Raw genomic sequence first — 144,179 nt, forward strand, 5'->3', positions numbered from 1 at the left:
AACCACCAACACCAACTCATTATACTGCTCTCTCTCTCTCTCTCTCTCTCTCTCTCTCTCTCTCTCTCTCTCTCTCTCGTGTGTGTGTGTGTGTGTGTGTGTGTGTGTGTGTGTGTGTGTGTGTGTGTGTTGTGGGATGTTCTGTATGGCAAATGTGTTGCTGATTGGTCAATAAATAAAACACTGATTGGCCATTGGCTAGGCAGGAAGTATAGGTGGGACAAGGAGGAGAATAAAGCTGGGAAGTGGAAGGCTGAGTCAGAGAGACACTGCCAGCCGCCACTATGACAAACAGCATGTGAAGATGCCGGTAAGCCACGAGCCACGTGGCAAGGTATAGATTAATGGAAATGGATTAATTTAAGCTGTAAGAACAGTTAGCAAGAAGCCTGCCACGGCCATACAGTTTGTAAGCAATATAAGTCTCTGTGTTTACTTGGTTGGGTCTGAGAGGCTGTGGGACAGGCAGGTGAGAGAGATTTGTCCTGACTGTGGGCCAGGCAGGAAAACTCTAGCTACGTGTGTGTGTGTGTGTGTGTGTGTGTGTGTGTGTGTGTGTGTGTATAAGAATGCAGTTCTTGTGGAAGCCAGAAGAGGATATCAGATCCCCTGGATCCAGTTGTAAGCTGCCAATGTAGATGGTGGGAACTAAACCCAGTTCTGCACAAAGCAGTAAAAGTTCTAAATTGCTGAGTCATCCCTTCAAACCCTGTTACCAAATTTTAATTAAGTCCCCATCCTTAAACAGCTATGTTGACACAGCCCTTCTCTGCCATTCAAGGTTATCTATTATGCTGAGACACTATCATAGTCTTTGATACCTTCCATATTACTTTCTCCTCCACTCTTAACTGACATTCTTACAGTGACAACTGTATCCCAACAGTGCAACTGATCTACTCCATGAACATTAAACATTCTCATTGTCTTTACTGCCAAATTACTTTTCCAAGAGTCACAAAATAACACTTGTTTAAACTCATCAAGAATCTACTTGATTAATCCTTTTGTCTGTCTCCCAATCCACCTATTTTCCACTCCTTTTTTAGTTCAACTTCAATTCTATGGGGCATCATTTCAAACACTCTTCTTTGTTTCAACCTATGGTTCTTTCTCCATGATCTCTCCCTCAACTTATCCATCTACAGTACACATTTTCTTTCTTTCATATCATTTCCCTTATAGACCCCTCCCCGGCTCAATTGAGCTATCCCTTTCTCATCACTAGAGTTACAATTATGTATAATTTTACACCAAGTCATTCCACATACTCTATAGATCATTTGACACTCCCAATTTCAAATAGACCTCCAAAGCTGTACAGTTACAGACATTCATGTGTGCTCATCTCACACTAACCCATAAAAACAAACTTGCTTCATTCTCCTCAAGTCCTAATTTCACCAAATTTTGCATCTTAACAGAAAAAATAGGTGAATTAAGATTGCAAAAGCATTATCTTCAAACTACAACACATGCAATCAATTCATGTTTGCATTGATTTTTTTCTTCCTCTCTTTCAATGACAACTTTCTGTTCCCCTCTCTTTGAGCTATATCTACTCACAGTTTAAGTTTCATCTCTTACTCTTTTCAGAGATTTACAGGGTTGAATGTTCTCTCTCATTTTCCTGTAGGCAACTCTCTCCATATCATTCAATTTATCAGATTGGCTCTCAACATATTTAGATTTTTCCTTCTAAAATGAAACTAAATAGAGCATCAAGATACTGTGATACCTCATCCTTTCACATTACCAAAGTGTTTTCTCTATTCTGTATCTCTCAGCCACTCCTTCAACCACCATGGTCAGTTCACTGCCCTTTTCTTTCTCCCAAAGCAATTTTGCTCAATGATGAACATCCATGTTAGTCACCTCAGAGCTTATAAAGTTTTCATCTAATTTATCTTCTCAATAAGAGCATCATAACAGAGATTCTTCTCTTCTGACTTCCCACTTTCTCTACTTCTCTTTCTCCCATAACCTTTTTTGTGGGCATTTTTCAAGGCTTGATTTTGTACTTACTCTTCATCAAACTCTATATGCCCTCTCTGGAGCAAGCTCAACCTAATTCATTATGTCAGTAAAAACTATAAGTCAGACACTGTATAAATGATGTGTTCTGTTTGAAGCACTCCTGTAAGTGCTGGGACTCCATCTCCAATTATCCTTCAGACATCTTGGTACCCAATTCATGTTCTATCTTCTTTCACAAACCAGCCTTCCTATGGTATTTGACATCAATTAGTGCTATCACATCCCACTTCATTCTATATACAGGAAAGAATAAAATTCTTTTTCCTCAGGACTACCATGCCATGTGTCACATTCACTAACCTAGCTTTGCTCGGGGTTCATCCGTAGTAACTTTCAAATGAACCCATTTCCATTCAGCTCCATCTTCCACTCTATCCAAGACTGTCACTCTTCTAGAACATAGCCATCCCTCTATACCTTTGAGTTCCACATCTGAGGATTCAACCAGTTGGACATTTAAAAATATTTAGAAAAAATATAATAAGAAGTAATGCAAATAAAAATAGTCTAAAAGTTTTGGTATAGTACTTATAGTAGGAATTATGTCATCTAGATATGATTTAAAACATAGAGAAAAATGAACATAGGTTTCATTCAAATGTTAAACCATTTCATATAAAGTATATGAGCATCCTAAGATTTGACTTTCTTCTGGAAGGTCCTGGAATCAATTCCAAATGAGTACCAAAGGGCAGATTCCTTCTGTGCCATAGTACATACTTTAACTCTTCTTCCACGTATATTTTGAATTTTCAATATAGCCTATTATGCAGTGGTAGCCTTCTACCAGTAGTGAACAGTTTCTCATAGGAGACTTGACAATCTTAACATGCCATGAATGAGTATGTTTGGGTGGGTGTTGCTAACATCAAATGAATGAAAACAGAAAATGCTGCCTAGCATCCTAAGCATGGAGAATACCCCTCTGAAATAATGAATTATCCAGCTCCAAATGTTAATAGTGCCAAGGTTGACAAAATTTTCACTTACTTTCCATTTGACTAAGACCAGAAAGTCAAAATGTCCTTGGTGATCTGCAGGTCATCCAGCCTCATGTTTTCTGTCAGACTCCTGCCTATAATTTCTCCTAAAGTCTTCTCCATTTGGAAAAGCTTCATTCATTCTTAAAAGATTGACTATATAGTATTTTCCCTGGGGACCTATTTGCATCACTTTCTCACTAGAATAAGTCTTTTGAATTGTATAATTCTACGTGTCTGTAGAAAGTTTTATGTGATTTATTATACTTTGACACTTATCAGGATGGAAACCACAAATGTGGGTAGTATTTCTTTCTATTTTTTTTAACCTCAAGAAAAATAAAATTCAGATGATAGAGTTGTTGAACTTGAAATTCACTACTTAGTCCCAGAACTGGCAAGGTGCTTGGTAAGGGACCTGTAGCTACTCGGCAGCCCATGGTAGGCTTGACTCAAAACTCTTCATTGTTAAGTGTTTCATTTATTTTTTTTTCCAAACAGGCATTTATGCACTTATTTAAGCACATGGAGTTTTGCTCATAATAACTCAAGTAGAGTTCAGTGCATAAAACAGATTAAAAGGAATTAATCCAGATCACTGCTTTGATTAGAGACAGCTCAGTACAATCTCATCTAAGATACTTTTTTACCATTTATCATGGCCCTGAAGAATATAGATCAGAATGATAGGTTATGGTGACTGATGCTCTGATATAGGCCCGCTACATTAACATGGGAAATGTCAGTGCCATTCTTTAACCTCAGTGTATGACACACTCTAAATACAGCAAATTCCAAATTGAAAATATCAGTAGTGTATAAATCACATTCATCACTGGCTTAAACAATGTCACCAAATCACATTTTTGTGTTTCTACATGAAATTAAGATTATTCTTTCAAGTCATCAATCTCAGTCCATAGACCATGTTCATCTTTCAATCCTTTTTCAAATTATAACTTTTTTTTCTGATCAAGAATATCCTTTTGGGGGTATTCATTTTCATTTTGACATGGCTGGCATCTGCTTCAGCATTATGCATCAATACAAGCTCGTAACATTTGGATATTTAATAATTCATGGAAGCACTATTATTAAGAGCAATGCTTTGAAAAATATAAACGTCTTTTCCTGATTTCTTCTGTAAATGATTTAGTCCACTTAAAGGCCACATTAATGAAGCCTATATATTACATATTTTGGGAATGTTTAATAATAAAATAACTGTTCTATAGATGTGTGACTAGAAAACATACTAACATTGTTTTTCCAGGTGTCGCTTTTCCTAACCATGGAATTAAAATTAAAAATTTATGTATCTGGGAAATGTTTTAAAATTTTCCAACTTGACTCTTGCAGGACAATGCTTTAAAAGTGAAGGACAGTGTAGCTAGAGTTTTCCTGCCTGGCCCACGGTCAAAGCAAATCTCTCTCACCTGCCAGTCCCACAGCCCCTCAGACCCAACCAAGTAAACACAGAGACTTATATTGCTTACAAACTGTATGGCTGTGGCAGGCTTCTTGCTAACTGTTCTTACAGCTTAAATTAATCCATTTCCATAAATCTATACCTTGCCACGTGGCTCGTGGCTTACCGGCATCTTCACATGCGGCTTGTCATGGTGGCTGCTGGCAGTGTCTCTCTCACCCAGCTTCCTGTTCTCTCAATTCTCCTCTGTTAGTCCCGCTTATACTTCCTGCCTGGCCACTGGCCAATCAGTGATTTATTTATTGACCAATCAACAACACATTTGATATACAGACCATCCCACAGCAGGACACTTGCAGAATTGTTTGAATGCCTATTGGTTAGAAATGTAGCCACTGTTTCAAACATCTAAAATGTATAAGTAGCTATTAAAATGTTTTCAGTGTAGTAATTGATTTAAATTACATAATTTTGTATTATTTTTAAATCACATAATTTCTAAATTACATAATTTAAAATTACATAATTTCTTGAACTGTCTTTATTCATTTCCCATCTTCTATAATATTAATTATTAATATTAACATTAAGTTATTTAGTGTTATGGGCTTGGTCTGTTTGCTTATATTACTCAATCTATAAAATGTGGAGTGCTAGAATCTATGTTTAAATATGTTTGCCTTTTTCTTTGGGAATCTTTTATCACTGCACTCTTGATTACTATCTGAAAGAAGCAATTTCATAATCTTTCTGAACTGACAAACTGTACTCACTATATGGTGGTTGAATGTGTTTGTAATTTGGAAGCTCTGTAATTGCTAAGATTATCATTATAGGGTGAGCATGACATTAAAAAAACTCATTTCCTTCTGTCTTTAGCATATAATTTTGATATATGGCTATTTTCTGAAAGTCTCTCATTGACATTTCTCAGACCCAGGAAGTTGCATCTATTAACATATATTACGCTGTATTGTGACCCTTATTTTCACTTTATGAGAAGGAGAGAACACATACATAAAAGAAAAGCTAATTCAGAAGTGGAACCCAGGGCAGAGAAGTAACTAAGCGTCAGATGTGTGTTTGCAGTTCTTGGCAAAGTTATCAAAATTTTCCCCAAAGCATATTGGAAAACATCACTCATGCTACAAATCCCTCTTTCCCTCATTCCCGCTTTCTAAACCTCTGAAAACCACAGCTGTTCCCCACTGATAGCTTTTAAAATGTGTGCCTTTAATGTTTCCTAACAGGAAGTGGAAATTGGACGAAGTCTGTGTTCACCAACATTTAGGAGTCATCCTGAGAGCCAGGCAGATGATTCTGCGGAAGATTCAGACCTGAAAAGTGAAGATACATCTTTGCACAAGATGTCACCCAAGAGTGGCCATAGCCACAGCGTTGAAGGTTAGCACAAATATCTTGATATATTTTCTGATATTCAACTCTGCAAAATGAGAGCTTGATAAAGGAGATATAAAAGTGTTTCAAATAAAATTTATCAAGAAAAATGATGAAAACATATAGAATAAAAACATAATTTAGGGATAAGCAACACTATATGCTTATGCTTCACTATCCATTGAAATGTATTTTTCAAGTTAACATTTTATTTTCAATATTAGGTTTTGAAACCATGAATTTTACCATTATCTGGCTTTTCCTTTTGTGAAAATATAAAAATCATATTTTCTTTTTCTCTGGGTTATAAAAAGGTAAAAATATATGTAACTGTCAGTGCAAAATAAAACAGTAAATAACGATGTCCCGAGTATCTTTTCCAGACAACTAGATTAAATATGCCTAATGAACTTGGAATAAAAAGAGAGATGACATTGTCACATTGTAGGAGAAAAACACATAAATTTGGTAAATGATTTACAAATGCTATTAAATATTAGTAGCTCATATGTTAGCAATTGAACTGCTAATATATTTTTAACAATGGTAATCATTTATTTAAAAGTACAGTTGTCTTTTATCAGTTATGATGAGACTTGTTCGGGATTTTTTTCAGCCTTAAATCTATAATCCACAGTAATCCATACTGTGTGTTTTATACTAGTTATTGAAAGTCACAATTATTTTTGCTTTGAGGCTGACAACTGGAATATGTATAGCAAACTGTCACATTTTCAGCTCCTATGAGCAATAGAGACTAGTCTATGGAATGTTCCACTTTATAGTTTGGGGAAAGCTTGACAGTCTTTGCTTGAAAGCCTTTCTCTTTAAAAAATGTTTTTTGTGAGTCACTCTATAAGCATCACCTAGAATGTTATTAGAGATGCAGAATTCTTGGGCACACAATAGTCCTACACAATCTTGAGTGGTCCTCGTGTAACATTAAATCTTAAGAAGCTGTATTTTGTGACAGTACAGGCTGATCCTTAGGGTAATTTACATATGGCTCAGCCCATTATGTTTCCATTTAGCTTAAGTATGTAATTTAGAGTGGGCAGTGGGTGTGGGAAGAGGAAAGGGAGATTTGCTAATGATGGATGGGTATTTAAATGCATACAAATTGGTATCTCCATCTCTATTCATTTTAAGTTCATTTTGGTATACCCAAGTGATATCCTAATTCAATTAAATATCAACCTTTAAGACTTTTCTCCTAGTATATTTAGCCCGTGATTAAACTTAATCTGCACTAGGTTGAATGCTAGTGAAAGACAAGAAAAATAGATTAGCAAAGGTTCAAAAAGGAAGCTTTGGGGGGTGGGGCAGGTTCTGCTATTGCTAGCCTATCGAGATATTAGCATGGGAGGGAAAACTGAGGCTGACTGGTGATGGAAATTATGAGACCGTCAACTCTGCTCACTCCATCTGCTCACCATTGTGTTCTTCACTTCCCAAGCAAAGGCTTTCAATAATGTCTTGATTTTATAACCTTAGAGATGGCATTATGCAGGGTTTTATTTGTTGTCAAGCATGACAAATGTGCTTTTTAGTATATTTGATTAGTTCTTCAAGGATTTCATATAAGATGTTTGATCCCTCTCCCCCCAGTTCCTGCCAGATCCACTCTCCTTCCTACCACACCAAGCTTGTGTCCTTTTTTTTTTGATTCCATGAAGTCCAATCTGTGCTGCCTAAATATTCTTGGGTGTGTGGCCTTCTGCTGGAGTGTAGTTAACTTTCTGGAGGCTACACTCTTAGAAGAATCTCCACACCCCAGAAGCTATCAGGTGACAATAGCTATCTATTTAGGAGTGTTACTTCAGGGCCAGTTCCCTTGCCATGCTGGGTTCTGAGGTCATAATAAGTTTTGTGTTAAAATTTCAAATATATTGAAATATCAAGAACTAAACATTAAAACCCAAAAAGTTTAAAATGTAATAAGAGTAAACACTGATAATTTTGATTTTATTTTATTGTTACTGCAAAAGAACCTCAATCTTATATACTATTTTTTTAAATAAAGAACTTTCTTTCATTATGACTTCCTTTGAATACTTTCCTGGTGTCTATAAATCTGACTCTGATGTCATAGTTATAAATTGTTTTAATATCTAACTTATTTTACATTGATTAGCATTACTAAGATGGACAAAACCTACACGATTAGAGTCTATAGTCAATGCTTCCCTGATGTAAAGATTTGTTTTATTCCATGCACATAAACATATTTGCCTGGATAGTATGAAAATGGACACTTTCCAGAGTTTGACTGTGTGACTTACTCTAAAGCAGCTGTTTTCAACCTGGAGCTCACAACCTCTTTGTGGATCAAACAACCCTCTTACACAGGTCACATGTCAGATATCCAGCATATCAAATATTTACCTTATGAGTCATAACAGTAGAAAAATTACAGTAGAAATGAAATAATTTTATGGTTTGAGGTCATTACAACATGAGGAACTGTATTAAAGAGGCACAGCCTTAGGAAGGCTGAGAATCACTGCTCTAATGTGTTCAAAAACTATTTAAGCATGTAATTAATTAGGCATAAAGATACCATGATTAAATCAGTACTTACTTATTATTCTTTCATAAACTTTTGTAATTATAAGTGCATAATTATATGCATATGTATATAAGTGTACTTGTAACACAAGAATAATATTGAATACCTGTAACTTACAATTTTAAATTTTAATAAACAATGACATTAATAACTCCATCACAGAATGATCAATAGTTGTTGGATTAATTCCAAACATCTACAGGACCTGAGAAGCACAGATATGTACTTGTTCACTACCCTCAATTTCTATACTTAATAATGTTCTCCTGGATTCCCAGCATGTATTTCATTTCCTTCACCATCTATTCGGTTTGTTCCACTTTCCTCACTTATGAAATAAGGTGAAGCAAAGCGTTTGTGTTGGTACATTCTATTAACACTTTCTTTGAGGCAGACTCTATCAGCTAGTTTTTGTAATGCCTCTCAGAAGATTTAACAATAAATTTAAACATATAACTTGAAAAATCTGTAGTTTGATGAGTTTGGGCAATGATATAGATATGGGAGAAAAACAATTAGAATGAATTCTTTCGATTGTATAGAAATAACATGTTTTTCTTTTTATTTGTGAGATTATAATATAAACATTTTTCTCTTCCTTTCCTCCCTTCAAACTCTACCATATATGCATACTTTCTTTCAAATTCATGGCCTCTTTGGTTTTTAATTGTTGTTACCTGCAAATATATAATATACTAAGTGTGTGTGTTTGTGTGTGTGTGTGTGTGTGTGTGTGTGTGTGTTTAAATCCATACATGTATACAAACTTTTGTAATTATAATTACATAATTATATATAATTATACTTATAACATAAGTGTGATATTGGATACCTGATATCTTATAGTTCTAAATTTTAGTAAGCAATGTAATTGATAACTCCAGCTCAGAATGACATATATATATACATATATATGTATATATACATACATATATATGTATACATATATGTATATGTGTGTGTGTGTGTATGTATGTATATTTGTGTGTGTGTGTGTATAAAACCTGATCGGTATACATAATATTATTCCTACACATGTTTTTAGAGCTGATTATTGGGTACTTGACAAGCAATTGTGTGCTCTTCCCTGGGAAGGTTATTTCTCTGACTCCCAGCATCCCTTAGTTGCCCCTAATTCTTTGTGCAGGGTTAAGTTCTTTTGAGCTTTTGCTCCCATACACTTCGGCATGTCTGTTGGTGTCATTCTTGTCCAGCTCACATTTGGGAAGCCATTTTGGTGAGGCATTATGAGAGTAGCTTATGATATTACTAGAAGACACAATCTCACAGCAAACTCCCTGGTCCTCTGGTTCTTAAATTCTTTCTATCCCCTCTTCTGCATGTCCCTGAGCCTTCAGTACAGGAGTGTAGATGAATTTCTAAAATGGTCTTATTAAATAAAAAAACACCGAGCCAGAAATTTGGGTTGAAGCCTAAGAGAGATCAGGGAAATACGGAAAGCCACCAGCTAACCTCACCAACTCTGCAGCTTCCAAAGAGAGAGTGATTTCCTGTCTACCCAGGCTTATATGCCTTGCCTTTCTGCCCTCTCATTGGCTCTTAGCCCAGCTACTTCATTTCCTCTTCCTTCACAGCTCTGTCACTGTCTGTCTGAAAAGACCTCCCGGTCTCTATGGTTGGTACTGGGATAAAGGCCTGTGTCACCACACTTGGCTCTGTTCCCTAGTATGGCCTTGAACACACAGAGATCCTGCCTGCTAAGGGATTAATGTGTGTGCTGCCTGACTTCTTTGTTTATTTGAAATGGCTGGCCTTTCCCCCTGATCTCCAGGCAAGCTTTATTTATTAATGCACAAATAAAATATCACCACATTTCAGCACAAATAAAATATCACCACACAGGAATATTTTCTAAATGTGTCTATTCATTGGAACTCTGCTCCACAATACTACATCTTGATTGCATGTGGCTTTCTGTAGTAGTCTCTGTCTGTTGGAAAGAGAAGAAAATTAAACATCTTTAATAAAACTTTCTAAAACCCAAAGTGCTTCACATTTCAAATTTTCAAATGACCAAACACACATTTATTGTTTACTTTTCTGTCTCTAACTAATGAACATAGTCAACAAATATATAGTACTATGTTGAGTACTATATGATAGATACTATGCATCTTTTATTGTTGTTTGACAATGTTATTGATTTACATAGTGAATTTCACCCTTTTCAACCTCTAGTCAATCCCTCATGTCCCTCTGTCTCCCGCTGAAACCCTTCTGAAGAAGTCTACCTCCTCCTCCTCTGTCTTCCTTTCATGTATGACCCATTAACTTTAATTAGCATTTCTTTTCTGAGTGTGGATAGAAAGTTATTCTCTGGAGTATGGGGAAATTATCCATGTCTCCAGGGTTGAATAAAATGTCATTCCTCTATCAACCATTATTGACCTTCTCCCATCCATTGAGTGCCACAGTTGCTTGATGTTTCCTGGGCAGATGGGAAAAAATATCTCTTATCCCAGTTCAGTCACTAATGAGAGCAAAGCAACAATTCCACCCAAGTGTATCTTAATGAAGCAGTGACACTACTAGGTTTATGTACAGCAAAACATGAATGCATGAATGACTCAAAAAGCGGCATCACTAAAACCCACACCAGTACACATGAAGACTTGCAAAGCTGCATCCCTAGAGCCCCTGGTCCCGTTTTCAGGCCTTTCCACCAAAGAGGCTCCTTTCTCCCATCCGTGGTTTACTGCTTATTTAAATATAATGTGGGGTCTCATTAGTCTTGTAAGTTCAGTGAGCTTTCTGAAACTTGTGAGTTTCATTCCCTTAAGGAATCTTAAGTCTTAAAAGCTTCCTTCTTTGATCTAGGCAGCAATATTTTAATTTGGAGGAAATATCTCCACAGAAGATACTATAAGTGGAAGATTCCACAACTAACCTCATGAAATCATTGAAAATGTTTTGTAAAACTATTTTCAAAAGTGTGTATAAAAATGTATACAAGACATAAAGACTTTTCTGCCTAAATTTTGGTCCTATATCTAAGATGTCTCATTATGTACTTGCAAATGTTTTAAAATCTGGGAGAATCTTCCCTATTCCACAACATTGTAGTCTCTAGAATTTCAACAAGGGTACATAACCTTTATTGTGACAACCTTCAACTAGCAAGTGGAACGGTATATAGTGCAAGTCTGAAAACTAAAATTTTATCTGTCTGTATGTAGAACAAAAATGATTCTATAGTTTTACTGGTAGAAGTGGGTAATGGTGGCATGCTCCCTGGGAGACGGAGAAAAATGTATCACATGGGCCCAGACGTTTTAGCCTAGTTTAGAAAAATGTCAGAAAATGACCGTCCAAGAGACACATGTTTATCAAACAAAACTCTCTAAATCAAATGATACTCCAAATAACATGGGTAATTAAATAATCCTCATCAAGCTTATATTATCTGGCATTATTTATATGACAATTGCTTTTTACTTTTATTCTTTAAATCATAGTTTTAACTTTAATCTTCTAAATCATCAATGTGAAATGCTGACAGATAAAATATATATTCAAAGCCACTAACTTGGGGCTTTTGTTACAAGCCTTGGGAATTACCTGCTGCATTTCTTTTTATTCTGCTTCATTACAGCTAAACTCATCTTTATTATTATAATTGTCATTCATCTCTGAATGATTTTGCAAACTGAATATTTTGTTCTTGTCAATTTTATTCTACTTTTTACATAATGGGATTCTTCTGGGTATTAATGTTTCTCAGACATTTAAACAAAGGTTTTTATTTCATATCTTGTTTTTCCTTTAAAATCGTATGTTTTATAGTACTACTGATTAATAAAAATTTACTAAACAATTGTAAGAATAATGTTTTATTTCTTTGTTGGTGGTAACTGCTAGTCAAGTAGCTATGATGCCTTTGAGAAGTAGATCATACTCAGATCCCTTTATGAAACCTATTGACCTTCCTAGTGAGAGTGCGTGATCAGCATTGTTAGAGGTCAGTGTATTTCCAAGGAACTCACTGTCCATCTTCCCAAATGAAGGCAGTAAGATGCTAGTTACTCATCTCATTTCCTTTACATGAAAAATGTGCATTTAAAATTGTATGCAGGACTCCTGGAGCTCGGCCTGGTGCTTCTCTCATGATGGTGAAAACTCCAAAGACAACCAAACCCAACTAGTGGGGAGCTCATGAATTTTAGACCAACAGCTGTGGAACCTCTATAGGACCAGACTAGGCCCTCTGCATAAGCGAGACAGTTGTGTATCTTTGTCTGCTTAAGGGACCCCCTAGCAGGAGGATCAGGATCCATCCCTGGTACAAGAGCTGGGTTTTTGGAGCCCACCACCTATAGTGGGACACCTTGCACAGCCTAGATGTAGGGAGAAGGGCTTGGTCCTGCCTCTACTGAATGTACCAGAGGCTCTGCTGACTCCCCATGGGAAGCCTTACCTTGTTAGAGGAGGGAATAGGGAGTGGGTTGAGGCAAGGAGAGGGAAGGCTGGTGGGTGGGAGAAGGAAAGAGAGAGGGATCTGTGATTGGTATATAAAATGAAAAAAAAATTGTATGCCAGGTAAGTAGAAAGAGAACTCTTCAGTAACATGGATAAATAAGTAGCAGCAATCCATATATTAAAATGCTGCTTTAAGTATTGCTGATAATAGTCTCTTCTCTATAGTATTTTCTAATTCTAAAGTCAAGAAAAGAGAGCTTTCTCTGAGTTCCATTTGCAATGCACCAAAACCCACTGGTTTTATCATAGGAAGAAATACCCATTGTCAGTCTTTGCAGTTCTCTGTAGCACCAATTCTACAGCTTATTGTCTTGATTATGTGACTCTGTGTGGATCAGAAAGGAAACCACTTCCTAAACACTGAAGGTCAAAACAAAGTTAAATGAAACTGAGTAATAGGATATGTGAAAATTAATAACCACACCTTTATTAAAAAGACTTCAGTCGGAAACATAAATAAATCAGATATTGAGTCATAGAGCAGCTTCGGAGAAAACCACTGGCAGCATTTGGTCAGTGATGACTGATTCTCTCCTCTCAAAAACACCCAGAGCACAGGCTTTGAGACACCACTTCTGAATATAGTGTATTTGATCCAACACCCACCCAATACTTATTTCAGGATATTTTGCTTAACCCCTCATGCTGTGGATATCATTCTGTATAAATAAAACACTGATTGGCCAGTGGCCAGGCAGGAAGTATAGGCAGGTCAAGGAGAGAGGAGAATTCTGGGAAGTGGAAGGCTGAGGGGGAGAGTCACTGCCAGCTGCCGCCATGACAAGCAGCATGTGAAGATGCCAGTAAGCCACGAGCCACGTGGCAAGGTATAGATTTATGGAAATGGATTAATTTAAGATATAAGAACAGTTAGCAAGAAGCCTGCCACGGCCATACAGTTTGTAAGCAATATAAGTCTCTGTGTTTACTTGGTTGGGTCTGATCGGCTGTGAGACTGGTGGGTGACAGAGATTTGTCCTGACTGTGGGCAAGGCAGGAAAACTCTAGCTACACCCTCAGCTTTTATTGAAAATCTCAGGTAGTTTCCTATCTTTTAAAATCCACATCATATATATTTCAGTAAGAAAAAATATTGTACATGGGTCATACAAAGTAAAGATTGTTTTTTTCTTATCAGTAATCACATTCAGTTGCTTTGCTTGGCCAATTTTGTTTATTTCCCTCTTTCTTTTTTTCCTCTTTGGTGGTTCTGAAGATGGAACCCAGGGCCCCAGCATGCCAGACAGCAGTCTATATCCCAAGCCCTCTTAGTGCTTTCTTAAAATGGATTCACCTGAAGTTTTTCACTAATTTCCCTATGTACTTTTTAGTCACTATCAGACATAGTCAGTGAGTAAATGCAAATTTCAGAGTGAAATCATGAACCCAGTCAGAAGGAATAGCTGAGAGTTAGCTATTCCTAGCAATAGGTAATGAAAGGACTATTCATAAAGTATTCACATGGTAACTACAAGTCAGTACTTTGGAATGCTGGAAAGTGTCCACTGGTTAATAATCAAAATCCAGGAACTCATTCTGAGTATGTGCATGGTCATACTTAATTTTAAAGTATGATGCCATCACAACAGGGAACACCCATAAATATCTCTTGAAACCATTCATGCTTAAAGTTACAAAAAGCTAAACATATTTTCAATACTCTGGTGGAAAAATATAAAAAATAAACATTTATTTCACAAAATGATTTAAGCATGGCATCACTTGTCCACTCCCTAAGCGCTCACTAAATCAACATTTTCAGTACCTACATATGCCAGGTACTGTGCTAGGTGTTTGGAAAATGAATTAGTAAAACAGAAAATGCATAAAAGTAAACCCCCTTTTACATAACTTATACTTTAACAGTAGAGCAGACACAATGGATAACAGCAATAAGAAAAAATGATATATCGAAATGATAGTAATAAAAAGAAAGGAAGCTAGGAGCAAGGGGAAGAGGCAGCATTAAAATTAGAACATGATAATCAGCCCCAGTGAAAAATAATGTTTCAGCAATGGCTTAAATAAAATATTTTGGTTTTGTTCACTTAAAAAAATATGTGACTTATATGTTGTTGAAAACAAATATACTCAGTGAAATTGGAAGAAAAGTCTGAGCAATCACTTCCCTAAAACGGGATTGAGCTTATTCTTGGGTTCTTTGCAGTCACTTAAGATTAGAGCAAACATACAGCTATAAGATCCTTATAGCAACCCCTATCCCCAACGCCAAGTATGGGAAAATCTTCCTTCCTTGGTTTTCAACTCTGCATCATGAACTACAGGGTATTATTTAGTCCTGCCATAGAAAAAAGCCACTGAGCTAGGGCAACAGAGAGCAAGGATTTCACTCTGAATCATCAAGCTGCCTGAAGACTTGGAAGCCACACTTGGGAACCACAGCAGGGTTGGTTATTCTAGGCATGCTTACATGGGAGTTTCATTGCATAATAGTTTTGAAATTAGAATGTCAGTACAAAGGTGAAACTCAAGATGTCTGCATCTTAAAGTGAATTTATGACTCCATGTGATTACCCAGACTGGCATGACTCACGTGACTATCAGTGTTCCAAAATAACACAACAGAAGAGGTAATTGATCTACACAGAGAAGTACAAGGAGAGATATTAATGATGCAAACCTAGCAAGATTAAGTTCAAGAAAGGAAATCATAAAAAAAAGAAAGGAAGTCCAGTAATGAAGATTAGGAAACAGCTAAAAAAAAGTTATCACTCTGATGTAATGAGTTTTGAAAGGATGCAAAGTATGACATGGAAGGAGAGAAGGATGAAGAATGAAGTAAAAACATGCAAAAACACAAATTAAAGAAGGAATGTAAAAGTAACTAAAAGATAAGGTCTTTCTGCAAAGCTTTAGAGAAGCAGCTAGAATCCAGTTACTAAAGAATTGTGGTCACATTCTAGTGGCACACACCTGCAATTCCAGGCCTCAGGAAGTGTAGGCAAGAGGATCAGGAGGTAAGGTCATCCTCCTCCACTTCACGGGAAGATTGAGGCTATGCTAGGATAGAAAAGAAGGGGGAAAACATGAATGAAATGGAAAGAAAAGTAATATTATTAAAGACAAATAAAAGAGCACCAGCCATAAACTTAGCAAACATTTATGGAGTGTGTACTCTTGAACCTGCCTCTTAGTACTGGGATGGTAAATATTTGAAGACAAAGGCTGTATCTGTGAGCAGTTTATCTCTTAAGCAAATTTTCAAATGCATAGAAAACAAGTAGCAGATAATATACACCATGGAGGGCGATAGGAAGCACACTACTATGCCTGGACCCAGAGACATTTTAGGAGAATATTAACTGGAGAAGGGTGCACTTGTCCTTGAAATGTGAGTGAGAGCCAGTGAACAAGAGGAAGAAAGGATTTGTGAGGAGAAGAAGAAATAGGAAAAGGAAAAGAATTCTAGATGCAGAGTCAGTAAAGTGATGGAGGGACATCAAACATAGGAATTGGGAGAAACAGGAACCCTTCCATATGTCTCAGACTTAATGGCTCATTTCAATAAATATTCATGTATCCTAATGAGCTGCAGCCAGGGTGGGCACTGGATTCTAAGCTGAAGGTGAAATAATTAAGGCTGAGGTTAATTATTCTCTGCTTCTAAGTGAAGAATACTGAACTGAGTGAAATGAGAATTACTCTATCTTGGAATTTTTCTAAGTTGATCATAATGTACGTTGACATATTTTAGTAATTTTTAAGAATTGGAGAGGACTATTTTGGCTATTTTTCATCACAGTTAAAAACACTACTGCTGTAGAAACAGCCTTCAATCTGAGGCATTTCAGATATGAAGAGTGGGAAAAAATTGTTACATGTGTTTGCTAATTAAAAATGTTGATTTATAAATTCAATTGCAAAAACTTTGAGGTTTTAAAAAGTATTTTCCAAAGTTAAGTTAGGTAATTTATTTTAAATACCTATTTTCTCAGTCAGTATATTAACATTTAGTATTTGATATATACTATTTAAAAAAATCATGAGCACACAAATGATAGGGCATGAACCTTCCTTTTTATGAAGTTACATTTACAAAGTCATGCACTTGTACATCTATAAATATGGGACAGAGTTAAAATACTGTCCTATGAATAAATTCTGCATGTGATAGCTATGATTCTTCATTTAGAATTTCCAAGATGATGAAACAGTGTATGAGCACTCAGTTAGAAGAGTACACGAAGTCCTAAGCAGAGGCACTTAGAATTTCATGAACAATAGCACAACATCTCAATATTGCTGTGACAGGAAGCCATGTCCACAAACTTAACATTGCTCTAAAAAAATGAATATTTTGTCAAATGGAATTGGAAACTTGTTCAGTTAGTAGTTTATTTGGCCTAATACTTCACTTCTTACTGTCCTAGATAGTTTCAGACTGATTACTGGATACATGTTAATTTCACAGAAACATGACAGGACCACTGATTTTTGTAATTATCGAGGAAGAACTTGACACATCACCTTCAAACTCACTCTGTGTCAATGCTTCACAATGCTAAGAATCATTATTTCAATGTCTTCACTGGCCAGCCCTAATAATGCTGTATTTCTCTTTCAGAAGATAATATCACATTATATAGTCCATGGCTTTACATGATATTCAATATCGAGAAATAATAAATTTTAGTACCTCTTCCCAATTTCACATGGAATAATTTAGATTAAACTTTAGGAAAGGAATGAAAGGTCATATAACTATACATTTTAATTAATAAATTTGAGCTTTCTGGTGAGTGTAAATAGATACTATGGAAATTTTAAATTGAAAATTTTAAAGCCTTTAAATTGAAAGGCTTTCACTTGATTTTTTTTTTTTGCTAAAATTTTGGTAATCCTTATCCTCACATAGAGCAGCAAGCTATCTTATAGTTATTTATTTTTGATACTTTATGATGATGCTATTCCATAGAGTGATCTATCTGTCCTGGTAAACCACTTCTAAATAGATGTTTTTCTAACAGGAAGATAGTTAAAACTGTGGGAAATTATGTTTTGAGTATTTGCAGGAATAGATCTTACTTAAAACAGTAAGTTGACATTGTTACTGTATTTTCAGGAAACAAATAGACAAAACCAAACCAAAATTTAGAGAATAGCTATTTTAAAAGTAATCAAGAAACTATAGTTTTCAACAGGCCAGGCTTTCAATCTCAAAATACACAAAACAAATTAAAAGATTCACTGAATTACAAAAATTGTGTAGCAGAATAATCAAAATATTTTAGATATATGTTTAATAAATATCAGTTCAAGCAATGGAAGCAAGTATATAAATTCCTCAAGGAACATAACAAATCATTCTAATGTTTTGATCCTACAGTGATAGAAACTAACAACATGTTAAGATACCAACTCCCAACTTGAGGTTGTGCCAGAACCACCTGGAAGCCTGTTGTATTCACTTCATCTGACGAAGTAGAGTACTAGGTATTAAATTACATCCAAAACTTTGCATTTCTCTCAAGTCTAAGATGACAGTTTGCTGGCCTTGGCTAGTTTAAGAACTATTATTCAGGGCTATAAGGAAACTCTCAAGTATTTCAATTAGATGATCTCATACAGAGCATATAAGTAATTAAATAAGATAGAGAATGCTTACTATAAAATACGTTTTCAAAGCTTTAAAAATGTCTCTTTTCTGAAAATAACTTGGCTCATACTTTCTGAAATTGTTGTTAAGTACCAAAATATTAATTAATGTTTGGACAGCTAATTCTTCGAAAAACAGAGCATTTTTTTGAGAAATATTTAGAGACAGAATAAAAGTACAAACCTAGGGAGACAGGAAGTATAGAAGCTGTCTATTTCTCTGTTTACGTTAATAGCTAGAATTTTGATTTTAAAGATGAATGCATGGAACCGATTTAGGATACTAGGCTCTGAGCTCATATAGAATGAGGAGCTGGATCAGTAACAAGTTACAGAGCTGAAAGTGCAATGGGCTATGCATGAATCAGAAGGCAGACTAAATATATGGTTGCCTCCAAGCATTCTGCTGGAATAAAAAAAAATAATTTCATTTTTAAGTAATTCTTGAAGCAAGGAGTCATGGCTCCCAACCAAACCTTATCCAAATTTGAGGTCTTGGTGATACACCGAAACCATACCTCCACTCCTGAATTTGCAGTTAATCCTGTACACTGATGAAAACAGCAAAATAGTAAATTTCTCTGGAGGAAAAAAACTAAAGTCCCATAATATCCCTGAGATTAGTAATTGGAACTTAAAGAAAGCAAAATAACTTCTCTTTGATTGTACATAAAATTTGTTTCATGTGGTTTTAAAGATAAATCTAAAAACTCAATTGGAAAAAAATGGCAAAATAGTGTTGCACTTCATAGAGCATTTATAAGGAACACTAGAAAAAGAAACTCCAAAGCCTTAATATAAGAATAAATTGTCATAAATGAATCTAAACTTTTGCTCCATAAACAATATTTTAACTAATATTAAAAGACTAGAAAAATAGAAAGAATAAGTTCACAATACTTCTAACTATCAGCATATTAATATGTTGCTATCAGGAATAGAATCAAATATAAATTTGGGCAATGATGAAGAACCAAAGTAAATTAGAAACAGATAAAAATCATATGAAATGTGAACATCACTATTAATAATTAAGGCAATAAACATTATCATAATACTCAGACACGAATTTTCTTATTAGACAATGGAGTGTCTAACAATGTGTGGCTGTGGAATGTATAAAGAAAGGTGCTTGTACTAGAACAAAAATAGTATAATCTCTTGGGAGATATTAGTTTAATTAACATTCAAAATGTCATTCAGTTGCACATCAACTTTTATCTATTTAGCTAAAAGAAAGACTGCACCTGAGTATAATATTAATAATACAGGATATTTATTATACCATTGATTTTTTATGAAGAAAGGTTAATACAGCCTATATGTCTATCATATCTTAGAGTGACTGGATAAATCGGCTTATCAATTATAATGAAATATTCTATCTATTTAAAAAGAATGACAATGTTCAGCTGGTATAACACAGAAATTTTCTAAGATGTGTTAACTTAGTGTGTTCTTTTAATGTTGTATAGAAAGAATTAATTTTATCTGTTTTACTTTGGTGATTATATGTGTACCTTCATTCCATATGATTCCTCCTGGATTTTCTCCACTTTATCAAGACAAACCATAAAATACATATCTTTTCCCCAATTATTGAGGTTTTCAATTCCTTACAATGTTTCTGGTTCCCAAAAAAAGAAAAAAGAAAGGAAAGGGGGAAAGTTAAATTAATTTGTGCACTCTTCTCTTGTTAGTCTCTTTTATGTTTTTATTAAAAATAGATTTTTTCTCATACAATATAACCTGATTATAGTTTCCCTCCCCTCCACTCTTCCCAGTCCTTCCTCACCTCATCTCATCTCCAGATCCACTCCCTTTCTGTCTCTCATTAGAAAAGAATAGGCTTCTAAGAGGTAACAACCAAACATGACAAAAATAAAACATAGTAAGATGAAACAAAAATGATTTTTATTTGTTCTTTGAAATTTTCATATTTAAACATTCTTCTAGACATCACAAATTATATAACATAAAAATGTTACTAGTAATGTCAAGGATTAGGCTGTAATTTCTTCTTAGAAGGTAATAAGATTAATACTATCTCTTAGGTATATTGTGAGGAGTGACTGAAATATTATATAACAATAACTTGTCACACTGTATAAATCCAAAACTATATTGATTTTAATAGAAATTCAGAATGTAGATTTTGCTTCCTTGAAAGTTTGTTTTTGGAAAATTTCTTCAGGACATAAATAACTATGGTGAATTATTTTGTGTTATGTCTCTCAAATGTGCCCATGTACTCTGAGTTTGTGAACTGTAAGTTTTTTGGATGCAAGGCTTTATAATTCACACTCAGTACCTAATAAACTATCAATGCACACTCAGTGCCTACCACATACCCATGTGTGTGACTAGATGGCTTCCCAATTTCAAAAACAACTGACTGGCTATGGATTATGCTTTACAGAAAAAAAAATCTAAATGGTACATCTGAAAAATATTATCTCAAATACATGCCATAATTTTATGAGCTCTTGAAAGAATAACTTGAAAATGACTGGGGCTTGGAATGGGAAATTAATCTATCAATGTAAAATGATAACTGGAACAGCATGTAAATGCGGCTTTTGTTGGTTAATAAAAATGGATGAGGAAATAGTTTCCCCTTAGCTAAAGGCTTAGTGGTCATGAACATGTTTTTCTTTTACCTCTTCCAAACACCCTGGCTTATTTTAGGCTCTCATTGCCTTCTTTTTCCTCCTTATTCTGTGTAAAAATACCCATATTTAGCATTTTCATAGTTTCTTCTTCCTTTCATTTTTAATGATTCTTTGTGGATTTGACATCATGCATTCCAACCCCACTTATCTCCCCGTTCCTTGTCCCCTTGTATTCGTCCTCTGCCCTTGCCAACACTCCTGCCGCAAACAAAACCAAATTTAAAAGAAAAACCAAAACCAAAACCAAACCAAACCCATACACACACACACACACACACACACACACACACACACACACACGCACACACGCACGCACGCGCGCGCACGAGAGAGAGAGAGAGAGAGAGAGAGAGAGAGAGAGAGAGAGAGAGAGAGAGAGAGATCTTACTGTGAACACTGTAGAGTGTCCCATTTAGTCACACAGTTTACCCTTTAGTCCCTCATCTTTACTTGAGAAATGTTATCTAGAAACATTTGGTATACTGTTCTATTGGCAACAAAAGGAATTGGGTTCACTAAGAGCACAGAATTTGGCATTGTCAATAATGATACAGCACACTATATACCATCCACATGGTGCTCTTGAAAAAGTAGAACTCACAAGGACTGGGATACTTACTTATGCAGTGTTGTTCTACTCCTTACATCTTTTCCACGTTCAAGAATTAAGTCACGTGACCCTTTGTTAGTTTGTTTTGTTTTTCTATTTGCTTCTCTATTTATTCCATCATCTATAAATAAATGTTTTACCTGTATTTTTAGCAAAATTCATTATTCTTTATAGGATATAATTTTAATGTTGCTGTGTTCATTGGGATGTTCCTCTATCTCAAAGTCAAAATCAAATTTGTCCTCATAGTTTTAATCTGCATTGAGCAGAGTGAAGAAGTCTATGCAAACATTATAACATACATTAACATGCATCACCCTTTGGAAGTCGGTTTTTCTCTCAAAACATCAAATAGATAAATACTGCAGAGAAAAGGGAGACACTAAAATAAAAAGCATTTGATATTTCGGACTCTTCGTCATTCCTTCCTCCTGCAAACAGTATTTTCATAGCACTATTACTTTAATACACTTTGAAAGGAAACAACAAAGTTTAATAGAGTAAGGAGGATCATTATTAACATAATTGTAATAGACAAATACACATGAAGTGTATATACACATGTTACTGTGTAGTCCCATGTACTTACAGAAAAAGAAAAACTGTAATATTGTCTTTGCCATAGTAACACAGTTCAGCTTAATATCTGCTTGGAATTTTGGTAAAGATAGTCTAGAAGAAGTTTTTAAGTTCAGACAAAACCCCATGATAGGTATTTCTCTTCCCTGAAAATAAAGTTATTACATGAATGTAAAGCTATTCATCAACATGAAATGCTTTAACAAACTGCTCTGCTTATGCTGTAACATGAACAGTGTTTGCCTCTAGAATCTACTTTTGAAAGTAACAAAAGAAGAATTGATAATTGTATGACTTCCTTTGTTACAATGGGTAAATACCTTCACAAACTGTAGCTGAAACAGCTAAGTGAAAATGCACTAACGTACTACTGTCTGAAATGACATAATTTTCTCCATATTTTCTTTTATTTCTCCCTTACAGCTTTCACAGTATGAAGCATTTCCCAAAGTTGCTTTCCCACAAAAGCAACTTAAGAGAGAGGGGGTTTACTTTGTTCCAGGTTATAGTCCATTCTGCTGGATAGTGGCAGCTACAGGCACTCAAGGGAGCTGTTCCCATGCCACTCATAGACAAGAAGCAGGAAGTGATGAGTACATGCTTACTAGTGTCCAGCTTACTTTCTCTGTTTTATACAGTGCAGGATCATATTCCCAGGATGTGGTATCTTCCACAATTAAGATGGGACTTCTCACATCAATGAACATAATCAAGATTTCCTTCTACACTGCTGATTCTAGTTTCTGTCAAACTGACAATGTTGACCATCACGTGCAACATACAGTGCACAGGAAAAAGAGTCTATAATAGGACTCTTTCATCCAATATCAGAGTACCAAACTAGATTGGAAAGGGTTCAATGGGTGAGAAAGTCCTCCTTTGGGAGTCTGTATTAGGCAATTATCCTTCAGGATGCAAAGGAAGTACCATGGAGAGCTGCCAGATGCCAGCAGTCAACTCACACTGCAGGGGCCTTTAAGAGACACTTTACAGAAACCAAGAGCCATTTCTCTTCCGGTGTACCTCTGGGGCCCTTTCCTAACTCCATGAAGAAGCTTATCATTTTGCCTTCTCTCAGAGGAGGAATGTTCTAATATCACAGGCTGAGCCAGAGAGGGTGGCTTCGGAGCAGAGAGTGGTAGAAAGACAACCAGTACTTTATTATTTATTACTTTATTGTATACATAATGTAATATAATATAAAGGCATTGTGTCATTTGGTTGCCAAAATGTAGTATAAGAACACAGTTTATCATATCTCAAATGAAGTCATTTAAAACAATTTTATGTAATTATTTCTGAAAGATAATGTAAAGCTTAATGCTTTCTCCATTACTACAAACAATAAAGCTGATAGTCTAACAGTTGAAAGAATTGAATTTGGTGTAAGCCTGTTTGGCTCAAGTTTTTGACTGTTAAACTTTGAGTAAATATGTTGGTCCATGTACTTAACATTCTTGTGTCTCTGTTAATTCATTAATCAAGCATAAAAAGCAATGGCAAACCATCTATTGATGCATATGTTTCTTCTGACGTTTAGATTATATTGATGATTTCAATAAGCCTGGAATGAGACTGGAACAATACATAATACTCACTTCTGTATTATTTATTGTCATATGTAATTGTGCTACTTTTCTCATTAAAATATCTTAAATATCTAGAATAAAGAATTAAAAAGCTACAAGAATTTTGGAAAGAAAAATCAGCTACCTACAAATCAAAAAGGTCAAGCAGTACTCAGAATATGTCTGTGTCTTATGAAATACAGAGCAAGGATGACAGATGAGAACATGGAGAGGAGATGATTAATAAATCATCCCATAAACAAGCTAGGCCTTTCTTATTCATGTCAAAAATACAATAGAGAAATAAGACATAAAAAATAACAGTCCACAGTAAGTCCATCTATACTGCACAGTGCACACTGTCATAACTAGTGACAAATAACCACGCATTTCCTACTTGAAAAGAATGTATTTATTCTGCTTGTTCTGTTGTTCTGATTTTTTTTTAAACCATTAGAATCATTCATCAGTAAAAGTTGGGCTTTGGTAATAAGACCTTCTACAGATTCCAAAATCTACAGATGCTCACGTCCTTTGCATAAAATAGAAGAGTGTTAACATGTAACCTATGGATATCATTCTATATATCTTTAATTTTTTTCTCTAAGATTTATTTTTTTATGTTACATGTAGGGATGTTTTGCCTGCACATATGTATGTGCACTCACACAGATGCTAGAAGAGGTTATTAAATCTCCTGAAACTGGAGATACAGACAGTTGTGAACCCCTATGTGGGTGCTGAGAACCAAACTACGTTCTCTCTCCACAGGAGCCGTCAGTATTCTTAACTGCTGAGCCATCTCTCAAGCCCTAGGGTCCCATATGATTTAATACATTTCAAGGATACTTATAATAGCTGCTAAAATGTTTTATCTAAATAGTTGCTGTATTGTATTTCTTGGGAAGACAGTCATGGAAATGCAGCTTCTCTCTAAGTGTTTCTGAAATGCAGTTGACTGACGCATAGATCCAGTTCTTGAATACAGGTCAACTGCCTATCACCTTCTACTGAAATACAGAAAAAAGTTTAAGCATGCCTCATCACAGATACTGCTTGCAGAGAAAAACACCAATTTATTGCCTCCTATTTTTTTCTCTATTTATGTGTATGTTACTAAATCCATAGAATTCTGCACTGTTTAAAAACTGTTGGGACCCTGGAGAGATAATTGTTAGTGCTTGCAAGACTAAGGTCAAACCCCAGAACCCCTGGAATGTCAGTGGGAAAAATCCACAGTGGCCAGACTTGTAATCCCAGAACAGGAAACTTGGAAACACACTAGTGGTCAGTAATTAGACATCTGGTCTAATTAGTGAGCCTCAGGTCCCACTGAGTGACTCTTTCTCAAAAATCAAGGGGAAGTGGCATACAAGCTTGACCTCTGGGCTCCACAAACTAATGCACACACTTACATATACAGTTACACATACACACAAAATAATAGTAATTTTTCCTATGCTATTCAACCGTTTTTGAATCATAATTTTTACTACATTGATGCTTCTATCCACTTTTTGTCAATGTGTAATTTAAATAAAGTGACAGACAATACTCTTTAAGCAAAAACACCACTTTAGCCAACTTTGCACCCCTGAGACAAGATATGGGAAAAGGAAGTGAAAGGGGGAAATGTATTTTAACTGGCAGTTCTGAGTGAATGCATAGTAAGGTAGTATGTCACCATGGGGTGATGCTGGATCAAAGACTCTTCTCAGGAGTTAGGAGATGGAGAAAGACAGGCTAGGAAGGGCAAAGGGAAAAGACAGATGTTACAAAGTCACCCCTCCAGTGACCTATTTCTTTCGGCCTAGCTGAGCCTCCTAAAAGTCCATTCAGCTATGAATTCATCAATAGATTAATCCACTGGCATGGTTAGATTCCCCCATGATCCACTAGCTGCTAACCAAGCCTTTAACTTACAATAAATTCCATCAACGTTGACAGCCATTTCAACCAGGTTTGTTGCCTCGGAACGTTCTCTAGTGCCCACTCCCACTTAATCAAATCTAAGACAGAAGTAACCACAATTTGATTTTAATCCTATCTATTGGTTTTTCTTATTCTAGAATTTTATAAAATTAAGTTGTCAATTCTCCTTTCCTTCTGCATAATTTTACAATGTGAAGCATGCTCATATCAGCCCTCCCTTTCTTTTCTAAATACTGTAATACCACTTTTTTGTGAACACGCAAAATTGATATTTCATTCTCTTGTTTATTGATGATCAAGCTGTTTCTTGTTTGGGGTCATTAATAGCTAAACCATTATAAAATATTTTGTAGATCTGGATTTGGGGGATCTGGATTTTCATGTCTTGTATTGGACATATGCTAAGATAAGATACTGGTTAATAGTTGGGAAACCATGAAATCCTTTTCCATCATGGCTTGGCCATTTGCTCTCTTAACAGCAATGGGAGAGAACTTAATTTCTTTTACATCTTCCACATCGTCTTCTTCTACATCTTTCACATCATCTTTAATCACTGCTGCTGGTATTTAACCATTCTAGTAGGAATGTCTCATAGTTTATTGTAGACTTAATTACCATTCCCCTGCTGACTAATAATAGTTCCCATGGTTGTGGAGTAGCATTTTTTGTTTGTTTGTTTGTTTGTTTGGGTTTTTAAAATATTTTTTTTTGTATATTTTGCGAAGTATCTGTTTAAGTACTTTCCCATTTTTAATTGGCTACTTCCCTTTTAATGTCTTACAAGATTCTGTGATTTTTTTTCTCCTTCTTTTCAAGAGATACTAAGTCTTTGTTATCTTGATGAATCATCAATTTTTTTTTTATTTCAAGTCTTTCTTCACCCCAAAATCTTTATCTTTTATTTGAGGTTTAATTATTTATTTCCTTGCTATTTTTCTCTTCCTCAGAAATAGTTACATTTCTTTGATCATATCTCTGTCCTTTGTACACATCATTATCTAGGTCATCTTTTTCATCTTTGACTTTGCTTCTATGATATGGAATTTAAGATTTTCCCACAGTTCTTTGAGTGAAATTAATTTTTACACTCTTCTCTATCATCTCAAGTAGCCTTTCAATTTTCTTACTGGACTTCACATTTTTCCCAATGTAGTTTACTTTGATTTTTTTCTTTGTGTGTGTGTGTGGTTTTCAATCCATTCTATAATTACTTTTAGTAACACCTAATATGGTTTCAAAGAAGCTATTTTTATGGATCTTTTTTAAAAATCAGGTTTATGAGAATTATTAGGTATTTAACAGTGTTTTGATTGTTTTTAAACTAAGTTTACCTCTCTCATAAAAACTAAACTTACTTTTACGAGGTATTCTGTAATGTTTTCATCCCTGTTTAAATTGAACTATATAATTTTTAAATCACAAATAACATTATCTTTATTGAGCCATTATATATTTATGATGAAACTTTCAATATACCTTTTCTATCTTTTTCAAAGCCTATTACAGTCATATATAACAAATTGAATGTACAGTCTCATACCACATCTTGCTATTGTTAGTAAACTCTGACAGCCGCTCATGTCATGAGTACATGTCCACCAGCTGCCTACATTCTCCAGCCGTTCTACTCCCAGCCTTTCTATGAGATCAGTTTCTTTATATTTTCCAATTACTTCAGAATAAGCTAATTTTAAGAGCTATACTATCAACTTCCATCATCAAGCAGACCAGCAATGATATGTAAATTTATGTACAATACATTAAGGATAGCCTTTAAGGCACCAACATGTGTCAGCATAACATTACAGAATAAAAACTCATCACTTCCCCTTGAATCAGTCTGACCAAGAGTGAGCCCAAGCTTTACTCCTCCACTTCTCTCCCAAAGTCTTCTTTCTCTCTGTGGTCTGTGGTATCTGGCTTGTCTATAATCTTTCTGTTATGTGAATATGATCTGTTCCTATTCCCTGTGTGTCTATGGTTGCCTCTACTGTATCAAACTGTACTTTACATTTTTTGGCTTTCATTTTGTGTGTGTGTGTGGTTTTTTTTTTTTTTTTTTTTTTTTTTTTTTACTTTACATTCATTGGCTTAATATTGGTTTACATGTGACCTTTCTTTCAGATGAGTTGGATCAATTTATATCTGTATCTAACTGTCCTTTGTAGTCAGAATTTTCTTTGTGTCCTGCCCAGCCCCTCGGTGTGGCCATGGCATTACCGGTCTGTTGGCACATTGTTGCTCCCTCTGTGGTGGACTCATGTCTCCCTTGGCTCTACCCTTCTTCCTGCAGTCTTCAGTTTGAATGTACCGCCTAACCTTATTCTGCCCTGCCATAGGCCAATGCAGCTTTATTTGTTATTCAGTGGGGGCCACACATATTCACAGCATACAGAAAGATATCCCCGAGCAGTTCCCCTTTTCTGTCTAACAAAACAGGAAGGTCTTAATTTTAACATAGGGAAATTATATATAATCTCACCACCTGCAGTTGCTATTGTTAATGCTGCCTCTAACAAAGAGCTTTGTTCTGTATTTATTGACCATCACAGAAAATACCTCATGGGGAAGGAATGGGGAAATAGTTTACAAAATATTCCACATAGTTTTACAAAGGATTAAATTACTTACTCCAACTGATCCCAAAACACTCAGTAGTAAACATATCCTTTCATGCTATATCTATACACTGCTTTTAACATATGTGCCAGATATTTGTTGTATAAGTTTGTTTTTCAAGCCATTTGCTCTTTTCAGCAAATGTTTACCATAATACACACACACACACACACTGCTCTCTGGATCAGGGTATGGAAGAGTGCATAAAGACTTAAGCTATATGTTAACTTAGGTTATAATGGGTGATTATGGGAAATTCAAGGCAAGTAAGAAGCAAGTTTGGTTTTTAATATTGTTCTCTTAAAGGCAGGTTAAACAAACAGGCTGAGTACACAGCAGGATATCAGTCAAGTCTTAAGTGAGCTTAAGGTATATTATAAACTAGACTGTGAGATCCAGAAAAACTCTGAGTCTCTTTGAATGTAAGAGATATTTTCATATAATTGTATGCCCATACCTCTTCATTTGTCCCCTCTCTGTCTCTGCCTCTGTCTCAAGCAATCCAAGATGCTATATGAGTACTTTTTTCTATTTTAATTGGTTGTTAATAAAAACACATCCAGCATGTGTGTTCCTTGTCATCTTTAACCAAGAACCTTTCTCAACATATTATTTCTTTCTCATGAATCAAAATAAAATATTATCTAGAGTTCTTTCATACTTCATTAGAAGATTGATATTTAACCATATTTAAAGGCTAGAGATGATCTACACTGAAGTTCTCAGTACAAAAACTGTTTTTATTTTATTGTTTTATATTCAGAGATACATCATCTGAAAATCCCTCAGTGTGTACTCACAGATGAGTCAAGAGGATCTACATTTGGCTTATTAGTCAAGTGTTTACAGATGCCTTTGCCCCAGACAACCCCAGCTTACTCTGTGTGTTGGCATAGTTATTAATAGTGTTGATTTCATTCTCTGAAGTTCCCTAGTCTGCATTGTCAAGTGCATCATTACCCTACATAAGATTATGAGATATGATTTAAATGAGTCATATACACATAATGACCTTATCATGCTTACTTAATATCATGACATACTTTTAACATGATTAAAATTTAATAGGTAAAGGTTATAATTAATCAAATTCAGCCACAATTCATTTTACTAAGACTTTATTCTTGCTCAAGAAATACCCAAATGGGTCACTGTGACACCTACAGTATTCAAAGCAGATTCCTAGTCCTAACTGGTAGGCAAGTATTTTAAATATGCTGAGTAATAAATTATTTATTCTAATTATAAAGCTACTAGATGAGCCCCTTTGGTCCAGAAATTACATATATGGTAACTGAAATATAGTTGGCCCCACTTTAAGTCAGTCCCCTCCTATCTCTAGAAAGCCCCAGTAGCTTACCTTAATGCCCTGAACAGAGAGCCTAAATACTGAAGGCATGCACTGAGCCTTCATCTCAGCATCTATTAATATGGGGAGGACTTTGTCCTTCTCAAAGCTTATTACCATGGCACATAATAATGTCTGAAACTTTTAAATTACAGGCAGGATAAATAATGTCTCTAAAAACGTGAACATAGAGAGCCAACAGAATTAAGTTCAATGCCCATTTTCTGCCTATTATTAATTTTTATCTTTGAGAAGGTTATTTAACTTTCCTAATTATCAATTTTATAGGAAATAGTGTCAATGTGGTTTTTTTTTTGAGAGCAAGAGAAAATAAATGTAAATAACACAATTAAATCTATGGCATAATCCTTTTATATAGTCTAATGTTATTTTTAAGGAAAATTACAGAAATAAGAACACACATGGCTTTTCTTGTGAAGCATTAATGGACTCTTTTTAGAATGGCTTTAGAGTCATACATAACAAAGCTGAACAGAATATGTGAAATTTTCTGTCCATCTCCCCATGCATAGACCTTCTCATCATTAATGTCCTCAAGCAGAGTAGAACATTTCTTATGATTTTGATGAATCCACACTGACACACTTTGATCACATAAAGTCTATACATTAATATTGATTCACTGGGATTGACAGGTGTATAATAGCACATAGCCACTAGTATGGTGTCATTGAGAAAGAGCCTCTATTTTAGCCCTCACCCTTAAAAACTTTTATTTTTTCCACAATTTTCTTTTTCCCAGAATGTCATAAAATTTAAAACATATATTATGTAGATCTTCATAGTGGAGTTAAAAATCTATTTTTCCTCAATGACATTTTGTAGCACTGAGTAGTATTCTCATTTCTAATTGTACCAAATTTTATTGATCTAATGAAGAACAGATAAGCTGATTCCAAGTTTTGGAAAATATCTCTTAAAATTCTATCTATATCCATGTCCAGGGTTTTTTTTTTTTTTTAAGTGTATGTGAGGTTTTAACTTCATGCTGGGCTACATGTAATAATGTGTTAGTTTTTTTTATAAGCAACCACCAAGCATTGTAGATGAATTTCTAAACAATCTTATTAAATAAGAAACACAGAGCCAAATACGGGGGTAATAGCCAAAGAGATCAGAGAAATATCAAATAGCCACGACTAGCCTAAGCTTACCACCACACCATAGCTTCCCCAGAGAGAGCTTCTTCTTGTATAACCTGCGCTTTTATTGTCTTCCTGTTCTGCCTTCTCATTGGCTCTAAGCCCAGCCACATGACTTCCTCATCTCTGCCTGTTTATACAGACCTCTAGGCCTCTATGGTTGGTACTGGGATTAAAGGCGTGTGTCACCATGCTTGGCTATGTCCTTGAACACACAGAGACTCTGCCTGCCATGTGATCGGACTAAGGGTGTGTGCTACCACCACCTGACTTCTGTTTATGGCTGGCTATGACCTCTGATCTCCAGGCAAAATTTATTTATTAACATACAAATAAAATCACATTTAAGCATAAATAAAATATCACCACAAAGCATCTTCCACATTGGCTCTTCCTTTTGAATTGTTACCGGCTGTGGATGGGGGTTCTCAGGGTGTCGGATCTTTGTAGACATTTGTTGTTTTCATGTACTGGATATACCAGTTTTTCTAACAGTTGTGTATTCACACTTCACTGTTGTTACTTGCATTTTTCTAATGAAAAATGGTGTGAAGTGTCTTTCACAAGCTTATCTGGCATCTATAACCACCTCAAGTAATGAATGTGTTAACTAACTCAGCTCGTTTTAAAATTTTAATTAAATTATTTTAATCAATATATAAATATGAAAATTGTACTACTAGTTACCATGTGATATATATATATATATATATATATATATATATATATATATATATATTACATTATTCAAACCAGGCTAAATATATCTACTTTAGTCATTATTTTTTCACATGTTATATTTGTATTTAAATCAGAAATGTTTTCCTTGAAAGCCAATAATAGAAATTTTCAGAGGAGAACATTGTGAATGAAACTTGAAAAATCAAATCAAGAAACTAGTCAGTAAAGTAAAAAAGAGTGTGTTTGAGTAAGAGAGATGATGAAGCCAGACATCAGATATTTGAGCAATTTACCATATTTCAAAAGAGTAACCAAATAAAAAATAAAACAGAATAAAGTCTACTTAATTTATATTTCAGGACCGATCTCATAACTATTATGATTTTAGATCTACTATCATTTTCTTATGAACATAGTGCATTAACATGAGTTACTGAGAAATAATATACTGGAGTAGTAATATTATAAATGTAATAATTAATTTATTGTCTCATTTAATCTTGGCAACAGCCATACAAAGTTTCTTGAACTTACTCTAGTTTAGTCAACGTTGAGTATATTAGAATGCATAAGGATGTGGAACTTGTCCAGGTAACAGAATAGAACACAGTTTGTGGAAAACTGTGCTGAGATCCTGGGTGACCTGAGTAATGTCCAGTGGAGTTTTCTGAGTGATAAAAGCATTCTCAATGCAGAACCACATGCCACAAGTGGGGACTGGGTACTTGAAACATACTTAGTACAACTGAGGAACTGAATTTTAAAATTTCATTAAATATTAATCATTTAAAATTCAAGTGGCTTCATACATCACAGTGACCACACATACTCATCATTAAAACTTCAAATAGATTACACTGGAAAATCTTGTGGATATTCAGGACCATTTCATAAACTTTATTTAGAGCTAATAAACCTCAATATCACTAATTGTACTACTTTAAATGAAAACTAATGTTGTATATGAAAAAGCATGTGCTTTTTCCTTGAACATAATATGTTTAGACATTTACTTGTAAATTAGATGTAATAAACAGTGTATCAGTAAGATGCTTTCTTCAAGTTGGGAGACAATTGCCTTTATTTGGGTTTGTTGTGAAACCAGCCGGGTACACAAAGGACACCACTGTATGGAAGTTATAGAAGAGATGAATGTTGGTGAGCTGGGTAATTTATATTTACTTAGAATGTGTTAGATGCTGGCAGTGTGGAGTTGAAGGGTAACACTAGTTGACTTCTATCCATCTCCAGTTGGGCTAGCAGGGTGTGCTGAGAAAAGATGGTAGCAATGGGTCTTTAATAGAATTCTCTCAGGAGCATGTGAAATGACTCTGCCTTGTACCAGATAATTTAAGGCAAATAATATGTTTGTTTGGTTTCTTATTCTCTGTGCAAAGCCTCTCATCTCTTTCTTCCTTCCAATCTGCCACCAAAAAAGAAAGAAAGAAAGAGATCTTCCTTTACTTCTAAACACTGCAATATAATTTTGTTTTATGAGTGAACACTTGAAAAAGTTTTACCTATCAAGAGTATGTAAATTGTAAATTAAAAATAAAAATTCTATGTTAATCCCAGGGTTATCCCTCTATAATTCCAGCCTCCTGAGTCTAAGGAAGGAAGATCCCAAATTCTTTGCCAGCCCGTTTCACACAGGAAGAGCCAACCTCCCAGACAAAAGAAAATAAAACAAAAATCAAAGTTTATCCTCCAAAGAACCCAAGTCACTTATTACTATCCCAAAAGAATAAATAGGACTTATTTCTACTTGCTTTATTTTCATATCCCTAATTCTTAAATTAGTAAAATGATCTTTAAATGCAGGCAATTGAAGGCTCTAATAGCTGCACTTCTTTCGTAATTTATTTCTTACACTATGTTGAGTTCAGACTTTGCTGGGGTCATGGCTGCAGAAGGGAGTTTGATTGACTGCACATGTGTGAGAGCCATGCATACATTACCCAGGACACTACTTAGCAGTGCGTCCTTAGAGATTCACTTCCAAAGAGAGTGGTTGACTCAAGCCCCACCTATACAGAGCTCAGTTCCTAAAAATAGGTGCTAAGTTGTATCCTTTGGACACAGGGCTAAAATAAATTCAGCAGCCCCATCTCCTTGCTTCACATACTTTAGTGGAGCTGGTCTCCACTCTGCTAGTAGCTTTCAGGGGACTGGGAAATGTGCTGTATGTGAAAAAGGGAGGAACCTACTAAGTGAAGAGTTGTGAGTCTATAGATCATTGCCACGGAGTTAGGGTGGATTCTGGTACAAAGGTATGTGTAATATAGTCGTGTGTGTGTGTGTGTGTGTGTGTGTGTGTGTGTGTGTGTGTTAAGGTTAAAAAATGTTCGGCTTTCACTGAAGAGCAATGAAGACTAAAAGTCAATTGTCATCATTATAAAGGAACATGATCAGTTTGGATTGGTTCTTATGATTGTGCTTAGTCTTATTGGATATGAAATTTAGGATCTCATATGTTAATTTCTTTACAATAAATTATTTTCATGTTTAATATTAAAGAATAATAAGCTTAATAGCCAGTCCTGAGTTAAGTTATTCTAAAGTTTACAGCCAGAAGAGAAACTGAAAAAAATATGGTTTGTCTTTTAAATTAAAAAAGAAATAAGAAATACAAATAATGTCATGGAATCTGATGAGGAACAGAAAGAGTCTGAAATAGTTTCAACTATTTCAGCATCCTCAGAGAAATGTAGAAAAGTTATTCTTTTCCAGACGTAGTTTGATTTTGTAGTTCTTGCTCTAGCTGTGGGCTTATGTCCTCTGGGAGTCTTACTGGAGTAAGGATTAAAGAACTAGGTTCTTACATGTTTTTCAGAATTAAGGAAAGCATTGCCAGTTGGATCTGCCAGCCCTAATTATGGTAACTACAAACTCAAATAGAGGAGAGGGAGATTGTACTTTGAAGGTATCATGCCCTATATACACTTTCAAATGGATTTTTTTCTGTCTTCAATTGCCTGTGAACACCTTAATTTGGTCCTGTTGTGCTGTGTTCAGATGTTAAGAGACTGAAGTGGTTTGGGAGAACATTAGAAGAGAATCTCCTAAGACACGGTGGAAAAGCAAGGACACTTTAAGATTGCATAATGCAGGGTTTAAATTTAGCCAGCTGGTGCTGAACTGAAAGATATTTTATTTTTACCAGAGCTCTATTTGGTCACTGACAAGCTGTAGGTTATTTGAAACATTTTAAAATTTTGTGTTAAAGTGCCTAAGGACAAGTAAAATATTTACCTCCACTGAACTCAGAGTTATGGATTTTTTAAATGAAAGGACACCTGTTGAGAGTTTTAGATGATATCACAAAGGAGTGGAAAAGGTTGGGGCAGAAATTAGAAACTCTTGCATTGTATGTTTAAATATCTCTCTGCTTCTTTGCTTGATATTTGAATATTTTACCTTCCTGGCATCAACACATCAGCTAAGAACTAGTTCCATTTTTAAATATCACTCAGTGTTTCAGGTGTCTGCAATTTGGCAAACTGCCAGCTGCTTGGTGGGAGAAAAGCAGTCTGGAGTATAGATGGAATGGGGGTTCTTTCATCCAGCATTGGGCATCTTTTAGGTGCAGCTTCCCTCAAGCTCCTGAAAAAATGAAAGTCGACATTCTGTAATGATCATGGGTGGCTTTGCTTCAGAATATGTCCCCACAAAAATGCCAGCACAGGCCTGCTGTCACCTGTGATTATAGAGAGCAGGAGCATTACCTTTATGCCGGGCTGCTTTTGGAGAGAAAGCCCACCAAGTTCATGGATAATTTACTGTTATTTACAGAAGTGCTGTCCCTGCTGTTTAATCAAGAATTCCAACTCTCACTCTGGATTTGCTACAATTGAAAAGCTTAAAAACAGCCGTGTTTTTACTTACTTGAAAACTGTTAAGCTTAATGGAATAATTTCAGGTCTGCAGTTGATGTTATCTCCCAGACCTGCTCTCTCTCTCTCTCTCTCTCTCTCTCTCTCTCTCTCTCTCTCTCTCTCTCTCTCTCCCTCTCCTCCCCCGTCTCTCTCTCTCTCTCTCTCTCTCTCTCTCTCTCTCTCTCTCTCTCTCTCTCTCTCTCTCTCTCCCTCTCTCTCTCACACAAAGACTCACTAGTATTAAAAGAGACCATTGGTAAGATCCATTCGATACCAAGCAGACATATAATTTATGAGGCAGGGTTGACAAAAAGTGCATGACAAGATAGTTTCAAGATTTTTTTCATTAACAATCTGTGTGAGACTGGACTTTATTCTAATTACCATGTCCCTTTTTATTTGCATTCCACTCGGTCTTTCGAAAATATTCATCACCCTTTGAAATTCAATGAAGTTACAATTTACTTTTTCTCATCTCTGAAAGAAACATTGGTTCATTCAATTTATGCTTTTATCCCCTGTAGAGTGGTGGGAAACATCACCCTTTACAGATCCAGAAAAACCTTTTCTGGAACACTGATCTATTCCATGTAGATACCTGGTCTCTATATATTTTCATTAGGTGCTCTGTTGTTCAATTCCTGACACTGCCTCCAAGACATATATTGTATCCTTTCCCCAAATAAGCAGTTCTCCTATTCCCTGATTCCAACTGGACGTCCTACAGACTCAGCACAATTCTGATGCTAGTGCTTCACCTTAGCAAGGTCCCCAGAAGACATAGACTGGATCACACAACATTACTGTGCCTCTGGAACCAAGAGTTCAGGCTTCTGGCCTTTTCTCCTAGCAAAGTACTGGTTCATGGGTTGTGACTGAGCCTCCTCATGTCTAATAATGAGTGAAAATGGCTCATGGCACTTAGCAGTGTGCTCTGCTTGCTACCACTATCATGCTGTGAAGTGTTGCTAGAGTTTTCCTGCCTGGCCCACAGTCAGGACAAATCTCTCTCACCTGCCAGTCCCACAGCCATTCAGACCCAACCAAGTAAACACAGAGACTTATATTGGTTACAAACTGTATGGCCGTGGCAGGCTTCTTGCTAACTGTTCTTACAGCTTAAATTAATCCATTTCTTTTAATCTATACTTTGCCACAAGGCTCATGGCTTACCGGCATCTTCACATGCTGTTTGTTATCATGGTGGCTGGCAGTGTCTCTCTGACTCAGCCTTCCACTTCCCAGCTTTATTCTCCTCCTTGTCCCGCCTACACTTCCTGCCTAGCCAGCCAATGGCCAATCAGTGTTTTATTTATTGACTAATCAGCAACACATTTGCCATACAGAACATCCCACAGCAGTGAAGGTTGTTATTATACTAATATAACTTGGAAGAGATGGTCGTGGCAACGCATTGATAAAGGTGAGAGTCCCTTACCCAGGCTACTCCCAAGACTAAGGGATCTCTGGAGCAAACAGGTTCATTGAGGTGGTAACAGTGTTAGTCAGAAAAGGACTAAGCCCTGGGACAACTTCCACAACCACCAGCAGCAAGAATAGACTGACATTGCAGAATGTCTGTGGAAGCTAGAGCAAAGAAAGATTTTAAAGCAAAATCTCAGGGAAAGGGAATTGTGGCTTGTTTCTAAACTCAGCCTACACTGGTGACAGGTGGCAGGGCCAGCTTTGAGACAGGACAGACCACAAGGAGAAGTATCTGTTCCAGAAAGGTTGAAGCATTAAGTAGCTCTGATGGATGACTCCTTAAGGGTTATCACCTGGAGTTTGGAGTCAGGCTTTTTATTTATTTATTTATTTATTTATTTATCTATTTATTTATTTATTGTCATTATTAATTATTTATATTATTAATATAAATATTAAATGCATCATGTATTCTATATATTTATATGATAAATATATTACATATATATGGGGATATAAAATATATTTTATTGGTATATCTCAGAGCTGTTAACTGATTAACTGTCCTTATCTTTACTATTACATCCTCCATGTGTGTGATTAAACTTAGAACTTTCACAATTTTTCTCCTATTATCACTAACACAGAAACTTACCAAGTCCTTCACTTGAAGTTTCTATGGTAGAACTCAGTTGGAATCTTTTCTCCCCTACGGAGAAATAGGAGGGGGCTGTAGAATATACTAATCTTCTTTTCCCTTGGTTGAGTTTCTGGGCAAGCTGCTGCCATCTGAAGCTAGGTCCTACTCTCCATCCCAGATTCTCAGGCTATCCCATGAACAACACCACCATCAAGGATACTCCAAAGGTTTCAATGACAAGACTCAGAAATAAAGAACAAGTATTTGTTTCAAAATATGTGATAAATGTCAGCAACAAGCCCTTCTCCCTTAAAAATCCTTCCTGTAAACTGCAGATTTAAAAACTCGGAATCCTTCTCCTGAAAATTTTACTCCCCAGGGTATTTTTCCATTTGTATCTGTAAAAGCATAAAGGAGCAAGAACAATCAGAACATGAAGGCAGCAGAGATTTTATTTCCTTAGAATCAGCAAATACAGAAGTTTGGGGAGGCAGAGCCAGGCGGATCTCTGTGAGTTCGAGGCCAGCCTGGGCTACCAAGTGAGTCCCAGGAAAGGCGCACAGCGACACAGAGAAACCCTGTCTCGAAAAACCAAAAAAAAAAAAAAAAAAAAAAATGACAGTGATTTCCTCCCATTTAATGCCATGTGAGATTTGGGGAACCTCAATGATAGTAAGGAAAATAGTCTAGAGCAGTGGTTCTCAATCTTTCTAATGCTGAGGCCCTTTGATCCAGTTCCTCATGTTGTGGTGATCCCCAACCATAAAATATTTCTGCTGTTACTTCATAACTATTATTTTGCTACTGTTATTGATCGTAATGCAAATAGTTTTGGAGATAGGGTTTTGCAAGGGGTCATGACCCACTGGTTGAGAACCACTGGTAAGGGGACAAGGGAGCACAGTAAATAAACCAGTAAGTAAATAGTGCAGTTGTACCTCTTAAAATATGGCTAAAAATGATAGAAATTTAAGTTGACAACACAAAGAACCTTGTGGGTGTTTCAGCAACTTAAAATACTGATTTACAGAAAGAGGCCCTGGAATGAGTGACGCATGCAAAGCCTCAAGACAAATCCCCTAGAATCCCACTCCCAGGAGCTCAGCTTAACCCCAGGGTTACTGCTCTTTCCTGGAGTCTCCGTGGAATAGCTGCCCTGCCTATGTACCCATACGGAGTACATTTTGAAGGATGTACATACTGATAAGTCTTGTGTTTTGTTTTGTTTTGTTTTGTTTTTCAAAACAGAAGCAGCCTTTTGTTACTTTTCATATTGTGTTCCATGTTTCTCTTGAAATTCAAACAAACTGTCTAAAAGGGAACATGACCACGAAGTCTACAAACACTCAAAAAGCGGCGGTCACCTTCTGCTCCAGTGCACCCTCGTGTTTTTCTTCCTTCTGCTCCAGGTGGGAGGCGCTCTCTCACTCGGCTGGTTTGTCTTTGTGAACCTGTTCCTTTCCACTGCTCTTTCGGGCAAGCTGTCAAGTCCATCTCTTCCTTTCACGTTTTTCTAATTGGACGCAGGATATTGCTGCATTGCCCAGATATGTCTGGTTGTTGAAAAGTAAAAAATTGCCAAAGTGCTTCAGGTATACATATAAGATTAAATAAATACAGCGCAAGAATTAATTTTGGGGACCTTTTACTGTTTTTTTGTGGGGATCAATGACGTCTTCTCCCATTGGCATAGGTGTTTCTATGTGGTCATTAATAGATCAAAAATAATCATGTCAAAGTCTAATGTGTTTGAAGGCATGGTTTAATGTTATAGCTTCCACCCACAGGTTTGATATGTGTCAGAAGTTCAATAAGGTTGTTCTGAATATAAAAAAAAAAATGTTCAGGTAGCAATTGTTATTCTTGTTTTTAATTTATAAGAAATTTATTGTGTTGAAATAATATGAGGTGGACCTCATATCATAAAGTACCTGGGATTTTGATAAGCAGAGTCACATTTAAAGGACTTAATGCATTAACTTCATCACCATCACTATTTGGTTTTCGCTTGTTTTAAGTCAACACTGACATTATAATAAGAATTCAGATTTAAGTTAACTAACTTGTAAGCCACTTACACAAATAATTAGAAGTATATGAACAGCCACCTATATAATTGTGTGTCAGGAAATAATGAGAAATCTTTTTCTGCAAAGTTAAAGCTCCCCTAATGAAACTTTTGAATGTCTATTCAATGGTTCTAGTGAAGTGGGGGTATTCCCGGAAAGGGAGAGATTATAGTGAGTTCATTCATATTAGTCAAGGTCCTCTATTGCAGCTGCAGGCTTCTCCTAGCACACTACAGAGGGCAGAAGGCAGAAGGCAGGTGTTTCTCTGCTGGGCAATGTCCAGCAGGAGTCTCCACTGGAACACAGGAGGCAACAGCAGGAATGCCAACAGCAACAGTCAGCACGCAGACATTTCTCTGCTCTGCACCTCCTCAAGGTGCTCAGAACAGAGGCAGGACCCTGTGAGAGCCAAGACTTCTTTAATAGGCAACATCCACTGTGTCCTGCAGGAATGCAAAACATTTATTTTTAGGGGTGGAGTTGTGTGAGAGCATGTCCACTTTCAGCCACTGACTCATTCTGGAGCAGAAATAATTTTAAGAATTACCATCTCTCCACCATACAGAGGCAGACAACAGCTATGCTTTGGCTCTAAAATTTCAGAGAAGTGAAATTTGGAAGGCATGTGCCCACATCTAAGATACTCCCTTTATTTCTCAAAAAACAAAAACAAAAAAAAAAAAAAAAACAACACCTAATCCATCTCTGGCAATTTTTAACTCAAAACTACTGTTTGTAGCTCCCCAGCCTTCTAAAGATAAGCAATAAATTACTTCTTAAAATTTCATCTTTACCCCTTTTATTTACTTTGTCATCACAGTTTAACCAATCACAGTTTCTTGGCCCTGTCTTTTCTGTTATTTCCTTTTCTCTCAGTTAAGCTGAGTTATCCTTACATGTGCACACAGCATATGTGTTTTTATATTTTGTACACATTCACATTCTTTTCCATAAAGCATAGTAGTACCTATGCTTCCATATTTTTCTCTTTTTTTCATATTCTTGATAAAAATCACTTGGCTGTTCAAAGAGCTATGGGTAGTCCTCAAATAACAACCAGTATCTATGATATTGTAATAATACATCATGTTACTTTGTGTAAAAATGAGGGAGTCTGACATACATCTGTGTGAATATTTGCATTGATAAAGCTTAAAGTTAAATATTAATAATAGCAACACAATTCCTATAGGATTATTCTAAGGACATATATGGATAAAGATTCCAGGGTTGGTATATAAAATAGCATTTATAAATACAGTCTTTGCATTTTAATCACTTGAAGTTAGAAAATGTTTGTAAATGATATGCTTCTCTCTCTCTCTCTCTCTCTCTCTCTCTCTCTCTCTCTCTCACACACACACACACACATACACACACACACACACACACACACACACACACACACACACACACACAACTGTCTCTTTCAACCTCCCACCATTCATTTCTAAAATGTTTATGAAAGACCTCTGAAATATGTTCTTGATTCTAGAACTCTAACCACCCTTGAAGTGTGTGAAGTTCATTCACTTGACCAGAGTCACACAAATGCTGTTACCTAGAACCATATGAAGTCCACATCACATTGCTATAGATACTAGAAATGCTAATGGGTTTACCATAACAGGTCAAACATGAACTTTAGCACCAGCTCCTTGGGTTTCCATTCTGGTTCCTACACTGACCAGATTTTGATATCGAGTAAATGGACAACTGTATTCATTACCTAACTTGAAAATTAGATACTGACCAAGTTTTTCTCATATTACTCTGAGGATATATGTACCCATATTTGTAAAGTGACCACATTCATTCCTAGAACAAAGTAATAAGCTTTGAGCTTTCATACCATGATTAGTATTTAATAGTAACAATATTGCAACATAGTAATCATTGCCAGTAGGTTCTCAGGCAGCAAAGTTAAGAATATCAACGTTGTAGGTTTCTCTGTATGCTTAACCTTCAAAATAGCAATGCTCCAAAAACCTGTTTAAGAAAGAATTGACTACCTGATTGAATAGATGGTTCTGTTCTTAAAGCAATCCTCTCTTTTCACAGACACACTCTTCAGTTCAAATTAAATTTCTGTGCTTGCTGGAGTTGCAGAAAGCTATTAAGTACCCTCTTTCCATTATAATTATCCCAGCACTTTAAACAAATAACCTCTCTGTTATTCTTTGTGTCAGCATCACATTACTTCAAGAAACTAAACTGCACTAGGGGCTCCAATCTTTCATCTCAAAGAACCACTGTCTTAGTCACTGTTCTATGGCTGTGAAGAGACAACATGCCCATAGCAACCCTTATAAGGGAAAGCATTTAACTGGGGCTTGCTTATAGTTTCAGCAGTTTAGTTCATTATTATGGTAGGGAGTATGGTCCCATGCAAACAGACATGTTGGTGGAGAAATTTCTGAGAATTCTATATCTGGATCCACAGGCAGCAAGGAGAAACTCTGGGCTTGGCTTAAGCTTTTGAAAATCTAAAATCCCACCCCCAGTGACACACCTCCACCAACAAGGCCACACCTCCTAATCCTTTCAAATAGTGCAACTTCCTGGTGGCCAAGCATTCAAATCTATGAGCCTATGGGGGCCAGTCTCATTCAAACTACCACAACCACCCATAGCCACATTGGATCTTATCAATATTATGACCTAGTTGTTGCACTCAAAACATCCTCAGACCAAATTTGAGTAACATTACATATTCCATTCCTCAATCTCAATGGGAACTGATCATGTTCCTCAGGCCACTCTACACATCCCCAGCCTACACTACCATTAAACCTCCTGTCACCTTGTGCTCTTCTTTTTCTCTGTGTTAGATCCACTCACAGTAAGTGAAAGATGGAAAAAGACTTCTCACTCGGGAAGTAGGAACTAATATAGAGAACTGGGGTCCAGACTTTGGGTATCTTTGGGAATCTACAGTAGACTAGGCAAAGCAGAATCCAATCAACTACTTAAGAGAAAGCAAAAGACGATGAGCTCATGAAAAGATGCAATGAGGACATGAGGCAGGAAAATCATGAAGAGCGAAGCAAATCATGAAAGCAGAAATAAGTGGGATGTCAGGTATGGTTGCTCACAGCTGTACTGCTAACAGAAGGCTGAGGCAAGAAGATGGCCAAATGTTCAAGGCCTTTCTGGGTTACAAAGAGAATTCCAGGCCAGCCTGTGTACAGACTAAGATGTGATAGAGGGTTTCTGGGGGAAATTAGATAGGGAGAGTTAGGACTGGATAGTATCAAGATACAATGTATACACATAAGAAAATTTCCAAGAATAAAAGCAATGAAAATTAAAGAAACAACCATAAACAAGAAGTAGGAAGACAAGATGTGACAGGACACTCAGATCATGTCAAAATGGCACATGTTTCTTAATGAAGGTCAAGATCAATTTAGAAGTCTTGGAAGTTCTCTACTTCTGATTTTGGGAGTCATTGTGAATGTTCAAAGGAGCCATGCTAGATGCTAGATCTAGTGGCCACCTATCCAGCCTGGGCCTGCTGCCAGTTGTCACAACTGGCTTCTCATTCACAAGTCTCATCTGGTCTCATGTTTTAGACTGTCTACCTCACTGAAAACAAATTCAACTACATCCCATCTACATTTCCTGTGTATATTTCCATTCCCAAGCTACAGCTTTGTGTGTGGGGAGACTTAACATTAAACAAGAGCGCACAGGTTTATTAACAATAGGTAACAATTAACAATAAGTTTACTCATATTTTGCTGAATTGTACTACATTTATCATTATTTCTAGCAATTCCACAATTGGAAAACTTGAGACTTGAAACAAATTTGTGAGGAATAAGAAAATAAAAGCCATGTTGTGTTTTTAAAGTGTTGGTAACATAGGACTAAGGCACTAGTTAATTTTTATTGCTAAGATAAAGCACCATGACCAAGACAGCTTACAGAATGGTGATGAAGATGTGACTTGTTTTGAAGACTTAATTAGCAACATTTTTCTAATAGCATTCTGTGGCTATATAATAACAGAAAAAATTCTGGCAAAAAATTGAATTTGACAGGAAGACCAACATTTCCTGGGTTTTCTTTTCCAGCAAATATTTTTTGCATAATTTTATTTTTCACATGCTCATGTGGTGTGTTCATTTCCCCCATACTCATATATAGCAAATTTGGGGTGATAAGCTGGATTTTATTGTGGGAAACTCATGGTTTCCCAAACTAAGCATTTATTATTACTTTCCTAGAATAGTCAATTTCAAGTTTCATATAACTTCCTGTTTTTCTTTAAAACTTCCATTGCAGAATTTAACTCACTTTCTGAAAAAAAAATACAGAAAAGAGAAAAGAGAAACAAGGCAAACCAGTAAATAATGGGCAATTGATTTCTTAATGTTATTTCAAGGTAAATGCAGGCTACTCACTGTATGTGTTATGCAAAATGTTAAATACTTGTGAACCTGGGCTATTTTAATTGGAAACAACATTTGCTTCTTGGCAATCAGGGAATTTTAGTCCCAGGTAACAGTAAAAACTTAATGCCCCATTCTGAAAAACTGTTTGGACAACTTTGCTACTCACTATTAGGAAAAACATCTGCTTTTGCCTCCTAGAAACAATTTTTACTTGTCTCGTGCCCACAGAAAGACATATAAGGAGCATTTCTGGTCACTGGCCAGCCATTGGAATTGAAAAATATATGTGCTGCCATTTGAAAATAGATCAAATTGAGATTATTGATGTGAAACCATGGTGGACATGGTTAACCTACAGATCAGTAAGCTATGAAACAGAAAGTGATATTGTGTTGCATAGCAAGTAGCTAAAATCTACAGTGTTTCAAATATTAAAAGTAACTCTGGAAAAGAAAATAAAGGATTCCTAACTTTATAGAATAAGTTCTACTTTAGGGTCATTTCCCTAAAGCAATAAGAGAGCAAACCAAGTTGAAGAGATCCACTGAAGGAGAAAATCAACTCATATTAGAAAAGAAATACAAAGTTGTAAATATATAAAGACTTTACATGGAATTGTGTGAAGAAGTTCAATATATTATTATCATTACTGCTTCTTACACTGGCACCCCAACTTCTCATCTTTTCCCTCCCTCTTCTACTACACTTGAATTTAAATAACATGAATCCAGAAAAACTTTGGCTTGAAAGTGTTAATTATGAAGTAGAGTATTGTTCTTTCAAGGTCTGTGAAGAATTGTGTTGGAATTTTTATGGGGATTGCATTGAATCTGTAGATTTCTTTTGGTAAGATGGCCATTTTTACTATGTTAATCCTAACGACTCATGAGCATGGAAGATCTTTCTATCTTCTGATATCTTCTCCAATTTCTTTCTTCAAAGACTTGAAGTTCTTGTCAAACAGTTCTTTCACTTGGTTGGTTAGAGTTACACCAAGATACTTTATATAATTTTTGGTTATTGTGAAGGGTTTTATTTCCCTGATTTTTTTTTCTCATCTCATTTTCATTTGTAAATAGCAGTGCTACTGATTTTTTTTTTTTAGTTAATCTTGTAACCAGCAATATCACTGAAGATGTTTATGAGCTGTAGGAGTTCCCTGATAGAATTTTTGGCATTACTTATTTATACTGGCATATTATTTGCAAATATGATACTTTGACTTCTTCCTTTCTGATTTGTATCCCCTTGACCTTTAGTTATCTTTTTTTTAAGTTTTTTTTTATAATTTTTTTTTATTTTTATTTTGCAATACAATTCAGTTCTACATATCAGCCACGGATTCCCTTGTTCTCCCCCTTCCTGCCCCCCTCACCTTCCCCCCAGCCAACCCCCCATTCCCACCTCCTCCAGGGCAAAGCCTCCCCCGCAGACTGAGATCAACCTGGTAGACTCAGTCCAGGTAGGTCCAGTCCCCTCCTCCCAGGCCAAGCCAAGCGATCCTGCATAGGCCCCAGGTTTCAAACAGCCAACTGGTGCAATGAGCACAGGACCCAGTCCCACTGCCTGGAAGCCTCCCAAACAGATCAAGCCAATCAACTGTCTCACCCATTCAGAGGGCCTGATAGAGTTGGGGACCCCTCAGCCATTGGTTCATAGTTCATGTGTTTCCATTCTTTTGGCTATTTGTCCCTGTGCTATATCCAACCTTGGTCTCAACAATTCTCGCTCAGATAAACCCTCCTCTTTCTCGCTAATTGGACTCCCAGAGATCCACCCAGGGCCTAGCCATGGATCTCTGCATCCAGATCCCTCAGTAGTTGGATGAGGTTTCTAGCATGACAATTAGGGTGTTTGGTCATCCCATCACCAGAGTAGGTCAGTTCGGGAGAAAAATTCACTTGAAGTGAACGACCTTTAGTTATCTTATTGCTTCAGCTGGAATTTCAAGTGCTAGATGAATAGATATGGAGAGAGTAGATAGCCTTATCTTGTTCCTAATTTTAGTGGAATTGATTTGAATTTTTCTCCATTTAATCTGATGTTAAGGATTGACTTGTTGAATATTGTTTTTATTATGTTTAGGTATGTCCCTTGTATCCCTGATCTCGCCAAAACTTACCGTGAGAGGGTGTTGGATTTTGTCAAAGGCTTTTTCATCACCTGATGAGATGATCATGTGATTTTTTTTTCTTTTGATTTGTTTATATTGTGAATTACATTGACAAATTTTCATATGATGGACCCTCCCTGTGTTTCTGGAGCGAAGCTTACTTGATCATGGTGGATCATCTTTTTTATGTGTTCTGGATTCAATTTGCAAGTACTTTATTGAGTATTTTTTCATAGATGTTTGTAACACGAATTGCAAAATGGTCTTTTAATAAAAACCCAGAGCCAAAGCCGGGCGGTGGTGGCGCATGCCTTTAATCCCAGCACTCGGGAGGCAGAGCCAGGCGGATCTCTGTGAGTTCGAGGCCAGCCTGGGCTACAAAGTGAGTTCCAGGAGAGGCACAAAGCTACACAGAGAAACCCTGTCTTGAAAAACCAAAAAAAAAAAAAAAAAACCAAAAAAAAAAACCCAAGAGCCAGATATTGGGGTAAATGCTGAAAGATCAAAGAGACAAAGGAACAAGCCACAGCTACTTCTTACCTCACCAACTTCACAAATCCTCTGACTGAATGTCTCTGAGTCCTCAGCCAAAAAGGGTCCAGCCAAAAAGGGCTTTAGTTCCAGTCTCCTCAGGCCTTATATACCTTTCTCTGCTCAGCCATATCACTTCCTTCTTAGTGCTGGGATTAATAGCATATGTGCTTCCCAAATACTGGTAGCAAAGGCATGAGATCTCAAGTGCTGGGATTAAAGGTGTGTGCCACCACTGTCTGCCTCTGTTTTTCTACTAGACTGACTCAATCTCATGTAGTCCAGGGTGGCTATGAACTCACAGAGATCCAGACAGATCCCTTCTTCCTGAGTGCTAGAATTAAAAGTCTGTGCCACCACTGTCTGGCATCTATGTTTAATCTAGTGGCTTGTTCGGTTCTCTGATCTTCAGGCAAATTTTATTAGAGTATACAATATATCACCACATTTCCCCTTTTTGTCTAAAATAATAAAAGAAGGTTATAATTAATATAAGAAAAACTGTATACAATAAGTATAGATAATATATACACTCAAGAATTACATTAACAATGTCCAGTCCATAAACATTTGACAAATTCAGAGAAAATACTCTATCCTATTTTGGTGACTCCAAAATGTTGTACCTAATTCACTTTCTATCCTAATTTACATTACCAACCTAAAATTGTCTTTTGATGTCTTTCAAACTTATAAACTATACAACCCTTTAGTGAGTTTCTTTTCTGAATTTTTTAACAGGGAAAACTATAACTGTAACTGTCTAATCTTCAACTCCCTCAGAGATCTGAGATGAAAATAATATTAACTGAGTAAGCAGGAAGTGCAAACAAGCAATTTCCAAAAAAATGTGAGAAATGACACCCACCCAAGGTTCCTCCGCAAGGTTGGGGCATTCATCTTTGGCCTACAGGCCTAGCATATCTGACAGATTTACCTGTGAAGCAGGATTTTCTAAAGGGCCTTCCTACCTTGTCTTGGCAAGAATGAGCATTCCTTTCTTTTGTGTCCTGCTTGTCCATTTGGACAGCATACTGTCAGCAGTTGAGGCAAGGGCACTTTCTTGCCCAGTGCCTAACTTTTGCCACAAAGAAAGTTAACTCCATATGGAGTTTCTTCTGTGCCCATCATTTTCTATGAAGTAGATTGGTGCTGCCAGGAGCAGACATATGTCATTATCATAAAGAAAAAAATCTATGTTATTAAAACATTAAATGCCATATTCTGCAGATCTCTGAAGTACTTGAATATGACCTGTCTATCTAAAATATATCTCTATTTGACTTTGAAAATATACCTAACCTGACTACAAGTTCAATTGTAATAGGTGACTAACTATTAGCCTGCATTTCTTTATTAGCCTAAATAGTTTGTAATAATAAGTTTCAAGGACTAGCAATTTGTATTACATTATTAAATGAACTGTATAGGTACAATACCTTGAACAAGATTAGAAATATATGTACAGTATATTCTAACAAAATTAATCTCAAATTTGTATCATATACAAAATTTGTATACAATATACAAAAGTCCAATCCAATATAAAATATTTAAAACTAGTAGTTGCCTTCTAAAAGTAGATTCAATAATCTACCTTTTTTCTTATATCTATATTCCTGTTATTTCTTTTCAGAGTAGATTCAATAATCTGCCTTTTTATCTTATCATATCCATATCCTCCCTTTTTCCTTTTCAGAGTAGATTCAATAATCTATCTGTTTATCCTATCATATCTATATGCTTTTTTCAGAGTAGAGTCAATAATCTACCTTTTTTCTATATCCCCTTTTTTTTTCTTTTCTTTTCTTCTTTTTTAACAAGAACCCTGAATTAAATCTCCTTTGTTTAGATTTTTTTCCTGACCATTATCAATTAACAACTTTTAACCAACCATCCTAAACAATGACAATTATCCATAACCCATTGAAAAGCCAAAAACCACCCATCCCACCTCTTGGGAATGTGGGCATTGTGTTTTTAAAATTACATGCTGTCTGGGGGCGAAAGCATCTTTAAGGAATCCTGAAAAGAAAAATTTTGGGTTAATTGTCAATTCATGGGAGAAGTAGCTGTATCATTTGTTGTTCAGTCTCAGGGTAATGAGAAAGTTTAGGGCTTGTCTCAAGTACTGGTTAGAGTAGTCTGTGAGCCTGGATCATCTCAGCTAGCCATCCCGAAATTGTCCTGAGCAGTTTGTAGTCCAAAGTTGATCTTTGGGTGGTGTTTGTCAGCTTAATGGTGTTATCATGATCCATGTGGAATCATCTTTGTGGGATTGCATCATCTTTTCAAAGATTTCAAAACTCACCATTAGGCATGGTCATGGTTTACTGCAGAAAATCTCTTTCTTGAGAAATTTTTTTCTGGATAATTTGTGCTTTTTCTTCAGATGTCTCATTTGTCCAGTGTTCTTCAGATTCCTTAGCCTTCATTCTCCTGAAAGACAAAAACAAAACCCTTCCCCAACCCTAACTTTGGGGAGACTCTTTTTGGCAAGTTGTATCTGATCAAGAGAGGTCTCTCTTATTCAAATCTAATCTTTATCAATTTTGATGATAACTTTAGATTTTCTTCTGTGGAAGCAAAAGCAGATGTTCATGATGTTCACAGATGTTAATAAGTGAAATTTGTTTATAATTCTCTTTCTTTTTTGAGTCTTTGTGTGGTTTGTGTATCAGGGTGATTATGGTATCATAAAATGAATATAGCAATGTTCCTTCTGTTTTTATTGTGTTGAATAATTTGAGGAGTATTGGTATTAGCTCTTCTTTGAAAAGTCTGGTAGAATTCTACACTAAAACAGTCTGGCCCTGAGCTTTTTTGATTGTGAGAATTTTAATGACTGTTTCCATTTCCATAGGGGTTATAGGTTTATTTAAATTGCTTATCTATCTTAATTTAACTATGGTAAGTGGTATATATCAAGAAATTTGTCCATTTCTATTAGATTTTCCAATTTTGTGAAGTACAGGTTTTTGATGTATGACCTAATGATTCTTTGATTTTCCTTCCCAAATTAGCCACATAACTTTTGACTTGCATTTGTCTTGTCTACAAGATGTGCTGGGGTATAAGTAGTACGGAAATTGTGGAAGTGGTTAAGCAATGACTGGTCCAGCTTGAGACCGATGCCAGAGGAGGTAACCTATCTCTGATACTGCCTGAAGGTCCAGGACTCAGAGGCTGGATAACCCAGAGGCCTAGGATAGAATTTAAACATGACTGGCAAAAAAATATTTCTAATGATATTCTGCTATACTCACAGATTGGTGCTTAATCCAAATGTCATCAAAGAGGCTTCATCTAGCAACTGATAGAAACAGATTCAGAGACCCAAGGCAAACATTAGGCAGAGTTTGAAGAATCTTGTTTAGGAAAGGAAGGAAAAATTGTAGGAGCCAGAGGGGTCAAGAACACCAAAATAAAATCTACAAGGTCAACTAACTTGGGCTCATAGGGGTCCACAGAGATTGAATAGACAACCAGGGAGCAAGTATGGGACTAATATAGGTCCTCTACATATATGTTATATAGCTTGGTCTTCTTGTGGGACTCCTAATAGTGGGAGCAGTGGCTGTCTTTAACTCTTTGTGCTGGCTTTTAGGACCCTTACCCTCATACAGATTTGCCTCATCCAGACCTCAACTTGATAAGCCATGTTTGCTTGATATCCATGTAAGGGCTGCCCTCCTCTGCATAGAAATTTTAGCTGGAATTTTCTTTGGACCACCAACCAGCTCCCAAATAAAGATGCAGAGATTTATTATTAATTATGAATGCTGGACCTTAGCTCAAGCTTGTCCCACTAGTTATTTTTAATTTAATTTAATCTGTTTCTATTCATCTATATTTTGCCTCAGGGCTTTTTACCTTTCTTTCATTCTATGTGTCCTACTTTCCTGATTCCTCAGTGTCTAGCTGGCTGGCCTCTAGAATCTCTTTTTCTTTCTTACCCTGCTACTCTAAATTCCTTCTCCTACTTACTCTCCCTGCCCAGAAGTTCCACCTATATCCTCCCTTGCTATTGGCCATTCAGCATTTTATTAGACCTATTGGGTTCCTTAGGTAGGAAAGGTAAAACAACAACACATCTTTATTCAGATAAACAAATGAAACACATATATGCATATTTAAGCAAATATTTCACAACAGAAATGAAGGGGGCAGAGGGAAGTTGGGAGAGACTGGGGGAGAGGAATGAGGGGAAACAGCAGTCAAGTTATTAAATAAATAAATAAATAAATAAACCAATAAATATTTCAATAACAAACACACTTAGAATGAGATCGTAGACATTCCTAGTTACAATAGCACAAAAACAAATAAAATATCTTAGAATAAACTAAAAAGGGTGTTAATTAAATACTTCATGCTCATGAATATGGCTATCTTAATAAACATGGGAAAGAGCAGATTTCAATCAGATAATATCTGAAGATGGACTTATACTTCCTCCCTGTAAAGACAGGAGTCAAAGAAGCCATGTGTTCAGAGTTCCTCCCGTTACTGACCACTTAAAGGATAAATCTTTGGAGCTGAGGGAGAAGAAACAAGAGTGAATGCCACAGCTTTAAGGATAAATAACTATAAATAAATTAAGGACAGATGAAAATTACTAACTATGCATGCCATGTGAATCTTAAGCATGGAGGACTAACTATGAAATTACTTACACTCTTTAGACTATTTCTAATACTGTATCATTAGGAATCTGACATCATAGATTTCTGTTGAAATTACATACTGAAGTTGGATGCAAAGTGTATTTGGGTCATGTTAAGAGTGACAGGGGAGACTTATCTAGTAACTGATTAATTCAAAGTTGATACCTTGGAGTTTTTGTAGCATTATCTGCTACTGCAATGATAACTGCTGACAAAGGAAATATCAGTTTTCCTCCAGTGGAGTGTCACTGGGTCTATCAACCACACTCTAGGGTAGGCCCCTTGCCAAGGAGTAACTGGCCAACACAAAATGATCTCAATGATATGTTTGTGCACTTTTAGTTTTGTTTTGCTTTATTTGGGCACGTGTGTGTGTGTGTGTGTGTGTGTGTGTGTGTTTATGTGTGTGTGTGTATGTGTGTGTGTGTGTTTGTTTGTGTATGTGTTTATGTGTGTGCATGTGTGTGTGTTTGTTATTGGTCTCTTTTACCTATTTGTTTTGTTTTTCATTTTTGTGTTTTTGTGGGGGTTTTGTTTCTTGTTCTATTTTGTTTTTTATTCTTATTGTTTTTCAAGAAAAAGAATATAAAGTTGGGTGGGTAGGGAGGTGATTAAGATCTGGAAAGAGTTGAGAGGGGAGATAATGTGATCAAAATGTACTGTATAAAAATTTTAATTAGAAATAAATAAATTATTATAGCTTTAATTTATAAACATCTTCACTTTAAAATTTTAAAATATATTGGCTTTAGTGTACACATTGTCTTCTCTTTCCCCAGATGGGAACAATAATCAGAATGCAATCTTGACAATACATACAATGGAACAGGATGCCAATTACCTCTTATTTTACTATAACAACCTACAGCTTTTAAGAAAAGTAATATCCCACAAGGGATTCTTTATATTTCTGCTTACCATTAGTAGTTCTAATATCCTATCCAAGAGGAGGTAATATAATAGGCATACTGTTTGGGATTTGTTCAAGGCTTTGTGCAGATTTTTCCTGAACACATTAGTGCTTTAAAAGAGTGAAATGATTTCCAGAAGAATAAGTTGTTTAACAAGCAATGTTTCATTATTTAAGTGTGTGTGTATGTGTGTGTGTGTGTGTGTGTGTGTGTGTGTGTGTGTGTGTGTGTAGCTTTTCTCCTTGATTGCCTACCTTTACCAAATAGTGTTTAACAGAGAAATTTTATGGAATCAGCATGGTTTTTCTGCTATTACTAAGTGTATCAGTTATTAATTTCAAAAGGAAAAATTATCCAAGTTCACTGCAGTTTGTGGACTTGATGGAGAAAACATTTTAAGTTAAAACTTCCCATCATTAAAAAGTTTGTTCAAATTGAGGGACTGGATTTCTCTAAGACAAAATTGGACTGATTGAAGTACATTTTACTTTTCAAAGGAAATGTGTGATTAGCTGAAGAAAAGCCACCATAGCATGGCTAACTTAATGAGATTTATAATTTGGTGAGCTGGATCTTCTTTATTATGTTTCAACAAAATAAACTCCAGTTTTTTTGTCTTAACAGATAGGTGAAAATTAAGAGAGAGGAAAGAATTGGAAAACTTCTGAAAAGGGAAGAGGTTCTTGGAGATCCAATATGCACTTAGCATAAAAATTGCTCCACTAGACAGTAAATAACTACTTTGCTAATTTCTGTCTACATTCTGATGACTTTAACTTGTACTTGGCAAGAAGATGTTGTCAAAGCTGCAAATTATTAAAGTCTCATCTCTATTACACTGCCACTGCCTGTTTTTAGTCTCTGGACACATTCCTGGTTAATCATGTCATTTGATTAGACTGGGAACATCCAGATTTGGAAAATATAACTTTGAATTCTGTCACAAAGCTTCCTGAGACAATTAGATCACAAAGGGTCTGAGTTAGTGGATGGATCAATCCCTTGATAGATTTTTATTATCAGAGGGAACGAAAGGTGGGTAGCAGAGCCTCATTAGAGGAAATAGGTCACTGGAAATGTCACTGAGGACTGTGTCTCGCCATTTTCTCCACTTCCTGATGCCAATATGAGCTAGTCAGTTCTACCAAGCCTTTCCCACCATGATGGACTGACATTTTGAAACTAAAGCAAAGCAAGCAGTGCCTCTTCATTAGATATTCTGGAACAAAACTGCAATCAATCCAAATGCTGATAGCACTTTTGACACTGAACAAAACACTTCAAATGATCGGTGGAGTTTCCCCAAGCCTGTGAGAGATAATGCTTAATTGTTTCAGGAAAAGACACATTCTAAGTTGTTATGTGTAGATCATCCTATCTACCAATGATCTGTGTATGCCCAAAATGTCAATTTCATGTATTTTAGAAATAACAAAGACTCGAGGGGTACAGGTATATATTTTAAACTATTTAAGAGGCATGATAGCCGGGCGGTGGTGGCGCACGCCTTTAATCCCAGCACTCGGGAGGCAGAGCCAGGCGGATCTCTGTGAGTTCAAGGCCAGCCTGGACTACCAAGTGAGTTCCAGGAAAGGCGCAAAAGCTACACAGAGAAACCCTGTCTCGAAAAACCAAAAAAAAAAAAAAAAAAAAGAGGCATGACATTTTCTTTTAAGCATAAGTAGATCTTACACATGATCTCTTCATGGCCAAAGTATGAATACTGGCTTCCTGATTTTTGTTTTGTTTTGTTTTGTTTTGTTTTGTTTTGTTTTGTTTTGTTTTGTTTTTCAAGATGGGGTTTCCCTGTATAGCCTTGGTACCTGTCCTGGATCTTGCTCTGTAGACCAGGATGGCCTCGAACTCACAGAGATCCGCCTGCCTCTGCCTCCCTGAGTGCTGGGACCAAAGGCATGAGCCACCACTGCCCAGCTGGTTTTCCTGATTTTTAAGACTCAATTTCTAGTCTTGAGAAATAGAAAGAAAAGAAAATTCTTCTCAGAAGACACAGGAACAAACACAACATAGGATTAGAAGAGATGAGACTCAGAACAATTTAGGAAGATCATAATGAAGCAGCAGTATGGGTAATATTTCAGAAACAAAGTAGACAGGAAGTTACATCTAAAGGCAGAAACTCAGTAAGAGGTGGACAGTACAGAATGATAGGAATACTAAGATTTTTCTAGAACAAATACCTTAGGAAGAGCAAGATGAGAATCAATTTAAATAGAAGAAATCCACAAATAGAATATCTATAGCCAAACTAATAAATGCAGCAACATCTTTTTATTGAGGATATACTTCTTTTTTTACAATTAACATTTTGAAGCACATGATCACTTAGTAGACAACAACACAAACAATATGATGGATCATATATAAAGGATGGCAGTGTCTTCTATTTCTTTTTAGTGGGTAGCCACAGGGAAACAGGGACTTAAAGAGTTTATTAATTGTCATCTGGTCTTATTCCAGGACAAGGTGCACCAAATCCCCTGTCAGTGGGCCTTTGGAAATTAAAGCACATGAACAATTCTTTAGAGCTATTGAAGTGAACAGGAGAGAACATGTAAAGTCATTTGGGGGAAAGCATGGCTCATCCTTGAAGTGTATCCTAGGATATCTCTGTGAGCCTTCTATTTTCATATGACCTCTGGTGCTTGTTTGTGCAAACTTGGTTCACTGTCTAGTAACAAAACACCAAAAAAAACACCACAAACTTTTGAATATCATATACATTTACAAAGTAACTTTTCTCTTTTATATTCTTTTATTCAGCAGTATAGTCATGTGTGTAGGATGATTCCTTGCTATAATCCTAACTCTAAATTACCCAATATTTCATGTCTTGTATTGTCCTTGATTTGGGCATCATGATGTAAAGAAGAATGTGATGTCTTTAAGGTAAAAGAAACATGAAATTTAGATAAATGAGCACCAAGTCCTACCTTTGCTACATACTAATTTTGCTATTTATAATGTTTCTTATTTCTCACCCTAGATCTCTGTACCTGTACACCTTTTATGAATCTATGAATCCATATGCCTTCATCTAGGGTGTATAATAATACTTGGATGGTTGGAAGACATAGAAAGCATTTATTTTATCTATGACAGGTACTATGTGGAACTCTTTCATTTTGTAAGATTACATGCAATCTCCACAGGCAACTGTCTATATCCTATTATATAGGTAAGAAACAGGAGGCTTTAAAACATTTAGTGATTGCTTCAAACTCAAACATTATTTGCAAGAGGAAGACTAAAAATCACTAATTATGAGTCCAAAGCAGATTGGTAGTCTCCTTGTATTCTGCCTTTTCAAAGTAGTAGGTCCAACAAAGACTGATGAAGTCAGATTTATAAATTTTTTTCTAGAGTTAGTTACATGCTGGTGCAAGATGAAAGGAATAAGAATAAACAGGGTCTAACATAGATTACACAAGGAATATAATATATATTTTAGAGATACAAAATACTACCACATACCCAAGGTTTCAGAATCAGGATCTTTCTGACTCAGCACCCCTAACACTGGAATTTATTGTGTTCCATCATGTCTGAATTAGAAATATAATTTCTAAATATTAAGATCCATTATCTAAGTTAAGTGGAGAAATTGGAAGAGAAACTGAGTTGCTATTCTGTAGCTAGAGTTTTCCTGCCTGGCCCACAGTCAGGACAAATATGTCTCACCTGCCAGTCCCACAGCCACTCAGACCCGACCAAGTAAACACAGAGACTTATATTGGTTACAAACTGTATGGCCATGGCAGGCTTCTTGCTAACTGTTCTTACAGCTTAAATTAATCAATTTCTATAAATCTATACCTTGCCACATGGCTCGTGGCTTACTGGCATCTTCACATGCTGTTTGTCATGGTGGCGGCTGGCAGTGTCTCCCTCACCCAGCTTCCTGTTCTCTCTATTCTACTCTCTGTTAGTCCCGCCTATACTTCCTGCCTGGCCACTGGCCAATCAGTGATTTATTTATTGACCAATCAGCAACACATTTGACATACAGACCATCCCACAGCACTATTAGACTAGTGATATTTTAATTCCTTTATCATATTGGGCTGTATTCATTTTAATCTATTTTATATGAAAATCAATGTGGTTTGGGATATTGGCAAAGTTGTATGAAGCGTATGCCACCAACTTCCTAATGATAAGGCATATAATGATGACTGCACATGAATGTCTTCAGAGAAGCTGGCTTCCTCAGCAGGACTGGCCATCTGGGATTTTTTTTTTTATTTAATTCAGAAGCCAGCAATAAAATGACATAATGTGTTTTACTTTTGGTTTTAGAAACAAGGTCAGATGAACACTTCTTAGAATACCATATTTCTTGAGGATTTCCTTAATATTTTTCTTTCCAAGAAAAACATGACCAAATATAATGACAATAATTTGTCCCCGTAGCACTGACTGGCCAGTGATTGACTGCCCTGCAAGGACAGAGTATCAGTTCCCCTCAGTGGTAGGGGAGGGTAGATTTAAACCAAGGGAAAAGAGAAACATCATTCCATCCTTCATCTGGGGACTAGAATAAATCACTAGAAGATGACAGCCATGACCCCTGCTCTGCATTTTCTCCATCTTGCAGTGAAGTCCATTCCTTTCCGTGTTCTCTTTGTTCTATACCTAACCTTCCATTAGTGTTATCTCTGTAACTACCGAAGCAATGCGACTGAGCAATCTACTGTGATGTTCACTTCTGAACGCAAGCTTATAAGAATGAAAAAGGATCCACTTAGAGCTGCAGAAACTCAATGTGCTGTTTTTCCTTTAATCTGCCTTAGATTAGACTGAAATCAATACCTAGAAAAGATAAATATGTAGGTATTTCGGGAGGAGGAAGGATTCATATCCTTAATTAAAAATTTACTTGGAAATGTAAACATCGTATTTTAGTAAAAGTATCTTTACATAAGAGAATGTGCAAAAAAAAAAAAACAAGTGTGTAAGCTGAAACTCAAGTAGGTTCAGCCATTGTGTATTTGGTTGCATTGTTGTATGTATATGTGTATGTGTGTGTACAGTGTATGTATGAGTGCATGTTTGTTGTGTGCACATGTGTATGCTGACCTACATGCATTTGAGTCCCAGAGGTCAACATCAGATGGCTTATTGCTGTTTGTTTTATTTTGAGAATTGTCTTCCCAGGAACCCAGAGCTCACTGATTTGCTTAGTCAGTTGGCCAGTCAGCTGTAGGGATCCACCTGTCTATCCCTTTATTGTTAGGATTTCAGATATGTGTGTGCCCAGGTTTTTAAAAATATTTTAACTTATTCTTGAGACTTTCACACATGTACAGTTTTGATCAAATCCATCCCCAACTCCCTTCCCTCAAACTCACACTAGAATAGCTCTATCATTTCTCCCGCTCAACTGTGTGTTCCATTTGCTAAACCTACTGAGTCTGTTAGCACTGCCAGTATATGCATGGGTATATATAGGACCATCCACTGGAACATGGGCAACCTACAAGGGCCACATCCTAGCTTCCTTCTCAGCAGCCATTAATTACCAACACCTCCTCAGCTGTGGGTGGGGCTTTGGGAGTACCTCTGTTCTTCTAGAATTTTGGCTGTTTGAGTCTTATACAGGTCTTACACATGCAACCACAGATCACAATGAGTTCATGTGTGCAATGGCCTTGCCAATTCTGGAAATCACTGTTCTAAGCAGTCCTTCAAAACCTTTGACTCTTAAAATATTTTATGTGTGTTTGAGTGATCTAAATTTGGGTCTCCATGCTTACACAGCAGGCACTTTACCATGGCAATGATTCCCCAGACCTTGATTTTTATCGTGTGTTCATTTCCTTATCAGTTAAATAGGAATAAAATCCCTACCAAATATGGAAATCAATGTATAATGCAAGGAAAATGATGAGCACATAATAGGCACTCCTTAACTGGCAGGTTATTATGGTGTGAGAGGTTTGATTGTTATAGAAAAGAAAAATGGCCAACAGGAAGCTTACACTGAGAAATATAAACCATCTACAAGCATTTAATGGTTCAACTTATTTGACCATTTCAATGAAACTTAAATCACTTCATTCAATTATTGATTTTTTTAAACAGGCCAATTCTCTAAGCTAAGCAATTAATTAAAAATGTTTAATAGCAATGTGATTAAATTCTCAAATATGCCCAAACTGGCAATATTTTCATTCTAATGATTATCAAATTTCCTTTTAAATTCTGTTCATTCGTAATTGCTTTTCTACCAGAAGTCATTCCCATAGTGTGTTAGGATCTTGAAAAGGCATATAGAAAATCTATAGAGCAAGTTATTGTTAGGTTATAAATGAAATGGACATTTCACCCAAATGTGCTCTCTGTCTGTCTGTCTGTCTGTCTGTGGTGTGTGTGTGTGTGTGTGTGTGTGTGTGTGTGTGTGTGTGTGTGTGTGTGTTCTTACTTGGACAGCTATCTGTATGTGTATAATGAATGATTATGTTGATTTCTTTCATAGCTAAGGTTTAAATTGCTGTGATAATCACCTTGACCAAAAGCAACTTAGGGAAGAAAGAGTTTATTTTATCTCACAGCTTGTAGTTCACCATCCAGGGAAATCGGAGTAGGAATCTGGAGGCAGGAGCTGAGGCAGAGGCCATGGTGGAACACTGCTTATTAGGTTACTTCCCAAGACTTTTTCAGCCTGCTTTCTTATATACCTCAGGACCACATTTCCAGAGGTGACACTACCCGTAGTAGACTGAGTCCTCCCATATCAATTACTAATTAAGAAAATGCACAAGCCAGGCGGTGGTGGCGCACGCCTTTAGTCCCAGCACTAGGGAGGCAGAGCCAGGCGGATCTCTGTGAGTTTGAGGCCAGCCTGGGCTACCAAGTGAGTCCCAGGAAAGGCGCAAAGCTACACAGAGAAACCCTGTCTCGAAAAAACCAAAAAAAAAAAAAAAAATGCACAATAGGATTGCCCACTGGCCAATCTCAAGAGGGTATTTTCTCAATAGAAGTTCCCCCTTCCTAAATAAATCTAGGCTGTGTCAAGTTGACATAAAACAAGTCAATACAATTTCCTATTGCTTTAGTCACAGATGACCACAAACATTAGAAAAAGCTGTTATACTGCAGTTGTAGGAATTCAGTGTCTCAAAGGAGATTCATTGTGCAGAAATCAAGGTGCCTTCTAGGCAAAGCTCCTACAAGGAACTTCACAGGAGCATCTGTCTCCTGCTTTTTCTACCTTTCAGAAGCCAGATCCTGCCTGTTTTACTTTCACCTTCAAAGCAGTGCAGAAAATCTCTCTCTCTCTCTCTCTCTCTCTCTCTCTCTCTCTCTCTCTCTCTCTCTCTCTCTCTCTCTCTCTCTCTCTCTCTCTCCCTCTCCCTCTGCTCCTCCCCCTCCCTCCCTCTTCTCTTCCCTCCCTTCCTTCCTCCCTCCTCTCTTTCTTCCCTCTGTCTCTACTCTGGTAATCTCTTGCATCTCTGTTCCACATCTGAAGTTCTTTGGGATTGCAATTCACCTGTATGCAGAATCCAGGGAAATCTTCCCATTTCAAGATCCTTAGTTCTACAGCATCTGTACAAATTACTTTGTTTTTATGTAAGTTAATGTATCATATGTTCTAGGGTCTGGGATATAAGCATCTTTAGGTCAACTCATATTTTGTCCAACTTAGGCTGAATCTTCTCTTCTTCCTCTCCTGGGAAACTTCATTTACAGGCTCCCTTCTGGTATCTGGTAAACAAGACTAGTTGGAGAAGACATGATAAAGAGACAAGAGCCAGTCCTCTGCATTGCAGTGAAAAGACACACCTTTGTGAATGAGTAAAGTTCAGTATAGTTGGAGGCAGGGATGGAATTAGTGGAAGTTACAAGTACACATGCAACAGCATAATGTCTTGGGGGGAGGTAAGATAACAGGGTGATGAGTTGAAGAGACAGTCTGTCCCCATCCTAGAAGGATGCTACAAGGTAGTTTCTGTGCTACTGTGGCATCCATTGGCGCTCATTTTATTTCTCTGCTCTCCCTCATTGTGGTTAAGAATTGTGATTTATGCAAGTCTGGGTTGGACACTTGCTCTTTCACTTTATTATCTATTTCCTGGTTTTATAATATTCAAATAAGGATAAGAATATAAAATCTCAAATTGACTACATATTTGGCAGGGCAGGAGTACTTTGAATGCTTACAGAGATGGATTTTCTTATTAGCTGAGAGATATGCAAATATTAAAATTATAGAAAAATGTATTTCTGCTAATGGAATGCTATGTGGTGTCTAATGGTATCATATTCTGCACGCAAATCCAAACTTGGTTATAGGTCATCTATTTAGATTTGACAGAGTTTAGCTCAGCACTTTCTCCATTTACTTCTAAATCAATTTCCCAAGTACTGAACAGTTGACTTCTTTATAATACATCCAGAATAAAATAGCAAGGCGACTGCTGTATCACTGAAATGGGAGTTGCCTTCTTGATTGTGGTTTCTAAGACTTCCTTGGCCTCACAGACATCTATTGGACCCACCATCACATTCTTGCCTGCTTCTTGCAACAAAATTGAGGACTTTAATACTGATAACAGAAAGACTTCATAGAAAAATAGCTGATATCACTTTTTCCTTCTAAACAACTTTACTTGCTTTTGAACCTTAGAGTCTCTTTTGAGTCATAATTATAACTGTGTTAGCCATCTGGGAGTCTATTAGATGTTTTATTGTATCTGTGATGTGAATCAGTTCACAACAGAAGGACATTGTATTATTCAGTGTTCTCTAAAGGAGCAGAAGTGATAGAATGAAGTTTTATGTATTCAAAGGGGATTTATTAGATTGACTTACAGGCTGTGGTTTGGCTAGTCCGACAGTGTCTGTCTCATGGGTGAAAGGCCAAGAATTGAGTAATTATTCAGTCCAAGAGGCTAGATGTCTCAGCTGGTCTTCAGTATATATCAGAATCCCAAAGAAGCAGGCTCTAATACCGGGGAAGGAATGCCTCAGCAACAGAACAGATGAGCGTGGCGGCAGGACTGAAGGCAAGCAGACAAAAAGCAAAGTTGTCCTTCTTCTGTGTCTTTTTATTTATGCTGCCACCAGAAGGTGGAACACAATAAGGTGGGCCTTCCTACCTCACATGATCCAGCCAAGAAAAACCCCTCAATACGTGCCCAACTAGTTGGGTTTTAGTTGATTTCAGATGTGTTCAAATTGACAATGACTATCAGCCATCACAGACATCTTTCTGAATTTTCCTTCAAGTGCTAACTAGAGAAGCTAATAGTTGTCTGGTTTCTGGACACGTGTCCTTCCTGACAGATTTCTGAGAATTGTGACTAAGCCAGGGAACTAGACACAGACGGCCCAGCTATTTTTCCAGCTCTAAAGCCCACCAGCCGTGTGACGAGGAGAAAGCTTTATAAACCTTCTATATCTCTGCTTACTTACCTGAAAAAGAAAAAGTCCTTCTCTCATAGCATGATCAAGAGTATTAAATAAAATTGTCTGACTTTACACAGGCCTGCTCTTGTTTATCACTTGTCTCAAATTCTTCTCCCATATTTCAATGATGTTGGCATTTTGCTGGTTTATCAGTATTCTGTATTGAAGTTGAACACTTTGAACCCATTGCTTAGTCTCTATCTCTAGTTTTCTTTCCTCTTGTAAATTTAGTCTAAATTATTTGACCTTAATTTTTTATGTTCCTCACATCCAATTCCAGTTTTCTTCCCACTATAAACTTTGCATAAATGGTTTTGAGGTATTTATACATCAGAACATTCGATTGAAATCATTGTATAAACTACCCATGGTCTTCTAAAGATTTTCATCACTTGAAAAAATATTTAACACTTCATCTCAACCTGTTCTTCATTTACCACATGTGGTGTCTGCAAAGTCACCACCTAGTTTTTACCACACAGTTTCTTGGTGTTGCTGTTTTTCATCCTTTCTGCATCTCTCTCTCTCTCTCTCTCTCTCTCTCTCTCTCTCTCTCTCTCTCTCTCTCTCTCTCTCTCTCTCACACACACACACACACACACACACACACACACACACACACACACACATAGAACAGCAGATGTTTCAGATGCTGTCCCCAACAACACCCCCTCAACATCACATATGTGCTACCTGTAAGCTTCCAACTTACCTTGTATAAGCACACTACCATTTGGCACTATAAATATGTTTTCCTCCAAGAAGGTGAGAGATCTGGAGGATAATAAAGACATCCTATGTTCTTTGTACATGTACTAAAGTAAGCCTTATTAATTACATTGTTAAAACCATTTATTTTTAATTTATTCTGGCAAAATGAAAGGAGATAATTATGGGCATCCTTTACTAAATGTCTTTTTTTTCTTTTTGCTGATGTTATCTTGTATTTCTGTACAATGATAATGAGCACATGGAGATCCACAGGTATTAGATGGATAGTGTCTTTCATCAATAGAATGGTCCTCTATCTTACCCAGTATAATTTGTTTCCATGAGGATTTTGCCTGCCACGTATATATCTTAGAAAGCTTTTCTTTATTCATATTTAATATATTTTGTCCAAAATTTTCTTTCTAAATGGCTTTAGGTTCATTTCCCATTTCTTCTAAGTTTATTCTTAATATCTGTCCTTCAATATGAAGTTTAATCTGTTATTAATTCAATAACTAACACATTTGGTTATATATATATATATATATATATATTCATGTGGAAGAACTATCTAAGAACCTTTCCTTGTTTTTGACTGGTTGCTGTTGCTACATGGATAAAATGGATGCTTTCATTCTTTTTCTCATGGGTATCAGTTTAGATTCACACAGACTGTTTGGGTCACACAGCTACCTTTTCATTAGCCAATATCTGATTATGTAGTTCCTCACAATGTTCAATGTATAAAAGGAATAACTAGGAGTGTCTGAATATTGTGATTTCATCACAGAAACTCTTCATTTGTCTGGATAATTATAAATTTCTGATTGCATCTTAAACTTGAAATGTTCACAAATCTTTACCAACAAATTGGTATGGTATTTGATTAAGATAATTTCTGAGTTATGGTAACTGTTTCCATTTACATCAAAATTTCCTTTTCAACAATATATTTTCTCTACTGTACAATGTGATGTGTGTGGCTTAAATTTTTCTCTGTTCTCTGTGTCTGTCATCTACTTCATGCTGTTGCTAATATGTTGCTCATTTTCAATCTATGACCTCCCCTATTACCTTAGTATTTCTGGTGTTTTTCTCAAATCTTGAAGCTCTCTTGTCTTTTGATTTCACCTTGATCTTTGCTGAGAATTTGGCTTGCCTGGTATCAGTTGCATGAAATAATGGGTTTCTTTGTGACATTTCAATATATTATAAAGTTTTGCATAGTCTGTGTTTAGTAGACAAAAGGCCAAAAAATGACATGATTCACATAAATTTAAATTATATGTAAATAAGTCACTTTTAAAGTGTCTAATGTCTAATGTTTGTATTTTAACCCATAGAATCTATTCTTTTATTATGCAGTCATCCTTTGACTAAGACTTTTTTCCAGAACTACAGTCTGGAAATATGCCTCCCATATTTCAAAAGCAATGAGAAGTATTTGCGTTTAAAAAACATGCTGACAAGAAATCTGGCTTAATAAATGAGACAGTGACAAAGCACTTGTCCCTGTGAACCCTGCCACACCAGGCATTTTATGTGCGGACATTTTTTATGATCCTGGCAGCATTTTGTAGTAACACACTGACCCTGGATTTATGTATCAGGATGCTGGCCTTTATTTTACATTGCTACTGTATAAAGACATTAAGACTGAATTTACAACATTTAATATTTTAGGATAATTGTTTGATGAGGCATGTCCATCACCTTTGTTTTTTTTGCTAATATGTAACTTGTATAAACTGTTTAAGTCCAAATTGGAAACTTTCAAAATGTGTACTTCACACTAGGGTAGTTCATACTAAATGTGCAAATGACCCTTCTGGGATGTTTATTGATGGGAATCGCTGCATATTGCTAAGAACTCTTCCGTTGACAGCAGACTTGTGGAAGCAGAAGAAACCAGGCTGAAATAATCTCATTGACTGTCCATTGTTATAGTTAGTGTCTGGCCACTGAGATTCATTATTGTCTCTGTTCTGAGAAACACAGACTGGTAAATCCACAATCTTCTTTGATTGATTGTGCAGATGTGAATAATTGGACAAGAATTCTCAGAGCAAAAATATCGTACCAGTGTACTTTAAAAACTGCTTTAAACATGAGCTCTCTATAGAAAGGAAAACTGAGAAAAGTATAATGAATTTCTTTGGTGTGGTAAAAATTGTCAGTTGATTGATTGAGTTTGTTTGTTTGTTTGTTTCTAAAAGTTGTAGAAGAAAAGCATATATGTAACCTCTAGTTACATAATGTTTTGTGAGATGATAAAATAAGAATGGACATAATAACTTGAGTTTTATGTTTTATAGAATGAATTATATTACAAAAATGATCATGTACATCTTTTTCCTAAGACAAATAGAACACTTAATGAAAGGCATTCTTGTCTTTGGTGTCTGAAACTTGTCTTTATGACAGATTGTATTTTTTAATATTTAATTTTCTTTCAAAGTACTTCTCTGTATGTTATTTCTTTTTATGTGGTTTATTATGTTACATAAAGAATTAATGTTTTAATGAATTGGCAATTGCCTTGGCATAAGCAATAAAGGAAATTGTGTACTTAGAGTGTGGTGGATTCTAAGCATAGTCATGCCATGAGCTCAGGAAACAACAGGGCATCCATCCTCCTTCTGTGGATGTAACTTTACTTATCCACACAATGAATTACCTGTAGAGGCACATAGACAGAAAACTCCTAATAACGTCTTTCTGTGATGTTAATACTTATGAGGTTTCCTAATGGTATGTCTAAATATTTGGAATTTTCTCTCCTTCATGGGACACTTTTAGTTTATTCTCCTGTCTTATTCACAGCAATCATTTTCATTATTTTCTGCTTTTCCACAGGTACTATTTGACAACAAACATATTTATTTCTTCTTTTATTACCTTCTATTTTGAATAATATTCTAAACTCGTTTGTGCTGTTCTCTAAGCTCAGTGACACTCACGTGTTTTAGAGCAGGAAATGGTGAGATGCAGTGACTCACCCACACATCTTTTTCCCCACACATCCCTAAGGAAAGAGCTGGAGTCAAGGATGAAATACTATGTCAGATGTGATCAGCACCATGTTAAGAGGACCTGGTGCCTGGCTTAGAGAATAAGGAAAGGAGCACTATTTTATTTCCCCATAAAGAAATTAGCAAGTGTTGATTTAAAAGATTTGGAAGCACTGTAGTTTTCTGTTGGTTCATTATGATTTTTTTACTCCATGTCCCTAAGAGAGTATGCAGTTACTTATAAACGATAGAAAGAAAGGTTGGAGTACCCATCAAAAAGTGCAGTGGTTTCTTCCCAGCCCACAAGGCTATGAGGCAATGAGATCTGAAGCTCTGAACACTCAGACCAGTGATTATTTTAATAATAACATTGAACATTTTCCCAGAAGGTAAAATATGATAAGAATTGAATACTGCCTGCATAAATAATATCTGTAAATTTTATTAAAATAAACAGGTTAGGTTAGGTTAGGCTAAGTTTAATCACAAAGGGATGATATTTGTAACTAGTACGCAAAATCATACTTACATTATGAAAAATGTTTAGTGAGTCATATTCCATAAAAATCTATATGGTTCTTATTCACAATGAAGTGAGACCAGGTCAATTGACCATAACAGAACATTTCTGTGAAAATGGATTATACACATGGAAAAATTAGGACATCTATTCTTTAGCATGTGAAAGACTTATGGTGATTGTGACAATCTTTTTATCAGAAATATCACAGTCTTATATAATATAAGAATTTGGATGGCAGTTGAATTTCAAGATAGCTGATCTTTGTAAATGTATCAGTGTGGTAGAGTCAATCACAGTGCTTATAGAACCCCACTTCTTGATATTCTACAGTTTGTATTTTAAAAACATGTTAAATAAAATACTTTCATTAAAACCTACAAAATACATACTTGGACAAGTCACAAATACCTAGACAGGGGGTTAAGATGCAAGTTGTTGTAATTATTGTTGAGCCACAGAAATTGTGTTTATCAACCACTGTGTACCTAAGTGAAGCACACAGTAAGGTGTTTTAATATGGAGGCTAAGGGTTGAGGAGAAAGAGGGAAAGAAGGAAGTAGCTTGATATATTATTGCTTGTAGTGTTTAAGGCCTTGGTCTAGTGTAGTTATATTAAGCCACCTACACAATAAAATGCACCAGAAGCTACAAGTCCTTTTAGTGAGAAGTATGGGGTGCATGCTTAAGGGGTGAATACACACTTGTACATTCACACACACACACACACACACACACACACACACACACATCTTAGAGAGAATAGTAAACCATCTATCAAAGTGGTATCATAAAGGCACTAGATTAAATAAGAAAATCTAGCTTTGAGACCAGTTCTGGCACATGTGTGCTATCTACCAGTGGACAGTCACATAACCACAGGAGTCCTCATGATCCTTTCACTGAAAGTTAGTACTGAGGTATATGTTCTCTTATGTCTAAGTATGTGTTTAGACTGGCTTAGATTTGCTAAGATCCTTCTGCTTCTAGCTACCATCATTCTGTAAACTTGCAATCCATCTATTGCTCTACTGAACTCTTCTGTGCCTGGTAGATGGTTTAATAGGAAAAACAACAGACAGAGTTGCTTCTAATGATGCTATTGCTCTTTCTTGTGAGGCCTTGCAAATAAAAGGAAAGGATCTACAGTCTGTAATCTTCAGTTTTAGCTACATGTACCTCCTTCCGAGTTGAGGCATAGAAAAAAATGCAAAGAACAATGCTTTACTTGCTCAATATTCATTCCAGGTATACTAAAACTTGCCCCTTAGGAATTGTGTGATCCTGAGGAGCTTTTGTTGTTGTTGTTGTTTTAACTACTATGTACTTCTTTTTGCCCATGTAAACCTTAGGAAATAGCGTCTACCAACAAGGTTGTTAGAGAAACCAATGGGATGTTTATGCAATATTTAGCATAAATGCAGCATATAGTGCTTGAAGAATGTTAATTATTTAGATTATGTCTCTATTAATAAATCATCATTTTTCATCATACTAGCTGCAGAAGGGAGGGATGGGCAATAATGTTTCTATAAGTATCTCCTCCTGTATGAGCAGTTTCTAGCTTTGCCCAGAAGCTTGGAGAAAAGAAATTGACAGAGAAGCCTTGAAAATGTTGAGTACTTTACAGTCTGGGTTAGGAGACCAAGTACATTAGAATCCCTCACTGGCCGTAACTTGATGCTGTTTTCTTCTCAAGTTGACACCTATCTGAAAATCCTTCACTTGTTTTCAGTGACCTCCAACCTTACAAAGCCAGGAGAAGCCAGTACTGCTGAGAGTGAGGGCGGCGAGGGTGAGACCGAACTCCTGGAGGCACTCTCCCTGAAGGAGCGGATGGCAAGATACCAGGCAGCTGTTTCCAGGGGTGACGCCCGCAGCTTTTCCGCTAATGTAAGCAACTCTGCAGAACTTTGCATGAGGTGATATGCATGCTGTCTGTACCTACTTCTTCCTTACTTTTGAAAAACAAGAATAGTACTAGGCATTAGGTTATTTCTTACCGAAGAGCAAAAGAATTTTTTTTAAAAAAAGTAAATAAATAGAAACGTGAATCTAATTCAGACCTTCTGACTTGAAGCACGGATGTGCTGTTTGATGGTTGAATGAACCTGAACTATTCTCTCGACCCCATTCTGAGCTTCAGTTTCCTGCACTGAGGAATGGGAATAATCATCTACCACATAGGGTCTTGGGGAAGAACCAAGGAGGTAATTTATGTGGAAGCCAGGAGGCACTGCATAAATGTGTTATTATTGTCGTCATTACCACTTAACCTATAGCTATTCTCCTCAGGAAGGTTGAGAATTAATTTCAAATTTTAATAATGTGGGCTTATGTGTGCCCTCCTTCGCCTTGTGTATCATTCATTTAAATTCTCTTGCAGTATAATTCTTTTGCTTTTCTCTGTATGCACTGACTCCATTAGCAGAGGCTTAATCAACATAGAAATGAGAGAGATTATCAATGCAGGCACTTTACTAAACCAATTATGATTATGGCAAACTCTGAGATTCAGAAAGACCACCAATTTTAGAGCCAACCCATAATAAAGTGATGTTCAAAAGAATTTGTTGGATTCTGTATTTTGTGCCCTTCAGCTTAATGAAATATGAGAACATTCTTTTATAATTATAATCCCCAAATTAGCCATGAAGTGTGTGTGTGAGAGAGAGAGAAACTGTGAGTGAGACAGAGAGGTTCCCAAAGGTAGTATTTAAAAATAGCTGCTCAACATTTACAAATTATTTAGAGACAAGGCTGACTGTGCCAAACTCATTAACAGCCCCGCAATTGCAGATGACATTTAAGTTTCTACATAGTCATTAAAATACATTTTAGATACTGCATAGATTTGGAATGAGTGTAGAGAAGTGACATGAGTAACTAGATCACTTCCAAAATAAACAGTATCAGCTCAACATGGCTTTCTGCTAGTCTTCATAGTGAGCACCCCCTGCTGGAGCGTTTAAGAATGTCATGCCACAGTACTAAATTTCTAGGGGAATAGTCAACATCAAAAAGTATAGAATCCTAGAAAAAGAAATTCTAAGCTATCTCATAGTGTCTAAGATGAGAAAATGCCTCATTAAATACTTGCTATTTAGTAAACAATGGTTTTACTTAGAAAGACTTAAATCTTTCCCCACAATTGAATAATATGTCATAAAACAGATTAGTATCATGGTATGATTTATAAGTCTAAGGTGCGAAAAAAGCAAATGCTAAAAATGGGCACAAAACTGATGATTTGCAATACAAAAGAATTCTAATGATTGAAAGTAGTCCTATAAAAGATGTTAACTCTGTTTAGTCACTGAATGATATTTCTCTAGCCTTAACATTTCATTATTTATTGACCTCTGCTACATTTATTTTATTCCCCTCCCCATTATCTAGCTGTTAGGAATACCAACATCACTCTAGTGTACTCATACTTGGTGCTGTGTTTACTACTGCTCATTGTGGTGGGTTTTCACCACAATGTTTGTTTGTATCTTCAAATTGGCAAAATACAAAATGTTATTAAGAAAAATAATCCCTTGACCTTAAGAAACAACAAGGAAAATTCTTTTTGTAATGGAAAACTAACTCTTTCTTCTTGAAAAACATTCCCATCAAGGATTTAGTGAAAGGAGGTGTATTTCAACGATTTTTGATTTTTGTTACTGTTTTCAAACAATGTGCTTGAAGCAGAATCACTTCTTATGAGAACATACACCCAATGCTCTTATAGTGATCAGAAATGAGGTGAAACTGCCCAGCTCTGCCTGCAAGATGTAAGTCAGATCTCACTGTATGCTGTAAGGAGTTCTTCCCCAATGCATGGGTTGTGAAGAATGAGCTACTATTGGGTCTGATTAACTGTTCATGCACTATGCTGTATTGTATATGGAGGCTATTGAATGCTTAACTAAAATGGACACAGATAAATTAAATGATTCTGTCCAATAAATAACAGAAACTGAGGCAGAAATTTTCTACAAAAAGGAATATAATAATTGTTCTCATTTCTGCCCATGTTATAGGCCAAAAATTTAGTGAAAATTACTTATAAAGGATTGGACAATTACTAAGTTCAATTCTTAGATACATATGCCAATGTTCTTTTAACTATATTTAATGTTCCATTTTCATACAAGAGTGTGTTTTGACCCTCAAACTTCAATGTGTCTCAAATATTATGATGGAGAAAATATTGCAATGAAGAAGAACATTTATAAGCACACACAAAAAATCCAATAAATAGAGAAAAACAAATTAAAATGAAAGTCTTGTTTGTCAGTGGCATCAAATGCTTCAGCACTTAGCCCAATGAAGCTACTTGTGACTGACTCTCCACACAGCTGACACAAACATTGCAAGTGGAAAATCTCAAAGTCACAGATTCAACCCAAACCGAGTCCAATATGCTTGAACAGCTAACAGTGGTCCACAACTTCCTGTTGTGTTGACTGCCAGCTGGCAATGGCAGCTCAGGATTCACATCATGCCCATGGAACAGCAGCAGTCTGCAGACGGCCCAAGAAGAGAGAATGAAATAATGTGTACTGAGCAACAAATTACATGCCAGATTCTACAGGGTAGCTTCATTCTCTTTATCTTTTTTAGCACACACCATAAATTTGTAAAAAGACATACTTCCCTGTCCAGTTCATAAAACAGAAGCTTCAGGAACTTTAGGTCAGGTTTTTTGTTTTGTTTTGTTTTTTTGTTTTTTTTTGTTTGTTTTTTTTATCAGCACTAAGATCGAAAAATCACCGTTTGTCCAACTTCTCAAATTATGCGATGTAACTGAAGTTTTCTCTTGTCCTGCCCAGCCCCACGGACCCCATAGCTGCTAATAATCACTCAGAAGCTTATATTAATTACAACTGCTGGGCCATTTGCTCAGGCCTACCACTGACTAGCTCTTACATTTAAACTCAGCCTATTTCTGTTAATCTATATGTTGCCATGTATTCCGTGGCTTTACCTGTGTACCATTCCATGCTGCTCCCTGGACAGTGAGCTAGCATCTCCTGCCTCAGCCTTCCAGCCTTCCCACAATTCTCCTTATTTGCTTATCCTGCCTATACTTCCTGCCTGGCAACTGGCCAATCAGCATTTTATTTATCAACCAATCAGAGCAACACATTCACAGCATACAGAGCTATATCCACAGCACTGCTGTTTCTTTTTAGTCCTAGTAACCCAAAACCATTCTTGGTCATTGATTAGAACTTCCATCTTATATTGGTGACTGGTAATAAATTTGCCTAGGTTTAAGTGTTGAGCATTTAAATTAACTCATTATTATTGACATATCCATCAGATTCCATTAGATCTCATTTCCAAACCCAAACTTCAGGTATGAGGTCATTAAAAGTAGTACACAGTAGTGGGAGCACTCAGAGCATGGTACTAAACAAAGCAAGACCACTGGAGTGATCCTGTGAGCAGGTGTCACTCCAGATACGACTACAAACTGCAATCTTGCCATCTCACTTGGATAGCCTTTCCTCTACAAGACTAGTTCAAGGCAATCTTAGCACCATTATTATCCTCCTTTGGGGATATGTATCTGACCCAATTTGGCCAACAGCTATGGTGTGTCATAGTGTCACCAACCATAGCAGGGATACTAATGTTCACAAGGTTATGAAAAATCAGCAGCTCTATGCACTTGAGTATGTGTAATGTGTCTGATCCCAGAGTAGATGTCAAAGGAAAGGGATGGCTAGAGCTGTATTTTAATCCACATGGTAGATAAGAGGCAATCGGTACAGGCAAGCTGAGAACTGATACTTTTTTGAAGAGTATCCAATTTTTGATATTATTACTGAGGCTTAAGAAATTAATTTGCATATGATCTTGCATTGCTTATAGTTTTTTAAATAGTAAGGTTCTTGACAATAATTACTTAATTCCTAAAATCTAAAACTTATATTTTACTTGCAATAATATCTATTCAAGGAGGCCACTTATTCAAAATATTGGTAGATGGGGTTAGAAGAAATATTGCAGCCTTAATTCACATTTCTGTTTCTTTACTCTCTTTCATTTCAAAATGGATCCCCAACTTTCTCATGACCTTCACATATATCAAATGTCTGTAATTAATTAGGAATTACATTTAAGGTTTTTAATAATTGGAGAGTATATATGGAATACATAAGACATATACAACCATTTATCTTACCATTGAGCAATTCTGAAATGATTGAGAAAGCATGAAGCCAGAGAAAAGTTGTTATGGTAATACAAACACTCCAGTGTTTGATAGGAATTCATATAACTCTGCATGAGTTCAGACTCTAGCACTCCCATATCAGGTCCTGACATAGATGTACTTCTCACAGCCTTTCAAGAAGCCCCATATTTTGGGTAAAGATTCCAGGACCCTGGGTATCCAGAGTGAGTAGGCTATGAACCTATCTGTCAGGACTCCTGTGACTCCTGTGGCTTATACGGCCCTGGGCTCCCAGGGCTATTTATGTCATCCTTGGACCAGACATCAGAAGTCCTGCTGTAGCTTGAAATGTCACTGAATCTCCACCGACGCACATGTAGGACTAGAAGCTTCTCAGGCAAAGGGCTGACATGGGGTTGGGTTGCTTGTCACTTGACATCCCATCCTGGCTTGAGTGTCTGCTTGGCTATGGAAGTTGTTGAATCATCGAAATGAATGCCCTAGGCTCTTTTGCACTTCCCTGTGAGTCCTATAATCTGACAGGGCTCCTTGGTGCCCAGCAAGTTGTTTCCCAAGCTATGTACAGAGATCAGTTTTCTCATCTAAAAATATGCCCTTCTAGTCAAACCTCCTATTCATGCTACTTGGTTCTGACATGCCGGTGCTCAAAGCCAAATTGAGATGTGCCAGTTCTAGTGAAGAGTAGCTGTTTCCCTGTCTATTCACTGAGGCTATGATTGAGACAGACAGCTGTGACTCGGATTTAATGCCTTCACTTAATGTCCTACATTTAAGGACATAAGCTGTTTCACAGCTCTAAATCTCAGATTCTTTAGATTAAAATGTAGGTAATTGACGTCCATAGCTTGAAAGATACCTAGAGCCAACTGATGGAAATATAATGTGTGTAAAACTCACCTAACACTGTACCTCCAGAAGCTGCTGGTTTTACTGACAGTTTTAAGTCATTTTGCATAAGGCACTTTATTTTGTTCATTCAAAATGATTGAAATAATACTTGATGTTACTAAAAAATATTTGAATTATTATTCTTGATAATGTGTCTGATGCCTGTACAGATGTTTGAGATTTGAATGACGGCTTTACTTTGAGTTATAATTCATTTCATTATTCTCATACCCACAAGGCATCTAGTATATTATTACAGGAACATAGTATTCAATCTAATATAGACATCATGATTTATCTCAAACAGAGTAATAATACTCAGTGTTTTGAAGATGCATTTTATAAAAACTCTGGTAAATGGCAAAACAACTGGACAGTTTACCTTCGGTGGAAGGCTACCACAAACATTTTATTTATTTATTTTTATCATTTTATGTCAATATCTCCTTTTGTGTTCCATCCACCAATAATTGTCAATTATAATGCAAAAATAGCCTAGCATACTGACTATTTAGATGAACACTGAATTGTCCTCTTAAATCACCGTAGGTCATGGAAGAATCTGAAGTGTGCACAGTGCCTGGTGGTTTAGCCAAGATGAAGAAACAATTCGAAAAGGATGAAGTGACTTCAACCTGTAATGGTTTTTCTGAGTATCAATACCAACACCAGAGCAGATCTGAACAGGTAATGCCACTGTGGGTGATGGGTAACTCATTTAGAGATGAATTTGCTCTCGCCAATATAGAAACACTCCTTCTCTGGTGGTAGAGTTATTTTCATTGCCCATTCAAAAAATTGTCATTTAGAAAAATCATTAAAGCATATTGGTGTGTTGATTTATTCAGTTGAAAAAAAATTGCCATGTGAGCCCTGTTGGAGTGTTCTCCTTCAGCGTCTTATGTTTCATACGTAAATGAAAGTTAAATAGTATCACTTAGTCAGCAAGTAAATAGACATGCTGAGAGCAATGTTTGCATTGAGCTTCTGCTTCTAGGTTGTGATTCATGATAAACTATCTGTTGATTGTTTGCATAGTTGAGATATGAAGCATTATTCAGCATTTGTTGTGGGGAGTCTTATTTTGTTTTCTTTAAAATCAACAAACATCAAAGAGTAGGACCCAGATGTTACAAAAAACCATGTAATATGACTTCTGGCATATAAACTTTTCCTATTTCGCTATTTCAGTAACATATATCATCAAATATTTTCATGAGATATAATGGTTTTTAAATGTGAAAACCCATCAGACAGAGTTCAGCACTCAGAAAATTTACAACTTCAGTGGAAACAGCTGTACTTTGAGCCTGTGTTTTCCATAAGAAAGGAATAAACTAGGATATGAAATTTTGCAATAGGAAACAAAGTGGATGTGTTTTATTTAAAAAATACAGAACAAATGTAGAGCGAAATAAATTTTATAAATATGAAGCAGTCAGGTGCTATGTGTGGCAAGTAAGTAAGTAGTTAAGGCATCGGGAGCAATGATTAAAAGTCTAATACCTGAACAATAGTTATCTTGTTTTAGCTTTGTCTAGAGGGTGGAAAGGTGTAATATAATTAGCTAAATATACTTCCTGCAGTAATTATAAAGATGCCTAAGCACATATAATGTGAGCAAGAAAGTAAGACATGGTATACCTGTGATCTCACATGTAATTGTTGGGATATAGGAAACAGAGTAAGACAAGTATAGATGGGATGTTTAACTTAAATTTGTCAAAAATATAAGTATGTTAATAACTTAAGTAACCAATTCCTCACAGAAGTAAGTATATATTTGTAGATACATTACTATTAGGAAAACTGTGCTGTAAACTTCAGACCACAAGTTTTGGGATTCACAAATCAGAGTTCAGTTCAATCTCTGATACTCACATGTTGAATGGTGTAGGTCTTGGGTATACACATTTTTGCCGTTGCATAAGGTCTTCCCACCATGCTTAGAAGGACCTGTGCTTAGTTTAACATTGTACCCTCCATTCTGAAATTTGCAATAGCTTTTGAGCAGTTGACTCCATGTTTTCATTTCATCTGATTATAAATATGATCTTCAGTATCTACATTATTGTGAAGTGGTACTCACATCTGGAAGCATAAAATAAATCCATGGTACACCCAAATCTCATTCACAAATGGGGAGTTGGTTTAGGCTCCTGTGGTGTATAAGAGCTGATTTGTACAATTCTCTATCATTAAATTTGGGGAAAAGTTTGAAAAAGATGATGGTAAATTAGTAGCTGGAAGACTGGCAAAGCATGGTGTCTTTGCAATAGTCAGAGGCACAGATATTAGAGTAAGAGCAGGGCTCAAGTGTCTACTCCCTTAGTGATCTGTGTGACACTTAGCAAGGTCCTCAACTTCTTTGTGCCTTGAGATTATAATGGAATCTAGCTTCTGGGTTTATTTACAAAAATAAGTTGATGTTCATAAAGATTAAAACAATGCCTAGGGCTTGAAGTGAGGTAGCTCAGTGATGAAGAGTATACACTGCTCTTACATTCACATCATGGATCACAGTCACCTACTTTCCAGCTCCTAGGGATCCATCACACTCTTTTGGCTTCCACAGACACTGTTCAAACAAGTGAACAAACTTACACACACACCACACACACACACATAGAACTAAATTAAAAAGAAAAATTAAAAGATAAGCCAATGCCCATACCATCGTATGAACTAAATAACAATTTGTTTGTTTGAAGTACCACTTTAATTATGTTTCTTCTTATCATTTGTTCTTGTTTCATCTTAGTTCACTCTATTATCACTCAGATTGACTGACAATCCTTTTCGTGGGGTTCAGACACACACACATATATCATGCATACATTCACAGAGAGAGAGAGAGAGAGAGAGAGAGAGAGAGAGAGAGAGAGAATAAACAAATAGACAAACAAACAAACAAATAAATAAATGAATGAATGAATAAATAAATAGCAGCCTTCAGCACCCTGCCTCTGAATGAAAAATTTGCTGTGGCCAAAGTCTACTGACTGGCTTAAGTACCTGCACCTGATTTACCTACATAGACATTCTCAGCATATGTTTGTCAATGAAGATTACATCCTGTGGAAACCAAGATAAAGGAAACACAGGACCACTCTGTGCTTCTTGTGAGTTACTATTGGATACAGACATGCTTTGTGACTGTTGGACACCGAAGTACATGAAAGCAACCAAAACAACACACTGAATAAATATCCAGCTCAAGAACTGTAGTGGCCTGCCTAAGCTTCAGTTTCATTATCTATCTTTAGATAGAGTAATGTTATCTGACAATTACCTGAGGATAAATAAATCTAAGCTAATACAATGCACTTTATAATATAAAGCAATTACAGGCAAAATTAAACTAGTAAGCAGCATTTATCAGATGCCATTTGCACATAGAATCCTGTGAGAAAATGAAATAAGTCACCTCTACGTTTAAAAAAAAACAAAAGCTTTAATTTGAATCTTGATTAGAAATCTGAGATAAATGTCAAATTTGATTCTAAAGGGGGAAGAGACAACTATCTTAGACATCCACTTAGACTTTTTAAACAATCCAAATGCATCCTAAAAATGTGTACTTTTATCAAGAGGGATGAAGGACAACATGCATGCCGGTAGATGGGTAGTTAATTCTGTTCTTACATAAGATATTGTCGGCTCAGAAGACATTTGCAACCCTTTGGCTTATTGAAAGTACTTGAGATCTATCTTCCTGCTCAGTCCTCCTTTGGCCAAATATATTTAACTTGATGACATGCAGTAACTAATATTAATTTGGAAACCAGTTTAATTAGGGTGAAAAGAAAGAACATTTGTGTTGGATTTCTGACAATATTTAATGTCACTGTTAGTAACGTTTTCATTAGTTGTAATAATTAAGTCTAATCTGCCCCTTTCCTTTCTAATGTATTGAAGTCAGAGTTTTCAATGTAATTGGCTATTTGTAACAGTTTGTCTTAGAGACCAGCAATTGGAGTAAACAGGGCTTGAAAACAGACCTACCTGTGAAATTAAAAGTCCCTTATACTTGCTTTATACCTGCAGGAAAGAAAACGCTTAGTTATTTTTCCTGTGACAAAACACCAAACAGAAAGACCCTAAGGACGGTGGGGCTCATTTTGCCTCAAAGTTTCAGGGGATTTAGTCTCTTAAGGTGGAGAAGGCAAGTGGAGTGGCCTGGTCTGTGCCAGCAGATTGCTTCTCCTAACGTTGTGGGAGATCAGGAAGCAGACAGTTCAGAACTGGAACCAGAATCTTTTTTTTTTAAATTTTTTTTTAATTTTTTTTTTTAAATTTTGCAATACAATTCAGTTCTACATATCAGCCACAGATTCCCTTATTCTCCCCTCTCCCGCTTCCCTCACCTTCCCCCCAGCCCACCCTCCATTCCCACCTCCTCCAGGGCAAAGCCTTCCCCGCAGACTGAGATCAACCTGGTAGACTCAGTCCAGGTAGGTACAGTCCCCTCCTCCCAGGCCGAGCCAAGCGATCCTGCATAGGCCCCAGATTTCAAACAGCCTACTCATGCAATGAGCACAGGACCCGGTCCCACTGCCTGGATGCCTCCCAAACAAATCAAGCCAATCAACTGTCTCACCAATTCACAGGGCCTGATACAGTTGGGGACCCCTCAGCCATTGGTTCATATTTCATGTGTTTCCATTCGTTTGGCTATTTGTCCCTGTGCTTTATCCAACCTTGGTCTCAACAATTCTCGCTCATATAAACCCTCCTCTTTCTCGCTAATTGGACTCCCAGAGATCCACCTGGGGCCTAGCCATGGATCTCTGCATCCAGATCCCTCAGTAGTTGGATGAGGTTTCTAGCATGACAATTAGGGTGTTTGGTCATCCCATCACCAGAGTAGGTCAGTTCGGGCTGTATCTTGACCATTGCCAGCAGTCTGTTGTGGGGGTATCTCTGTGGATTTCTGTGGGCCTCTCTAGCACTTTGCTTCTTCCTATTCTCATATGGTCTTCATTTACCATGGTCTCCTATTCCTTGTTCTCCCTCTCTGTTGTTGATCCAGCTAGGATCTCCCTCTACCCCAAGCTCTCTTTCCCTTGACCCTCACCCTTCACTACCCCTACTCATGTCCAGGCTGTTCATATAGTTCTCATTCCATTTCTCTGTCATTGGGCGATCCCCGTGTCTTTCTTGGGGTCCTGTTTTCCAGGTAGCCTCCCTGATGATGTGAGTAGCAGTCCAGTCATCCTTGTTCTACATCTAATATCCTCCTATGAGTGAGTACATACCATGTTTGTCTTTCTGAGTCTGGGTTACCTCACTCAGGATGATTTTTTCTAGATCCATCCATTTGTCTGCAAACCTCATGATGTCATTGTTTTTCTCTGCTGAGTAGTATTCCATTGTGTATATGTACCACATTTTGTTTATCCATTCTTCAGTTGAAGGGCATCTAGGTTGTTTCCATGTTCTGGCTATTACAAACAATGCTGATATGAACATAGCTGAACAAGTGCTCTTGTGGTGTGGTTGAGCATTCCTTGGGTATATGCCCAAGAGTGGTATAGCTGGGTCTTGGGGGAGATGGATTCCCAGTGTTCTAAGAAAGCACCATATTGATTTCCAAAGTGGCTGTACAAGCTTGCATTCCCACCAGCAGTGGAGGAGAGTTCCCCTAGCTCCACATCCTCTCCAGCATAAGGTGTCTTCAGTGTTTTTGATCTTAGCCATTCTGACAGGTGTAAGGTGGTATCTCAGAGTTGTTTTGATTTGTATTTCCCTGATGATTAGGGATGTTGAGCAATTCCTTAAATGTCTTTCAGCCATTTGAGTTTCCTCTGTTGAGAATTCTCTGTTTAGTTCTATAGCCCATTTCTTAATTGGACTGTTGGGCATTTTGATGTCTAATTTCTTGAGTTCCTTATATATTCTGGATATCAGTCCTCTGTCAGATGTGGGGATGGTGAAGATATTTTCCCATTCTGTAGGCTGTCGCTTTGCCTTGTTGACCATATCCTTTGCTCTACAAAAGCTTCTCAGTTTCAAGAGGTCCCATTGATTGATTGTTTCTCTCAGTGTCTGTGCTACTGGTGTTCTATTTAAGACGTGGTCTCCTATGCCAATGCATTCAAGACTACTTCCTACTTTCTCTTCTAGCAGGTTCAGAGTAGCTGGATTTATGTTGAGGTCCTTGATCCACTTGGACTTAAGTTTTGTGCACGGTGATAGATATGGATCTATTTGCAGCATTCTACATGTTGATATCCAGTTATGCCAGCACCATTTGTTGAAGATGCTTTCTTTTTTCCATTGTGCACTTTTGGCTTCTTTGTCAAAAATTATATGTTCATAGGTGTGCAGATTAATGTAAGGGTCTTCAATTCAATTCCATTGGTCCACATGTCGGTTTTTATGCCAGTACCAAGCTGTTTTTATTACTGTAGCTCTATAGTAGAGCTTGAAGTCAGGGATCGTGTTGCCTCCAGAGGTTGTGTTATTGTACAGGATTCTTTTGGCTATCCTGGGTTTTTTGTTTTTCCATATGAAGTTGAGTATTATTCTTTCCAGGTCTGTAAAGAATTGTGTTGGTATTTTGATGGGGATTGCATTGAATCTGTAGATTGCTTTTGGTAAGATTGCCATTTTTACTATGTTAGTCCTGCCTATCCATGAGCACGGGAGATCTTTCCATTTTCTGACATCTTCTTCAATTTCTTTTTTCAGGGACTTAAAGTTCTTGTCATATAGGTCCTTCACTTGCTTGGTTAGTGTTACCCCAAGGTATTTTATGTCATTTGTGGCTATAGTAAAGGGTGATGTATCTCTGATTTCCTTCTCCACTTCTTTGTTTATTGTATATAGGAGGGCTACTGATTTTTTTGAGTTGATCTTGTATCCTGCTATGTTGCTGAAGGTGTTTAAAAGCTGTATCAGTTCCTTGGTGGAATCTTTGGGGTCACTCAAGTATACTATCATGTCATCTGCAAATAGGGAAAGCTTGACTTCTTCCTTTCCAATTTGTATCCCCTTAATCTCCTTATGTTGTCTTATTGCTCTGGCTAGAACTTCAAGTACTATATTGAATATATATGGGGAGAGCGGACAGCCTTGCCTCCTTCCTGATTTTAGTGGAATTGCTTTGAGTTTCTCTCCATTTAATTTGATGTTGGTTGTTGGCTTGCTGTAAATTGCCTTTATTATGTTTAGGTATGTTCCCTGTATTCCTGATCACTCCAAGACCTTTATCATGAAGGGGTGTTGGATTTTGTCAAATGCCTTTTCTGCATCTAGTGAGATGATCATGTGGTTTTTTTCCTTGAGTTTGTTTATATGGTGTATTACATTGACAGACTTTCGTATGTTGAACCACCCTTGCATCCCTGGAATAAAGCCTACTTGATCATGGTGGATAATTGTTTTGATGTGTTCTTGGAGTCTGTTTGCCAGTATTTTACTGAGTATTTTTGCATCAATGTTCATGAGGGAGATTGGTCTGTAGTTCTCTTTCTTTGTTGCATCCTTGTTTGGTTTAGGAATCAGGGTAATTGTAGCCTCATAGAAGAAGTTTGGTAATGTTCCTTCTGTTTCTATTGTGTGGAACAATTTAGAGAGTATTGGTATTAACTCTTCTTTGAAGATCTGGTAGAATTCTGCGCTGAAACCATCTGGTCCTGGGCTTTTTTTGGTTGGGAGACTTTTAATGACTGTTTCTATTTCATTAGGGGTTATTGGACTATTTAAATGGTTTATCTGGTCTTGATTTAACTTAGGTATGTGGTACCTATCCAGAAAGTTATCCATTTCTTTTAGGTTTTCCAGTTTTGTGGAATAGAGGTTTTTGAAGTATGACCTGATGATTCTCTGGATTTCCTCAATGTCTGTTGTTATGTCCCCCTTTTCATTTCTGATTTTGTTGATTTGGATGCTCTCTCTCTGTCTTTTGGTTAGTTTGGATAAGGGCTTGTCTATCTTGTTGATTTTCTCAAAGAACCAACTCTTTGTTTCATTAATTTTTTGTATTGTTCTCTTTTTTTCTATTTTATTGATTTCAGCTCTCACTTTGATAATTTCCTGGCGTCTATTTTTCCTGGGAGACTTTGCTTCTTCTTGTTCTAGAGCTTTCAGGTGTGCTGTTAAGTCACTAGTGTGAGATTTCTCCAACTTCTTTATGTGGGCATTATTGCTATGAATTTCCCTCTTAGCACTGCTTTCATAGTGTCCCATAGGTTTGGATATGTGGTGTCTTCATTTTTGTTGATCTCTAGGAAGTCTTTAATTTCTTTCTTTATTTCTTCCTTAACCCATTGGTGATTCAGTTGGGTATTATTCAGTTTCCATGAGATTGTAGGTTTTCTGTAGTTTTTGTTGTTGTTGAAATCCAACTTTAGACCATGGTGGTCTGATAGAACACAGGAGGTTATTCCAATTGTTTTGTATCTGCTTAGATTTGTTTTGTGGCCAAGTATATGGTCGATTTTAGAGAAGGTTCCATGGGGTGCTGAGAAGAAGGTAAATTCTTTTTTGTTAGGATGGAATGTTCTGTAGATATCGATTAAGTCCATTTGGGTCATGACATCAATTAAGTCCTTTATTTCTCTGTTTTATATGTGATTTAAGCTTTAGTAATGTTTCTTTTACATATGTGGGTGCCCTTGTGTTTGGGGCATAAATGTTCAGAATTGAGACTTCATCTTGGTGGATCTTTCCTGTGATGAGTATGTAATGCCCTTCTTGATCTCTTTTGATTGATTTTAGTTTGAAGTCTATTTTGCTGGATATCAGGATGGCTACACCCGCTTGTTTCTTAAGACCGTTTGATTGGAAAGTCTTTTCCCAGCCTTTTATTTTTAGGTAGTGCCTATCTTTGAATTTGAGATGTGTTTCTTGTATGCAGCAGAAAGATGGGTCCTGCTTTCGTATCCATTCTGTAAGCCTATGTCTTTTTATAGCTGAAATAAGTCCATTGATATTGAGGGATATTAATGACCAGTGATTGTTCATTCCTGTTATTTTTTGTTGGTGATGTGTGTGTACTTCTCTTCATTGGGGTTTACTGCTGTGGCTTTATCTATTGCCTGTGTTTTCGAGGGTGTATCTGACTTCCTTAGGTTGGAATTTTCCTTCTAGTGCTTTCTGTAGGGCTGGGTTTGTGGATAAGTATTGTTTAAATCTGGCTTTGTCATGGAATGTCTTGTTCACTCCATCTATGATGACTGAAAGTTTTACTGGGTATATTAGTCTAGGCTGGCATCCATGGTCTCTTAGTGTCTGCATTACATCTGTCCAGGTCCTTCTGACTTTCAAAGTCTCCATTGAGAAATCGGGTGTTATTCTGATGGGTTTGCCTTTATATGTCACTTGGCCTTTTTCCTTTGCTGCTCTTAATATTCTTTCTTTATTCTGTACGTTTAGTTGTTTAATTATTATGTGGTGAGGGGACTTTTTTGGGGGGTCTAGTCTGTTTGATGTTCTATAGGCTTCTTGTATCTTCATAGGCATTTCCTTCTTTAAGTTGGGAAAGTTTTCTTCTATGATCTTGTTGAATATATTTTCTGTGCCCTTGAGTTGGTATTCTTCTCCTTCTTCTACCCCTATTATTTGTAGGTTTGGTCTTTTCATGGTGTCCCAAATTTCTTGGACATTTTGGTTCATGACTTTGTTGGCTTTAGTGTTTTCTTTGACTAATGAATCTATTTCTTCTACTGTATCTTCAATGCCAGAGACCCTCTCTTCCATCTCTTGCATTCTGTTGATTATACTTGCATCTGAAGTTCCCAATCGTTTACTCAGATTTTCTATTTCCAGCATTCCCTCTGTTTGTGTCTTCTTCATTTTTTCTATTTCCCTTTTCAGGTCTTGGACTGTTTCCTTCATTTGTTTCATTGATTTTTCTTGATTTTCTTTCAGTACTTTATTGTTTTCTTCCAGGACTTTATTGATTTCTTCTAATTTGTTTGCCCTTTCCTCTAGTTGTTTACAGTGTTCTTCCCATTTTTTTGTCTTTTCCTCTACACAAGCCTTTAGCTTCTTCATGATGTCATTCATAAGGCTGTTTTCTTCTGCTTCTTCCAATTTCTGATGTTCAGGTCTAGGTGTTGGAAGAGGGCTAGGTCCTGGTAATGCTGTATTGCTATTCATTTTGTTGTATGTGTTTCTGCCTTGACATCTGCCCATCTCCTTGTGGTTTGTTCTTTGTCTTATCCGCACACTTGGTTCAGACAGAGCTGACAGATTCAGGAAGTCTCTCTCTCTTGTCTAGATGGGAGCGCTCTTGTCCAAATTGGACATCCGGGGCAGGATGGGAGCTCTTGTCCAGAAGGGAAGTCCAAGGCAGGATGGGAGCTGGGGGCCAGCCTCTAAGTCTCAGGAACAGGCTGTGGGCTCAGGCGGCTGGGCGTAGGGGCAGGGTGTGGAGATTGCAGGGTCTGCTGGGGGTCTTGGAGAAGGGGATCGTTCCCGGTTGGGCTAGAAGGGAACCTGCCTGGTGGCCAGAACCTGGGGCCAAGTTGGGCAGGTCTTCCCTGGAGTGGCTGGTGCCCAGGGATGGGGTCCGAGCCCAGCTAGGGCACTCACCTGTGCTCCAGAAGGGAAGTCCAGGGCAGGGAACCAGAATCTTAATACGAACAATAAGCTGCCTTCTGATCCCATCAGCAGCCTTCGTCTGCCAACGAGGCAACATACCAAAGATTTCGTACTCCTCAAAACAGTACCACCTGCAAGGAATGAAGTGTCCAAACCCATGAGTCTCTGTGTTACACTCAACCAAATGAGGGGAACCAAGACTTAGGAACACCCATTGATGCCAGAGTTGTTAAACAAGATGATGTCTCATCTTATATATGGTTCTGTTTAACAGTACCCACAGGAAAATCATTAAAGAAAAGAGCCAACTTCAGTTACTGGGAGAAGAGGGATTAGTGGTGGGACAAACACAGATCTTCAGAAGAATAGAGTTGGGGCTTGATGGTAGAGCATGCTTATAATGCCAGCACTAAGGAAATTGGAACAGAAAGATCATAACTTTGAGGCCAGCCTCGTCTACTAGCCTGGGCTACATAAGGAGATGGTTACTTTAATACATATACGTGTGTGTGTGTGTGTGTGTGTGTGTGTGTGTGTGTGTGTGTGTGAACTTTGTAGGGAATCTTGATTGGGTTGCCCCACTGATTAGTACTAGTTTTTAACAGCATTCATGTAGATGTTGCCTTTCAAAACGCCATTTTTGCTTCTAGCAGGCATGATTGGCATCTATCTCTCTCTGGGGATATTGAGCCACTCATCAGACTACCTCCTGTTTATTATTTATTTCAAATTTATCCTATCAACCTTCAAAATTGTTTTTCATTTTAAGAGTGAGTCTTCAGCATTCTATACTAGAAAAACTAGTGGATCCTTCACGCTAAAAGGCAAATATCACTTAATGGAACACTCTTTAAATTTTAATTGTTATGCTTCAGATTTGTTTATTTTATGTGTATCAGTTTTTTTGTCAGATGTATGTATATGTACTTCTTGTGTGCCTAGTGCCTACAGAGCTTAAAAAGAGGCCTCAGATCACCTGTAACTGGAGTTACAGATGGTTGTGACTACTATGTGGGTTCTGGGAACTGTTCAGGCCCTCCGTAGAAACTGCCAGTGCTCTTAACTGCTGAGCCATCTCTCCAGTCCAAAAGGACATATTTTTTATTCATTCACTACAACAGGCTCTGGGAGGAACATCTTAAAAATTCAGTTCTCTCAACCTCAAATGAGGACCTCAAAATACAGTGTGAAGCAGCTGCTGGAATGGACTTGTAACGGGAAAGAAACTCCCATTTGTTCCCCACCCACACCCTGTGTTCCTGCCTGTGTGACACTCCACAGCTTCTGGCTGGTGTTCTTAGGGTTTTCATCCCCTTGTTCTACTTTTCCTCATTTAGAAGATTCATTCACATATCATTTATATGCCGTAATATCCACCCACTTTTTGGGTACAGCTCAGTGACCACTTCATACACTTGCAGAGTTATTTAATGTTACCGCAGCTTACTTCTAACATGTGTTTAGCCCTCCAGAAGAACTCTCAGATCCCAAAGCCATAGTCTACCACACTGTGCCCTCCTCTCAAGCTCAACATTTGCCTTCCATCTTTTTAGGTGAATTGTCTCTTCATCCTCTTTCCTTCATCTTTGTGCACCACTGAGGAGGTCTATAATTTTTGAGTCCCAGAAGCTTCTGCCTTTTGGGAGTTGCTTGGTTTCTTCCTGTTTCTTAATTCATTCTGTGGCTTCATTGGAAAGGAATATGTGGGGATACACACATTTTGGAAGTGCTCCTTGCAGTGGAGCACCCAGGAAAGGATTTTTCTATGGAACTGCTGCCCTGAACCTCAGCAAGAGTTGAAAGTATCTTTGCCTGCCCCCCTACTGCCCTCTCCAATGTGCTGGGTGATGCCATGTACTTTCCACATACATCTGCTGTTGCAAAAATGCAAATGTAAACATTCATACTCTGAAAGACGGCATGGCTTTGGAAGGATCCCTGGGCAATTTTAAGTCCACAGAAAACATTTATGACAGCTTGTGACAGATGAGATCTGACATCTGTGTGTTTTCAATTCTATAAAGGTGACCTGCAATCATTTTCAAGCAAACTAAATATATTTTTATCAGTGAGATGTGCACAATGCAGCTACTCATACTTTAAAACTGCCTGTAATTTATGCCACATATATCATTTTTCAAGGTCATGAATTGATACTACCAGCTCTGCCCTGGCCCAGATCACCATCTAAACAAAAGGTTATGGCCAAGAGTGTCATGTAGTGTATTTTAATTATATGCACTATTTTAAACAACTATTTTAACTGAAAACAATAGCCCTCAAAATAAAGTAGTCTGGAGTAACTCTTAGGTCCCTGGCTCCTGAGTCAGACAACTTGGATTATAATCCCTGAGTTAGCCACCTATCCTAATGCCACAAACTGGTTCATTTATAATAATCTGAAAAGTAGAAGCTCACATTTCTGGGGGCTGGTATCTAACATCAAGGTTGTGGAACCCAGTAAGGGTTTTCATACTGCATCTTAACAGGCAAACAGTAAGAGGAGGGGAGAGAAGTATAGATACAGATAAGAAAAGGATGGGAAGGGGGTGCAGGGAGACCCAGATTAACTGAGCAGTTAATGCATGCTAGGCATTTTACTGAGGATAATCATTCTTTGCTTAGAATATGATTTTTAAATCTTTATGCATGTGTAAGGACATGAAGAAGTTTCCTTTACAACTTAACATTCTTGTCAGTTCTTTGCTTAGCTCTAGGTAACAACAGTTTCTTAGGAGCCTCCGAAATAATTAGAAATTAGCTTAAAATGAGCATACCTGTATGTGCTTTGGGCATATGTTGTTCTGGAATTGTCAGAAACACTGCTGAGTGCACATTCTGAAAATTAGAATAGTAAGCAAGTCTTCCTCTGAGGAAAAGTGCTTAGCCTCATCTAAGAAATGAAAAAGATGATGTGTCAAACCTCTCAGAACACAGAGGAGAGGAGAAAGAACAAAGCCCCTTTTGTGCAGGCATTGTGTGTCTCCGGGATGTCTCTGGGAATGGAGTTTGGTTTTTAAGTGGAAGCAATTGAATAGGCTGGCATTGGCTTTCGGAGACCACTTTGTTCATGGTATTGTGGCAAAATGTATGAGAAAAAGATGATTTGGTTAGTGTATGAATCAAACCAGGCAGAAAACGGAAAGCTAATATTACTTGAAGAAATGAAGAAAGGAGGATGGAGAGAAGGTGTTGGTTTACCATATCTAATACTGAAACTCCTACAGTGCGTGTTACGACTTCTCAGCACATTTTACATGTTGGGTGGAAGGGAAAGAAAGTAATTTGTAACTGGAAGAAAATTAACCTGTGACATACTATGGTTTGTACAGTTGGAACAACCAGTAGAGATATTACCACATAAATAGGGTCCATACACCCTTACCTGTAAAAGGCTTGCTTGGTTAAAAATGAAAACTAATGATAAATCGTCCTCCGTTTTGCCCTCACAAATCCAGCCATTTAACCTGTTTATTCACTACAGCTCTTCCTCAATGTCTCTGGCTGAAGTGATAAAAGATTAACTTAGTGCTGACTCCGAATCAGAAGACCAAGCATTTCTAAATGGTGCTCTGTGTCCTCGTCAGTTCACATCTTTCATACTCATATGGCCTGATCTGCAGGAGTTGCTCTATGCAGACTTCAGTTGGCTGACTGATTATTATGTGAACATCCCAGTTGATGACTATGCCTTAGCCAACCACAGTTGATCTTCACAGTTCTTCACTCTTCCCTTCAGTTTAGAAGAAAGTAAAAGTGCCAACTTTAACCCCATCTTGGGTTGATAGGTACATGTTTTATGGTTGATTGTTTTTTCTCTACTCTTGCACTAAGAACATTTTCACCAGGCTCATGAGTGTCTATATCTATGGCTCTCTTGTTGTACTACATTGCAACTGGTTGTCACAAACTGTTTGTGAACAACAAAGTCTCTCTGCCCTTTTCCTGCTTCTTGTATCTCTATAGGGCATGACAGGACCCAGCACTATTTTTAATAGAAATTGAATCCCATAAAGTTATATTCTAAGAAAAACTCCTTTGTTCAATTTGTAAGGTATATTTAGTGAATTTTGTACTTCCTATACCAACTATGTGGAGAAAATCACTAATCAAACTGCAATAGGACTTGTATTTCTCAAGATGGAAGACAGAGTCACCTTTTCTATGACCCTCTACAAATCACTAGTTTTGCCCTTGCCTGTCTTGGGGCATGTTTGAGAATGACCTGCCCCACTATTTCTTGGATTGAGTCCCAGATGCAGTAGTTTCTAGGAGACTGCTGTCTGGGGTTTCTGTAATCCTCTAAGCCTGAAGAAAGCTAGCTGTCTAGACATTCAGAATTCCTGAAAAAGCGCTTCCTAATCCTATACTTAAACCCACTATATAAGAAATTAGAATCAAGGCATTTTCCCTATTTGTCGAAGCCCATTTCTACTTGGACCTACACAGTGGAATTCCCTGGACACTCTGGGCTGGTTCTGATTTATTCCTTTGATAGATCAAGGGTTGGGAAGTATATATCTCTCCGAATCATTCTTTGCCTATCTGTGTATCTGTTTGTTTATTTGCTTGTGAACAACAAAGTCTCATACAGTCCAAGCTGGCCTTGAACTCACTGTGTATCTGAGACTGTTTTCAACTCTTGATCCTTTTTCCCCCGACTTCCCAAATACCGGAGCTACAGGGCTGTACAGCCTGCCTGGATTTCTTGGAGTCATTCTGGTCTGTAACAACGAATATGGTACATTTCTGAGTCAAAATTCATTATTTCAAAACTGACCCTTCTTTTTTTTTTTTTTTTTTTTTTTTTTGGTTTTTTGAGACAGGGTTTCTCTGTGTAACTTTGCACCTTCCCTGGAACTCACTTGGTAGCCCAAGCTGGCCTCAAACTCACAGAGATCCGCCTGGCTCTGCCTCCCAAGTGCTGGGATTAAAGGCGTGCACCACCACCGCCCGGCAAACTGACCCTTCTTTCTCTCTCCTCCCTCTCCATCTCTTTCTTTCCCTTCCTCTCTCTGTCCCTCCCTCCCTCTCTCTTTCTCTCCCTCTCCCTTTCTCTTTTTCTGCAACCTGAGGCTTACTTTCTGCCTACCACTATGACCTCTCCCGGTAGTGGAGCCTTCTTGCTCATGTGGACCTTTCTCTTGAGATGCCAAGGAAAGTTCAAGAACAGAATATGAGGCCATGGAAAGGTGAACAAGGCAGGGCTTTAAAGAAGCTATGGTTAAGTGTAAAAACATTAATTAGACAAACAGCCGATTTAAGAGAAGCCCAAAACCCAGTTAATATTTTTCTTAGTAGTAAACTGTATTGAAAATAGTATATTTGTGCATCTACATGATGCATTAGAATTTTAAAATACATTCAATAATATGATATAATTTAAATGTATGTTAAAGTATTAAACTAAACTAGTACAACAAAAATCCAAATGAATGAATAAATTCATTAGTTTATTAAATTAGTATTCTACAAATTGATTAGAACTTAGATTTAATGAACTCATTATTTCCTTCTGTAGTGAAAAAGAGTATTTGCCATGTTATATAATCTGTGCACTTAATGTCCCTTGAATGGGAACCTTTGATATTTTTATACCAGTAACAATATTTTGTGAATGACACAGAGCTTTATTTAATTATAAGTGTAAAGCTTTATTAGCTAAGTATGTAAAGGTATCTGTAGACTTTTAGAGCTTCACACGACTAAACCAATATGTAACCTTTCCCTGGGATACAAGGTATGCTCATAAAGTAGGATAAGATAGACTTCTGTGATCTACTCACATCAATCGCATTGCTCTGTAGTCATGCATGATAATTTGCAACCTCGGCTGTCCTCAAGTGAAGTTGATGGTAATTGCTAACTGCCTGCTGAGGCATGACTGTAAAGTCTTGGTCACAGTCCCTTCGTAATTTGCCTTTCAGTTTTGTGAGGTGGAACCTTTTGGTATATGAGTTATCCTGCTGGAGCATAGGAGGGGCTGTCTCCTCCCTCCTCCTGGGAACACAGCAGCACATTCTGGTACCTCATTATAAAGGGAATCTCATCTCTCCCTGCACTATGGAGAACATTGGCCTGAAACTCAGTCTTCCTGGTAAAATAGTGCTGTCTGTATGAACATCCATTCAGTGTCAGTTTCTTTTCTGTTTAAAGGGGGCAGGCATGGAATAAATGAACTGATCTCGGTGGCCTCAAGGGGTTTAGAAATGTTAAAATATGGAGGATGCAGTGGATGAGACAAATAGACTTAAGAAAAACTGTGTTGCAAAAAAAAAAAATCTTGAAACAGTTGCTTTTCTTCCTGAAATTTATTTCATTTATTCTTTCAAGCAGAATTTGTAGGAACAAGTGTTCACCCTAATTATCGGAGTCTTACTGCTACAGCGCCTCTGCTTCTTAGTGGTATTGTGGGCCTGCTGTTTCTACAGACCTACTTGTGTTTATAGAAAATGGTTTCATTTTCATTCACAGAAGACAGGCACCCTTACATTTATATCTGTTACTCTTTTAAAGTTAAATGTGTCAGAATTTCTTTATCAAGGAAGTGCGGAGATATTCTCACAGTGCCAGGACCAGGCAAGCAACACTTGAGTCTCCTCCCTAAAGACAAAAGATCATAACAGAATGGCCTCTCCACACTTTACTAGGCACTTTCAAAAGTGTATGTGAAATACTTAAGGGAATTGTATGTCTCTTATGAGAGGTAATGGACATTTAGGAAAAGTTAAGATGATATTTTACTGTTTCTTCTTCCAGAAAACTCAGACTAGCTTAGAAATATGGGTTATCTTTTTTTTTTTATAACTGTACTGATGATAGTTCTCAAGTATATGGATGACATTTCCTAATATGCTAGTTGAATTTGCTGTGTTTTCTGGTTTTATTTTTATTAATGGAATAGCAAGCAATACGATTTTTGGTTCTTGCATTTGTGTATGTTTTAGGAAGCAAGGAAAACATAACAACAAAAGAAAACATTCACATTACAAAATCATTATGTTTGAAGAACTTACTGAAATCTGCAAAATGTGCTTTTCTCACATGGTTACTTTTATAAAAATAGGTGTTTGTTGTAAGTACTTGAATTCAGAGGATATTATTAGCTGTTTCTGGTATACTTCTCTGTCTATAGCTCTCAAAATAAACCCTTCCTCATGGGTCTTTGAAAATGATTGGATTGAGTCAAGCTTGTCTATTCTTTGGATGTTCATTTGGTTATTAATTTGCATAATTACAAAGAAATTATTATGCTGAAAAAGAGCTGGGAGAAAACAGGCCTGAGAAAAGGAAGAGGCACTCAGTGGTTCTGTCCTTAAAACGATGCTGTTGCAGAAATATGTTTAGAAAATTTTTCATTTCTCTAGTTTCTTCAAAAATCTCAGCATTTCAGAACAGAAAATATGATTGCATCTTCTAATGGACTCTCTTTGGATTTTTCTTTTATCTTTCCTTCCTGAGTAATCCACCTACAATAAAGACCAAGTTGTTCACCTTGTTTGTAACAATGAGTAAATGGAGACCTTTCATGTCCCTCCTCATTGATAGAACAGGCTATAAAATATACCAGTCACCCAATCATTACCAACAAGAGAAGTTAAGTCCACTTGGCATATCTTGTTCTGGGGTAAATAGCAATGTCCTGTAGAGATATGAGTACATCCTGCTGTAGTGTACTGAAATATATTCCCCTTCCTTGGCGTATGAATTGTAAAACATATTAAAACATTTCAAAACATTTGGAGGAAATATTGCAGGCTTCAATGAGGTCATGATTATAGTTTGACATTCTGTTTATGAATCTTTTAACATAAGAATTGTGCATTATTATTTGAAAACTACATGAACCATCTAAGTCTTAATTTTCTTCTTTAATTATCAACTAAGGTTTTCTTTTACCCTGTAGTCTCTTTTCATTTTTACTCATTTCGTAATGAGAAGTTGTAACAATAACTCTGTAGTTTAAGAAGATTGCAAATTCATATTGGCTACTTCATTTATTGTGTTTAAGTGTTAAAATATTAGTGTAGTGGGCTGATGCTTAATGTGTTCTATTCATAGCATGACTTTGGATTTTTCTGTTTGATTTCTTCATAAGTATTTTTTAGACAGTGTCATACTGTATAGCTAAGACTGGCCTTGAATGCATGATCATCATGCCTTACCCTTCAGGTATTTGTCATCACCCAGCCACTTTTGTCATTTTTTTAATTGTGTGTTTCATTTCTCCTTTCACTCCCTTTTCTTGTTAAACTGATGTGTAATCAATGCATCTAAAATTAGAATTTTCATGAAAGTGGGTATTATACAGCATATTGGGCCTTCTACATCAAATGATATGTTCCAGCATGCTTTCAGTAGCAGCTTGGTCTCCTTCGACCGTTCTACAGCTTGTGACTCCAAAGCTTAGTAACAAGGATTCTATGTGTGCTGTGGATATCACTCTGTATGCTGTGAATGTGTTGCTCTGATTGCTTAATAAATAAAGTGCTGATTGGCCAGGCAGGAAGTATAGGCGAGACAAAGAGAGAGGAGAACTCTGGTAACAGGAAGGCTGAGTCAGGAGTCGCCAGCCAGACACATAGGAAGCAAGATGTAAAAGTATTGGTAAGCCACAAGCCATGTGGCAACTGATAGATTAATGGAACTGGGTTAATTTAAGATATAAGAACTAGATAGCAAGAAGCCTGCCACGGCCATACAGTTTATAAATAATATAATCTCTGTGTGTTTACTTGGGTCTGAGCGGCTGCAGGAGCCCGGTGGACACAAGAAAACTCCAACTACATATGTGAGGTTGAAATTAATTATGACTTTATAACATCATTTCTCACTTCAACTGATGGTAAACTCCAGGCACAAGGCAGCAGTTGCATCTGTCACTCTAAGCTTTTTCTTTTCTCCTTGGGAGTCACCAGAAGGTACATTCACCCATGCAATTGAGGGCAATCACATTTGCAATGCCCTTTATTTGGAAGAAAACCCAAGTGATCAACCTAATTCATCTTTAATTATAATTAGTATTTACAATGAAGTGCTTTGTTTGCACAGACAACCTAGGGTACTTATATGAAAGCCAAATCTATTTTCTCCTTCATCTTTCTTGTTTGGGTTTTATACAAAGATTAAAAATGTCATTTTACCCAGTGAAAAAGACTGATGGCCATACAGACTCAAAAGGGGAATGCAGTCAGGCGGGTTTGTGTAGGACGAACTCCTAGTGACATGCTTAGCAGGCAAGGTGTACTGTCAAAGTCTGCATACAGTTCTTATAAAATTATATGAAATTCATTTAAAATAAATAAGCCTCCCTCAAATCAACTCCCTCAAAGACTTGAGTAGTACTTCCTACTGTGTTATCTGATGTCAAAAGTGAATGTCATGGATTCTCTTTTGTTTTTCACTGGTTTCCTTTTGGTTAAGAGTATGTCAGAATTCACTATTAATACTTTTTAGCAAGAGAAATGAATAATCACATATTTGGGCATCCAAACTTCCTTCAATTTCACTTTTCAATGAAGCAGAACCTATCAGCATGAGGAGACACTGAAAATATCACATATTCACTAGCCTTCTTGATTTCCTGTATCTGTATCTGTGAATTATACTGCACTGGTTAGACCTCCACCTGAAGACTGGCATAAGAAGTTAATGATGTAAGATGGAGGATCCATCACCATAAGGTATGACAACTGTATTCTACATTGTTAATGGATACAGATTTATTCCTGCTTTTCTAGAGAATTCTGAGATGCACACCACACCCCTATTAATAAACTCTTTAATAAATTCCTTTCTGTTTATGCCATCAGTCAATTTCACTTGAAAATGAGAGGTATGAGTGATAAAGACAAAATATATAAAAATGTTAATACTGCTTAAAGTAGAGCTAAGAGTCATACAACAATGAATTTTATTAAAGGAAAAAGTATGGAAATCAGTCTGTAGATACCCACAGCTTCTTTTTACTGTGAACTGACTGTTCACTATGTAGCCATTTATGAAAAAGAACAATAGACCCACTGACTAGGTGGTTACATGGCCAACTTCTGGCCATGTATTTAGAGATTGTTTCTATGTCTAAGGAATCATGACAGTTTGGAAGGCTCACAATATGTATAATTTGCCCCATCTCATAAAGAAATCCCTTAAACCCACTACTTCTTCAGTAGGGGGAAAGAAGTGTGCATGGTACTTGATTTTTCTCTTGTTTCTGGACTTTTGATAAACTTCAGCAATAGAAGATCAAGGACACCTGAGGTGTCAATTGAAACTCAGAGTAAGCTAAGGGAAAACTCCACATGCAACATGGAATTATACATTTGGGTAAGAATGTCATAGGCATGATGGAGGCATAAACAAAAAAATGAAACTATTAGGAAAACATGATATGTCATGTTGAAGAATTGTCACCTTGTTCTCAAGCCACCAAGGACCACTGAAATTTTAACAGGGGAGTAAGATGAACAAATATGCTTCCCAGAAAGATTATTATGCCTGCAAATGATTGATATAAGTTGATGTTAAGATTAGATAGGATAGAATAAGTTGAAGTATCAAAAAAGTTCAAATACTGCGGATTTTAAGAGTTAAAGAGGTCAGAAGAGAGAGCTCTAGCTGAAGGAGCATTTACATAGTGTTAGCTAGCTTGTGCTAAGTAAACTAAGGGCTATTGCTGAGCAAGGGCAGATGCTTCTATCTTGGCTTATATTAATTGATATAGTGAAAACTCTTGCTTCAGGTTATATTTTTCTTGGAATATTTCAACGTTTTTAAATTTTTAATGGATAATTTTACTGCTTTTACAGTTTTGGCCACTTTCCCTTTGCTGTATTATTATTTATAACCCTAGCTTCCCTTTGATTGTAAGGTGTTTTAGTTTATGTGGAACTGAAATATTACATATGTATATATCTTAACATATTTCTACATAAAACCTCTAGAGACAATCTTTTATTTATTGTAAGTTGAATGTTTATAGTAAGCTGCTTTTTCCATTTGTCAAATAAATATTGTTATTTATGCAGCTAATATGTTTGATGACCCAGTTGAGAGTACATATTTCATATGCTGCATTTATGAATCTTCAGCCATTTTAGACTCAGGCTTGATGGCTCTATAAATAAAATGCTTAAAGAAGAGGACAGTCAGTGTTTAAGCATTTAAACTTAGCACTGAGTATTCAGAATCCACTCTGAGGAGGACAAACATTCTTTTTCACTTTTAAACTAAGCATCTTTTATTTAAAATTACTATTGTTATCATATTTAAAGAGAATCAAAATCCAATTTGATGAAAGAGTTAAAATTAATTAGATAACAGACCTTTCCAAGATCTTTGCAATTAACTTTCATAATCACACACACATTTGAATGTATTTAGTATTTTTGTCTAAGGTTGAAACATTTCATATTATAAATATGAATACATATATTTGCATCTACATATATAAATCAAATATCTCTAGAAAAGCAAGAGAGATCAAGATATATAGATTATAGATAGTTATATATGGATAGATGATAGGTAGGTAGATAAATAGATAATAAATAGATACATAGACAGATGATAGAAATATGATCACAGAAGCTTACTATAATAGTGTTCCCAATGCTTAGCACAAAATATCTGTAGATATTTTTGCAATCTAGCTAGTTGAGCAAATAAATGCACATGTCATCATGTAAGAAAGCAATGTTTTTCAGAGGAATAAATCAGTATCTCAAATTTTTTAAATATTTTAAATCATTAGCCCCTTAAGATATAATACGAGAGTTTTGCTGGCTAGTTCTTGCTGTGGGATGTCTTTCTGTATGCCTTGAAGGTGTTGCTCTGATTGACTGATAAACAAAATGCTAATTGGCCAGTAGCCAGGCAGGAAGTATAGTGTAGGTGGGATAAGGAGAGGAGAATTCTGTAAAGTAGAAAGCTGAGTAAGGAGTTGCTGCCAGCCGCTGCCACCATGAGAAGTAAAGATACCGGTAAGCCACGAGCCACGTGGCAAGGTATAAATTAATAGAAATGGATTAATTTAAGATATAAAAACTAGATAGCAAGAAGCCTGCCATGGCCATACAGTTTATAAGTAATATAAGTCTGTGTATTTACTTGGGTCTGAGTGGCTATGGGCCTGGTGGGACTGGAAAATCTCCAGCTACAAATGGTGCCCAATGTGGAGCACGAACCCATGACTGTGGGATTAACAGTCCCATGCTCTACTGACTGAGTTAGTTGGGTACGAATTATTGTGTAGGTGGTATAAGGAGAGAGGAGAATTCTAGGAAGCAGAAGGCTGAGTCAGGAGTTGCTGCCAGCCACCATGGTCATGAGAAGTGAGATGTAAAGATACAGGTAAGCCATGAGCCATGTGGCAAGGTATAGATTAATAGATATGAGTTAATTTAAGATATAAGAACTAGGTAGCAAGAAGCCTGCCACGGCCACACGGTTTGTAAGTAATATAAGTCTGTGTGTTTACTTGGGTCTGAATAGCTGCGGGCCCAGTGGGACTGAGAAATCTCCAGCTAGAAGTTTTTATAATTTTAGGAGTGATTATTACTAGAACAAGTAAAATTTTGATTCTGAGTATATTGAGTCACACAAAGAATCAGGACTTAAAATTGTCATAACATTTGTTTTTCTCTAATTTTTATAAATTTAAAATCAAACAAAGTATTTTTCATTATTGTAACTATCACAACCTAGTTTTCATGTCACAATAATCTAGTCAATGCATTCTAGTACTGCTTGTAAGTGGTGCTTGTCAGCCTATAAGATTCATCAACTCTGTGAGTAAAAGCAGTTTACTAAGACGATGAATAAGAATGACTTTTCTCAGCACCACTAATGTATTTTTAAAGGGTAGTTGAAATGTTTTTTCTTGGTTTGAAGATTCTTTACCTTTGTTTATTTCTTATTTGTGTATTTACTGTTTTTTGGTACAGCTTCTTGTCCCTCTAGTGATGCTCTCAATGCTTTTCGCCTTACTCCTGCACTATCCAAATTATCCCATAGACATTTTGATCACCGAATCAAGCATCCTTTCTCTGAGTAGGCTTTGTAAACTGATTCACATGTTGATATTATATACATTAACTACAGTAGCTTCATTTACTAATTATACCTGTTAAATAGCTGGGAAGTACAATAGCTTAATAACAAAGATGTGAGCACACTGTTGCGGGAATAAAAACAACAGAGAAGCAAGAATTTCTAACTACATGAAGAAAAGTCATAAATACCATAAAATAGAAAAAAATTGAACCAAGCCTTCAAAGAATATAAGAATATGAAAAATATTGAACCATTAACACAACAAGTATATATCAGTTGCATATTATGACTTTTAGCAGACTTTTTTAAATATTTAAAAAAGAAACATTAAAGGAAAACATTTTATCTTGCATATAGGCAAATCAAGACAAATGCCTGATTCAACCATAGGTTTTTAAACTCAGACCTCAAAAGAAAGAGCTGCTTGCCCTATCAATCTTGAATCCACAGGATAATAGGCATGTTTTTGTATCGTTTATGTCTGTTTGACAGAAATGCAGCTAAGTTAACATGCCATAACCCTTTCTACTTTCATTACAAATGAGATTAGTTGTAGGTAAAATGTCTCAACTGATGTCTAGCATGAACTATTTTTTCACTTTGAGAGACAGGTAGCCATGATTCTGCTAGTTTTTCTTCATTTGTTTTCCTTCTAGAGAATACTAAGCTCATACTAATAGTGAGTTAGCATTTTTTTAAAGACTTTTTTTAAAATTTTTCTTCTCTGAGAGCCTTAGAATGAATATAAATCGTTGTCCATGAAAATTAACAATGCTTTTTCCTATAATGTCAATGACAGATTGGACAGGCAGAATATGGACATTCTCCTTGCTAGAAAAATTTTCTAAAAGTTTGTGCATAATACACATGGCTAATCTATGAGCTAACATGAAATATGTGTAGGCCATGCTTACACCTTAATAATGCTTAAATCTGTCCTTCAGACTTCAAAGTTCAAATATTTATATTTTCTCTTATCTTCCTTTTAATGGCAACATGAAATGGAAAAGTTGAATTTAAATATGATTTAGTGATTTGCCAGAAGATTACAATGTATCCAGTCCAGGGGGAAGTTAATATTGACTCATCATTCTTAGCTATTGGCTAATCTACCTGAGAACAAAACAACATCTTTTTTTTCATTCAGCCTGGTCTCTAGTTGGATTTAATTTCAACAACCAATTTCATGAATCGTTTCATGTGAACTTGTGTGTAGTGTTCTGACTTGAATTCTTTATTATATTTTATTTGAGTAATTTGAGTTCTGCCTGTGCATTATAATGTTATCTCCTTTAACCTAATCCTAAACTCTAGACAACAAAAAATTAGAAAGAGAGATTCAAATTTAAAATTCAAATTATACTACTTGCAAAATGGAAACCAGAATAAATGATAGAAACACGATCTTGGAATATTTTAAGAAAGATTTTGTGTGAGTTACAGCAACCAGGGGACAGTAAAATTGATGCACTGAAGCTCACATATCAAACTCGTGTAGCAATTACAGTTCTACTTAGCAATGGCACATAAATGCTGAAGTTGAAACCTACAACTATAAATAAAATTGATGTGCACTTGTATTGCTGATGTTGTTCCATCTCCTATAAGAAAATGCACTTGGAGGTGATAAGAACTGGCTTACTGGCTAGGTTTTTTCTTGAATATGTACATGTTCACTATAAATTTTCTTCTCTGGAAAGTGATAAATTTTAAGTCATGTCAAAAATTCATTTATTTCCAGTTTTTAATCACAAATATTTTGCCTTTGTCTTTTATACAACAGAGAATTTTGTCACTTCACTCTCAAAATAACAATTGGTGACAAGTACCAAAAGCTATAGTTTCTATAAGTACCAGAATAAAAGCACATTTTAAATGTCATTTTGACAAATACGGGAAACTCATAGGGATATTGGCTTAATAGTACATGCACCATCTAAGATTAGCCACTGCTTTGTGTTGGCCAGATACTGCTGTGTCAGATATTCACCTTTCAAATGGAGAAAGAAGCATTAATTTTTGCAGTGCGAACTAATCCAAAACACTAAAAAAATCACTATGTAAGACAAATACAGTGTGCTAGGAAGTCAGCATTGGCACACAGGCTTCCGTGGACATAATCACTCTGCACCTCAGCTAAGACTTGGTGCAGGTCTGGTTCTCAGTCCTCTTTGCTGTTTCAGTGTCCAGTTGGCTTTGAGAACATTACAGGAAGCTCTCCCTATTTCTCAAAAGATGGAAAGCTCTGTTGCTAATCGAGAGAGTTACCATTGTGTTTCCTGTGTTTTTCCCACCAGCTGTCTTTGGTGGCTTTTATCACTCTGTCCCGCACAATGCTTCCAACACCATTAGGTAAACCCTAACTATGCAAGGCATCTCATCATATGGAATTCTGATTCTTTGAATTTACAAGAAGCAACATGGATCACCTATTTTCTATATTCCTCCTTGAAGGAGTAAATATTTTTTCTTCCTTCTCATTGTTCCATCTTTCAGTATCTATAACACACCTGGGAAGTGAGTTTAAATAAAATTAATCTATTAATAGGATTTTGCTATTTTATTCTTTCTTTCTGTTCTGATTCATTCATTATGTGAACTTGTCTTTAATGGAAATTATGTGACAAGCATATACCTAATATCATTTGAAGTACATAGTCCCTTAACTAGGGATGTGAAACTGTTCTTTTTAGAAAAACATATTCACTGATCTGCTTTATTTTAATAAAAAAATTCACATGTTTTAAAGTAGAAAACCCAGATTTTCCATTATATTTTGTGGATTTCTAGGGAAATTTTTCTTAATTCTCCTACCTGGAAAACTATGATGGAATCAGATTATCCCACATACCTCTAAATTAGCAATACCTGTTGCTTAGCTTATCAGATATCTAACCTTGCCTCCAAGTGCCCTTATGGGAATGGGAAGCCACATGTTACACCCTATGTGTATGATGTAATTTACAAAAGGTATAATCAAGAACAAGATGCCATGAAGTAATTTTATACTTTAAGAGATTAGAAATTGACACTTTACAATTATTTAACTCATTGTAAAAATATACTGTAATTCTTCTGTTCACTTAAGAAAAGCAATATACCTATACTCTCTAGATTACTCTTTTTTTTAATGTGCATTAGTGTTTTGCTATGGGATTCATGCCCCCTAGAACTGGAGTTAAATACAGACAGTCGTGAGCTGCCATATGGGTGTTGGGAGTTGAACCCGGACTGGAAGAGGAGTCAGAGTTCTTAACATCTGAGCCATCTCTCCAGCCCTAGATAATTATTATTATTAGCAAATAATTTTAAAAATATTAAATATCAAAAATGATATTAATCACTTAGACATAAATATAAATGTGAGATTTCAACTTTGCATAATTCCCAATACATGCATTCTTATAAGGCCAGCTGTGCATATCCCCATTTTCTATTTTGTTCCAAGTTCATATTATTTTATTTATGGTATGTCTAAATCTTTAAATCAGTTTCATAAGCTTTTATTTTATTATTTAAATTATTTTTCCTTTTTTTTGAAAACAGATTTTTTTCCCTATGGTATATCCTGATTATAGTTTCCCCTACCTCTCCTCCTCCCAATTCTACCTACTTCCCTTTCATGTGGATCCATGCCCTTATGTCTCTCATAGAAAAGAACAGGCTTCTAAGAGATAACAAAACATAACCAGATAAAATAAAATAAGATCAAACAAAAACCATCAAATAGAAGTGGCATAAGACAAACCAACAAAAGGAAAAGAACCCAAGAGAAAGGACAAGAATCAGAGACCCACTCATGCACACATTCAGGAGTGCCATATAATACTAAGCAAACTGAAAACTCTAATGTAAAGTAAGACTTCAGCAGAGTGTAATCACTTTGACAATCAGTCACCTGTGTCAGAACCATGTTCTATGCTAAAGGAAGGGTTAGAATTGCCAAGATTATCTGGAGCTTAGATTCAGTTGGGCTTTCTATGCTAACTTAAATAAAATAAAAAATATTCTCATGCAAATACAGACCTTGTGTGGGTCTGAGCTATGTCCTCCACAAACACCTAATGGTTGTATAGCTTGTGTTCTTGTGGGACCACCAACAATGGGTAGGGGGAGTGTCTCTGACTCTTTTGACTGTGCTTGGGACCCTTTTCCTCCTACTGGGTTGCCTTGTCCAGCTCTGATATGAGGATTTGTGCCCAGTCTTATTGTACCTTGTTAGGCCATGCTCTGTGGATATCTGTGGGAGGGAGGCCTGCTTTTTTATTGGAAACAGAAGGAGATGATCTGAGGAGAAGAGAGGTGGGGAGAGGGACTGGAGGAGTGGAGCGAGGGGAAACTGAGGTCATGATGTAATGTGTGAAGGAAGAATAAAAATTTCAAAAATATATCCACATGTATATACTATCATGATGTGGCTCTTTTATGCTGGTTATAATTAAAGGCTTCATTTTAATTAAACTCTGTGGGTCTCATCATAATTGACAATCAATGTAAAAACTATAGTAGGTCGTAGACCTATGAAAACATATATAATAAACAAAAAAAATCTATTATTTTTCATTAAGAATTTGCATTTTTTGTTTCATCCTCATTCACACACTGGAATAAACTACTTACAGGAAGAAGTAGATAGTACAATGGCTTCTAAAGATATCTACATCTTCACTTTCAGAATATATGAATATGTTAAATTATTTTGCAAATTAGAATTAAGGAGAAGATTAAATAAAGCTACCAGTCACACGGTTTTATGATGAGAAAATAAATCCATGTCCATCATAGTCAGTCCATCATAGTCACAAAGGTCCTTAGAAGTTGAAGATGACATCAGATAGGTGGTGATGAGAAAGGACCTCAGCTAGATGAAAGAGGAGGCCATGAGCAAAGGAGAGTGACAGCTTCTAGAAGCTTCCAAAGATAAAGGAATGAGATCTCCCATAGGACCTGAAGAAAGAAGTTGATACCTTGTAACACCCGTGAGACTCAGGGAGACATGTTCAGAATTTCTGAACCTTTTAAGGATAAAACCACTAGATTACGCCATTTTAAATAACCATATTTACAGCATCTTGTTTTGACAGCCAAGCATGAGGAGGAAGACTGTGCTGCCACTGCTCCTGCTCCTCCTGCTCCTCCTGCTCCTCCTGCTCCCCCTGCTCCTCCTTTTCCTCCTGCTCCTCCTGCTCCCCCTGCTCCTCCTGTTCCCCCTGCTCCTTCTGCTCCCCCTGCTCCCCCTGCTCCTCCTGCTCCTCCTGCTCCCCCTGCTCCTCCTGCTCCCCCTGCTCTCCCTCCTCCTCCTGCCCCCACTCCCCCTGCTTCTCCTCCTGTTCCTCCTTCTCTTCCTCCTCCCCCTGCTCCTCTGATCATCTTCCTCTTTCTCCCTCTCCTCCTCTTCCTCCCCTTCTTCCCTTCTCTTTTCAGAAATATCTGTCACAGAAATTAATAAAAGTTCATTTTTTCAGACATTGTAAAATAAATTGTCTGACTGTTTATATGTCTAATTGCTCATTTTCAGGAAGCAATCCACAGCAGTCAAGAAATGAGAAGGAATGAACAAGAAGTTTCTAAAGCATATGGAACTGATGTCTTCAAAACAGAAATGGTAATTGCTTAGGAACACAATAATTTTCAAATGATCTCCAGGACACTGTAGAATTTTTGACTTTGCTGTAAACATATGCTTTTACTATATGTACTTAGTATAAATATACAGCAGTGAGTCTAACTCTACTTTCCAGTTAGAACTATTTTTAAAAATGAAACAAGCAGCCTAAAAGATGCCTGCAGTTAGGTGCTGTTCACATATGTTCTGTTATAATTTGAGTACACATTAAAACAAACAATAGAAATAGTAGCTAGCATCCCTCAACGCGTACCAAATTCTCAGAAGAAAAACACTGTAAAACGAAGATTATTTTCAGTAATCAAATCACTGACTTCTTAAAAACAATTACTCTTTTTAAATTTCCTTTAAAAACAGATATCACATCTTGAAAAGCACACTGAGGAAATAAACCAAGCTTCACAGTTTCATCAATATGTTCAAGAAACAGGTAACGGTCTGAGACTATTGGTCCCATTCTACCTCTGTCCTTTGTGTGTATGTGGGTTTGGAGAACTTTCAAAAGCCAGTCCTCCCCACAAGTAACTTTAGTAGTTGTGACTCATGCTCCCAAAGGGGGCAAGATTGCCTTTCTACATATAATTAGATTTTGCCTGTGGTAGTACATGTAATATTTTTTAAAATAGCTCATTGCCCATCACACCTATGATAAATTCAGCCTAAACCCTGAAAGGGTAATAAACTAACCTATACTGAATTTTTTTTATCCTTGAAATCTAGAAAAAAAATCATTGCTTATAAAACACCTTGACAATATAATTACCTATATTATACTAATATTAATATTAATAACAAATTTAGGAAATAATATGTTCAATTCTCAACCAATAGATAGGAGGTTAGATTGTATGGAAGTTTCTAGATGCTTGCAGAAGACAAGGTGCAGCTGTCTACTTGTACAAGAGGGAAAGGCTTGCTTCTCTGATTAGATGAAAGGAAAGATTTCACCCCTGCTGTGGCCTAAACAGTATTTTAATTTTGCTGTGTAAGAAATGCAGCGTTCTTCTTGCTGGGCTCAGTGACTCCTGTTTGTAATCCTGGCATTTAGGAGGCTCTAACTGGAAGACTGCTGCAGGTTCAACTATAGAGCAAGAACTTTTCTCCAAATATCCAAACCAACTAACAAGAAAAGTGGCCTCCATAACACTGTCTTTTGTTCTTTGAGATGCATTATCTTTCCTGAGTGTAGAATTAGAACACGGTTGCAGAAATTCTGAAAATATTTCTGTCCAGAGATAACCACTCCAAATTCTTTTAAGGTTTATTTGTATTTATGTATATTGTGTATGTGTGTGTGTGTGTGTGTGTGTGTGTGTGTGTGTGTGTGTGAGAGAGAGAGAGAGAGAGAGAGAGAGAGAGAGAGAGAGAGAGAGAGAGAACACCCAGGGGCAATAAGAGGGCATCAGATCCACTACAGTTGGATTTCCAAGCTTTTGTGATTTTCCCAACATGATCCTGGGAACTTAACTTTGTTCCCCTGCAAGAGGTCTCCCAACTACACCATCTCTTCTGCTCCACCACCAAAAATCTCTTTTCTGCTTCTTCCTTAATATTTCTTGCTTCAGTTCTAAATCACTAGATGAAATAATGTCATGTGCATAAATTTGTCCTTTGAGTCTTATTCACTAATTTACATTATAAGTAGTTTAATGCTGCATAGCAATTTCTTCTCAAATACCATTTTATTCATTGTAAAGTACCCCTGGTATCTATTTGTCTTTGTAGTCATTGATACACCTGAGGAAGAAGAGATTCCTAAGGTTTCTACTAAGATTTTAAAAGAGCAATTTGAAAAATCTGCCCAGGAAAAGTTTCACTACTCTGACAAAGAAACAACTCCATCCAGGTGTATAAAGGTATGATAATTTCTCTATACAGGAATGTATTAAGTGTTAAAATCATACTTAAATTTTCTTAACAAAAAAATTTGAACTAGCATTTATTCTGTTTCAAAAGGAGGGTATTGATCTGTGAGGTAGAGTAAGTTCTCCCACCCACTGGAGAATATGAATGAAGAAAGTTATATATACTTTAAAGTCTATAACTAATATCGAATAAAGTAACTAAGTCAATTTTAAATGACAGATGGTTACCTGTTTTATTTTAAATGACAAAGAAAACAAAGAACCCACAAAAGTACTTCAAGACCCTTTCCCCCCATAGATTACTCTACACATCAAGTAAAAAGGGGCAAATTAAGAGTATGTATAAATGTTAAACCAGGCATAGTGGTATATGCTCTTAATCTCAGAAGTCAAGAGGCAGAGACAGGTAGATCTCTGTGAATTCCAGGCTCACCAGGACTATGAAAAGAGACACTATCTCAAAAAAAAGGCATGTGTGTAAATATGTGTAAATGCTCAAATACTGAGTCATTTATGGAAGAAAATTATTATTAAAATAGATTCACATTTATTAACACATATTGAGTATTCTCCCAAGTAGGTTTAAGCACAGTGCATACCTGTTTTGCAAGGAAGGCATCACAGCAGAATCCTGGTTGTGGACAGAGGAAAGGTAGGGCCCAGGAAATTGCCACACTACAATCATCGTTATAAGCTTTGGTTTTCTCTCCCTTAAAGATTAAAAATGACAGTGAAGAACCCTTAAAGCCATCATCAGCTGTGGGTACCTCTTGTTCTTACACTTCAACCAGTCAGAGGAAGGAAACGTCAACCTCAAGTTACAGTAATCACAGTGTCACTTCATCATCCCTGGCACAAGTTAATGGCACTCCTTCAGGGAAGATGGAAGAATTTCCTCCTCCCCCACCTGATGTGCTTCAAACACCAATGGATGTGACAGCATTTTCCCAGTCCCCTGAATTCCCCAACCCTCCTAGAGGACTACCAATCCCCAAAGATTTATATTCTAAACAAAGAAATTTGTATGAATTAAACCGTTTATATAGACATATCCATCCCGAGTTAAGAAAAAACTTAGAGAAAGACTACATCAGTGAGGTTTCTGAAATTGTTTCTAGCCAGATAAGCTCAGGAAACTCAGGTTCAGCAGATGTACAACAAGCTCGGTATATTTTTGAAAACACAAATGACAGTTCTCAAAAGGATCTAAACTCAGAAAGAGAAAACCTGGAATGGGATGAAATTCTGAAAGGAGAGGTGCAGTCAATGAGATGGATTTTCGAGAACCAACCACTAGATTCTATCAACAATGGTTCTGCAGATGAAGAGTACACTTCCAAGACTGTTGCTGACCAAGAACTCATTGCTGGGGGTGATGTGAAGTATACTACTTGGATGTTTGAAACTCAGCCAATAGATGCACTAGGGGTCCCTTCTGCTGGCACTGAAGGAAACACAGGGAAGATTCCTGAGCTAGCTAGAGGAGATGTTTGCACAGCAAGGTGGATGTTCGAAACAAGGCCTTTAGACTCCATGAACAAAATGCACCAAAGCCAAGAAGAAACAGCATCTACTGCTATAAATGACATAACTGGGGGGGACGTCAAGACAGTAAGATACATGTTCGAGACTCAACACCTAGATCAACTCGGACAGCTTCACTCCGTGGATGAGGTTCACTTATTACAACTCAGATCTGAACTCAAAGAAATTAAAGGAAATGTTAAGAGAAGCATAAAGTGCTTTGAAACGCAACCATTGTATGTCATCAGAGATGGTTCAGGCCAAATGCTAGAAATCAAAACTGTACAGAAAGAAGACATCGAAAGGGGGGATGTGAGAACAGCACGTTGGATGTTTGAAACACAGCCTTTGGACACAATTAACAAAGATATCACAGAAATTAAAGTTGTTCGAGGAATATCCATGGAAGAAAATGTCAAAGGTGGGGTGAGTAGAGCAAAGTGGTTATTCGAGACTCAACCCCTGGAGAAAATCAAAGAAGATTCAGAAGAGGCTGTCCTTCAAAAAGAAGCAATAATAGGTACAGATGTTTCTAAGAAGTGTTGGATGTTTGAAACACAGCCATTAGACAGTCTAAAAGAAATTCCTGATGCAGATACCGTATCAGCTGAGGAGAGAATAGGGGGTGATGTAAAAACCACCAAACATCTATTTGAAACACTTCCAATAGAGGCTCTAAAAGACAGTCCTGATGTTGGAAAGCTTCAAAAAATCACTGCCTCTGAAGAAGAAAAGGGAGATGTGAAGCACCAGAAGTGGGTCTTTGAAACTCAACCTTTAGAAGACATTAGAGAAGATAAGAAAGAGTATATAAAAACAGTGAGGCTGGAAGCAGTTGATAGAGGTAATGTAAAGAACTATACACATATCTTCGAAGCCAATAATTTAATTAAGGTTGATGCAGCACATCAAATTGAGGTGGAAGGAGTCACCAGAGGCACTGTGGAGTTGAATAAATCTCTCTTTGAGACAATCCCACTGTATGCTATTCAAGACCACCTTGGAAAGTACCACCAAGTGAAGACAGTCCAGCAAGAGGAAATCCTAACAGGAGATGTAAGAAGCTACAGGTGGCTTTTTGAAACAAGGCCCATTGACCAATTTGATGAAAGCCTTTGTAAATTTCAGATAATTAGAGGAATATCTGCTGAAGAAATACAAGCAGGGAGTGTGAAATCTGCTAGATGGTTGTTTGAAACTCAGCCCCTTGATTCAATTAAATATTTTAGCAATGAGGAAGAAACAGAAAGCAAAACTGAACAAACTGCAGATATTGTTAAAGGGGATGTCAAAACCTGTAAATGGCTCTTTGAGACCCAGCCAATGGAGTCTCTTTATGAAAAGGTTTCCTTGATGACAAACACTGAAGATATCCACAAAGGGGATGTCCGAGGCTGTACCTGGCTTTTTGAAACTCAGCCACTTGATACTATAAAAGATGACTCTGAAGCAACAGTCAAACTTCAAACTGTAAAGCAGGAGGAGATCCAAGGTGGGGATGTTCGGACAACATGTTTTCTCTTTGAGACAGAAAATCTGGACAACATACAAGGGAATGAAGGGAAAGAAACCAAGCCTGTGGAGATGGATATACAAGCTGGAGATGTCTCTGGCATGAAGTATAAGTTCGAAAATCAGCCCTTAGATTCAATCAGTTGCAGTTCAGAAGATGTTTTGAATAAGATCAAAACCCTAAAAACCGAAGACATTCAGAACGGTAATGTGTTACATTGTAGGTGGCTATTTGAAAACAAACCCATTGATAGGATAAAAGAAAATCAAGAAGGTGATGGATTGGTTAAGACAGTGACAGACATACAAGGTGGAAATGTGAGAAAGGGCTGCTTCGTTTTTGAGACATTTTCTTTGGATGAGATTAAAAAAGAATCTGATGGCATCAGCACCAGGGAAACAAACACTGAAGAAGTAATAAAAGGTGACGTAAAAAGCTACAAAATGCTCTTTGAAACACAGCCACTCTATGCAATTCGAGATCAAGAAGGGTTTTATCATGAAGTGACAACAGTTAAAAAAGAAGAAGTAATTCATGGAGATGTACGGGGAACAAGGTGGCTCTTTGAAACCAAACCATTAGACTCCATTAACAAATCAGAAGATGTGTATGTCATTAAATCTGTCACCCAGGAAGACATTCAGAAGGGGGATGTGAGTTCTGTCAGGTACAGATTTGAAACTCAGCCACTGGATCAGATTTCAGATGAATCCCATAATATTGTGCACACTGTTGACTATATTCAAGGAGGCAATGTGAAGATGGGTAAACAATTCTTTGAGTCTGAAAATGGTGACAAGAAGAATTATATCAGAACAGTAAGTGTCAATGAAATACAAAAGGGCAATGTTAAGACTTCTACTTGGCTCTTTGAAACTCATAGCATAGATGAGCTGGGAGAAGGATCTGGATATGAAAATATCAAGACTGTCACCCAGGAAGAGGTGCAGAAAGGTGACGTTAAGAATGCAGTGTGGCTTTTTGAAAATCAAACATTGGATTCTATTAAGGAAGTAGATGAAGGTGCTGCAAAAATGACCAAAGAAGAAATTCCTCCATCGGATGTCAAAACAACGACATGGCTGTTTGAAACAACACCTATTCATGAATTTAATGGAACCAGAGTAGAGAAGGTAGAAATTATTGGCAAAAGCATCAAAGAAACACTGGAAAGCCTCTACTCTCAAAGAGTTATTGAAGCTCCTGGAATTATCATCGAAGCTGATGAAGTTGGGGATGTCCGAATGGCAAAATACAAGCTCATGAACCAAACAACTCCAGAGATACAGAAGGAAGATGTTATCAGAGCTGATCTCAAAAGCATAATGATGAATTTACTTTCCCAAAAAGACTGTACAAAGAAAGAGATATTTGTCAGCGAAGAGGAGAAGGGAAATGTCAATTTGACTAAAACTCAATTATTAAACAGATCAACTGAATTTCATGCTGAAAAGGAAGAGATAGTGAGAGGGGATGTAAAACAAGCAATAACAAATCTGTTCTCAGAGGAAAGATGTGCAAAGAAAGGAATATTAATTCAGGAAGATGAAAAAGGAGATATTAACATGACTATCTATTGTCTTCTGCATGAAAATGCTGGTGACAAGATTGAGCGTGAAGAAATAATAGGAGGTGATGTGAGACGCACCATTCACAACCTGTTATCTTCTACATCAAATGCTAAAATACCTGAAAGGACAAAAATCGATGCCTCAGAGAGGGGAAACGTTCAGTTCTTCACAACATGCATAGAAACTGGAGCTTTGGATTACCTCAAACAACTCCAAACAGGGACAAATGAAACTCTCACAGCTAGGAAACAAGAGGGAGGGGAAGAAATAATTGGCGGTGATGTTGAGGGCACAAAACTGTTACTAAAGAAAAGGCCGTCTCTGTTTGAACGTACTGTTAATGAAACTGACATCATCTCAGGAGATGTGCATAATACAATTAAAGTCTTAATGACAGGGCTTCAGAGTTCGTCTAATAAGACACAGAAAGAAGAGATTATAAAAGGTGATTTGAAACCAACCCTAAATTCTCTCAACCAGGCCATGAATCAGAAAATAATGGCTAAAACAGAAGAAGTTATAAAAGGTGACAAGCTGGACACACTGGAGTCAAGTGACAGACAGAAGGAATCTAAACAATCTGGTAGCATCCCTAGTGATATTGAGCAAGCTATTGAGTGCCTGGAGAAGGCTACAAATACAAGGACTGAAATACTGAAAAAAGAGTTGATACTAGATGATCTTGAAACATCGTTAAGGTCCTTGAAAGAAGCACAATGGGGTTTCAAAGAAGTTGATAAGGCAGGCATAAACAAAGAAGATGCCCTGCCTGGGATGGCAGGATTCTCAGAAAGACAAAAAACAGGGATTAATCCAGCAGCTGTCCAGAGAGACAAAAAAAGTCTTCTTCAACCAGTGCCAGGACCCTTTGAGCCAGTAACCAGGCAGCAAGCAGGACCAGGCACTCTCAATGAAACTACCCAGAAATCCTACCACCGGTCTTTAATAGAAGAAAGATCTGAGGCTAATCTTCCCAGAGCCCCTAAGGGCACTGTAAAAATTGTCATTGATCGTGAACAAAACAATGATGCTCTTGAAAAAAGCCTTAGGAGGATGTCTAACTCAGAACACAGAGTTATAAAAAGTGTCTTAGACATGGGTGACAGAATTGGCATCTCGACTGAGAGCAAAGAATATCTGTGTGGTGGCAAGGATATGGGCAAACAGGTAACTGCAACCACGTCAATGAAGGAAAACCTAAAAACCAAGGAATCAGAGAATGTGATAGATTCGAAGGATGATATCTTTAACTTCACCCAGTCTGTGGAAAAAACTTTTAGAAAGCAGCAGACTCAAATTTGTGAACTAGGGAATGACCACCAGAAGTCTCAGTTCCAGGATTCCTATAGGAAGAGGCAAACTAATACCAAAAACATGAATATATCATCAGTGGTACAAAGTTATACACCAAATCCTACTCAGCATCTTGTCAACAAGACAGCTGGAGAAATGCATGGGATGACAAGGGACTTTCAGAAGCAAACCCTCCTAAGCCAGGAAACACGGTATTCTCATAAAGATACAAAGAAAAATGACAGGTGCCTTCAACCTTTGCCTGCAGATAAGGATGTACACAATGTAACAGGAGTAAGAGTCTCTGGGAAAAGCCACAAAAAATTTCAGGCAACTGACAAAGAACAGAAAATTGATGTTTGTCTAGAAAGCCAGGACTTTCTAATGAAGACAAATACTTCCAAAGAGTTGAAAATGGCAATGGAGAGGTCCTTTAATCCAATCAACCTTCACCCTGAGTATAATATAAAAGAAAATGAGGACTCCCTTCCACCTCCATCTCCCCCTCCTCCTCCACCTTCCAATGCATCATCTGAAATTGAATTTCCTCTCCCCCCTCCACCACCTTTAATGCTGTTGCCTGAAAAAGATGAGTTTCCTCCCTCATCATCCACAGAGAAGACAAAGTCTGAATTTGAAAGCTTCCCAAGTCTCCCTCTTCCTCCACCACCAGTAGATGAGAAATCTGAAAGAGAATGTCTGTCAGCGTCCCTACCACCTCCTCCAAAGCCATCACAAGCAGCACATCTTCTTGCCTCCTCTGTCCTAGAAAATCAAAGTGAAGCATTCACACAGCAGTATTCCCAAAGAGAAGCCTCAAGCTCTCAGCAAATCCACTCTCAGGCTAACACCCTAACAGGGAAATCACCACCTCCTACACTCCCCAAACCCAAACTTCCCAAGAGAATTAAAGATAAAATGAGCCAGCAGTCCCCAAACGGTGAATTGGGAAGATCTCTGTCAGATATGGAAATTAAAACTACTCTTTCAAAGAATCAGAAAAGATCAATGGTGGCAACGGGCAGTGAGTACACAGAAATACAGCAGGAAGTATCAAGAAAAGGTCTTGATGAAAGAAAACAGCTGTCCGTCCACTCTGCAAACTCTCTCTCTCAGACAGCTCCAGAAATCCCAGCACTCAAGGGAAAACAGACAGTGCCCCTTGTTAAATCCCACTCATTTCCATCAGGTTCAGAACAACAAAGTCCAAAGCCTTATGTGAGAAAATTTAAGACGCCTTTAATGATAGCTGAAGAAAAATACAGACGGCAAAAGGAAGAGATTGAGAAACAGAGACAGGAGAATCCTTGCCACAGCATTGTCCAAACAGAAACCTACCACCAAAACATATCAGAGAGAGAGAAAGAATTAGCATCACACAAAGCAGCTGAGGCAGTCCTCACACCCAGAAAGGATTTGGATTTGACTAGGGCACAATCCAACCTGGACTCTAAGAACAGGGCTGTGCTTGCAGGCATGAGTTCTGACAGCCAGCTCTCCACAGCTTCTGCATTGATGGTTGCTACTGAGAGGCTCCAGCATGTTCTAGCAGATTCAGAAGATAAGTGTACCATTAGAAAGGAAGGCATACAAAGCTCGAAGGACATGCTGCAATCGAAATCAGCTTGTGAAATTAGCCAGAGTCACAATGAAAGTAAGACACAACAAACACTTGAGCAACATGTGGAGAACTTGCCCTTTCCCCAAAGCAAACCAATTTTCCCAAGTTTCAAAGTGAAAACTATCAAGCTTCCAACTCTAGATCATACATCGACTGAAACAGATCTCAGTTCTGAAAGTCACATAAAGCAATCTGAAGTTGACATCCAAACCATTGCTAAACCAATGAATCAGGAAATCAAGAAAACCCAAGCAAGGGCACAATGTGATAATAAGCAACCTGTGCCTGAAAAATCTTCTCAATTACCTAAAACAGAGAAAAGGGTGACAGTGCAAATGCCTGAAAACTACTCAGAGAAAAATCAAGAGAGTAAGCTCAAAACAGTTCCCAAGAGACAGAGGGGATTTGGGGAGTTTGACAGAGGGAATATCCTAGGGAGTGAAGAAAAGAATCAGGACTTATCAATGAGCAGGTCAAAAGAAGACAGATTAATAGTTGAAAGAAAACAAGAAGATCTGCAGGATCAGCGAGTACCAAGGTTAGTCCAGCAAAAGATTATCGATGTATGTCTGGACTCACAGACTCAGAATTTTCAGCAAACACAAATACAAGCTTCGGGAAGTACAGTTGAGCATAAAAAATTGCCCCAGTCACCTAATGACGTGCCAGAGAAAAAATGTCTTAGAGACAACGACATGCAACAGAGACATGTCTCTCCTAACACTGAAGATTTGAAACAAGAGATTACACAGAACACATCTCCATTTTCCTCTGTGAAAGGATCTCAGCACGATGATGGAAAATGTAGCATAAATATATTGGAATTCTTGAGAAAACGTGAAGAACTACAGCAGATTTTGTCTAGAGTAAAACAGTTTGAAGCAGAGTCAAATAAAAGTGGCCTTAAAACATTTCAGACACTGTTAAATATTGTTCCAGTATGGCTGATAAGTGAAGAAAAAAGAGAATATGGAGTTCGTGTTGCCATGGAGAATAATTTAGAAAAAGTCAAAGAAGAAATAGCACGTATTAAAACTCAAGCAGAGGATATGCTTGTGCACTGTGAACATATAATTCAAACAGCCATGATGGTCTCGCAAACAGGAAAGCAGAAAGATAAGCCTACTCATCTTAATGAAATGTCATTGAAAGTGTCTAATGTTAATGCCAGCTCTAATAAATGCACTGAACAGAAAGAAAATAAAATTGTAGAAGAAAAATTATCATCACACCACCAAGTAGCAACGACTCATAATCCTGCTAGCACACATCAGGAGACTAAGGGAGGAGATAATAAGATTGCTCCTCCTTCTTTGAAAACTCGCCCACCATCACCAACTTTCATTACAATAGAGTCCACTGCCCGACGAGCAGAAGCCTCCACTAAGAGTGAGCTTTCTCAGTCCCCTAAAAAGAACAGTTGTGCTGAACCTCCACCCCCAAGACCCACAGAGCACACATCTAGACTTCACAGAACATGCACCCCCCCATCCCCACCAAGGAGTCGCTCAGAACAACTGGTTCGACTCAAAGACACCACGGCCAGGTTAGCCAGAGGTACCGTCCCATGTTCGCCAGGGACCCCAGTTCCAATCGTGGAGAAGAGATCTGAAGTTGTCATGTCTCCAGCCACACTCCGCAGGCAAATTAAGATAGAAAGTCATGCCAGGGACTCTCCACCCACCATCACAATACCTGTAAGTGTAAACCATGTCGTTAGTGGTTCCTTCAGAGACTCTGTGGAAGCTCAAGAGTCAATGAGGAAGATAGAGCAAAAGGAGACTTACATTCATAAAGATGAAATGAATTCGATCAACAACACAGTGCCAGCGACGGAAAGCTATGACGCAGTTGAGATCATCCGCCAGGTGGGAGGGCCTCGCCTATCAGAACGCACAGAGAGATTTGAAGCCGCCAATCAAACAGTTCAGATGGCTGAACGTTTTCTGAATGGCCATGAAAACGAAATAAACAGATGGTTTAGGGAATTTGAGAATGGCCCAGTTTTCGGAGCGAAGACAGAGAGAAGAGCTTATGCAAATGGTGAAATAAACCACAACATGAAACAAGAGAGTCACACATTTTGTAAGGAGGAATTTGGATTAGCATCTTCTGGAAATGCTAATTTTACAGCCTTTTCATACAGACATCCTAGAGAGCGCCAAGAAGAAGTTCCAGCTATGCAGCCCAGGGTTCACTCTGAAGGAAGGTCTCTGAGTGAGCATTTCTTAGGTTTGGATGCATTTAACCATCAGATTGTTGGGTCAAAGGTGGCAACCTCATCCTCACGTAGCTCAGAAGCTGGCAGGTCTGGCTTCGACTTCAAGCATGCCCCACCAACCTATGAAGATGTGATCGCTGGCCATATCCTAGATCTTTCAGATTCACCTACAAATCTCAGAAGAGATTTTCAGCAGACATGGCAGGAGAGCGAGAGGGTTTTTCAGCGCTTGGGATATGAAACTGCAGCTGCACAAGCACCTGAAATGAGCAGGGCCTTCCAGGAGGAATCTGCCTTTATAAGTGGTAAATGAGATTGGAGAGTGTGAAAGAAGATTAACCCATCTGAAAGCACGTGTGCCAAGGACAAATGATTTGCAATTAAAACCGTGTGTGGCAATAACCCACTAACCTGCTAGGACTAACAGCTACCCCCGGAGGCTTGTGATTTTTTGCTGTCCCTGCTTTCGTTACTTTCTTTATTAACAATAACATTTAATATGGTTGATCTGCAGTATACGTTACTGAAACCTGTTCTTCAAACTTAAGGTAAATAGGAGTTTGAAGAAAGCATCAGACATAACAACTGCTGTAGTGGTTTTAGTAGTGGTGGAACTCTTTGCTTGCTATAGAACAAACTCATTATTAAAATTTTATAATAAAATTTACTTTATTCAATAGTTTATGGTGATATCAGATCAAAATCTTTGGCCTGGTATTGACTAATTTTAACTGCATACTTAAGTAGCCTCTACCATGAATTCACCTTAGTGATAGCCTCAGACAGAAGTCACAGATGCTATATTTTCATCAATGTGTTAAAGGTGTATATATATATATATATATATATATATATATATATATATATATATATATATAAAACATTAGACATTTTATGTATTTAGCTATTGTAATTGAATTGAAGTGATAACATCCCCTGATATCAATGTTTTCTATAACTAATATTATCATCTTTATGAACATTAACCCTCAAATGACAATTCAGATGATCTCATTCATAGATGAGGATAAACAATACATATTAAAACTTGATTATGTTGGTACGATGAGAGGTTTAGATCATGAGAACATAGTACATGATATTTTTAACATCAGAATATAGCTTACTCCATTTTATTTTCCACACTTTCTACAATTAGTGAGGCTTCATGATAAAAGGATTGGACATAATTAATAGGCATCATTAATATAGTCCATTCTTTTAGACAGATTGAAAGAAATAGCAAACTTAAAAATAAAAGCCACTGAAATTAATAATTATGCCTTTCATATTTATAACATATGTGTCTAGTTTATCAAGTTAATATGGTTTCTTAATGTGCTTGCTTCTGGCATAATTAAGCAAAGCTGTCTAATTAATTTCAAATGCTCAGTTTTTGTTAAGACAGTTCAAAACCATAGAAAACACAAAGAAGCTGGTGTTAAATGTAGAAATATGTCCCTACTGGAATCAAAAAAGCAAAGGAGTCCTCTCAATCATGGAGAGGCAGAGTGTAAGCACTAAAGTGATTTTCACATGAAGGCACCTTGACATACCTGCTTTCATAGGTGACAAATTCAAAAGCTTACTTATTCTTTTGAGAATGTTTAATTGATGTTTCTGTGTTCATTGTAAGGCACTAGGAACCCTGGTTAGTGAAGTAACTACTGTTATTTATAAAGACTACTCTCCATAGGAGAGCAATGGGAAGAAACTGTAGGTGCTGAGTAAGAGAAGCAGTGAAAAAGAGAAAGAATAGATGTAAGGATCCAAAAGGCTGTAAAATCTGAAGTTGGTTGGGTACAGAGTAGAGGTCCCTCCCTGCACATTTCATGGATGGGAAAATACTATTACAAGGAAGTTAGCAGTATCATGTTATAAGTAAACCTGATATAGATCATGAAGTAAACTTGATATTATTAAGATAATACTTAATCAAATACTATACAATGTCTTGGCTAATAAAAATCTGTGTGCACTTTAGAATGATTTATCCATATGTTTTTAGAAATTAAAATTTTACATAAAACTTTATATGTATGGAAAGCTTAGTTGCTTCAAATGATACATTTTCTAAAAGTTCCCCATGACTGAGTTTACTGTATATATTTAATGGATTAATGTAAGTGAGCATAATACACATTTATGTGTTTATTGTATAATAATTCAACTTCCATAAAGCATCATGGTAGAGGCATTAAATCTTTGTACCAGATCCTCAAATTCCATGCTAGTGTACACTGTCTAGAGAAAGAGACATTAAAAACAATTATTGGGGCTTTTTCACTTTTTCTGCATGTCCAGTTACCATTTTATTTGTTTTCTGATGCTATTGCAATTGTGATGGAAAATAGAAACAGATAAGCCTTTATAAATTTTTATTTTTAGAAACTGCTGGTCCAAGACAAGGAAACCTGCATAATTTGTCAAAAGACAGTTTATCCAATGGAGCGCCTCGTAGCAGACAAGCAGAATTTTCATAAGTCTTGTTTCAGATGCCATCACTGCAGCAGTAAACTGAGGTAAAATGTCATGCTGATTGTGCCACATAGATTGAAGAACCTTGGAGCATATGTATAATATCTAGTCTCTAGAGTTCTCCAGATCTCACAGCTGCCCTCACTGGCCACAGTAACACAGTGGGATGCTGCCCTAATCTATTGCGCATTGTTCGGGTTGACCCACAACACGTCCCTTTCCCAAGCTGCCTTTCTAGTTGTGAAAATCATGTGGGTAAGAAAGCCTCCAGAGTACTGTGCAAGTTAGGATTTTAAAGTTAGTGCTGTTGGTTGAATATATTAGCTCTAGACTAGAAGCTGGTAAACTCTTTCCATAAAGGGCAGATCGTGAATATTATTATTTGGCAGTCTGTTCTGTTCCTATCAGGACTCAGGTTTCCTTGGAGTCCAAGAAAGGCTGGCTGGAGAGAACAGGTGGGTGTGACTGTAAACGAATAAGCTTGGTTATGTTCCAGGGAAACGTTGTATCCCACAGCAGGTGATGGTACAGAGCTTGTCTGTTTGAGCTACAGTATAGAAGTTAGGAAATGGAATTGGGAATACTATTAGTGACAGGTCAGGGAAAAGCTGTTTATTTCTGAAGCAAAGGCAGCATGCTAATCAACACAGTGGCATGAGCTTTCCTTTTCCACACCTCTCAAAATAGATGCATTTAAATGAACGTGACATTTGGTAAGGCTATAGTTTGAAATGCTGAAATAGAATTTATTTTGCTGAATCTAATGTGCACCTCTCAGACTATCACTTTCCTGATTTTAATTGGCAGTGTCAAATATCCCTCATTGCTACATTATTTTTCCTTGGTTTCCATGACAATATAACATAATGATTCCCCTCTATTTTGGAGGTGCTCCTTCTCAGGCACCTGTGCAGGTAACTTTTCTTCTGACAAACAATGAGAGAGATGTTAGAGCTCTTCAGAAGCTGGCCATTTGGATCTAGTCTTCTAATTGTATCTTTTTTTCTTCTGGTGAATCACACGCCCTCCTGTAACTCCCATGTGAGGAATGACTCTGAAATGTGCATGGCTGGGCCAGATTGCACCTTTGCCCATTAAATGCTTACTACCAATGACAGAGAGCTCTGTAAGACACACAATAACAGTTCTCCTCACTGTTGCCTTCATTCTCTGAGTGTAGTTTCTATCCCTCTGTAACAGAAAGTGCCATTAACTCTGGCCTCTTCATGAAGTTATCTTTCACATATCCTTTCTGTTCATTCCAGCCATCACCCGTTTCTTCAATTACAGAATTCATAATTCCCCCTTAAGTTGTGTTCACTTCACCATCCCCATAGCCCAGCTATCCTTCGAGCAAGCATTGTTTCTCACTTGGGCAAATGCCACACCCATTATAGCTAGCGGTGCAGTCTCCCTGTGTGCATATCTCTTACCAGCACCATTATCAACAATCCATCCTAAGACTATATTCTATAATGTAGTAAAATGATCCTTCTGAAACACAAACTTGGTGTAACTTCTCTGTATAAAATTCAGACTAGCTTCCCCTGTCCATTAAAAAATATTTAACATTAAAACATTAATTAACCTACAGTTCAAATCTAGCCCTTGTTTCTGTGCAATTCTTCAAGCATCCCTAATCCTTCCCAGTTACATGTTACTCTCCATGCAGAATTACCTCCTTCTAGTTCCAATAAATATTTTTCTCTCATACTTCTAGCTAGTGCCAGATGCCATCTCTACTCTTCTAGGAGTTTTTATTATCCATCTTCCGGATCTCTATTAGTTTAATGTCAATTTGTCCTTCAGAACACAACTAAGGCTATCCCATCCAGGAAGCTTTTTTTTTTTTTTTTTTTTTTTTTGACTTTCATGGACAGGAGGACAGGCATCCTTCCCAATTATTCCTCAAAGCTTCCCCTGCACTTTCCCCCACTGTCAACTTGACCTACTATAATTATCATTGACATTAATTGTGGTAAAGTTTGCTTTCACAACATCTAGTAAAGGCTGGCATATAATGAAGTGTCAAAATTACAAAATCAAAGACTGATACTTTTAAGTGAGGAACCAAACATACAAAGAAAGTCAAACAAGCCAAATGCATGACATAATAAACCATTTCAGCATGAACACTTGGTAACCAATAACCAAGATAAAGAAATAGAACTTCGATAGCCATGTTGGAAGACCCTTTTTAAGTATCTTGTTTTTACAAACAACCTCCACTCATTGCCATAACTGAAACTATCCATATTAATGAGCATGTCCTTTCATTTAATTGTTGCTGCCCTTGTATACTTTTATAGTGCTGTATCTTACTTTCATGTTTTGCTATGTCTTGTAAATTCTTTTTTAATCTGTAAACTTCCCCTGCATTCCCTTCCTGTTTCACCATTTATTTGTTAAGAGCACAGGACATTTGGCCGGCAGAATGTTTCAGTCTCAAGTTGCTGATTGCACACACACCAAGTAGTTCAGCCTTCTCTTTGTCCTAGATACTTCCAAACTGTCAGATAGTACTAGATTTTGGATTAGACCTGCAGGTGTATGCTATTCCTGGCCATGTGATCACTTTTTAGAGGAAAGAGTGTAGTCCTCATAAACTTACTAATCAGGAATGGTTGATAGGCTTCAACAAATTGCATTGACTGGTGCTCATCTCTCCTTCCCTTGGTGAGAGGAATCTCCTCTCTTTCCATTGTCTGCTGGGTACTTTTTCCATGACCTAAGTAAACATTAGGGACTTTCTCATTGTGTGATAGATGCAGGCTTTCTTTACTTTCCCTGTGCAAGTCCTGATTCCATCATTTCTGTAAGGCTTCTTTATTCTAACGACATGTACTACTTCAAGTCAACACTCTCAATGCCCATTCTACTTTTTCAGTTTTTTTTCCCAAGCCATTTTGGCAGGGAGAACTAATAAATATTTACATATATTGTACACTATAAATTCAATGATATTTCTAATCAAATTCAAAAACTTATCTGCGTTGCTGCTTCCCTTCTGTGTCTGTAGGTCTTTTCCTCCATCCTTCAAACATAAAGAAGATGGAGCCAGGTTTGATGGTACAGACCTGTGTTCCAAGCTACTTTGAAGCTGAGACATTACAATAACCTCAAGATATCTTCAAGGAACCTAATGACACCCTATCTGAAAATAAAATGTGAAAAGTGTGGTTAGGATACCGCTTAATGTCAGAGCATTTGTCTAACATGTGTATGGGTCTAGATACAATAGCAAGTATAATGAATAATTATAACAGATTTAGAATATCTTATATTCATCTTAGTAATAGCCTTGGGTTAGAGCTGGGGGTATAGCTGAGGTGACAGAGCATTTGTGAAACACACACAAAGCCCTGGGTTTGAAATGGAGGACTTCATCTAACACAGACAGTAGTGCAAGCCTGTGATCCCAGCACTAGGTTCAAAGTCTTCCACAGCTACATAGTGAGTTCATAGCCAGCCTGGGAGACATGAGACCTGCAAACACATGACTGCTCACAACTGCCCTTAAGGCCAGTGTCAGTAGAAGTGACACCTTCTTCTGGCCTCCTCTTGCACCAGGCACTCAAGGAGTGAACATACATACAACAGGCAAAATACACAGTTTTTAAAAGTTTAAAGTCCATTAATAATAAATCCTACTGATAGTACCAATCCATGAACCAAAATTTTATAAAATTTATATTTGACTTCACTTACCCACTCTCCATTTTGTAAAACAGTTACTGTGTCATCCATGCCAGATCCTTTAGACATCGCATTGCACACTGTTCTCTCTCTGCCCCCTTAACCTTTCTTTTCATCCTCCAAGTATCGTGGCATTAGTGCCTGGTGCTGAGCCTAACATCAGTTCTTCTTTCGATATTCTGGCTACTCAAGCTTACTTCCTATGAGACTCATTAGAACATGATTTCATGGAGACAGTATTCTCTAAATTCTAATATGTTGGTAATGTTCAACCTGTGTTCTTCATGCACACCATCATGTCTGACAACCCAAAGAGTTCTTTTTCTTTGTATTTTTTTTTTTTTTATTAAAAGTTTGGTGGTTTTGGCAGAACAGTTCTTAGAACTGGTCATTCTGGATCTGGACTATAGTATCAGAAGTCATTGAGTTGGCACAGGTTTGGGCCCACCAGTCGAATGGCCTGGACTGCATCTGAGAACACCTATTATATCCCTGGTGATAATAATGCAAGAGTGAGATTCTAAATACTGAAAAGCACAATCGCAGTGGGTATTGGCGATAATTCGCCTAACAGGAACTTCAATTAACAACCACTGCTGTTGGTAGTCAGTGGGTTACTGAATTTCTGATTCATTAATAAACTATTCCTACAATTCCTTATGGATTTGTAATAAGTACAGAGAACACTAAATATTATTTCTTTTCTTCTGGCAGTTTGGGAAATTATGCATCCCTCCATGGACAAATCTACTGCAAGCCTCACTTTAAACAACTTTTCAAGTCTAAAGGAAATTATGATGAAGGTTTTGGACATAAACAGCATAAGGATCGATGGAATTGCAAAACTCAAAGCAGCTTAGTTGATTTAATTCCCACTGAAGAACCCACTGTGTGTGAAAACCCTGGAGCAGATACCCTCTTGTTTGGAGACCTTACTACACAGGCAGATGTTTGTAACAGCAAGTGGCAAAACAAAGATTTGAGAAAATGGGGGGAGAGGGGAAAATTAAAAATCGTTTGGCCTCCTTGCCAGGAGATGTCTAAGAAAAGCTTTCCCCCTGAGGAAGAACTCAAAGTGAGTAAACCTAAATGGCCACCTCAAGTGACCATCCCTGTTCCCTTGGAATTTAAAAGGGAGTCGCTGACAGAACACATGAAAAGTTTGGAAAATCAAGGGCAAGAGCAAGAAAGCTTCCCTGTTCTACAGCCATGTCAACATGTGTGTCAGAAAGAGGACAGCACGGGAGTTGAAGAAATAAAGGTGTATGAGACAAGAAGAGAGGGGAGAGAAGGAAAGAGAAACGGGAAAGATAAGCTGAATGAAGCTGAGGGTGTAAGGAATAAGAGAAAGAGTGGGCTGGAGCTTCCTGACAGTAATGTGTATGTGCAGAGGGATGAAAAGGAAAAGAACGGACATGCTAATGAACCTGATGGCGCAGACGTTTTACAAGTTACAGACACCGATGCAGAGGTGGGGCCAGAGACCCACAGAGAGAACTTCAATAACAATAACAACAACAATTCTGTAGCTGTCTCCTTTCTGAAAAGCGGCAGGCAGGAGACATCTGTTTTAGAACGTCCTCATCTCTTAGAGACAGCCAGTGAAGCAAACTACTACACAAGTGAATACCAAATCAAAAAGTTAAACCGTGCGTCTAGGATCTCAGAGTTACTTGGTATATTTGAATCTGAAAAGTCTTCCTCCAAGAATGTCCTAGCCGTGGCTCTGGAGAATAAGGCTGACCCAGTGACTGCAGGCAGTCCTGTGCAGTTCGCTCTGGAGCCAGGCTTCCAGCAGGGCTCATCAGCTAAAGGGGAAAGCCTTGCAGCCTCTCCTGATGTGAACGTCTTACACATTAGAGAAAACCATGAAAACAACAAAAACGTACACCTTTTCTTTCCTAACACTGTGAAAATCTCTCCTTTTTCCAAGAAACACAACATCATCCTCGGGTGTGATCTAATAGAGTCTGTTGATCAGCTTAAAAATATGTCATGCTTGTGCTTAAGGGAACTTGGAAAAAATGTCAAATCCTGGCATGCTGAAACCTTGGGAGCTGCTTGGAGTGAGGGGAAAATGAGTTTTGATGCTCCAAGCCCAGGGTGTGCGGCTAAGCCTGTGTGTCCCAGAGTGCTGTGCCAGACTGGACATCTGACCGTGGAAGAGCAGATCAAGAGGGACAGGTGCTACAGTGACAGTGATGCTGACTGAGACGTCTCTGGCCACTTGAAGTTCGCATTCGAGCCCTGAGAAAAGATGTTCTCAGATAAGACCTTGGGAGCACTGTTCACCTTTTGATTATTGTAAAGATAATCTTTCATAATCTCATCTTTCACAGCACGTTATTTCTTGTATCACACTCCCTAATTCTTTTTCACAATTCATTTGAGTCTAGCTTTGATCTGAATGGGATGCTGAGATGAAACAGGGGGGCCATGTGTCCTTTTCAAACGGTACATGTGCTACCTTTTTCTATGTTGTATAGTGGGTGAGAGTCGGTACTGATGGTGTTGATGGCCATTCTTACACCTTCTCTATAATTTCAGATGAAATAAAACTGAATCACCTGAGATACAAACTCCTGTAAGTCTGTGTTTCTGTACTATATGTTACCATACCTACTATTATGTTTTCCAACATTTGAGAAATAGGAGGAGGGGTATAGTTGCTCATGCCTTTAATCCCAGCACTCAGGAAACAGAGGCAGATACAGCTCTGTAGATAAAGTACTTAACATGCAGACATGAGGCCTGGATTTCAGATTTCCAAGCACCTAAAGAACGTTAGAAGCTACACCCATAAATTCTTATCAAGAAGGCTGCCTAAACATAAGGTGATTGAGGATAATACCAATAGACATGCCAATGTGGAAATGGGAATGCTTCAAGCCTCCACCAAACGCAAGAACTACAGATAACAACAGTCTTTCTTGGAGAAGAGCAAACCAATTGGTTACCCATACAAAATAGCCAGCTCTGGAAACTGTCATATTAACAAACTATGTTTGTATTAATGTATTTAGGAACACACACACACACACACACACACACACACAAATTTTGGAGGGGCAAATATATTACCCTTGTCTTCCTACCTCAAAATATAATATTAAAAGGCTAAGTCAAACCTATATTAACAAGAAATAAAAATTGTTCTATTGGTCTATAATTTAAAGACATAATTATTGAGGTTGTTTTTAATAATTACCTAAACTATCATATTGTACACCTATAAAGATTCAGTGAAATTTTTGAATTTTCCTCCAAAATAATGTGGATTGCATACTCAGAAATCAAGTCAACTGAAAAATTTTAAGAAAATTACTTAAAGAAATTCTATACATTTGTATTTTCTTGCTTACTCTAAGAAATACATTAGTGTAAAGATGTATGACTACAGCTTGTCAAGCTTTTAAAAATCATATTTGATGAGGTTTTTTTTTCCTGTTATACAAACACTCTTTTGAAAATTTGGCTTCTAAATTATCTGCTGATTTTGTCTTTCCTCAAATACATCTGATGATTCTGAGAAAAAATAGCACGAATATAAATGAGTGGCTTTGCATAAATTTGGAATGTACATGTATGAAACAGACCTTATCCCATATTCTCCTACATAAACACAAACCGTTGATTTTCTATAAATATGAAACCAAAAGGCAGTCTTGAAAATAACGTCTCTTTAGAAAATGTAACAAATTCCCTCTTGCAAGTAATTTCTCAGCCATTATCTGAGACCGACACAGTACTAGTTCCATGAGGCCTCCACAGCAAAGTAACGTAGACTAGGGATTACATTCTTTTAAAGAACAATTAAAGTTTATTTTAAAAAAATATTAAGCTTAGGAATGGACCAAAAGAAATACTCTCTAAAAGAAAGACATACTTGACTACATGGGCATGGGCTTCTTAAAACTTTCCAAGAAGTTTAAATAACAAAATTTTTCTTTCTCATGGTTTGATAAGGTCGAGGTCCAGGTAGAGGCAGGCAGAGATGGCTGTCCTTTAGGCCTTTCTCCTTGGTGTGTTGGTACCTGTCTCCTCATTGCGGTTCCTACATTATCTTCCCTCTGTGTGTTCACACCCCAGAAGACTCATTCTTCTCATGAAGCATCAAGTCTCCTTGGGTCAGGGATTACCCCTCTGACTCGTGTAGCCTTTATTAAATCTTTAAAGTCTTATTTCCAAATATAGTTATTGTGGATATCAGGTTAGGGCTTCAGCAGATCAATTTTATGAGGCTATAATTCAGTTCATAACACACATTTCCATCCAACTTAATAAAATACTGTGAAATTCTGCCAAGTAAATGGTTAAACTATGGGGCAATCGCAGCAAATTTTATTTAAATTGAATTATCATACTTTTCATTGTTCTTCATTAATTCTTAATAGCACAGCATTATTTCTAAAATCATTTATGCTAAGATACCACAAAAGTTTCTATAGAAGAAGAAATAATTTACAAAAACATGAGTCACAATTTACAAGTCCTCTTACGGGACTTCGCCCATTTAATCTTGGTAGTAGAGGAGTTTTTGTGCACTTATATTAAAGTTTAACATTAAAATAGGCTAACATCTACATCACTGAAAGCGTTAAATCTTCTCTTTATTTTTCACATAAATATTGTAATGGCTAAAATTGTATTTTAAGATTAAATTACTGTGATTTAGAGATCTATAAAACAAACTGCCTCAGACCTGTAAGCCTCACTTGCCCAAGGACAGATAACTTCCTGGAATGCTGGGGAGTGTTGTTCATGTAAGATAACAAGCCATATGTTTTCACTTCTGTAAACAAGCATGGTTCTACCAATTTCACAGGATGTACTTGATCACATTCGGGGGTGGGGGGTGTATGTAGGCAGGAATTACATCAGGATGTATGCTTGCCCCTGATTGGACAAGTGGAGAGGTACAGAGCCTTGAGGGTTCTGCCTTTATAAGCCCCTGTCTAATGTGATTTAGGGCCATGCTCTGGGAATCCCAGGTATGAACCTGGCCAATATCCATGGTCCTGGCCAGTATTTAATAAATCTCCCTTCAAATTTGGCTAAAAAATTGTGGTAGTGGTCTTATTCTTGCCCAGAGGGATTAACAATACCAAAGCTTGTTGTTGTTGTTGTTGAAAAACACTCCTAAATTAGAAATGGCTTACTATTATTATTGTTTGCTATGCTGCCTTTCCTGGATGATACACAGAAATTTTCAATATTTCAAATATGCTTTAACAACCCAAATACCGTTTTATTACTAATGAGATCATCTGTATTATGACAAAACCTTTCAGCTAAATATCAAGCTTAGTAACTAAACAAGAAGATTCAAAGACTCTTTCCATTGTTACAGGGAGTATATTATTTTGTTTTGGCTGTCAAAACAAACTACCACAAACTGAATGACTGAAACAAAATAGATATATTTAGTTCTGAAGGCTTGAAATGTACAAGATCAAGTTGTCTACAAAAGTGGTCTCTATTAAGGCCACGTTCTTCAAGCCTTTGCTTGGTTTCACTTTGTATGTATTTGTGTCTAACTTCGTTACCCATGGTCAGGGTTGAGTCAGGTATTTCCAGGCTCCTGCCTTTTGTCCAAAGAACTGAAAATAAGGGCACATGAAGACTTACAAAAGTACAGAGTTAACTTTATTTGAAGTAGAGAAAAGGCACAAGCCTAAAGAGTAATAACTGTCTAGAGTGGCCTGAGTAGGGATACTCAAGGGTCCTAAGCTACAGCCTCTGGTCTTATTTTTATGGGGTATAAAAGGAGTTGAGGCAATAGTGTGGAATGATGTGCTCTTTGGAGCAGATCAGAATGCTATGCTTCTAATTCAGAGACACCCTTTTTAATAGAAAACCTAAAGAGTAGCAAAAGTGATGTTTTCCTTTCTAGTGTTACCAGGAAAATGAGAGCTGAGGTCAAAAGCAAACCATAGCGGGCCTCTAAGGCTACTCATGCCTGTTTACCTACCTACAACTATGGGTTACAATTTAACTATATGACTTATTTTTTTATTTTTTCCTGTGTGTGTGTGTGTGTGTGTGTGTGTGTGTGTGTGTGTGTGAGAGAGAGAGAGAGAGAGAGAGAGAGAGAGAGAGAGAGAGAGAGAGAGAGAGAGAGAGAAAGTGTACATTTAGTATTGTTCATAGTTACATGTGTCACTTGGGACAGAATAACCTACAGGGGGCTTATGTGCCTGGACGAAATTGAATCTCTCTCTGTAAGTAGCTGTTGATCTGATCACCTGAAGCTCTTCATCTAGACATGGGGCTTTGTAAAAGTTCCTTTATCATTTTAACTTGTGTTGCCATGAATCGGTGGGGAAGGAGCCATAAAAGGAGTAGAAAGGGGAGAGGGGCTTGCTGTGGGATGGTCTGTTTGTCAAGTGTGTTGCTGATTGGTCAGTAAATAAATCACTGATTGGCCAGTGGCTAGGCAGGAAGTATAGGTGGGACAAGGAGGAGAATAAAGCTGGAAAGTGGAAGGCTGAGTCAGAGAGACACTGCCAGCCACTACGATGACAAACAGCATGTGAAGATGCCAGTAAGCCACGAGCCATGTGGCAAGGTATAGATTTATAGAAATGGATTAATTTAAACTGTAAGAACAGTTAGCAAGAAGCCTGCCACGGCCATACAGTTTGTAACCAATGTAAGTCTCTGTGTTTACTTGGTTGGGTCTGAGCGACTGTGGGACTGGCAGGTGAGAGAGATTTGTCCTGACCGTGGGCCAGGCAGGAAAACTCTAGCTATAGGGGCTGGAAACATTAAAAAAAATATATAGTACTTATGTGTGAAATGCTTTTTAAAAATAAGCCACCAAAAAAAAATCTTAAATGTGAATCTCAGAGTGGTACAATTCTCCATAACTGTTAGTTTTTAAATATATAACCATTAGCATTATGAAATAGTTTTCTAATAATTTTTCTTTTAGGATTTAAATCACAGAACAATGTAAAACAGAGATATGCTATGACATTAATATTTTTAGCAACATAATTTTCTTATCAGTGTAGACTCCTGATGGACCAAGGGCTACATAGAGGAGACTGTACACAGGCAGATTTGGTGGATGAGGAGCTTCACGTTATTTATTCATGACATGGCCTCCCAATGAATCTTGTAAAAAAATGTTCCATCTCCCAGAAAATTTTGCTGAATTGTCTTTTGCAGCTTTCACACAATCAATCCTTGTGACAGATTTGGGGCTCCAGGCAGCACATTCTCTGGATGGGGACAATGGTTTTCTCACAATGCAGTGAAACCAAAGAATGCAAACACACCACCCATTCCCAAATGCGCAGTCACTGTGTGCATCTGGAATCTTCTCCTCCAGACAAGGAATTTTCTACAGACATCTCTAGAGTAATTTCTAAGAGCATATTGATTTCTCAAAGAACCTGAAGTAAAAGAATATGTCTTGGTTGTTTTGCTAGCTTCTCATGACTGGTCTGTGGCCAGTTGTAGAATAGAAAAATTTCCCTTCTGCAAAACAAAGCTTCGAAAAGATAATCACAAACATTAAAGTAAAAGAGACTTCTCCTTCCCTCCCTTTCTCTCTCTCTTTCTCTCTTTCCCCCTCTCTCCCTCCCTCTCTCTCAGACCCAAGGATGATTTCCAAACTTTTTTTTTTAAATTACAAACACTGAAATTAGTATGACATCTGTTTTCCAAAATATTGACATGAATATAAGCTGACTTTTCTTTGGGCTGCCATCTCCCAAGTAATAACCTGAAGACATATTATTAATTATGAAAGCTCTGCCTTAGTTTAGGCTTGTCCCACTATCTCTTATAACTTAAATTAACCCATATTTTTATTAATCTAAATCCTACCACGTGGCTTTTACCTCTCTACCATTCTGTGTGTCCAAATCATTCAGTGTCTACATGGCATCTCTCTCTCTTGGAAGTCCCACCAATACCTCTTGCCTAGCTATTAGCCATTCAGCTCTTTACTAAACCAATCATAGCAGTATATCATCACACAATGTATAAATATCTTACAACACATGAAGACTGTAAACTCTCTACAGATAGTCATATTCAAGTAAGTGAAGCCAAGGAAACTTTGGAGATTGCTAATAAATGCTGAGCCTCAATCTCCAGGAAGTTAATAGAAGATAGTTTATGATAAATATACTCGAAATTAATTTAGCCTCATTGTACTAGTGCATATTGGAGTCTGCTGAATACCATCAAGATTTCCAAGTTTTCGTATTCTGGAAAAGGTACTGGGTAGGGGCTTATGAATAGTAGCAGAAGAAGATATGGTTTATTTAAAAATATTGTACTTCCAAAGACAGAAAGTGGATCAGAGCTAGGATGAAGGTTCCAAGCTCAATTGGGTCATTCGCATACTGTGAGTTTTCTTGCTCATTTGCATAGTACCTACTACCTACATCTCTCTAGGCTCTAGCTGGTACAAGTAGATCTTAGTGGTTAAGCTCTCAGTATTCCAACTGGTTTCTTTCATATGCTAATCTCATAGGCCTCTTGAACATGTAACTAGCCTGCATCATCAGTACTGATTTAATCCTGTGGCTAATTTAAGTTGCCTACCATCATTCATTACCTATGAATATTTTCTCCTAATTAGTTTGGGAAAATTTTAAACTCACAAATGTTTGTATATAAATGAAGTTGTAGGGGGAAACAATGTTAGAATATCTATAGGTTGACATCATCGTTTGATGTAGCGTTTTTTTTATAGACAGTAAAAACAAAGGGATATGGACAGAAAGCTTGATGAGTGTTTCAGTATGGCATCACCCAGCCATTTCACAAACATTTATAGATCCATTGATATGTGTAGGGAAAGTGAATAAGAAAAGAAAATAGTTAAATCATTCTCTCTCCCACATGACGCTCTCAGACAAGAAAGAAGCATTCAAGTAATGAAAAAAAAAATTACTGTGTTTCATATGAATTTCAGAAAGTCAGGAAAATATATAACTACAGAGGTGTGTTGTTTGTTTTGTTTTTAACTGAAATATGGATGGGGAAAAAGGAAATGGGTAGGGGAAGTGTTTGGGGTTAACAACCTCAATTTGTCTTTCTTTACACAATGTTTTTATTTAGTCTTTGAAAATTCCAAGCAATGTATATTGATCATTTTCCTCCCCCAGCTCCTCTCAGATTCTATCCCCACCTCACTATCCTCCAAACTTCACCTTCACACACATTTTTTAAAAATTGTCTTTTTGGGGGTGGGGAGGGCTAGATCTTACTCTGTAGCTCTGGCTGCCAAGAAAGGAAGTCACTATGTAAAGTAGGCTAGTCTTAAACTCATAGAGATCTGCCTTCCTCTGGCTCCTGAGTGCTGAGATCAAAAGCACAGCCATCATACTTGGAGGTCTGGGCATAACTTAATCATAATTTTGTGACTGTGGCATCCATGGTGCACAACGAAAATTTCTCTTCAAAACTAAAGTCTCTCTTTACACAAAGGCTGAGGTTATGGCGCACACACACCCTTACCTCTTAATCCCTTACAGTATTGCTTCTGCTAACAAGAACTGTCTATCAAGTATGGGCTTTATGGGAATTAGGATCATTGTAAGGACAATTCAAGAGAACTCAGCTCAGATACCCCTGTGGGGTTGGCCAAGGTCTGACTTGAGACCCTCTTCAGCTCAACTTCAGTTCAATCTCTTCCTCTCCCTTTATATCAAGAACACAAGTCCAAGAAACTTTCTTTACATTCATCTCTGGCTTAAAACTTGTCTTTGGAGAGCCCAGCATGGGCCTACTGCTATCAGATGTGGTCTCAGAAAGCCAACATGGGAACGGTATTCTAGAAAGCAAGCTTTGTCTGCCTGACTGACGATGGGCACAAGGTGGCAGTGTTAAAACTCTTAGTCATGCACTCAGCAGTTAGACTCATTGAATAAATGCTACTTGGTGTCATGCATCAAATGTTTGAGATAATGAAGAAAGTAGCAGTTCCAAAAAATAAAACAAAATGGGGTTGAGTTATTGGCCACTGTTGAACCTTACTAAAGAGAGAAATTAAAAACCCATTGTGATCATCCCATAACTGAAAGTTGAACAAATGCAATTTGATAGTAAGAGCAGTTGAACACTGTGACAAAACCATTTGCTAATATTAGGGAATATTTTTTAATGAGATATACAATAAGGATAGAAATAAATGACTGACAACCAAAAAACCTGAAATTGGAGTCTTCAGAGCTCTTGTGTTACCAGAACTTTCCTCCAAAACCTCAAATCCTCACAGGCCCAACCTCCCGGGATCTACAACCCAACCAATCAGCCAATTAAAGAGTTAAGTAATAGTGAAAAGCAGAGAGGAGAGATTTAGTCAAATTGATCATCTTGCAAAGAAAAAGAGATAAAGGGGGCCAATAACCCAAACCTAGTTCCAGGGTGTTGACTTGAGCTTTAGGTATAAACAAAGGAAGGGATAGGCATAATTAAGCAGTCCTAAGAAGGTGTGGCCTCACCTCTCTTTATCCTGTCCTTATTTCTGCTCCAGCCCTAAAAAATGGCTAGATAATTGTTAAGGGATGCTCTCAAGAATAATTGCACTTACCTGCGGTTGAGGTGGCTGGATGGGTGGGTGTGTCTGTTCCTGAAGCTTTGCCCTTCAAGAAACTCAAGATGACTCAGGGGAAGGAGTTAAGGACAATACATCATTCCTGCCTCCAGCTCTAATCCACACAAGATGAAGACAAAGATGCCAGGTCTTTATCTTGCCTTTTGTTACCTCAGTCTGTTTCAGAAAAAGCCCCCATAGAGTGCCTAGTTCCTTACATATAGGTGGACTCTCTGACTATATTTATATTGTCAAGCCTTAGCATAAACTGATACATAACGCTGTCACTGCCAAGTCAGGTCTCAGAGCATAAAGAAGAGGTGATATGTGGCTCTAGAGCACTCAGACAGAAACAAACACTAGGCTAAGTACTAGAAGGGTTCAGCCTATGGTGGATGGTTCTATCCCTGGGCTAATATAAGAAAGCAGGCCGAGCAAAGCCATGAGAGCAAAGCCATGGGAGCAAGCCAGTAAGCAGCACCCTCTCCCAATGAACTCTGCAGGAGCTCCTGCCTCCAGGTTCCTGCTCTGTTTGAGTTCCTGTCCTGACTTCCTTCAGTGGTGAACAGTGATATGGAAGTGTAAGCCAAAATAAAACCTTCTCTCCCTAACTTGCTTTTATTTGTGGTGTTTCATCATAGCAATAGAAACCCTAACTAAGACAATACAAGATCCAGGGACATACAATTTGTGTGACTACAGTGCCTTGTGGACCCTCTCTGAAAATTGAAATTAGTGACATAACTGCAGGCCTCCACACATTTTCCCTCCTTGCTGCAGTAGCTAATATCCAACCTTGACCATTGGAATCTGAAATTTAAGACACTCATGGGAGCAAAAAGTGAAAGACACACATAATACACACCCAGAGCTAAGTGGTTCCATGAAAGTTTTATCCTGTGCCAAATACAGAGAGTGCCCTGGTGTACTGGCTGGCTTTTTCTAAGTAATGTGCTCTGTGAGCTGCCTGCACCTTCTGTACCTAGCACGGTTTGTCATGACAACACAGAGGAACCATAAAGCTACACTGATCCTTCCCTCAAACCAACATTTTGACTTAATATCTTTCTTAATGAAGACTTAAAGAGATTGAAAGGGGTAAAAAACTGGGTGGTGGTGGTGCACACCTTTAATCCTAGCAAACTGGAGGCAGAGGCAGGAGGATCTCTGTGAGTTCAAGGTCAACCTGGTCCACAGAGAGAGTTCCATGACTACACACACAGAAACCCTGTCTTGAAAACCCAGGGGAGTGGAGGAGGGGTAAAAATTGGTAACCACCGATGGTGATAAATGACAAGTTTGTATGGTGTCTATAGTCTCCATTAAGTCATTTTTCTTTGAGACCTAGGCAGGTGAGTCAAGTAAAAAACATCTTTCTCATTGCCTTTATTTGCTTCCATAGATGTTTGGGGTTTTTTTCTCCCAAAAATTAGGTAAAAATTGAATTCCAAAATAATGCATTATTTCTTGAACCTCTATCTAACCTAGAATATTTATTGCTCAATAAATGCTTCAATGATTTTTATAATTGAGATGATATATAAAACACAATTAACACTAGCAATCTCTAAGAACAAATAATGGAAAATTTATTAAATGTCATGCCCTAGCTCATTAACTGATTTAAAAAAATTAATTCCTGATTTTAATGCTGTGTATACGTTTAGATATATGGAATGTGGACTTACGTATTATTTAACAGTTCATGTCAAAAATATGAAAACATCAAATTAGCAATTTCCAATGCTGTTCTGCTTGTTTCCAGCAAACCAACACATTTGTTGTGGACGTCATCAAGTTACTAACTCTGAATACAAATTTCTTATAAATGAATAAGAGCATTCGTTCTGTGTGTTTTCATCAAGAAGATAAAATTTTATCTTCTCAGCTGCAGTATTCAGTTTGTACACTTTATTCCTCTCAATCCAGGAGATTCCTGCATTGATCTGCTGTGCTTGGTTTAGTAATTGTACTTATGTACCCAGATAAGCATACTGCACTTGTTCAGCATGCCCAACTAATCTCTAATAATTCTACCCGTGCCCAAGGCGTCAAGTATCTCCTTAATATCAATGGCTTCTGCATATCCATTGCTTCCTTCATTCCCTACTCTAAACTCTGGAATCATGTAAATAGTTTATACTTGTTAGTCTTTCTTGAATATTTCAATGACATCTTAAATACAGTGTGTCCATATGAAAGCATCACCTTCATCTGACCTCAAAACAGTCCCTCTTCCAATATATTCCAGTCAGACAACAGTGACTATTAGTTGCTAAAAACACACAGAAACCATACTTTACATCCTTGTGTCTTTTATATACTTCCAACTGAAACCCTCCAAGCACAGTTTATTTTCACCCCTTAAACATTTCTTACTTTCACCTTTTCTGCCTAGCACCTATCTCATTTATACTTTTTTGTGGTTTTATAAATTACTTCACGTGTGAGAGACTCCTCTCACTTCTATACTAGCTAAAACTTTGCTAAGGACTGGTTTCAGAGTTGATAATTCAGGTTTTCTCAATTCCTAACGGAATCTTTCAACATATGCCTTCTACATCTACAGCTTGAGTCTCATTAACACTCTTAGAGCAACACAAGGACATCATAAGGCTATGACTGGAATATTCTGTGAGATAGTAACCACAGGGTGTGCTGATATTACATGCAATCAATAGTTCCAAAAGAACTGCAGTTCTAGACGGGATGGCAAATACAGGTATCTCACCCTGGGCTTAGGAGAGCTGGCTTTGCCCCTTCCCTAAGGGGGCAGTCCCAGCAGCCCAGCCTGACCAGCTCAGCTATCACCCAGGCCAACATCCTGGGCCTTGGGTTAGCCCACCCTATCATCTACCCCATCTAGGACCAGCTGGAGAGCTTGAAGAGACTGGTCCTTCAGGACAATCCTGGCAGGATCTCCGTGACTCAGGGCAACAGCAGGATGTCCAAAAACAGTTTCAGTGAAGGTCCAGTGATGATGGTGTGCCACAGGCCTTGAACCAGACCAATGACTCCCTGCAATGAACATTTGCGGATGGGGCTGATTGGACAAAAGGGTGTACTGTGTGACACACCACAGCTCCCAGTGCCACTAGGATGAATGAAGAGGTGTTGGAGAGGCAGGAAAGACAGAGGAGCAAGGTGGGGTTTTTGTTTGTTTTGTTTTTAATTAATTTTGGGGGAAGTTTGAGGGGGACACCACAGGGGTGAGGGAGCAGATATTGAGGGACTGTGAGGTGAGTAGGATTGGAGTGTGTCATGTTAAATTCCCAAGGGACAAATAAAGAATTTTGTTATATAAAAATAATTAACCCCCCCCCAAAAAAACCCCCAAGAACCTGAATATTCAGATTGTACAACCAAATGCTAGGCTGATGGTTAAGTTTTTGACTTGAAAATTTCAAAAATACACATATTAACAACCTGGTGGTATATGGAGAATTTTAAATGAACCAATTTTTCACACGTTTAAGTTATAGTAATTCATATGATAATACTTCTATTATTTTTATTGGCTAGAGCTACTTATTATATATGACATATTTATGATTATCTAAATAAAAGCTTAAAATCTTTGAGCTCAAGAGGTCTGGGAAGATTTCTAAAAAGTAATGAAAAGGAAAATAAAAAATTGAGATTAACTTATTTAACTAGAAATTTCAGACATACATGGAATCAGTTGTAGTTAGATATTAACTGTCTATGTCCATATAAAAATAATATAAATTGGGATGAAAGCATAACAAATAGTAAAGTGCTATCCTAGCATGCACAACACCCTGGGTTTGATCCCTAGCACAGATACATTTATAACTACATATACATATATATATGTAGAAACAGCGGTGTGTATTTGTCCTGTGCAGTGTTCCAAGCTCACAGCAAGGACAAGCATCATGATCCTCGGTTTCCTTTTCTTCAGGAATATCCTATGGGTATGATATAAGGGTTTACTATTCTTACTAGGGATCAGGTCCAATTACCTGATCAAGTTTGATTGCTTGACAGATTAACATTAATTCTCATTGACATTAGTCCACCAAATATGACTTCTCTATGAAAATGGCTTAACAGTTTATTATATCCACAAATATATGCAGATACTTGCACATAGAAATGTATATAAATATCTCCCATTATTATTATTATATATATTCACAATATAAATATCTCCCAGTATTATCATTATATATATTCACACATACAAATATCTCCCAGTATTATCATTATATATATTCACACATATAAATATCTCCCAGTATTATCATTATATATATTCACACATATAAATATCTCCCTGTGTTGTCATTATAAATATGAAGATAGGTACATAAATGCACACACACTGCATTTTTTAAGATTGTATTTGTGCTTGTGCATGCATATGAAAGTGTCTCTGTGTGTATGTGTGTGTCTGTACTCACACACATTATGCTATGAACACTGTCAAGTGCCCATGCCAGAGTACTCCAAAGGCACATGTGTGATGCAAAATAAGAACAACCAAAAGAAAAAAGGTTCTTTATTGAAAATGTCATCAACTGCTGGGAATGGATGTGAAGGAAATGCATCAATTCCTCTGCCTCCCTTAAAGGCAGGCAGAAAGCAGAACTGCTCTTTTTAAATCGATGAAATTAACAAAAGCAATTGAATGTGGCAGAGAGGAGATGTCAGGTAGGAACCAGCACATGTGGGACCTGAAGGCTGTGAATAACTTAGAGAAAGACATCAATGCTTCTGTTGTTAGTGATTACCTCACTCTCCGTGTGGCTGTAAAACACGGCAGCAGTTTGTCCCTGTGCCAGGAAACGTCAGAACTTTAAACATTCAGTCCTAGTTATGTGGAATAGAACAGGAACTATTTGCCCTAAATACTAAGCCTTTTAATTTTAAGAGTTATGAAATATTTAAGCCAGAAATATTCCCAGGAAGATGTTTAAATGGCTGCTTTAGAAAGAAGAAAGGGAGAGCACATGCCTATTTTTTAATTCATAAGAAAATTATTAAATCACTGGCTTTTCAAAGAGCCCACTTTCAATTACCCACAGAGAGAGCGCCTACAGAAAATGTTACACTCCAGGCTGGCATCTCCATCCGGCCCAGACCACATCGTCCCTTCAGCTTTCACTCCTGTCCTCGGGGAATAAGAACGAACTTCAGTATCAGCAAAAGTAAAACATAATGACCACATTTATAGAATAATTCCCACTGATATTTTCATTCCGGCACAGAGGGGAGTCACGAGCCTGCCTGGCTCACCTGGATGTCTACGGCTGCTGTCAGCAGCAGCCTTTTGCAAGACCCATGATCGTGCATCGCAGGGTCTTCCCTGACCAGGGCTCACCTCCCACACCAGCCTTCTTAGCTTCTGTCATTACTTCCGGACTCTGTCTACTTTAACACTAGAATATAATGAAGACTCAGTGGATGTTTGGGGGGAAGGAAAAGACAATGAAGGAAGGGATGCGGGGGGAGGGGAGGAGGACATGCCAGATTCTTAAATGAAGCAAATGACAACACTTCACAGAGCAATCAGTTCCTTGTCCCCAGTGCAAGCCACGGTAGAGACTCAGGGACTAACGAGGGGAAGGCAGGACCATTTGATGGGATGCTTACATTTTGTGCAAGTTCAGACTAAAAACATGATAGTTTGATATTATCTATTCAATACTTGGGGTATATGCTAGCATCTTTTGTGGCTTACACGATCAAGTTTTGAAATATTTTTGAGAAAATACTCCAAGCTAAAATATTTTCCCCAGTTTATCCTTTCAGAAATAGGAAGACAACAGGGATATGTGGCTTATCATGGGGACACTGGCCAAAATTAGAGTCCTTAAGCCTAATTGGGGATATCTAAAAAGTAGACATACATAGGTAATAGAAAAGCTATCCAGTGAAACAGCATATGTGTGTGTGTTTGTATGTGTTCATGTGTATACATATGTGTCTATTTGTATATGTATATATATATATATATACATATATATATATATACAAACACACATGTATATATGTGTGTTTCTGTGTGTGCCATGTTTTTGTATGTATTTATGTATGTGTGTGCATGTGGGTGTATTTGTGTATGTAGGTGTTTTTGTGTGTGTTATGTGTGTATGGACGTCTGCCTGAATGCATATATAGATGTGCATATGCATATATGTGTTTGTATATGTGTATTTGTGTGCATTTTGTTTCCACTTAAATGGCACTGGTCAGAAGCAGGTTGAAAACATTTATTTATTGGCAGTATCTCACTGGCTGGCCTAGAACTCTCTATGTAGACCAGGTTGACCTTAGACTCACAAAGATACCCTGCCACCACCTCCTGAGTGCTAGGATTAAATGTGAGCACTACGTCAACCAGCTCTTCCTTTGCTGCCTTTAAATTAATATTATTACTATTTGTAAGTAAAGCAGCAATAATCATGGATTTGAAAACGTGACTATATTGGATATTGAATTCTATGACTATATGCCCAAGAGTGTAACAGGGTCTGAATATGTCCCTTAAACTAGCTGTGTCATAGTTTTGTTTGTGAGTTAGTTCAAATAGAGTGTGTCAAATACATAAATATTGTTTAAAGCTTGTGACTTGAGGATGGACAGTCTCCCTTTAACAAGGATCCATAGACACAGTTGAACAACACTGATCTAGAGGAGCATACAACTTCAGGAATTGCAGTAGAGGGGGTAGAGCCTGGCAGGCAGAACAGACGGTAGGAGGGAGGGAGAAGGATTAGCAGAGTCCTCAGGGGAACTGGGAGTTGAAAGTAGCTATAGAAAGCTTAGGAAAGTGTCAGAGCCTGCCTACAAGTCGACTGGGTATTTGGGTGGAGGCGAGCGTATTGTAGAGACAATGAAAAAGACAGAAAAGAGTCAAGAGGACTGCCAGTCAATGCTGAACAGCCCTGAGTTTATTTCACAGCCAGCTTATGTACAGTCTTGAAGGACAGAGGTAGAACAATACATAGCCCAGGCATTCAACCACTGTCTATCCTGTCTTGAGTCAAGGAGCAGGGAGTTAAATGTTCTATCTCAATGTACCTCCAGCTGGCTTCAGCAACCTGCATCTAGCTAGGTAGTATGTTCCTTCCCATGGGCTAATCAGGACTTTCTCATGGCCCTGGAGCAAGCAAGCCTGAACTCTATTGACTAGAATAGACTTCGGATTCAAACTGGGAGTCGGTTGTGGGCTCCCACAGGAAAGAAACAATCTTCAGTCTCTCAGCACAACAGGAAGGATACAGAACAACTATGGGCCCTAGCCTGAGTGCTCAGGATAGACTAACCTGTTACTGTTCCCAAGATTGACATATAGGAGTCTTTCAGAATCCTCTTCAGACTTGGGACATTGTTACTAAACTTGCAAGTGTACGGAAAGCTGGGTAATAATGAGGACAAAGCTTATAAAGTGTTAACCCAGCTGTGGCTCCAGCCTCATATTCTGAAGGGATCACAAGTACCTAGATGACATACCGGGGGAAAGGCATTCTAAATCCAAACACGGATGGCTGTAACATTGGCACTGTCTCCTGCTTTGCATTATCTGTGACCTCTCTCCCTTTGCCGGAGCAGATGATGGGAAATTGCACATTTTTGGAGCCAGGCAAAAAGTGCCTGACAAATCCATGTGTCACCTAACACTGCTGCCGCTGTGGCCACTGCACTGGTGCCACTCTGTCCCTCTGCCCTCTGCAGAGACACGTCTGAATGTTCTGTCATCTAAGACATTTCAATTTAGTCTTATGATTTCTGTCCATATTTTGAGTGTCCCCTTGTAATATTCCATGCAGTTATTCAAATTGGGTCCCTAGTGAAGCTTTATAAATATAAAAATCTGGCGATATTTTTGCAGGTGTGAACTTTACTTTAAATTCATGTTTCATGTGTGTTGAAAGATGTATACGTTATTCTTGTTAAAAGAACAGAAACATAGTCTTTCCTATCCTGGGTGCATGGAGCAGAATATATTGTTAATACACCGATGACTAGTTTTCTTGTTCAAGAAATAAAATGTAGTAGTATTTATAGAGATGCCTGGCTTTGATGCCTAATAAGGCACAGATGTTTTTGAAAGCCTCTTTGAATTCTAATTGTTGAATTACACTTCAAACATATTAACTAACAAGTTAATCCAGCTCTTATTAGATATAAAATTGCTAGCACCTATTATGCATACATAGTATGTTGGAAGAGTTCAGGGAAACAGGAAAACGCCAGTGGAAGAAGAGGTACGAGTTTATTTATCCCTATGAAATAAATAACTTAGGAGACACTAAACAGAAACTTAGTTGATATATCCATCCTCTGATGGAGCTGACTTCTTCACTGCTGATTTTTGAAAGGCACCATTGACATGGCGTAAAAATGAGTCTGTATTTTGAGCACTTTATTACACTGTGTTTAGAACTATATGTGTTTTGCATAAGCTCGTCAAAGTGGTAAAGCAGCGCTCACAGTCTTCATTTAGATTTTACTTTGTTGCATTTTTATTATGGACCAGATGGAAGAAGTAGAAGTTTCTGTTTGCCCATATCAAAAGTTCCAGAAACTGAGTTGCTGTTCAGCCATCTCCTTCTCTGCTGCCCCCTCTGGGTGCCGTTCCTTCAGTTCTGTTTCATTTTCCACGTAGACCTTTTCCTTTCTCGCCCTTTCCCATCATATCATTCTTAAAGGAAAACAATGATCTCTAGACCTGGCATTTTCTTTTACCTACTGCATGGATCCTCTCTTTCAAAATAAAGCTGCCTGGAAACATTTTTCTTAGTTGCAGCGATTCTTCCTCATTTTTCCTACACTGTTCCACCATGGTCTTTATGCTAGAATCAGCCCACCCTGGCATGTGCCAACCTTGTTCTTGAACCCACAATCACTTTCAACCTACTTCTTTCTCTTTCTGTCCTTCTCTCCCTCCCACACTCTCTCCCACTACCCCCCCCCCCCCCCCGCACCCTGTTTCTCCCTTTTTTCTACTAATGCCAGTACTCACAGTACTGGGCCTCATGAATACTAGAAAAGTACTCAGCTACTGGCAATGTTCTAAACACTTGACTCTGGCCCTTTAATCTTCAGTCACCCTGTTTACCTGATTTGTAAATGGTTCTCTTTGGCCTCCTGACTCTGTAGCTGTATATTCATACCCTCTATTGATCCCCCTAAATCTGACGACCTTATTTGTCTTTCACTCGGAATCTTGAGCTATTTTGGTCTTTGACTCTTCCTCTCCTATTGTCTTGGGGTTCTTTGTTCATGCTGTTCTCACTGGCCTAGTCCCTGAGTATAGACATTTTCCCAAAGCTGGTCATGAGAAAGTAACCCCTAAAGTAAGGGGACCATGTGATCATGCCTGTTTTCTACTCTATTAACACTGTGGATTATTCTCACCTTGTAACCACCTTCTGTCTTCACATTTCTAGTTGCCCAGGCTCCTTCTCCTCTGTCCCTGCCTGGAAGATCAAATTCATGGACTTTTCTCTTTAGAGCTTTTTCACCTCCAGTCATGTACTGCTCAAGTGATTCATCCACATCCATGTTCACCTTCTGTGGATAAACCTCACTGGTGTTTCCTATCCCTCAAGTCAGAGCCAACCCCCAAAAGAGCTCTGGCTCTTTTTTCTCTGTGTTCATGCTTGACAAAGACCTCCAGCACAGGATGTTAAAGTCTTATCTATAAACATTCCTTTCTTGTGCATGTGTTTATGACTCTGCATATTATAAAGTTGGCATATTAACTAAATGAGTCCTCTCTGTGTCTTTCTCTTCTGCCTCCTTCTCTTCTCCCTTCCCTCAACTCTTGTCTGTTATTCTGTCCTTTTTTCCTGGGTGACCCTTTTCTTGTTTTGACTATGTTGATATATATCACATCTCTGTCCTGTAAACATCAATAGAAACATCATTTCATTTTGAAAGTATTCTTCCTCCACCCTATACTACCTAGGATGCTTACCTTCTTTATAATGAATTTTCAAGGATATTTAGTTCATAAATGTGTTTTAGCATGTTTATATCTTCTGCTACTAGTATAAAGGTGATTAAGGCTAGAAAGTCCAAGGCATAGACTAAGTGCTTCGGCATAAGAAATGTGTGTGGATGTAGATGAGATGCCTAGGCAGAATGCATAAGTGCTGATGGATTCAAAGTATCAGGATAGTGGACAAGCATACTATATGTTGAGTTTGTAAAGAGAAAAAATTAAGGCAGGTAGCAGCTGATGTAGATAAGCTAATAAACAACAAAACCAAATAAAGCAGAAGCATGAAAATGCGTTCTCACCAAGTACCATAATTCATAAACAATAAGTATGGCCTCAAAGCTCTTAAACAGTAGTTTGTTTTAACCCCGCCAAAATAAGAGTGGGATTTTAGATTTTTTCAAAGAGCTGATATGAAAATTAAAGTAGAATAATCAGATAAGTAATAAATTTGCTAAAATGAGGACACCAGAGGCATATTGGGACTGAGGATAAGAAAAGATCAATCTGATTTGCGTATTAAAAAGAAAGAAGATACTGTTGGTGGTGCTATTTTCCTCTAATGACTAATGTTGATATTTGGAATACTATCAGGCTGTTTTTATTTTGTACTGCTGCTATAGTGAGTTACCAGATACTTAGTGACTAAAGTAGCATAAACCCATAATGTTACATTTCTGAAAATTGGAAACTCTTAAATTAAAACAAAGCAAAGTGAAAATTATCTTTCTCAGTGGATATAAGAAAGCATTAGTCTCCTTGCTTTGAGCTCCTGGAAGCTCCCAGAACTCTTGACACCTGTGGGTCAACAAAACAGCACTTTCGGAACATGAGTCTAGCTCATACTTTTCATACAATTGCATGCATCTCATTTGAACACAGTAATTAATATATCAACAGGTCCTAGAGATGAGACCTGTCTATGCATATGTTTGGAGAGATACCAGCAAGAATTCTCACGTTTTGTAAGGCATTTTCACTCATAATGACACTTTGATCTACTCTTTGAGGGACATAGGTAAAACAGGGCATCCATCCCGTTAGACACACATGTGCTCCTGGGAGCATTGTGAATTACTCACAAGAGCAATGATATTGAAGAACATATTTACAAAACAAAACGATGTTTTGGGTTTTTAAGGTTTTTTTTTCTTTTTTAAATTGATACACACAATCATTAAAATTTATACATATTACAGGGTAATATTTGATGTTTCAGTTTACATATATATTGCATGATGTTTGAGTCTGGTTAAATATATCTGTCTCCTCATTCATCATTCATCACTTCTTTATAATAAGGATTTTGTGAATGCATTCATGAATTTTGGAAGTATATTGTTACTCTCTTTAGTCATCCACTGTACTGCAACACACCCCCACTCCATACTCAGATCAGCATGAGAGAGGGCCCACTGACTGACCCTTCTATCTACACAACCCTCCTCTCCTCAACCTTTGGTAGCCATCTTTCTGTTTTCAACTTCCGTGTGATTCAGATTTCACATAAGAATAAGATCATGCAATATTTGTCTTTCTGTGTTTGGTTTATTTTGCTTAATATAATGGTCTCCGGTTCCACTTAAACTGTTGCAAATGACTATTTCATTTTTGTGGCAGAATAGAATTCCCTTGTATATACATACCATGTGTTCTTTTCTCATTTGTAATTTAATGGGCACATAGATTATTTCTACTTCTTGGCTAATGTGGATCATGCAAGAGTAAATATGGAAGAGTGGATATTTCTTTGACATATTGGCTTCATTTCCTTTGGATACATACCTTGTATTGAGACTTCTGGATCACATGATAGTTCTACTTTAAAAAAAATTGAGGCCGGGCGGTGGTGGCGCATGCCTTTAATCCCAGCACTCGGGAGGCAGAGCCAGGTGGATCTCTGTGAGTTCGAGGCCAGCCTGGACTACCAAGTGAGTCCCAGGAAAGGCGCAAAGCTACACAGAGAAACCCTGTCTCGAAAAAACCAAAAAAAAAAAAATTGATAAACTTCCATACTGTTTTTCATAATGTCTGCATAGATTTACCTTTGCACTCACAGTGTGTGAAGGACTCCATTTTCTCCACATTCTCCTCAGATTATCTTTTGTCTTTCTGATGATACCCATGCTCACTATGGTGAGGGGATATTTCATTATGATTTTTTTGTGTGTTTAATTGGTTTTCTTAGTTCAGGGGTCATGCTATGTAACCCATGCTGGCCTTAAACACATGACTTTGTATCTTTGCAGTGCTAGGATTACAAGCATGCATTAATTTGCCCAGGTTTGCCATAATTTTATTAACATTTGATTGATTATTAATGATGCAGTTATTGGCATTTGCATATTTATGTTTTTAAAGAAAGGTCTCACTGCATTGTTCAGGTTAATCTCAACTCCTAGGATCAAAGGAAAAACTTTTCCTAGTTCCCCAAATAACTGGAATATAAACACCTGCCACTACACTAAGATATGTATCTTCTTTTGAGAAATGTGCACTTTTAAATCTCCCATTTTAAAAATCATATTATTTGGGAGTTTTGCTATTGAGATTTTGGAAAATCTTCATATATAGTCAAAATAGTAAGACCTTGTTTGATGTCTAGTTTAAAAAGTTTTTCTTTTTTCTTGTTCCTTTTTTTTTCATTTGATGACTTATTTCCTCACTCTGTTTATGATTTCATCTGCTATGATGGATGGATTTCCACTTGTGCATGTTTTTCTCATGATTGGGGATTTGTGTCCAAAGTTTCTTTGACCATTCCCATAAACCAAAGGTTTCCCTATTATCCATTTGTAACTTCACAATCCCAGACATCATATTATGTGTAACTCATTTAGCACAGATCCTTATAAACAGTGAGGGGGGCTTTGAGCTTCACTCATCTACATATGGATATCCAGATTTTCCAACATCTCTCTCCAGTGCTTGTCATTGGCACACTTCTTGAGAACAGCTGGCTAGGAGGGTACGGCTTTACTTCTAGGATCTCCTCTGTTGATTGATCGACATGTCTGCTTTATGCCAAGATCAAGCTGGCTTGACTACCTTATCTGTGTGTTGTATTTGGAAAGCAGTGTTCCCGGAGTATAATGCCTCCTCAAAAGTGGCATTGCTTTATCCCCAGGTTTTGTGCTTTCTTATGAATGCTAACGTTATTTTCTAGTTCTATGAAGAAGGTCAGTATTATTGGATAAGACAAGCATTGACCCTGTAGACTTGGCATAGTAAGGGCTTTTTAATAATATTTATTCTTTCAATAATTGAATGTATAGTATTCATTTTTTTCTCTTGTTTGTCTTCATTTCCTCTTATTAGTGCTTCATGGATTTTTTTCTAGAGACCTTTACATCTGTGGTTAAATTTGCTCATATATATATATATATGTATTTATTATAAATGGAATTACTTTCTTCATTTCTATTTCAGATAATTTACTACTGACATGTAACAACACTACTGATTTTTTAATGTTGATTTTATATCCTGCAACTTTACTAAACTCATTTATTAACGTGAATAGGCTTTGGCAGAGGTTGAAGTTTTTCT

General features: G+C 37.3%; 1 protein-coding gene across 1 annotated transcript; it reads left to right on the plus strand.

Annotated features, from left to right (window-relative positions):
- Positions 1-5,696: 5,696 nt before the first annotated feature.
- Xirp2 (xin actin binding repeat containing 2) lies at positions 5,697-120,923 on the plus strand. Its single transcript, XM_059260603.1, has 9 exons — positions 5,697-5,850; positions 67,739-67,896; positions 73,634-73,771; positions 102,207-102,293; positions 102,672-102,744; positions 104,040-104,170; positions 104,897-114,227; positions 116,311-116,444; positions 120,811-120,923. Exons 1-8 carry the CDS (start codon positions 5,814-5,816, stop codon positions 116,403-116,405), a joined length of 10,050 nt encoding a protein of 3,349 aa, XP_059116586.1. The 5' UTR covers positions 5,697-5,813; the 3' UTR covers positions 116,406-116,444; positions 120,811-120,923.
- Positions 120,924-144,179: the final 23,256 nt, after the last annotated feature.

The sequence above is a fragment of the Peromyscus eremicus genome, chromosome 4, assembly GCF_949786415.1.
Source record: "Peromyscus eremicus chromosome 4, PerEre_H2_v1, whole genome shotgun sequence".
Lineage (NCBI taxonomy): Eukaryota > Metazoa > Chordata > Mammalia > Rodentia > Cricetidae > Peromyscus > Peromyscus eremicus.

Bases quoted from the DNA above. Each gene is read 5' to 3' on its own strand.
- Xirp2 (XM_059260603.1), top strand. From the start codon at position 5,814: ATGTCACCCAAGAGTGGCCATAGCCACAGCGTTGAAG. The intron at 5,851-67,738 runs GTTAGCACAAAT...ACTTGTTTTCAG, and splicing joins CCATAGCCACAGCGTTGAAG to TGACCTCCAACCTTACAAAG. The intron at 114,228-116,310 runs GTAAATGAGATT...TTTTATTTTTAG, and splicing joins GGAATCTGCCTTTATAAGTG to AAACTGCTGGTCCAAGACAA.